The 144,179-nt window shown below is 39.8% G+C and overlaps 1 protein-coding gene and 1 pseudogene across 5 annotated transcripts; both read right to left on the reverse strand.

Moving 5' to 3' along the window:
* Nucleotides 1–13,874: 13,874 nt before the first annotated feature.
* Nucleotides 13,875–14,023, reverse strand: LOC139181828 (U2 spliceosomal RNA; annotated as a pseudogene).
* A 28,927-nt stretch (nt 14,024–42,950) lies between these two features.
* On the reverse strand, nt 42,951–120,290 carry GK (glycerol kinase). Of its 5 annotated transcripts, XM_070784067.1 has the most exons (22): nt 120,044–120,290; nt 108,245–108,318; nt 105,758–105,864; nt 97,856–97,933; nt 90,605–90,688; nt 86,794–86,870; nt 84,122–84,259; nt 81,932–82,041; nt 81,246–81,312; nt 80,115–80,132; nt 78,336–78,371; nt 77,893–77,960; nt 71,729–71,771; nt 70,969–71,049; nt 56,821–56,899; nt 55,630–55,726; nt 54,747–54,831; nt 53,754–53,874; nt 53,499–53,642; nt 51,241–51,321; nt 47,882–47,968; nt 42,951–46,079 (listed from the first exon to the last, which is right to left on the reverse strand). In XM_070784067.1, exons 1-22 carry the CDS (start codon nt 120,119–120,121, stop codon nt 46,069–46,071), a joined length of 1,764 nt encoding a protein of 587 aa, XP_070640168.1. In that variant the 5' UTR covers nt 120,122–120,290; the 3' UTR covers nt 42,951–46,068. The 5 variants fall into 5 exon arrangements, with proteins under 5 accessions (XP_070640168.1, XP_070640169.1, XP_070640170.1 ...); XM_070784068.1 differs by lacking the exon at nt 80,115–80,132; XM_070784069.1 differs by lacking the exon at nt 90,605–90,688 and having other exon boundaries at nt 120,044–120,289.
* Nucleotides 120,291–144,179: the final 23,889 nt, after the last annotated feature.

Here is a 144,179-nt window from a genome sequence, read left to right on the forward strand (position 1 = left end):
TGGTTTCCTTTACTGTTTTCCTTTGTTTTCACATTTTCTGATGTTTCTGATTAAACTTATTCTTTGACTAAAGTTTTCCACACACAAAAGGCTGACTGAGGACATGGTGGGTGCTGGAAGGCAAGGATCATAGGGTTCTGCTCTGTTTCAAACCTCCCTTTTCTTGATTACTCTGCAATCATGAATAGGGACAGGTACAGAAGGAAAAAAGGAATATTACTTTGTCATAGTACCTGGACAAGCATTTGAAAATTAATAGACATTTCAATGAGAATAATAATCAAAATGGATCTTTGTTTTTTCCTTAATGGTTAAAGCAGATGTACAGTGTATGTTTAATAGACCACAAACAGGCTGTGCTTGTTAGCCTAAAATTCAAGATAAATCATGTGTAGGCCAGCATTATTTCCCCATACCTCAGTATGTGAAAATTTCTTCCATCATTTGCCTCTTTTAATTGTAACTCCTTTCAAAGAAAACATTAATCATCAATTATTTATCTGACGTTGGCAGAGTGGTTCTTTTCCCTGCTCTGGGTCCATCCGTTTCTCTGGGTGCTTGGCTTTGTTTTTGTTTATATATTTGCCTAGTTGTTCATGTTGGGGGAAAACTAATCAGATTATCATGAACAGGCTCAGAGATATGTTCACAGGGAAATGCTTTCTAGGCCATACATTTTATCATTTGTATCCAATTGTCATACAGATATTGTACATGTGCTTTAAGTCATAAACTTAAAGCCAGCAGTGCTACATATCACAAGTAGTTATACTCTGTGACCACGTTATTGGACAATATTTCCATCCTGAACACTGGGGTCAAAATATGATTAGAAACAAGACAATTACTTTCCTTTAGAAGTCTGTTACCAAATTCAGATCAATATTCCACTAGAACTTTGCTCTCTTCATAGATAGAAGGAAAAAAAAATTAGATTGAGAATCAGTTTACTATCAATAAAATTCATTGACCTAATTAAATTTAGTGTAATCTTAATCCTGCCAAGGTACAAAATTCGTTTTTCAAAGTTCCTTTTTCAGAAACCTTTTTTTTTTTTTTATCATCTCCTAAATCCCCACAAATTTGTCCTGCATTTCCCTATACAGAAACAAAGACCTGTAGGACAGAAGTGTTATCATCATTCTTTCTCAACAAAAATATTTCCATTCTTTATACCTTCTCTTCGCTGACAACACATATCCTACTTGCTTTACACACTGCAATGGTTTCCTTATCACTTTTCACATCACAAGTTTTAACCCTGGAAAGCATAACAAATCCAAGATACAAGTGACTAAAATGTTATAGCAACATTTTCGGATTGGCAAATAAAAATATATTCCATAAACTTTAAAAACATTTATTTTATCACACCATAATTTTTCTTTAATAATACAACATGCATGTTTAAAAACCCAAACATCTTTAGTTTCCTTCTTATTCTTACAAGAAGACAAAAGTAGATATATTTAGATTTGTTTTATTTATAAGTGCTTATATTTTTTAAGGCCAATTCAATAGAACTCCTTTAAAAGTTAACCTCAACAATATTATCCAAAGTCAAAAGCCCATATTGAGACACGCAGACCTCCAGACAAATGGATATCTCATGGTTTCATTGTTTTACATTTCATCAATTAGACATTGCAGTTAAATGTATCCATTTATGAATAACAGAATAGTCAATTTTACACATGCAATTTTAAGCCTTCTCTTTTTCCCCTTTGACTTGAAGTTTTACTTATTAATACAAAGATGAAGGCTCAGGCAAAGTAGACATGTTTGTAATTCAAGGACATGATGAGAGTCAACTTCCAACTTTCTTCTACACATATTTTTGTTTTAGCGTGGTCTGAAAAAATTGTTTTATCAAGCTGCTGCTACTGCTAAGTCACTTCAGTCGTGTCTGACTCTGTGCGACCCCATAGATGGCAGCCCACCAGGCTCCCCCGTGCCTGGGATTCTCCAGGCAAGAACACTGGAGGGGGTTGCCATTATCAAGCTAGCCTTCTCTAACTGCACATACAAAGAGAAACGGTTTTTAGAATTGCAAGAGTTTCATCTTAACCAATTTTCTTAGGAATCTAAAGAATACTTTGCTATATATTGTCCAAAAAAAAGTTTCTTTTTTGTTAGTCATGATTCCATGGCTAAAATTTTTCTTAATGAATTGAACCTGAATTTCCCATTTTGCATAAGGCAACAAAATGCCACTGACACAAATGGAATACACACACACGCACCAAACAACAGGTCAGTCACAAACCCTCTCCGAGGGAGACTGGTACAGATTCCCAGACAAACACCTCCCCAACATGAAGCATTCCCAGTGGTAGCCGACGTCAGAACCAATTGGCAAAATGTCCAAATGACACTCACCAACGTGAGTGTCATGGTGGTCACCAACGGTCCTCAATGGTAGACAGATGTCAGAACCAATTATCAATGCACCAATAGCACTGTTCACAAACAATCCTCAACATCAGACACACATCAGAACCAATTTGCAAAATGCTGGAATAGCACCTCAAGCCCCAAACAGTTCTCAACATCAGAACCAATTGGCACGAATGTCTAAACAGCACTGCTGCTGCTGCTGCTGCTGCTGCTAAGCTGCTTCAGTCGTGTCCGACTCTGTGTGACCCCAGAGACGGCAGCCCACCAGGCTCCCCCGTCCTCACAAATGAGAAGATCGCCCATGTGCACACTGGTGGACTAACCAAGATTTGGAGCTCGTCAGCTCATCTCAAGTCTAAGTTTCCATTCCACCAAGGAAAAGAATAAGTTGGCAGCCAGCGCCAAGCAAGGGAGAAACAGAGAGGATTCTCAAAACAGATGGTTTTGGCAGCTGTTAGGAACGTCCCTGAAATCCCCTACTCTGGGCTAGCTAGCCACAAGCAGCAGGCTCATACGTTGTCATGGCCACAGGTCTCCCCTGGAAAACCCAGGAGAACCAGGTGCCATGAAAGCTCAAGAGCCAGCAGTAGGCAGCCCCAAGATGGGCACCAAAATCTGTTACCAAAAGGTGTGTGGGGTCCGGCTGCTCTCCTCTCAAAAGCCAGTAAACTGGCCAGGTTGTTGTAAAGAAAAGTTTACTTTATTTCAGAGGTCTGCAACTGAGTGGTAGGAGGGCGGATGTCTGTCCAAAGATGGACCACCCCCACCACCCCCACCACTGGCAACCACTGAAGCAAGAACTTTTTTAGATAGAAGGAGGGGACTATATGCAGAAAAGGCACAGTCAACGTTGAATCATCTTGGTTGTCTTAAGTGCAGTTAATCTTCAGTTCCAGGGTCCATTTGTTCCCATTTCTTTGAAGCCAGTTCTCAGAATAGTGGCGGCTTATGTCATGAGAACAGTCTGGTCATCATGAAGTTAACTTCTTCACCCTAGTGTGTTAGTATCTATATGACAGCTTACAGGATGTGGCTCAGAATATTGTCTATAGCCCTCGAGAAAGATTTAAAGGTCCTTGACTATGCTTAATCAATACATTATTGTTATCTGGTCTCCTTTGACTGCTTTCCTTGGTTTTCACATGTTCTCATTTTTCTGATTAAGCTTATTCTTTGTCTAAAGTTTTCCACAGACCAAGGGCAGGCAGAGGACATGGTGTGTGGAGGTAAGGACCTCAGAGTTCCTCTCCATATCACTTTGCTCTGATTGACTGACTCTGATTGCCTGTACTATGTCCTGATGGTCTGACTCCTAGCCTATAAATTTCTCTAGTTGGCAGACCTCTAGTCTGTACATTGCTCTTATTGGCTGTCTCATAGCCTGTACCTAACGCGGATTGGCTAATTCTAGTCTGTACTTTGCCCTGATTGGCTGACTGCTAGCCTGCACATAGCTCTTTTTGACTGATGCCTAGCCTGTACTTTGCTCTCATTGGTTAACTGCTAGCCTGTATTTTGCTCTGATTGGCTGACTTCATACTTGTACTTTGCTCTAATTGGCTGACTGCTAGCCTGTGCATTGCTCTCACTGGCTGACTCTTTGCTTGTAATTTCCCCCGACTGAAAGTGAAAATATTAGTCACTCAGTCCTGTCCGACTCTTTGCCACCCCAGGGACTGTAGCCTGCCAGGCTCCTCCAACCATGGGATTATCCAGGCAAGAATACTGGAGTGGGTTTCCATTTCCATCTCCAGGGGACCTTCCTGACCCAGGAATCAAACCCAGGTCTCCCGCATTGCAGGCAGATGCTTTACCATCTGAGCCACCAGGAGGGATTAATTACAGAATCCCTGTCACAGATTTACTGTGGAAATTAAATGAGATCATATAGTTAGAACATTTAATGGTTGCTAGCACTAGAAAGAAATGGCACCCCACTCCAGTGTTCTTGCCTGGAGAATCCCAGGGATGGAGGAGCCTGGTAGGCTGCAATCCATGGGGTTGCTAGGAGTCAGACACGACTGAGCGACTTCACTTTCACTTTCCACTTTCATGCATTGGAGAAGGAAATGGCAACCGACTCCAGTGTTCTTGCCTGGAGAATCCCAGAGACAGGGGAGCCTGGTGGGCTGCCATCTCTGAGGTCGCACAGAGTCGGACATGACTGAAGTGACTTGGCAGCAGCAGCAGCAGCAGATGACCGATTGGCTGAACTCTATCCTATTCTTTGCTCTGATTGGCTGAGTCCGAGTCTTCACTTTGCACTGAGCCGCTGAGTCCTAGCCTGTACATTTCTCTGATTGGCTGAACTCTAGCATACATTTTCCCCTGATTGGCTGACTCCTATCTTGTATTTTTTTCTGATTGGCTAACTCCCATCAGGTAGTTTGATTGTCTGACTACTGGCCTGTACATTGCTCTGATTGGCTGACTTCTAACCAATACCTTGTTCTGATTGGCTAAACTCTAGGCTATACTTTGCTCTGACTGGCTGACTCCTAACCTGCTCTTTTCTCTTATTGGCTGAGTCCAAGCCTGTACTTTGCCCTAATTGGCTGAGTCATAGCCTGTACATTTATTTCTCTGATTGGCTAAACTCTAACTTGTACTTTGCTGTGATTGGCTGACTCCTAGCCTGCTCCTTGCTCTGATTGGCTGAGTTCAAGCCTTTGCTTTGCCCTTAGTGGCTGAGTCCTATTCTGTATTTTTCTCTGATTGGCTAACTCCCATCAGGTAGTTTGCTCTGATTGGCTGTCTCCTAGCCACTTCCTTATACTGAATGGCTGAACTCTAGCCTATACATTTCTCTGATTGGCTGACTCCTAACTTGTCCTTAGCTCTGATTGGCTGAGTTCAAACCTGTACTTTGCCATGACTGGCTGAGTCCTAACCTGAACATTTCTCTAATTGGCTGAACTCTAGCCAGTCTTTTGTTCTGACTGCTGCTGCTGCTAAGTCTCTTCAGTTGTGTCCGACTCTGTTTGACCCTAGAGACGGCAGCCCACCAGGCTCTGTTATCCCTGGGATTCTCCAGGCAAGAACATGAGTGGGTTGCCATTTCCTTCTCCAGTGCATCAAAGTGAAAAGTGAAAGTGAAGTCGCTCAGACCTGTCCGACTCTTAGCGACCCCATGGACTGCAGCCTACCAGGCTCCATCCCTGGGATTTTCCAGGCAAGAGTACTGGAGTGGGGTGCCATTGCCTTCTCCGTTTGCTCTGACAGGCTCGGACTCAGCCAATTAGAGTAAAAAACAGGTTAGGAGTCAGCCATCAGAGCAAACTGCCAGTCAGAGCCAGTCAGTTTGCTCTGACTGGCTGACTCCTAACCTGTTCTTTACTCTTATTGGCTGAGTCCGAGCCTGTACTTTGCCCTGATTGGCTGAGTCCTAGCCTGTACATTTCTGATTGGCTAAACTCAAGCCTGTACTTTGTTCTGATTGGCTGACTCCTAGCCACTACATTGTTCTGAATGGCTGACGTCTAGCCAACACTTTGCATTGATTGGCTGAATCCTAACCGGTCCTTGGCTCTGATTGGCCTAGCCGGAGTCTGTACTTTGCCATGACTGGCTGAGTCCTAACCTGAACTCTAGCCTGTCTTTTGCCCTGACTGGCTGACTCCTAAACTGTTCTTTACTCTTATTGGCTGAGTCCGAGCCTGTACTTTGCCCTGATTGGCTGAGTACTAGCCTGTACATTTCTCTGATTGGCTAAACTCTAGCCTGTGCTTTGCTTTGATTGGGTAACTCCTAACCTGTGCTTGGGTCTGATTGGCCTAGCCGGAGTCTATACTTTGCCATGATTGGCTGAGTCTTAACCTGACTATTTCTCTGATTGGCTGAACTCTAGCCTGTCTTTTTCCCTGATTGGCTGGCTACTGGCATGTACATTGCTCTGATTGGCTAGCTCCTAGCCAGTACCTTGTTCTGATTGGCCGACTGTAGGCTCTAGTTTGCCCTTATTCAGATCAGATCAGTCACTCAGTCGTGTCCAACTCTCTGCGACCCCATGAATCGCAGCACGCCAGGCCTCCCTGTCCATCACCAACTCCCGGAATTCACTGAGACTCTGACTCCTAACTTGTATATTGCTCTGATTGGCTGATCCTTAGCCTGTGTATTGCTCTGATTTTCTGACTCCTATCCTGTACTTTGCGCTGAGTGGCTAAGTCCTATCTGGTAGTTTTCTCTGTTTGGCTGAGTCCTGGCCTTGCCTTGCACTGATTGGCTGACTTGAAATTGCTCTCTGCTCTGAATGTCTGACTTCAGCCTCTACAGTGGTTAGAGTTACTGACTCCTAGTCCAAACCTGGAGAAGGCAATGGCACCCCACGCCAGTACTCTTGCCTGGAAAATCCCATGGATGAGGAGCCTGGTAGGCTGCAGTCCATGGGGTCGCTGAGGGTCGGACACGACTGAGTGACTTCACTTTCACTTTTCACTTTCATGCATTGGAGAAGGAAATGGCAACCCACTCCAGGGTTCTTGCCTGGAGAATTCTAGGGACCGGGGAGCCTAGTGGGCTGCCGTCTATGGGATCGCACAGAGTCGGACACGACTGAAGCGACTTAGCAGCAGCAGCAGCAGTCCAAACCTTGCTCTGATTGGCTGTCTCGAGCCTGTACTTTGCCCAGATTGGCTGACTCATAGCTCCTACTTTGCTCGATTGGCTAACTCCTTGCCTGTACATTGCTCTGGTTGGCTGGCTCCTAACCTGCACTTTGCAGTGATTGGCTGATTCAAAGCTTGCATGCTGTCCTGATTGGTTAAGTCAGGCTTCATATTGGTCTGGTTTGCTGGCTTATAACCAGTACTTTTCTTTGACTGGCTGACTCCTACCTGGTTCTTTGTTCTCATTGGCTGACCTCCGGCCTGTCCCTTGGTCTGACTGGCTGACTCCTGGCCTTTTTCTTCCATGATTGGCTTACTTCTTGCTTTTATTTTGTCCTGATTGGCTAATTTTAGCCTGTGCATTTCTCTGATTGGCTGATTTCTAGCATGTACTTTGCTCTGATTGGCTAACTCTTATCTGTTAATTTTTTCTGACTGGCTGACTCCTGAATTGTATTTGCTCTGATTGGCTAACTCCTAGCATGTACATTGCTTTGATTGGCATACTCTAAGTCTGTACTTTGCACTGATTGGCTGACTTGAAACTGATATTCTGCTCTGATTTTCTGACTCCATCCTTTGCTTTGGTCTATTTGCTGACTCCTAGACTGTACCTCGGAGAAGGCAATGATACCTCACTCCAGTACTCTTGTCTGGAAAATCCCCTGGATGGAGGAGCCTGGTAGGCTGCAGTCCATGGGGTGGCTAAGATTCGGATAAGAGTGAGTGTCTTCACTTTCACTTTTCACTTTCATTCATTGGAGAAGGAAATGGCAACCCACTCCAGTGTTCTTGCCTGGAGAATTCTAGGGACGGGGGAGCCTAGTGGGCTGCCGTCTATGGGATCGCACAAAGTCGGACACGACTGGAGCGACTTAGCAGCAGCAGCAGCAGCTGCCTGTATGCTGTTCTGATTGGCTGACTCCTAGACTGTACCTTACTCTGATTGGCTCATTCTAGCCTTTACTTTGTCTTGATTGGCTGACGCCTAGCCCAGTTTTCTCTGATTGGCTGACTCAAAGCTTGTTGGGGGGCTGAACTGATTAAGTCTAGCCTTTATATTGGTAGGATTTGCTGTTCCTGTACTTTACTGTGATGGTCTAACTCCTTTCCAGTAGTTTGCTCTGATTGGCTGGCTCCTGGCCTGTATTTTTCCCTGACTGACTGATTCCTAACACCTACTTTGCTCTGACTGGCTGGCTCTTGGCCTATACGTTGCTGTGATTGGCTGACTCCAGGCCTATACTTTGTTCTGATTGGCTAACTCCTAGCCTGTACATTGCTCTGATTGGCTAACTCCTTGCCTGCACTCTGCTCTGATTTTCTGACTCTAGCTTGTGCATTGGTCTGATTTGCTCACTCCTAGACTGTACCTTCGGAGAAGGCAAAGGCACCCCACTCCAGTACTCCTGCCTGGAAATTGCAGTCGATGGACGAGCCTGGTAGGCTGCAGTCCATGTGGTCGCTAAGAGTCAGACACGACGGAGTGACTTCACTTTCTCTTTTCACCTTCATGCACTGGAGAAAGAAATGGCAACCCACTCCAGTGTTCTTGCCTGGAGAATCCCAGGGATGGGGGAGCCTGGTGGGCTGCTGTCTATGGGGTCGCACAGAGTCGGACACAACTGAAGTAACTTAGCAGCAGCAGCAGACTGTACCTTAGGCAGTGGCACCCCACTCCAGTACTCTTGCCTGGAAAATCCCACAGACAGAGGAGCCTGATAGGCTGCAGTCCATGGGGTCGCTAAGAGTCGGGCACGACTGAGCGACTTCACTTTCTCTTTTCACCTTCATGCATTGGAGAAGGAAATGGCAACCCACTCCAGTGTTCTTGCCTGGAGAATCCCAGGGGCGGGGGAGCCTGGTGGGCTGCCATCTCTGGGGTTGCACAGAGTTGGACACAACTGAAGCGACTTAGCAGCAGCAGCGACAACAGACTGTACCTTACTGTAATTGGCTGATTCAAGCCTATACTATGCCCTGATTGGCTGACTCCAGCCCCCTACTTTCCCCTCATTGGCTGACTCCTAGATTGTTCTCTGCTTTCACTACTGATTCCTAGCATCTTCTTTGCTGTGATCGGCTGCTTCTTAGTCTGTACCTTGCTCTGGTTGGCTGACTCCTAGCCTGTGTTTTAGTTACCGAAATGTAAAAATCTCAACATTCAGAAAACTAAGATCATGGCATCTGGTCCCATCATTTCATGGCAGATAGATGGGGAAACAGTGGAAACAGTGAATGACTTTATTTTGGGGGGCTCCAAAATCACTGCAGATGGTGATTGCAGCCATCAAATTAAAAGACACTCATTGGAAGGAAAGTTATGACCAAACTAGATCAGATCAGATCAGTCGCTCAGTCGTGTCCGACTCTTTGTGACCCCATGAATCGCAGCACACCAGGCCTCCCTGTCCATCACCAACTCCCAGAGTCCACTGAGACTCACATCCATCGAGTCAGTGATGCCAGTCCAGCCATCTCATCCTCTGTCGTCCCCTTCTCCTCCTGCCCCCAATCCCTCACAGCATCAGGGTCTTTTCCAATGAGTCAACTCTTCACATGAGGTGGCCAAAGTACTGGAATTTCAGCTGTAGTATCATTCCTTCCAAAGAAATCCCAGGGCTAATCTCTTTCAGAATGGACTGGTTGGATCTCCTTGCAATCCAAGAGACTCTCAAGAGTCTTCTCCAACACCACAGTTCAAAAGCATCAATTCTTCGGCACTCAGCCTTCTTCACCATCCAACTCTCACATCCATACATGACCACAGGAAAAACCATAGCCTTGACTAGACGAACCTTTGTTGGCAAAGTACTGTCTCTGCTTTTCAATATGCTATCTAGGTTGGTCATAACTTTCCTTCCGAGGAGTAAGCGTCTTTTAATTTCATGGCTGCAGTCACCATCTGTAGTGATTTTGGAGCTCCCCAAAATAAAGTCTGACACTGTTTCCACTGTTTCCCCATCTATTTCCCATGAAGTGATGGGACTGGATGCCATGATCTTCGTTTTCTGAATGTTGAGCTTTAAGCCAACTTTTTCACTCTCCACTTTCACCTTCATCAAGAGGCTTTTTAGTTCCTCTTCACTTTCTGCCATAAGGGTAGTGTCATCTGCATATCTGAGGTTAGTGATATTTCTCCCAGCAATCTTGATTCCAGCTTGTGCTTCTTCCAGTCCAGCGTTTCTCATGATGTACTCTGCATATAAGTTAAATAAACAGGGTGACAATATACAGCCTTGACGGACTCTTTTTCCTATTTGGAACCACTCTGTTGTTCCATGTCCATTTCTAACTGTTGCTTCCTGACCTGCATACAAATTTCTCAAGAGGCAGATCAGGTGGTCTGGTATTCCCATCTCTTGAAGAATTTTCCACAATTTATTGTGATCCACACAGTCAAAGGCTTTGGCATAGTCAATAAAGCAGAAATAGATGTTTTTCTGGAACTCTCTTGCTTTTTCCATGATCCAGCAGATGTTGGCAATTTGATCTCTGGTTCCTCTGCCTTTTCTAAAACCAGCTTGAACATCAGGAAGTTCACGGTTCACATATTGCTGAAGCCTGGCTTGGAGAATTTTGAGCATTTCTTTACTAGCGTGTGAGATGAGTGCAAGTGTGCGGTAGTTTGAGCATTCTTTGGCATTGCCTTTCTTTGGGATTGGAATGAAAACTGACCTTTTCCAGTCCTGTGGCCACTGCTGAGTTTTCCAAATTTGCTGGCATATTGAGTACAGCACTTTCACAGCATCATCTTTCAGGATTTGGAATAGATCAACTGGAATTCCATCACCTCCACTAGCTTTGTTCATAGTGATGCTTTCTAAGGCCCACTTGACTTCACATTCCAGGATGTTCTGCTCTAGGTGAGTGATCACACCATCATGATTATCTGGGTCGTGAAGATCTTTTTTGTACAGTTCTTCTGTGTATTATTGCCATCTCTTCTTAATATCTTCTGCTTCTGTTAGGTCCATCCCATTTCTGTCCTTTATTGAGCCCATCTTTGCATGAAATGTTCCTTTGATATCTCTGATTTTCTTGAAGAGATCTCTAGTCTTTCCCATTGTGTTGTTTTCCTCTGTTTCTTTGCATTGATCGCTGAAGAAGGCTTTCTTATCTCTTCTTGCTATTCTTTGGAACTCTGCATTCAGATGTTTATATCTTTCCTTTTCTCCTTTGCTTTTTGCTTCTCTTCTTTTCAAAGCTATTTGTAAGGCCTCCCCAGACAGCCATTTTGCTTTTTTGCATTTCTTTTCCATGGGGATGGTCTTGATCCCTGTCTCCTGAACAATGTCACGAACCTCATTCCATAGTTCATCAGGCACTCTATCTATCAGATCTAGGCCCTTAAATCTATTTCTCACTTCCACTGTATAATCATAAGGGATTTACAAACTAGATAGCATATTAAAAAGCAGAGATATTACTTTGCCAACCAAGGTCCATGTAGTCAAGGCTATGATTTTTCCAGTGGTCATGTATGGATGTGAGAGTTGGACTGTGAAGAAAGCTGAGCGCTGAAGAATTGATGCTTTTGAACTGTGGTGCTGGAAAATACTCTTGAGAGTCCCTTGGACTGCAAGGAAATCCAACCAGTCCATTCTAAAGGAGATGAGTCCTGGTTGTTCATTGGAAGGACTGATGCTAAAGCTGAAACTCCAATACTTTGGTCATGTCATGCGAAGAGTTGACTCATTGGAAAAGACCCTGATGCTGGGAGGGATTGGGGGCAGGAGGAGAAGGGGACGACAGAGGATGAGATGGCTGGATGGCATCACTGACTTGATGGACATGAGTTTGAGTTAACTCTGGGAGTTGGTGATGGACAGGGAGGCCTGGTGTGCTGCGATTCATGGGGTTGCAAAGAGTCAGACACGACTGAGCGACTGAACTGAACTGAATTGAACTGGTGTAGGTTCCAACTGCTTGCTTCTCAAAAGCCAACAAACAGGCCAGAATGGTGGAAATGAAATATTACTTAATTTAGATGCTGGCAACTGGAGTGGCATGAGGAATGTCAGGCCCAAGGTCAACTCCCCACCACTGGCAACCTTTGAGGTAAGAAAGAGCTTTTATAGACAGAAGGAGGGGGCTATATGCAGAAATAGCATAGTCAGCTCTGATAATCATCTTAGAATGGTCATCAGTGGTTTGAGTCATCTTGGTTGTTTTAGGTACCCTTAATCTTCAGTTCCAGGGTCCATTTGTTCCCATTTCTTTGAGGCCAGTTCTCAGAATTGTGGCACCTTATGTCATGGGTATAGTATGGTCATCATGAAGTTAACTTCTTCACCCTAGTGTTTGGTGTCTATATGACAGCTCAGAGTATTATCTCAAGTGTCTCAGAGTATTATCTCAAGGCTTTGAGAAAGATTTAAAGGTCACTGTCTATGCTTGATTGGTATATTATTCTTATTTGATCTTTTTTGAATGTTTTCCTTGTTTTCCACATGTTCTCATTCTTCTGATTAAACTTATTCTTTGACTAAAGTTTTCTACACACAAAAGACTGGCTGAGGACATGTTGCAGGGTGCCGGAGGGCAAGGATCATAGGGTTCTGCTCTGTTTCAACCCTCCCTTTTCTTGGATACTTATCAGTCTTGTATAGGGACAGGTACAGAAGAAGAAAGGGAATATTACTTAGTCATAGTACCTGGACAAACACTTGAAAATTATTAGACATGACAATGAGGATAACAATCAAAATGCATCTTTGTATTATTTTCTGAATGTATTTTTTCTTAATGGTTAAAGCATATGTACAATATATGCTTAATAGGCCATAAACAGGCTGTATTGGTTAGCCTAAAGTTCAAGATAAATCACATGCAGGCCAGAATTATTTCCCCATACCTCAGTAGGTGAGAATTTCTTCCAGCATTTTTCGCTTTTAATTATAACTCCTTTCACAGAATGTGTCAATAATCAACATATTTTTCTCACATTGGCAGAGTGGAAATCTTTTCCCTGTTCTGGATCCATCCATGTCTCTCAGTTCTAGTCCTCACTTTGATCTGATTGGCTGACTCCCAGCCTGTGATTTTCCCTGATTGTCAGAGACCTAACGTACTTTGCTGTGATTGGCTGACTCCTAGTCTCTACCTTGCTCTATTTGGCTTAGGACTAGCTGGTACTTTACTCTGATTGTCTGTCTCCTAGCTGTACCTTACTCTGAATTGGCTCTCTCCTAGTCTTTGCTTGATTTGCTGACTTCTAGCTGGTATTCCTTAAATCCTAAGCATAGGAGAGATAAGAAGGCCTTCTTAAGTGAACAATGCCCCCCCCCCCAAAAAAAGAAGAAGAAAACCATACAATGGAAAAGGCTATAGATTTCTGCCAGGAAAGTGGAGATACAAATGGAACATTTCATGCAAAGGTGGGCACAATAAAGGACAGAAATGACAAGACTTAACAGAAGCAAAGAGAAAAAGAAGAGATGGCAAGAGTACACAGAACTATGCAAAAGGGTCTTCATGAACAAGATAACCACGATGGTATAGTCACTCACCTAGACCCAGACATCCTGGATTGAGAAGTCAAGTGGGCCCTAAGAATCGTTATTATGAAGAAAACTACTGGAGGTGATGGAATTCCAGCTGAACTGTTTCACATCCTAAAAGATGATGCTGTTAAAATGCTACATTCAATGTACCCGCAAATTTGGAAAACTCACCAGTGGCCACAGGACTGGAAAAGGTCAGGTTTTATTCCAACCCCAAAGAAAGGCAATGCCAAAGAATGCTGAAACTACTGTATAATTGCACTCATTTCATGTTCTTCAAGGTAATGCCCAAAATCCTTTGAGCTACCTTTGACATTACATGAACTGAGAACTTCCAGATGTACAAGCTGGGTTTAGAAAAACCAGAGGAACCAGAGATCAAACTGCCAATGTTCACTGGATCATGAGAATTGCATGAGAATTGCATGAGAATTGCAAAACACATCTGCTTTACTGAGTAAACTAAAGCCTCTGATACTACACTTGATCTTAGCCAAAAGGCCGAGAAGCGATTCCAATCCCAAAGAAAGGCAATGCCAAAGAATGCTCAAACTACCGCACACTTGCACTCATCTCACACGCTAGTAAAGGAATGCTCAAAATTCTCCAAGCCAGGCTTCAGCAATATGTGAACCGTGAACTTCCAGTTGTTCAAGCTGGTTTTAGAAAAGGCAGAGGAACCAGAGATCAAATTGCCAATATCTGCTGGATCATCGAAAAAGCAAGAGTTCCTGAAAAACATCTATTTCTGCTGTATTGACTATACCAAAGCCTTTGACTGTGTGGACCACAATAAACTGTGGAAAATTCTTCAAGAGATGGGAATACCAGACCACCTGACCTGCTTCTTGAGAAATTTGTATGCAGGTCAGGAAGCAACAGTTAGAACTGGACATGGAACAACAGACTGGTTCCAAATAGGAAAAGGAGTGCATCAAGGTTGCATATTGTCACCCTGCTCATTTAATTTATATACAGAGTACATCATGAGAAACGCCGGGCTGGAAGAAGTACAAGCTGGAATCAAGATTGCCGGGAGAAATATCAATAACCTCAGATATGCAGATAACACCACCCTTATGGCAGAAAGTGAAGAGGAACTAAAAAGCCTCTTGATGAAGGTGAAAGAGGAGAGTGAAAAAGTTGGCTTAAAGCTCAACATTCAGAAAATGAAGATCATGGCATCTGGTCCCATCACTTCATGGGAAATAGATGGGGAAACAGTGGAAACAGTGTCAGACTTTATTGTTTTGAGCTCCAAAATCACTGCAGATGGTGATTGCAGCCATGAAATTAAAAGACGCTTACTCCTCGGAAGGAAAGTTATGACCAACCTAGACAGCATATTAAAAAGCAGAGACATTACTTTGCCAACAAAGGTCCGTCTAGTCAAGGCTATGGTTTTTCCTGTGGTCATGTATGGATGTGAGAGTTGGACTGTGAAGAAAGCTGAGCACCAAAGAATTGATGCTTTTGAACGGTGGTGTTGGAGAAGACTCTTGAGAGTCCCCTGGACTGCAAGGAGATCCAACCAGTCCATTCTAAAGGAGATCAGTCCTGGGTGTTCATTGGAAGGACTGATGTTGAAGCTGAAGCTCCAATACTTTGGCCACCTGATGTGAAGAGCTGACTCATTTGAAAAGACCCTGATACTGGGAAAGATTGAGGGCAAGAGGAGAAGGGGATGACAGGGGATGAGATGGTTGGATGGCATCACTGACTCGATAGACACGGGTTTGGGTGGACTCTGGGAGTTGGTGATGGACAGGGAGGCCTGGCGTGCAGCGGTTCATGGGGTCATAAAGAGTCAGACACGGACACGACTGAGTGACTGAACTGAAGTGAACTGAACAGGGTTGGTCAATTTAGGCCGGCCACCACAGTCAGACAATGTACCCAAATTAATGGAAATCCACTGTAAAGCATGTCAAAGAGTACCTCAAAATAAAGTCCTAGCTATGCTACCATAAGCCAAATAAAAATAAATAATAAAATAAAATATAAAATGTATAAAATATGCTATGCTATACTAAGTCGCTTCAGTCGTGTCCAACTCTGTGCGACCCCATAGACGGCAGCCCACCAGGCTCCGCCATCCCTGGGATCCTCCAGGCAAGAATACTGAAGTGGGTTGCCATTTCCTTCTCCAACACATGAAAGTGAAAAGTGAAAAGTGAAAGTTAAGTCGCTCAGTCATTGTCCGACTCCTAGCAACCCCATGGACTGCAGCCTACCAGGTTCCTCCGTCCATGGGATTTGCTAGGCAAGAGTACTAGAGTGGGTTGCCATTGCCTTCTCTGATATAAAATATAAATAAAATAAAAATAAGTTGTAAAACTAACCTTAACATTTCTGATTACACAACAGCCAAACTGGGGTTAGATATCCCACTCCGTTTAGCCCTAAACCCAAATGATTCTAACAACAGCATTATTTACCAGCGTACTACTGGCGGTAGCCTAAAACTCAAAGGACTTGGCAGTGTTTCATACCCTTCCAGAGGAGCCTGTTCTATCATTGATAAAGCCCGATAAACCTCACCAACCCTTGTTAATACAGTCTATATACTGCACACCATAAAAGAAATAATAGTAAGTGTAATAATCAGGCATAAAAACATTAGGTCAATGTGTAACCTATGGGATGGGAAGAAATGTGTTATATTTTCTACCTCAAGAACATACAATATTTTCTAAGAAAGCTTTTATGAAATAAAAAGCCAAAGGAGGATTTAGTAGTAAATTAAGAACAGAGCGCTTAATTCAATCAGGCCTGAAAGCACGCACACACTGCCCTTCACCCTCCACAAACGTCAAAAACTTCTTTTAACTTATTAACAAGTATCAAACATATCAGCAGAGATTAAGTCACAAGGTAAGCATACTGGAAAGTGGGCTTGGATGAATCAAAAAGTGTGGCTTAAACAAATGCACTTACTTTATACCCAAGAGACTGCATGCTATGTGAACACTGGGAACTAAAACTAGCCCAGACTTCCCACCAAACTCAACTATTAAAAGGAAATTAAATAAAACACTTATTCAATATCTTAAGTATAGGAGACAGAAATTTTAATTTGGCAGTTTAGAGAAAGGACTGTTAAAGGAATGACACCAAAAAGCAATAAAAGTAGCAAAAACCAAAGTTTACCCCCTTTGACCTTTTGTACCGAATATGATGATTTAACTAGAAAACTTGAACAAAGAGAACTTCAGTTAAACCCCCTAAAACCAGAAGAGCAATTTATGAACAGTTTATAAAGACAAACTCACCTAATGGACAAAACAGTGAGAAGATCCGAGAGTAGAGGCGACAAGCCTAAAAGCCTGGTGCTGGCTGTGGTAACATGATGTTGCTTCCCCAGCAGTCAAGATCAGAGGGGAGAGTAACTGAACGTCCTCCTTCCACTGACTCTTTCCTCCTGGATCCTCCACCATACCTCTAAAGCACGAATTCCCTAGCAAGCTCTCCAGGCCCTGCAGTATTACTTCCGGTTGGCTTTGGGCTTCTAAAGAGGAAAGCTTGAATTTTTTTTGGTCTCCATTCTCTTGTATTTGACCCAAAGGGTTTCTGGGATCACTGTACGTTTGCTTATGTCAGCTTTCCATTATAAAAAAAAATAGCCCAACAGACACAGCTATAGTATTGGTCAGTTATTAGCATGTAATTGATGAAACAAAATCTGTTGCATACAATCAACAGTGATTGTGCTCACAGGGCTGTGAGTCAGCTGGGGAGTCTGTTGATCTAAGAGCATCTGAGTCAGCTCCACGTCTCTTATTGTCCTGGATCCACAGGGTTAGCTAATCAGGATTTTTCAGTAATGACATCTTTTAAATCTACTGGCCACACTGAGTTCCCAGGTTGGTTGGTTTGCTTGTAGGTTTTTTCATTTGCCTCTTTCCCCTTCCTTCTGCCCCTAACCCGACTCCCCTGTGTTTAAAATGTGGCTTTATAAAAGTTTTAAGACACAGTAGCTTGTTTCTCTGACTTTTAAATTCCAATTTTTAAAAAGATTTTTTAAAAGATGCCTTTTCTTTTATCTACTACATTTATGAAATTTACAGAGACATTTTAGTTTATTATTTCTACACCTGTCAATTCCCAGAACAGGTGGGTAAGAAATCTGTTTATTACACTAAGATATCAAGGGCTCTTTTTATTACAACTATATCAAGACATTCTTTTCTTTTCTGGTATTATTATTCACAGAGGAATGATCACCTTCTGTCCTTAACTTGAAATGAAAGTTCTAGCTAGACATTTAATCAAACATCCAGCACTTTCAAAGGCTTCTCAGGCTATTTTGCCAGTTATCTGAGAAGGAATGATGATGAAAAGAAGCTCTGAAACCTCCCCAGAGAATCAGTGATGAAAAAATAAATTACTCCTAGAATGGATAAATCTTCTGTGGTTGATGGGATGGGAGTTTGCTAATTTAGGGTCACCTACTTAGGAATGACTTTGTATGGTTTACAGATTAATCATAAATATTAATGGCAGAGGTTACTGAAGTAGAAAATAAAGGCTTACAAATACATATATCTGCAAATATTCATCATGGAAACTTTATTGAATGAAAATGAACCACATTTCCAGCCTGGATGGGAGGGGAATTTGGGGGAGAAACAATACATGTATATGTATGGCTGAGTCCTTTTGCTGTCTACCTCACACTGTTACAACATTGTTAATTGACTATACTCCAATACAAAATAAAAAGTTTAAAAGAAAAGAAAATGAGCCACATATCTAGGAAGCAAGCCTACATTAAAGACTAGAATATGGAATCAAAGTTCACCCAGTATAACTTCAGGGCATGTGGCTCAATTGCACATGACCTTCTACTCTCCCACCACCATTTCTTGCTAACACTTCTGAATATGTATGTCACCCAGCTTTGGGCCCCAGAAATGCATGTGGAAGGACAACAGTTAATTGTGATCTGAAGAGACTCAGTCATGCTAAGAAGTCTGGTAGTGTGGTTCAGAGCATTGGCTCTGGAGTCTGACATACTCAGACCTGTGTCTTGCTCTTAGACTTTGGGCAAATCACTCAACACCCCTGAGCCCCTTCTAGGGATTCAGAGAGCTTGTCTCTTCTGGGGAAGATTCTAGTCCTAGGATCAGCCTCCTTGAGCACCACTCCATCAGCTCCTCCCCACTCCTGCCCACCCACGAGGCCTCTGAAATTCCCTCCTGGGATTTTTGTAGGGAAAAGAACCTGAGCCTTCCCTCTGGTAGAGACTTGGGGCTCTGGGCCCTTTATTTCCTAACTCACTGCCTTTAGAAGCATTTATCTTTGTCCCTCACACCCCACCCAGTCAAGCATAAAGGCCTCCAAGCATTAAAAGGAAAAAAACAGCAGAAAAACACTCAATAAATTATCTAGTCAGAGTTAAATAGAATTAAATAATTTTAAGGATATTGATGAGAATTCAACATGATAATGTATGACAAAGCATATAAAGCACTTAATGTGGATATACAATAACATCTCAATTAATATTATTATTATTATTGTCTACTGATCACCTTATAAGAGCAACGTTTTATAAACCAGAGGATCAACACTTGATATTGAACCTCTTGGGCAGTTTGCCTTCCCAGGTGGCTCAGTGGTAAAGAACCTGCCTGCCAATGCAGGAGATGCAGGAGACATGGGTTCGATCCTTAGGTGGGGAAGATCCCCTGGAGTAGGAAATGGCAACCCACTGCAGTATTCTTTTTTTTTTTTTTGAATTTTATTTTATTTTTAAACTTTACATAATTGTATTAGTTTTGCCAAATATCAAAATGAATCCATCACAGGTATACATGTGCTCCCCATCCTGAACCCTCCTCCCTCCTCCCTCCCCATACCATCCCTCTGGGTCGTCCCAGTGCACTAGCCCCAAGCATCCAGTATCGTGCATTGAACCTGGACTGGCATCTCGTTTCATACATGATATTTTACATGTTTCAATGCCATTCTCCCAAATCTTCCCACCCTCTCCCTCTCCCACAGAGTCCATAAGACTGTTCCATACATCAGTGTCTCTTTTGCTGTCTCGTACACAGGGTTATTGTTATCATCTTTCTAAATTCCATATATATGCATTAGTATACTGTATTGGTGTTTTTCCTTCTGGCTTACTTCACTCTGTATAATAGGCTCCAGTTTCATCCACCTCATTAGAACTGATTTAAATGAATTCTTTTTAATGGCTGAGTAATACTCCATTGTGTATATGTACTACTGCTTTCTTATCCATTCATCTGCTGATGGACATCTAGGTTGCTTCCATGTCCTGGCTATTATAAACAGTGCTGCAATGAATACTGGGGTACACGTGTCTCTTTCAGTTCTGGTTTCCTTGGTGTGTATGCCCAGCAGTGGGATTGCTGGATCATAAGGCAGTTCTATTTCCAGTTTTTTAAGGAATCTCCACACTGTTCTTCATAGTGGCTGTACTAGTTTGCATTCCCACCAACAGTGTAAGAGGGTTCCCTTTTCTCCACACCCTCTCCAACATTTATTATTTGTAGACTTTTGGATCGACACTGCAGTATTCTTGCCTGGGAAATCCCATGGACAGAAGAGCCTGGCACGCTACAGCCCATGGACTTGCAAGAGTCTGACACAACTGAGCAACTGAGTGCTCAAAGCACACACAAGACAGACTTAAATTCAAATTCTGGCTCCTTCTTTTTAAGGACATGCAAGGGCTTCCCTGGTGGCTCAGACAGTAAAGAATCCGCCTGCAATGCAGGAGACCTGGGTGCGATCCCTGGCTTGGGAAGATCCCCTGGAGTAGGAAATGGCAACACACTCCAGTATCCTTGCCTGGAAAATCCCATGGACAGAGAAGCCTGGCGGGCTGTCGTCCATAGACTCACAAAAGAGTCAGACACAACTGAGCACACACACACACACACACACATCTTATCATGACTATTTTCCCTATCTACTAAAAGATAATAATAGTTAACATTTATTGAGCAGTTACTCTCTGACACCCCTGTTCTAAGCAATTTGTTTAACCCTCACAACTCTTAAGAGGTGAGGATTGTTATTATTTTCTAGATGAGGCAACAATGCAAACAAGTTTTACAACTAGACGAACAGCACACAACAGATTATTGTATGTCAAACCCAGGCGGAGAGCCCAAAAGCTTAACCATGTCATCCTTGTTCCCCTTAGTTTTCCTCTGATGTTTTAGAAATGAATTTTATTTTCCCTCAAGATTCTTGCAAGTTGAGATTTACTTTCTATTTGTTATCTATACAAGCTGCAATTCTTATAAAACCTCTTAAAAAGTCAAACAATGTAAATGTATATACAGTAAAAGGGAAGGGACTTCCCTGTGGTCCAGTGGGTAAGGCCTCACACTCCTCATGCAGGGGGCCTGGGTTCAACCCTTGGTCAGGGAACTTGATCCCATGTGCCACAGCTAAAGATTCCCACATGCTGCAACAAAGATCAAAGATCTTGCATGCTGCAATTAATACCTGGTGCAGCCAAATAAAATAAATAAAAATAAATATTAAAAAAAAAAGGGAAAGTCTCCTACCCCACACTAGGAAAAGTATGGTCCTCTTTACACACTAGGAAAGCACCATAAATTGTTCAGTGTAGACCTTTCTTAAAAATCTCAATAGCATTCTCTACTGACATCACAATGGCCATAGTAGGAGAAAACCAGTGTCACGAGTTTATAATAGCATGATAATAATATGCAGGAACTATGTCCAGAATTGCTTTCTGACTTCTGATCATTTCTGTTAAACTTTCTTCACTTTACCTCAACCTTTAAGGAGAATTTAGAAGAAGAAAAGTGACTCTGGAGGTAACTCCTAGGAGACAAAATGGCAACTGAGCCCTCCTTCAGACAAGACTCTGGGAAACTGAACACTCCAGTGACCAATCACCATATACATGATGAAAAATTATTACCCAAGCCACCAGAAGGCCCATTATTCATAAAGCAGCATTCAAAAATGGCCATTCCCAAACCACCAGAACAGTCTTTTGCAGCTAAAGGTAAATTCTTAGAATGTGATTCATTCCTTTATTCTACACATATATATTCAGCATCTACCACATTCTACACACTCCTATGTAATATGACTTAAGAAACAGACTTAATCAGAAAATTAGAAAAAACTCTTCATGGAGCATACATTCTAGAGAATGGTAAGAGAAACAAACAAGCAAAGTCATTTAATGAAATATATGATGTGTCAGAAGGTAATAAATATTATGGAGGAAAAATATCAGAGTTAAAAGTGTTGGATAAGGCCCAAGATTTTATTCATGTTGCTTATTTCTCATTTAAGATATTTTCTTCTATGGTCTTAGCTGTGTTTTAAATTTTTTGGCTTTCTTATTGTGAGGTAGAATTGACATACAGAAAAGCACATAAAAATATAAATAGGCAATTATATAAAATATATTATTATAAGGTGAACACCATGTACCCACAACTCCACTCATGAGATAGAATGGCCTACTATACACTGAATATTTGTGTCCCCCCAGAATTCATATCGTTGAAGCCTCATTCCCAATGTGATGGTGTTGGGAGTTGGGCCTTTGGACATGATTATGTCATGAGGGTGAAGCCCTCATGAATGGGATCAGTGCCCTTACAAGAGAGACCCCAAAGAGCTCCCTTGTCCCTTCTACCTTGTGAGGACAGAGTGTAAAGATGGTTGTCTATGAACCAGGAAGCAGGCCCTCTTGCGACAACAAATCTGCTGGTGCTTTGCTCTTGGATTTCCCAGTCTCCAGAACTGTGAAAAATAAATGTTTGTTGTTTAAGCCAATGGTCTATGATATTTTTGTTATCACAACCCAAATGGACTAAGACATGGCCCAATCACAACACCCTCCACAGACTTTCAGAATAGCCACTATTCTGATTTCCACGTTAGTCACTCCCTTGCATTTTAATAGTTTAACTATTATATATACCTTCCTGGGCTTCCCAGGTGGCACTAGTGGTAAAGAACATGCCTGTCAATGCAGAAGACATAAGAGACTTGGGTTCGATCCCTTAGTTGGAAAGATCCCCTGGAGGAGGGCATGGCAACCCACTCCAGTGTTCTTGCCTGGAGAATCCCCATGGACAGAGGAGCCTGTCAGGCTATAGTCCATGGGGTCACAAAGAGTTGGACATGACTGAAGTGACTTAACACACACACACACATATACTTCTCTAAAAAAAGACAGTATAGCTTTTGGGATTTCCTCTGTGATGAGGTGCTTCTTCCATTCCTCTAACCATTTTTCTAAATATATATATAATGCAAATATTTGTCCCTTCTCTGACTGGTGTTCTCACTTCTTACAATGTCTGTGACAGGCATGGAAGAGGCTCTGACCACCTGCAAGGAGGGAGGTTAGCTGATAGCCTCCTGCTGTTGGGTCCTCTGGGGTCCTTCCCAGTGTCTGAACTGCACTTAGGCTTTTTGGGGTGGCCACTGGCCCATGACTGAGCACGTGGTGGCACTCAGGTCTGGCCATTTCTTTCTCTTTTAAAATTAAAACAAAAATTATTTTATTTATTTACTTTTGGCTGTGCTGGGTCTTTGCTGCTGCGAGGGCTCCTCTCTAGTTGCAGCAAATGGGGGCTACTCTCTAGTTATGCTTCTCAGACTTCTCATTGTCGTGGCCTCTCTTGTTGTGGAGCATGGACTCTAGGGCCCATGGGCTCCAGTAGTTGTGGCTCAAGGACTCTAAAGCTCAGGCTCAATAGCTGTGGCATATGGGCTTAGTTGTTCCATGGCATGTGGGATCTTCCTGGACCAGGGATCAAACCTGTGCATCCTGCATTGGCAGGCAGATTCTTTACCACTGAGCCACCAGAGAAGCCTCTCAGCAGGTTAATTTTCATCATGTCTTGTCTTCCAGTGGTTTCATGAGCTCCAGGCTGGTAGGTGCCTTAGGAAAATTATTTCTGGTGGCTTCCAATGGCCTCGGGTGAGATGCTTTGTGGTTTGATTAGGCCAGACACCTTGCAGGCATTTCCTGTCCAGATTTCATCAACTAAGTTCAGGGCTTGAGGGACCCAGCTCATTGAAGCTAGGAGTTCTGGGGGTACAAATTTGTATGAGACAGGCATGTGCCAACTTCTCAGGGGCTCTTTTCCTTCTCTCTTCTACTCTAGCTGTGCTCAGAGCCAAGGCAGCCTTCTCTCTAGTCTCCTGGGATAGGGAATAAGGGAATGGATCCTGGAGGTTCAGTCTTCTTGGGTCCCTTCATAATGCTATAGAATCACAGAGATTCTCTTTTATTGTGACTGTGTCCTGGTCCTGGACATCTGGATCCCAAGATGAATAAAGCTTATTCATCTTCAGTGCTCTGAGAATCTATATCATGGACTACAGGCTACCATCCCCACGTTAAACATTAACCTGGGAGTTCATATATATATATAAACTTTATAAAAGTTTATAAAGTGTATAAAACTTTATATATATGTTTACATATATATATATTTAAATAAATATATATATATGTCAATAAATATATATATATATGTCTTCCATAGTTTTAAGATATTATTTCAATATTTCCAATAAGAAGGTTGATCCAAATCACCTAGTGTGATAAATATGGCCACGAATTATTTGCAGCTCTTTCTGTCAAGAGATAGGAAATATTTTCCCTTCCTCTGACTTCAGGCTGGGCATATGATCTGCTTTGACCAACAGAAAGCAGCAGAAGTGACACTGTAGGATTTCCCAAGCTGAAGCCTCAAGGGGCCCTACAACTTGCAGTTCTGCTCAGTTGGAACCCAGCCACCATGAGCACAGTGAGCAACCTAGGTGCTCTGGTTGACAGCCTTAGCTAACTGTCAGATGTGTGAGTGGGGTCACCCGGGGCCAGCCAGCTCCCAGCCAACTTGTCATCTGACTGGAGGCCCATAAATGATCCAAGCAAGATCAACAAAACTGCCCTCAATGAGCCCAGGCCAAATGGATGGTCCACAGAACTGCGATCAATACAATTGTTGTTGTTTTAAACCACAAAGCTTTGAGGCAGTCTCCTATGCAGCAATAGATAACTGACACACCCAGCTCACCAGTTATTAAAAACTGCAACTACCCTAAACTGAAATATTGATGCTAAAAACATCAGTAACTTAGAAACATAGTAACATAATTAATATTTTGAGAAGATATTTATGCAAAATTTGGTAATAAGCTAAGGATATTCTACTTTAGGAAGCACATTATTTGTGGCAGAATTGGATTTTTAATCTTTTTCCTTTTGATTCCAGAAAATCTTTAAGCATACATGATTAGAATGGCCAAGTCCATTTGGATATACTAAAGCCAATTGATCAATAAAATATAATAAGAAAAACTCTACCTTACTTTCTCTAATCCCTTCCCCAAGTGGCCTAAAAGTAGCTCCACAAAAAGCAACTTTAAAAATAAAAACCACTGGACCTAGAGTTTATCATACTAAGCGAAGTAAGTCAGAAAGGGAGAGACAAATACCATAGATATCTCTTGTATGTGGAATCTAAAACACAACACAAATGAACATATCTATGAAAGAGAAACAGACACACGGACACAGAAAACAGACGTGTGGTTGCCAAGATTGGGTGGGGGAGGGAAGGACTGGGAGTCTGGGATTAACAGATGCAAACTAGTATGTATAGGACAGATAAACAACGATGTTGTACTGTATGGCCAGAGAACTGTACTCAATATCCTGGGATAAATCATAATGGAAAATATATGAAAAAGTATATATACATATAACTGAATCACTTTGCTGTACAGCAGAAATTAACACACTGTAAATCAACTATACTTCAATAAAATAAACAAAACTCATTCTTTAACCTAGAAACCTGAGTGTAGAGAAAGGAATAGTCTAACTCTAAGGCCATTCACTTTGTTTCAGGTTAACATCCTAGTCACGTGTTTTGGATAAAATCCTTCTTAACATCTTTCCACAGCAAAGGGCAAAATATTTTGGGGAGCAAAGAATCTTTCACTATGTCTTCCTACTTCAGTATTTTTTTTTTCATCTATGCATCTACAACTAAATTTCTTACTTATACTACTTCTCTTTGGTAAAAATTAATTTGGATGACTAAGTTCTAAAGTTGTTTATGATTCTTTTTAGATTAGTGCATTCAAGGAAACTTTTGAAAAATGTTTTATTTTACAGAAAAAGAATTCCATTTAAAATACAATTTATTCAAAAGATCCCTAAGGAATAAATTGTTAAAACAGTTGGCTCAACAACTATTTTATGATTGAAGGAATTTAATCCTATTTGTAGCTTATTAACAACAATATGAGTCTATTTTGATTTTTTTCAAAGTATACCCTTTATCTCATGTAATTGTATGTGGAAAGTGTTTACAAATTATTCTATAAATTATTCATCAATTTCCAGATGAGTTGTATTTTATTAGATTTGGATGCTAAAGTGCTATAGTGGATATATAATCAAAGTGCTGATGGACTACAGTAATAAAAAACATTTTCTTAGAAATTTTATAAAACTCAGTATGTACAGGAGAAGGCAATGGCAACCCACTCCAGTACTCTTGCCTGGAAAATCCCATGGGCAGAGGAGCCTGGTAGGCTGCAGTCCATGGGGTCGCTAAGAGTAGAAAACCACTGACTGACTTCACCTTCACTTTTCACTTTCATGCATTGGAGAAGGAAACAGCAACCCACTCCAGTGTTCTTGCCTGGAGAATCCCAGGGACCGGGGAGCCTGGTGGGCTGCCGTCTATGGGGTTGAAAGGTTGTTGTATCATGCAAATACACCGGGATTCTTGGCCCCCGGAGGAGAAGAATTCAATCCGGGGCCAGAGACGAGGCTTGATCGCTCAGAGCTTTTGTGTAATAAAGTTTTATTAAAGTATAAAGGAGACAGAGAAAGCTTCTGACATAGGCATCAGAAGGGGGCAGAAAGAGTACCCGCTTGCTAGTGTTAACAATAATCCAAAGAATGTCTGGAGGTTTTAAAGACCTTATCAGACCTACTCCCATAATTTACATTTTAAGATAACACTGTCCTCAGGCAAGATACATCCTTGTAAAGACCAGGTCTACTTCCATAATTAACATTTTAAGATAACAGAAGGTTGAATCCAAAGACTGTCCTTAGGCAGGATACATTATTGTTATATAATCCTAAGGAATGTGGAGAAAGAAAAAAAGTTTGTCCTTCCTCCGTGAGAATTCCAGACCCCTCTCTCCTTGGGGACCCCTAGACTCCTTATCAACCTGCCTAGGAAATGACTCTCTCATTCTCCCCTTTTCTTTTAGGAGAATTATGTTGCCTAGGGAAAAGGGGCGTCGTTCTCGTTCCATAACTGCTTCCGAGCTGACAAGGGGCATTGTCCCTAAATTGGTGAGGCAACATATTCTCCTAATCCTCATATTGAGGATACCTGATCCAGGGGCCCCAAATAGTAGTTGGAGGAAGCTACAGCAGTAGCAGGAGTTTGAGCAACCATTTGTAACTTAAAAGCTTTCATGCGGCTAGAAACAAATCCAGTTATACAATTACAGATGCAGGGAGCAAACAGTTAAAACAAAACAATCAGAATCAAAATTAAAAGTCACACTATGTCCATAGTTAAAGTGCAAAGTGTTGCACCGGTCCATTTTAGGGTTGGTAAGTGTCATCAGATGAAGAGGAGGCATCGCATGTGATTGTTGTCGAAGGTATTCATGGACTTGGAGAAAGTCTTTTCCTTAAATTGGGGATGTCCACCACGGGAAGCCTTCCACTGATGAAGAGGAGAGCTCTCTGCAGACCCAGCAGTTAGACCGATTGTGGAATGCAGCATAGGAGTGAGCCCAGGAAAGGAATACATTGTCTTGAGGATCCAACGGCAGACTCAGGATATTTGGAGTCAGCAGAAGTAGACTCACATAGATTATCAGGCCCATCCGCTGCCCTTTGCTTAACTCTAGAGCTCGGGTCAGGGCCACAAGCTCCGCTGAGCACTGGTTCCCTGGGGGAGAGATTTTGCTTCCAAAACCTGTTCAGCAGTCACCACGGCGTAACCTGCTTTACGCTTTCCATCCTGAACAAAAGAACTGCCATCTGTAAATATTTCCATGTCAGGATTGGCTAATGAGGTATCCTTTAGATCCTCCTAAGCTGCATAGTTTAAAGTTAGGAATTGAGAACAATCGTGATCAGGTGTTTCATTTTCCTTCTCAGGAAGGAAAGTGCCAGGATTTAAATTTCCACAAACTTCAAGCTTAGCTTCTGGTCCTTCTAACAACAATGACTGATACTTAAGAAGCCTACTGTCTGTCATCCAAATATTAACCTTAGAATTTAAGATTCCACTCACATCATGAGAAGTCAGTACAGTAAGGTTTCGTCCATTAATTATTTTTAAAGCTTCAGGTGCTAATAAAGCCGCTGCCCCAATTACTCTTAGGCAGTGGGGCCACCCACGTGAAACTACATCTAATTCTCTGCTTAGATAAGCAATAGGTTGCTGGTGAGGTCCTCGGGGTTGTGTCAAAACTCTCAATGCCACACCTTTTCTTTCAGTGACAAACAAATTAAATTCTGACCCTGTGGGCAAGCTCAGAGCTGGAGCTTGCAGGAGAGCAGTCTGAAGAACCTTAAAAGCCTTTTGAGTTTCTGGAGACCAAACCAGTTTGTCGGTTTGGGCCTGCTGAGTTTCAGCTATAAGTTTATATAAAGGCCGGGCAAGTTCCCCGTAACCCAGAATCCAAATGCGACAGTAACCTGTGATTCCCAAAAATCCTCTCAATTGTCTTAAAGTCATAGGTAGGGGGTGATTTAGTATAGGTTTAATTCTCTCAGGGCCTATGGCCCTAGTCCCTTCTGATATGATTAGGCCCAGATATCTAACCAATTGTTGACAAAGTTGAGCCTTTTCTCTTGATGCCTTGTAACCACAGCCTGCCAGAAAGTTTAAGAAATCTTCTGAGGCTCGTGAACAAGCTTCCTCTGTCTCAGCACAGAGCAAAATATCATCTACATATTGTAACACCACTGCTTCAGAGCTATTAAAGTTTTGTAGATCCCGTGACAAACTTTGTCCGAATAAGTGAGGACTGTCATGAAATCACTGGGGCAAAACTGTCCAGGTTAACTAAGAAGCTGGCTGCATAGGGTCTTCAAAGGCAAATAGAAATTGACTTTCTTCCGCCAAAGGCACTGAATAGAAGGCATCCTTTAAATCAATTACTGAGAAATATTTGGCCCGTTCAGGAATTTCAGACAATAGAGTATAAGGATTAGGCACTACGGGGTGTAAAGGAACTACAGCCTCATTTATTATTTGTAAATCTTGAACTAGTCTCCATTTACCATTCGATTTCTTCATACCCGAAATAGGAGTGTTGCAAGGACTGTTACAGGGAATTAGTAGTCCCTGCTCCTTTAAATTTTCGATGATGGGTTTTAACCCTTCCTTAACTAGGTTTCAGTGGATACTGCTTCTTATGTGGAAATACGTGTGGGTCTTTGAGCTTAACAACTACAGGAATAGCATTTTGTGCTCGACCCACAGAATTTCCATCAGCCCATACTCTAGGATTTACATTTTGTTCAACTAAAGGGAGAGAAAGGAAGGGCTCCATATTCATGAAAACAGAGGCATGGACCTTGCTCAGTATATCCCTTCCCAAAAGTAGTGAGGGAGATTCTAGCACAATCAGAAACTCGTGTGAAAACAGCACAGAATCCCAGTTGCAAGATAAAGAATAACTGAAATAATACCTTTTGGCTCGTCCAGACAGTCCCATTACAGAAGTGGATGGGGAAGAAAGTGGGCCAGGGGCTTCAGTAAGCACAGAATAAGTTGCCCCAGTATCTAAAAGGAAATCGACGGATTGGCCCCCTACAATTATTAATACCCGGGGTTCCTCAGGTGTAATTAGGATGGGAGCTTGTGTGGGGATCCCCAGGCACCTTCAGTCCTGATTGTCTTGAGAGTCGGACCCCGGAGACCTACGCCTCTGGGGACAGTCTCTCTTTCAGTGTGGTCCTTTGCAGACCGGACATGGAGCCGGGGGCAGCTTAGATGCCTGAGGGCAATCCCGTTTGAGATGCCCTTCCTTTCCACAGTAATAGCAAGTTTATCCCTTTTCACCTGGGCCCCTCTGGACATTTTTCTCAGGCTGTTTAAGAACGTTTTTCATAGCCATGGCAAAGGCTTCCACCTTTTCCTTTGTCTTTTTTTGCCTTTCTTTCTTTTCCTCATATTCCCTACCATAATAGACTGTCTGATCCAGTTGTAACAGAGTATCTAAAGACTGATTTGGTCCATACGCCTGTTTTAATAGCTTACGGCGGATATCTGGAGCCGACTGAGTGAGAAATCTATCCTTTAAGATCACTTTTCTCTCTTCACTTTCGGGATCAATGTCAGTGAATCTGCGAAGGCCTTCTCTCAGTCTATCTAGGAATTTACCGGGAGCTTCCTTCTCCTGTTCTGTGTCTGCCAATTTGCCATAGTTTAAAGGCTTAGAACGCCTGCCTAAGTCCTTCAAGAAAACGTCTAACAAAATGACTCTGATCCCATCTTCCTTTAGCTGTGTTGTAGTCTCAGTCTGGTTCTATAGTTGGGACCGCCTGATTCCCAGTGGGGAGGGCCGCTATCTCGTTCTCCCTCTTCCCTACTGATTCATTACCAAGCCATTCATCTCCATAAACAACCGCTTTTCCCAAAACTCGCATCTTTGACTCGGGAGTCAGCGTTTGTCCCAAGATATACATCACATCCTTCCAAGTGAGGTCATAAAGCAGAGTAACACCTTTAAAGGCTCTAATATATTTTTCTGGGTCCTCTAAATAGTCTCCCAGATCCTCCTTGATTCTTTGTATTTCTTAATAAGAGAAAGGCTTATTAACTCTCACAGACTGATTATTTCTCCCGGTGGGTGTTTCATAAAGAGGCAACAGCTTGTGTGGCTGTTCCTCAGTCTCTCTGGCTGCTCTGTGCATGTGATCCCAGGGATAGATTGGAGAAACCTGTTTTTCCTCTTCTCTTTGTCTCCTGTCCTCCATCTCATCTCTTACTTCGATGGTCTGAGTTTCTACTGAAATCAGAGTAGTCTGAGGTCGTACTGAGACAGGAGTTGTTTGGACCTCCACGTGGGCAGTTTGAATCCCAGTTTGGAGTCCCAGGTACGGGGGCAAAGTAAGAGGACAGGAGGGAGCTGAAGGTTTCACGCCCAAATCTATACCCTTAGGACATAAGTCTGGCATATTTCGCAGAGAGAAAAAGGGCAACACATATGCTATTCTACCCATTTCCCTTGTTCCTCACAGAACCGGTCTAATTGTAGAACAGTATTATACTTAAGAGACCCTCCAACTGGCCACCGTTCGCTGTCCTCCAATGGATACCGTGGCCATACAGTATCACATAGGAAGACCAGGTGTGTCTTCTTTAAGCCCTGGGGATCAAATCTATCCCAGTTTTTCAGGATACAGTTCAAAGGAGTGAGGCTGGAATTGTTAGCTCCCATCTGTAAGAGAGAAAAAAAGCGACCAGCGTCATTTTTTCTACCGGAGGCGTCCCTCCCTGCTCTAGATGGGGGTGTAGACAGACGTTACACCAAAAGCTTTTCCTTCCTGGTCGGACTTAGTCTGTCCCTTACCGACGCAGGCGCCGTACTCGTCCCTCCCAGTTCTACCACCGAGATGGGGTGGGGATGTACCAGGGGTAGACTTGATAGCATCCCTACTTGACGTCCAGCTCTTCACCTTTAACCTTGCTTGCCTCTGATGTCACCTGGGGTGAATCAGAGTAACCTTCCGGAATGCCTCCCAAGCTAAGACCGCTGCTATAAGCCCTATGAGATCACCATGGAACCGCAGAGCAGGGCTCCTTACTTGCTTCATGCAGGGCATGCCATTCATTCACACAAGCACACGGTAGAGTTAGTAAAGCACAGCAGAAAACGTGTTCGCTAAGAGAACAAAGAACTAAAGCTCCAAGCATCCTTACTTTGTCCTGAAGGATCCCGGACGAGCCCCCAAGATGAAAGGTTGTTGTATCACGCGAATACACCGGGATTCTTGGCCCCCGGAGGAGAAGAATTCAATCCGGGGCCAGAGACGAGGCTTGATCACTCAGAGCTTTTGTGTAATAAAGTTTTATTAAAGTATAAAGGAGACAGAGAAAGCTTCTGACATAGGCATCAGAAGGGGGCAGAAAGAGTACCCGCTTGCTAGTGTTAACAATGAGGTTATATAATCCAAAGAATGTCTGGAGGTTGTAAAGACCTCATCAGACCTACTCCCATAATTTACATTTTAAGATAACACTGTCCTCAGGCAAGATACATCCTTGTAAAGACCAGGTCTACTCCCATAATTAACATTTTAAGATAACAGAAGGTTGAATCCAAAGACTGTCCTTAGGCAGGATACATTATTGTTATATAATCCTAAGGAATGTGGAGAAAGAAAAAAAGTTTGTCCTTTCTTCCTCCTTGAGAATTCCAGACCCCTCTCTCCTTGGGGACCCCTAGACTCCTTATCAACCTGCCTAGGAAATGATTCTCAGGGTAGCACAGAGTCGGACACGACTGAAGCGACTTTGCAGCAGCAGTAGCAGCAATATGTACAAAGCTAATGAAAATGATAATGGAGATTTTTCTCCATTTAAAAATTACAATTTTTTAATGAAAATCTTAAAGTTTATATTCCACTTACAGTGTTTACCAAATACTGGCTATATTCCCCATGTTGTACAATACATCCTTGTAGACTCTTACATCCAACATTTTGTACCTCCCACTCCCTCACCCCTATATGGCCCTCATCTCCCTCCCCGAGGATAACCACTAGTTTGTTCCCTATATCCGTAAGTCTGCTTCTTTTTGTTATAATCATTAGTTTGTTGTATATTTTTTATTTTTTAATTGAAGGATAATTGCTTTACAGAATTTTGTTGTTTTCTACCATACATCAACATGAATCAGCCATAGGTATACATGTCTCCTTCCTCTTGAACCTCCCTCTCATCTCCCTCCCCATCCTATACCTCTGGGTTGATGCAGAGCCCCTGTTTGAGTTCCCTGAGTCATACAGCAAATTCCCATTGACTATCTATTTTACATATGGTAATGGAAGTTTCCATGTTACTCTCTCCATATAGTTCACCCATCTCCTCCCCTCTCCCCATGTCCATAAGTCTGTTCTCTATGTCTGTTCTTCCATTGCTTCCCTGCAAAAAATTCATCAGCACCAGCTTTCTAGATTCCATATATATGCATTAGTATACAATATTTATCATTCTCTTTCTGACTTACTTAACTCTGTGTAATAGGCTCTAGGTTCATCCACCTCATTAGAACTGACTCAAATGCATTGCTTTTTATGGCTGAGTAATATTCCATTGTGTAGATGTACCACAACTTCTTTATCCATTCATCTGTCAATGGACATCTAGGTTGCTTCCATGTTCTAGCAATTGTAAATAGTGCTTCAATGAACAATGGGATACATGTGTCTCTTTCAATTTTGGTTTCCTCAGGACATATGCCTAGGAGTGGGATTGTGAGGTCATATGGCAGTTTTATTCCTAGTTTTTTAAGGAATCTTAAAAAATCTTCCATAGTGGCTGTATCAATTTACATTCCCACCAACAGTGCAAGAGTGTTCCCTTTTCTCCACACCCTCTCCGGCATTTATTGTTTGTACACTTTTTGATGAGGGCCATTCTGACTGGTGTAAGTTGATATCTCATTGTAGTTTTGATTTGCATTTCTCTAATAATGAGCAATGTTGAGCATCTGTTCATGTGTTTGTTAGCCATCTGTATGTCTTCTTTGGAGAAATGTCTGTTTAGGTCTTTTTCCACTTTTTGATTGGGTTGTTTCTTTTTCTGGCATTGAGTTGTATGAGCTGCTTGTATATTTTGAAAATTAATCCTTTGTCAGTTGTTTCATTTGCTATTATTTTCTCCCATTCTGAGGGTTGTCTTTTCACCTTGCTTATAGTTTTCTTTGCTGTGCAAAAGCTTTTAAGTTTAATCAGGTCCCATTTGTTTACTTTTATTTCCTTTACTCCAGGAGGTGGGACATAGAGGATCTTGCTTTGATTTATGTCACAGAGTGTTCTGCCTATGTTATCCTCTAAGAATTTTATAGTTCCTGGTCTTACATTTAGGTCTTTAATCCATTGAGTTTATCTTTGTATATGGTGTTAGGAAGTGTTCTAATTTCATTCTTTTACATGTAGCTGTCCAGTCGTCTCAGCACCATTTATTGAAGAGGCTATCTTTGCCGCATTGTATATTCTTGCCTCCTTTGTCAAATATAAGGTACCCATAGGTGTGTGGGTTTATTTCTGGTCTTTCAATCTTGTTCCATTGGTCTATATTTCTGTTTTTGTGCCAGTACCATAGTGTCTTGATGACTGTTTCTTTGAAGTATAATGTGAAGTCAGGAAGGTTGATTCCTCCAGCTCCATTCTTCTTTCTCAAGACTGCTTTAGATATTTGGGGTCTTTTGTGTTTCCATATGAATTGTGAAATTTTTTGTTCTAGTTCTGTGAAAAATGTCATTAGTAATTTGATAGGTATCACATTGAATCTGTAGATTGCATTTGGTAGTATAGTCATGTTCACAATATTGATTCTTCCTATCCAGGAACATGGAATATCTCTCCATCTGTTTATGTTGTCTTTGATTTCTTTCATCAGTGTCTTATAATTTTCTGTATACAGTTCTTTTGTCTCCTTAGGTAGGTTTATTCCTAGATATTTTATTCTTTTTGTTGCAATGGTGAATGGGATTGATTCCTTGATTTCTGATTTTTAATTGTTAGTATATAGGAATGCAAGTGATTTCTGTGTCTTGATTTTGTATCCTGTGACTTTGCTAAATTCACTGATAACTTCTAGTAATTTTCTGATAGTATCTTTAGGGTTTTCTATATATATTATTATGTCACCTGCAAACAGTGAGAGCTTTACTTATTTTCTGATCTGGATTACTTTTATTTCTTTTTCTTCTTTGATTGCCATAGGTAGGACTTCCAAAACTATGTTGAATAATAGTGGTGAGAATGGACACCCTTGTCTTGTCCCTGATCTTACAGCGAATGCTTGCAGCTTTTTCACCATTGACAATAATGTTTGCTGTAGGCTTATCATATATGACCTTTACTATGTTGAGGTAGGTTCCTTCTGTGCCCATTTTTGAGGAGTTTTAATCATAAATGGGTGCTGAGTTTTGTCAAAGGCTTTTTCTGCATCTATTGAGATGATCATATGGTTTTGATCTTTCAGTTTGTTAACATGGTGTATCACATTGATTGATTTGCCTATATTGAAGAATCCTTGCATCTACAATAAACCCAACTTCTCATGGTGTATGAGCTTTTTGACGTGTTAATGAATTTTGTTTGCTAAAATTTTTTTCTGGATTTTTGCATCTATGTTCATCAGTGATATTGGCCTGTAGTTTTTTTGTGTTGTCTTTGTATGGTTTTGGTATCAGGGTATTGGTGGCCTCATAGAGTTTGGAAGTGTTCCTTTTTCTGCAATTTTTTGAAAGAGTTTTAGAAGGATAGGCATTAGCTCTTCTCTAAATGTTTGACAGAATTCATCTGTGAAGCCATTTGGTCCTGGGCTTTTGTTTTTTGGGAGATTTTTGATCACAGTTTCGATTTCAGTGCCTGTAATTGGGTTGTTCATAATTTCTATTTCTTCCAGGTTCAGGCTTGGAAGATTGAACGTTTCTAAGAATCTGTCCATTTCTTTCAGGGTATCCATTCTATTGCCATATAGTTGCTCATAATAGTCTCTTATAATCCTTCATATTTCTGCATTGTCTGTTGTCAGTTCAGTTCAGTTCAGTTCAGTCACTCAGTCGTGTCTGACTCTTTGCGACCCCATGAATTGCAGCACACCAGGCCTCCCTGTCCATCACCAACTCCCGGAGTTTACCCAGACGCACATCCATCGAGTCAGTGATGTCATCCAGCCATCTCATCCTCTGTCGTCCCCTTCTCCTCCTGCCCCCAATCCCTCCCAGCATCAGAGTCGTTTCCAATGAGTCAACACTTCCCATGAGGTGGCCAAAGTACTGGAGTTTCAGCTTTAGCATCATTCCTTCCAAAGAGATCCCAGGGCTGATCTCCTTCAGAATGGACTGGTTGGATCTCCTTGCAGTCCAAGGGACTCTCAAGAGTCTTCTCCAACACCACAGTTCAAAAGCATCAATTCTTCGGCGCTCAGCCTTCTTCACAGTCCAACTCTCACATCCATACATGACCACAGGAAAAACCATAGCCTTGACTAGACGAACCTTTGTTGGCAAAGTAATGTCTCTGCTTTTGAATATGCTATCTAGGTTGGTCATAACTTTCCTTCCAAGGAGTAAGCGTCTTTTAATTTCATGGCTGCAGTCACCATCTGCAGTGATTTTGGAGCCCCAAAAAAAATAAAGTCTGCCACTGTTTCCACTGTTTCCCCATCTATTTCCCATGAAGTGATGGGACCGGGTGCCATGATCTTCGTTTTCTGAATGTTGAGCTTTAAGCTAACTTTTTCACTCTCCACTTTCACTTTCATCAAGAGGTTTTTTAGTTCCTCTTCACTTTCTGCCATAAGGGTGGTGTCATCTGCATATCTGAGGTTAGTGATATTTCCCCCAGCAATCTTGATTCCAGCTTGTGCTTCTTCCAGTCCAGCGTTTCTCATGATGTACTCTGCGTATAAGTTAAATAAACAAGGTGACAATATACAGCCTTGACGTATTCCATTTCCTATTTGGAACCACTCTGTTGTTCCATGTCCAGTTCTAACTATTGCTTCCTGACCTCCATACAAATTTCTCAAGAGGCAGATCAGGTGGTATGGTATGCCCATCTCTTTCAGAATTTTCCCCAGCTTATTGTGATCCACACAGTCAAAGGCTTTGGCATAGTCAATAAAGCAGAAATAGATGTTTTCTGGAACTCTCTTGCTTTTTCATGATCCAGCGGATGTTGGCAATTTGATCTCTTGTTCCTCTGCCTTTTCTAAAACCAGCTTGAACATCAGGAAGTTCACAGTTCACATATTGCTGAAGCCTGGCTTGGAGAATTTTGAGCATTACTTTACTAGCGTGTGAGATGAGTGCAATTGTGCGGTAGTTTGAGCACTCTTTGGCATTGCCTTTCTTGGGGATTGGAATGAAAACTGACCTTTTCCAGTCCTGTGGCCACTGCTGTTTTCCACATTTGCTGGCATATTGAGTGCAGCACTTTCACAGCATCATCTTTCAGGATTTGAAATAGCTCAACTGGAATTCCATCACCTCCACTAGCTTTGTTCATAGTGATGCTTTCTAAGGCCCATTTGACTTCACATTCCAGGATGTCTGGCTCTAGGTCAGTGATCACACCATCGTGATTATCTGGGTCATGAAGATCTTTTTTGTACAGTTCTTCTATGTATTCTTGCCACCTCTTCTTAATATCTTCTGATTCTGTTAGGTCCATACCATTTCTGTCCTTTATCGAGCCCATCTTTGCATGAAATGTTCCCTTGGTATCTCTAATTTTCTTTGAGAGATCTCTAGTCTTTCCCATTCTGTTGTTTTCCTCTATTTCTTTGCATTGTCTCTTGTAACCTCTCCTTTTTCATTTCTGATTTTGTTGATTTTATTCTTCTTTTTTCTTAATAAGTCTGGCTAAAAGTTTATCAAGTTTATTTCCTCAAGGTTTGTTGTATATTTTAGTTCCACATATAAGAGATCTCATACAGTACTTGTCTTTCTCAATCTGACTTGTTTCACTTAGCATATTGTTTTTGTCTTAGTTACTAAGGTGTGTCTGACTCTTTTGCGACCCCATGGACCCCATCAGGCTTCGCTGTTAATGGGATTTCCAAGGCAAGAATACTGGAATGGCTTGCCATTTCCTTCTCCAGGATAATGGAGTTTTAAGATACTTGCTTGGTATTGAGACAATAATGTTGTGATCAATACCAGGTACAATTAACACAATTTTGTCTTGATTTGGTCATATTTGTGGATTGCTATAAACAGATTCTTTATAATGTTCTAGAACCACATAAGTGAGGCAGAAACAATAAAATAAAGAATGTAAATAATTTGGTTGGTATTAGGGAAAAGAATCAGTGCACAATTTTTTCCTTGGAATTGGTTGATTCTACTATGTCATCCCAAGAGTCAACTATGAACAGAGAGGTATTTTAAAAAGCTTCTTTACATAAAATAGGCCAACTATGAAGACAGTACAATGCAAAGCAGAGTATCATTACTTCTCTTAGATAAAAATTAATTTGGATGACTCAATTCCAAAGTTGTTTATGATTTTTTCTATGATTCTATTTTTATGACTAAGTTTAGGAGAGTAATAATGTGTACTTAGCAGAGATATTTCCGCTTTAAATTGTTAAATTATAGATGATGAAGAAAATTATCTATAAATCTGAGTTTTTTCATGAGCTGAAAAGCCTAAGAAATACCAAAACAGTAGGAAAGTATAAGTGGAGTAATGGCTTCACTGAAGCCTTTGTTTTTTTATGATCCTAGCATGAAGGCCGCAGAAGGCAATGGCACCCCACTCCAGCACTCTTGCCTGGAAAATCCCATGGACTGAGGAGCCTGGTGGGCTGCAGTCCATGGGGTCGCTAAGAGTCCGACAGGACTGAGCGACTTCACTTTCACTTTCCTACATTGAAGGAAATGGCAACCCACTCCAGTGTTCTTGCCTGGAGAATCCCAGGCACGGGGGAGCCTGGTGGGCTGCCGTCTATGGGGTCGCACAGAGTCGGACACGACTGAAGCAACTTAGCAGCAGCAGCAGCAGCAGCAGCATGAAGGTGGAGAAGGCGATGGCACCCACTCCAGTACTCTTGACTGGAAAATCCCATGAACGGAGGAGCCTGGTAGGCTGCAGTCGATGGGGTCGCTGAGGGTCAGACACGACTGAGCGACTTCCTTTTCACTTTCATGCATTGCAGAAGGAAATGGCAACCCACTCCAGTGTTCTTGCCTGGAGAATCCCAGGGACGGGGGAGCCTGGTGGGCGGCCGTCTACGGGGTCGCACAGAGTCGGACATGAATGAAGTGACTTAGCAGCAGCAGCAGCAGCAGTATGAAGGCATCCTGGACATCATTGTAGCGATCGCACATGATCACTATAATGCTATCATGTAATTATGATTACCCCAAACAAGTATACCAGCCACTTCTGCAGCGCACAATGATGGAAAGGAAGGCTACCTAAGAAACAGAAATGCCTTGAGTGTTGAAAACAGCGCCACCTAGCGGTTGAATTTGTTTCTAACAAGCCAGCTTCTTTCTATTCCACATGACCTTTAGCAAGCCGACAAAAAATTTTAGACTTCAAGTCATGGACTTTGAAAACATAGGGGAATCTTGTATGGTACACACTGTGATTGTATATCTGAGACAATTCAGTAGAAATGGCTTAGCATCCTTCCATGTTATAATTACTTAACATTGCCATTACAGCTTCCAAAGTACAACTCAACTAAAGAAAAAAAACCACATTACATTTGAAATCCTGTCTACTATGATCAGATGAAAGAAATCCATGTTAACACTTGTGCCTTCACCAGTTCTTCCAGTCGTGGGCCACAAATCCTTAAAAAATCTATTAGATAAAGCGACTAAATATCAGTCTTACCTCCCAGTGAGTAAAGAGAAGTGAAATACCCAGCCACAATGGGGAAAAAGAAATCCAGCACAAGTGAACAGCTCCCAGCAACCCATCCTCTCTGCTCCTCTGGCACCCTTCCCTCAGTGCAACACCTCCTTGGTTCTTACTGTGTATGACTTACTTCTCCAGACAGACTGCAGGGTCCTTGAAGACAGGTCAAGCCCTTTTCTCTTGGGTGCCCTTGTGCTGCTGGCGCTGGGCTGAGCACCCAGCGATGGCTTATTGGTTGACTAATGTCATGGGGGGATGGGCTGGAGGGGCGGGCGATTGATTCCAGCTGAGGAACCTGAGGAATGAGGCAGGTGCAGGCTTGAAGGGAATGGGTGCCAAGAATGGAATGGTGGTGTCAGGAAGCTCAGTAGCTCTAAAGGAGTCTGTCCCCACCCCCCAAGGCTCTGACCTAGGAACTTGGGTTAAAAAAAGAAGTTCACAGAAGTAATCCCAGAGTGAATAAATAAATTACCACAACTCCCGAGATGAAATATGACAGCCATTAAAAGTTCTTTGAATATTGTGGGGATAATTGTTCAGTTTCCGAGCCTGACTTTCCCTCCATAGAAGGTATTAGATTGTCACTGCACCATTTTATTTTGCCCATGTCTTTGTGGTCTTTTAAACACGTTTGAAAGGAAGCCAATTTCATCCAATTTTATAATTCAGTGCTTTCTTTCAACTGTAATGAACTAGAACCTGAAATAGAATAAAACAGGTCTTGTGCCCAATTTGAAATCCAGTATAATGGCAGTGCTCTTTCTCCCTTGATAATAAACCTATATCTAGAATGGAGACTTTCTGGCCCAGAAATTTTCTAGCCTTAATATATAATTCTGAATGTGGTGGGCTGACAGTAGTACAATTCAAATTTGTTGGAAGGTTCTATACTGGAAATAAGACAAATAAGTATTTTTTCTGAGTCATGGAATTCACAACAAATGGATGGTTAAGGATATAATTTCTAATATACATTATTTATTCTAATACTGATGCTTTATATGAGGTGCTTGAAATAATTGTGCCAGAAGATCAGTAAGATTTCAGCCCTTTTAATTGGGAAAAGTGTCAGGATAAACAAGATTACACTAATGGACTTTGATACATATAATTAGGATGATGATACATTGTCTTTTTTTTCACCTTATCTTTTTACTATGAAATAGTTCAAGCATACAGAAAAGTAGAGGATATAGTAAAAAAAAAAATCCATACTCCCATCACTCAGTCAAATCTTAAGATTTTGCTATGTTTGCTTTAAGTCTTTTAATTTTTTAAGAAACACAACTTCTCAGGTTCCAGTAAGTCTCTTGCCTAATTCCATGCTCTGCCTTTCAGAGGTAACCACCATCCAAAACTTGGTTATCTATCATCCCTCTCCAAGTTTCATACTTCTAGTTCAACTGTATGTGTTCACATACATGATACGTTGTGTTGTTTTGCAGGTTAAAATTTTTATACAACATTTATGAACATCCAAGATCTGTGAAAATACCACCTTAAAGTTTAGGGAAAAAATTAAAATAACCACAAGTATTATTTACGAGTCTGGATGATTTTCTACCCTTCTTTCTAACCTCTTATTTTCCAATTTTTCTAAGAACAGTATTATTCATTTCCAACAAACAATTTGATCAAAAATTAAACGGACAAGAATGCTCATTTTACAAAGAGGTCCCTTGGCTGTTGAGAAACCAGTGATGTAGAGAATGAACTTGCAAATATTCACTGTCATTTGAATTAGATTTACTTATTTGAAGAGGTAGGTGGCAAACAGACATTGTTTTCTCCTATACACACTGTAGTAAAGAAAGAGACGTGGTGGTAAATTAATAAAAGGCTGAAGGTTTAAAATGAGCTTGAGGAGAAAGATGAGATTAAACCTTCAAGAAAAATAAGACACAGCACAGTTTCTAAACTACAAGTTACTGGTAATTATTGTCATATGTTTTACTTAATATGTTCAGAAGACTGCCTCCTCATTTACCAAGTCTTTGGGGAAAACGAGTTAGTTGTATCCTTTTGATCAGTAATATTCTATTGGACAAACCATGAAAATCCCTGGGAAGCTGAATGGGAGCCCAGATCTTCTATTTCTTCATAATCTTTTATGTATTAGTGACTAAAGGATTTTTCTTATTTCCAATATTAGATACTTGAAAAAGAGTTAGTGAAAGTGAAATAAAAAGGAGATATATTTATTAACCTCCATATTTTTGAGGAACAAATAAAATTTATTTCCTTCAGAGGGTTCATTTCAGGGACTATAAGCTCACATGCTGTCAGGGACTAGTCAAATATATCTATTTTACATAAATGCAAATTACACTTTCATTGAGGTATAATTCATATACCATAAATACACTCCTTTAAAGTGTATGCTTCAGTTTTTAGTATATTCACAAGGTTGTGCAATCATCAACCCAAAAGAAATCCTGTCCATTAGCAGTCATGTCCCTTTTCCCCTCCCCACACCAACTCCCGCCCCAGACTCTGGCAGCCACTAATCCACCTTCTGTCCCTGTGGATTTGTCTATTCTGGACATTTCACGCAATCTGAATCATACACTATGTGGCTTTTTGTATGACTTTTTTCACTCTGTGCAGTTTTCAAGATTCATTTATGTTGTAGTATGTGTGTGGTACCTTATCATTTTTACATGTGAATAATATTCCCTTGTATGGATATCTCACCTTTCATTTACCATTCATCAATTGATAAGACAGTTGTTTTCTCTTGCGCTATTATGAATAATGCTGTCATGAACATTTGTGTACAGTGGCCTCTGAATTTAAGCTCAAAAATTTAGATTTGCAGGGGCTTCCCTAGTGGTACAGTGGTTAAGACTCTGAGCTTCTGCTGCAAGGGGCAAGATTTCAATCCCTGCTTAGGGACCTAACATTCTGCACCGCAATGTGGCATGGCCAAAAATTAATTAAAATTAATTGAGCAACTAGTTTTTAAAAACTTTGTAAAAAAACTTTTTATTTCATATTAGGGTATAGCCAATTAACATGAGCAACTTGTTTTTAACCTATCTTCTGCTTCTCAGAATATTTATCTTTATAGTCCCCAAATTTAAGTTATTAGGTCATTTTCACTAAATCTGATGACAAGGAAATCTTTAGAAACACTGGTGAGAGTTCTTTGTCTGTGATACTTAACACATCTTATCCTTTAACGTAAGACCAGAGCTAAGATATGTACCTATAAAGTATAGATCAAGTAGCAATCAAGTTGGTTTTGAAACTCACTCAGTTTTCCAGTAATGCCTATTATGTGACCTGATGAATTGTAGGTTGCAAGAACAGATCAAGTAAACTTCCTTATTTAAAAAGTACAGTTAAAACAAGCTATTACAAAGTTCTAGTTAAAAACTAATTCTTGGAACACTTTTACACTGTTGGTGGGAATGTAAAATGGTGCAGCCACTATGGAAAACCGTATGAACGATTCCTCAAAAAATTAAAAATAGAACTACCATATGATCTAGCAATTCTACTTTTGAGTATATATCCCAAAGAATCGAAATCAGGATATCTACGCTCCCAGGTTCACTGCAGCATTATTCACAACAGCCAAGATATAGATACAACCCAAATGTCCATTGACAGATGAATGGATAAAGAAAATGTAGTATATACATACAATGGAATCTTGATCAGCCTTAAAAAGAAGGAAATTCTACTGTTTGCAACATCAATGTACCAAATTTGATACACTGGTACAAATTTAGATTATGCTAAGTGAAATAAACTGGACACAAAAAGAAATATTGTGTAATCTTACTTTATGTGTGGAATCTTAAAAAGTCAAACAGAAATAGGAGATTGGTGGTTAGCAGGGGGTGGGGTGAGAGGGGAAATGGGGAATTGTTCAATGGGTATGAAGTTAGTTACACAAGATGATTAAGTCCTAGAGATTGCTGTACAACTTTTAGTGCCATAGTTAACAATACGCTATTGTGCATTTAAAAATCTAAGAGGGTAGATTTCATGTTAAGCATTCTTAAACATACAAACACAGAAAGCAAAAGGGACACCAGGAAATTTTTGGAAGTGACTGGTATGTTTATAACCTTGATTTTGGTGATGGGATAATGGGTGTATGCATGAAGTCCAAGCTCATCAAAGTATATACTTTAAATATGTACAGTTTTCTATATATCAATTATACCTTATTAAAGCTATAAAAATAGTAATTTTTGCACTTCTATTTATGATTAGACACTATGAGGTAAAAACTACCTACTTGACTACCATTGCTGTTATAGTGTCTGTGCTATGACATCTTTTGTTTCATGGTTCCTCCTAAATTGCAATCATTCTTCATTCCCACAGGATACAAAATACCTATAAGCCAAAGAACTGAGACTTAGGCATTTTAAAAGAAACACACTAAAAAAAATTCTAAGATATTATTACAGGAGCAAAAATGCATTATTTATGTTACTGATTACCTGGAGAACAGAAGATTGAGGTGTTGATGATTGAGTTCAGAGAATAATGGCATACTTGACTCCACCAACTCACCCAGGTAGAGAGGAACTGAAGCATAGAGTGGAACCAGTAAGTCATGGTTAGCCATGACTGCAAGACCCTATTGAGAACAGATGCTGACCTCACCGGGGCATTTTCTGGATGCTGAGATGGGGCAATGTAGTCTTTTTTGACAGAACAAGTAAGGTGCTCATCATCCCAGAAACTGCTTCTTCAGCTGTTGGTTAATTCTTCAGTGTGTGCCTTATCAAGGGCTAACAGCTGAGCTGTTTCCTGAACGTTTCCTGAACCATCTTTCTCAATTAACTTTGATCTAAGTTCTAGTCTGTAAATGAGAAATGCAAGTAAGAATGAGGGTCAATTTATTTTAAGTAAATTTATCATTAAATATCAACGTGTATCATTTCAAACATTTATAAATATCACAATTTATAGAAAATTAATTAATCTTAAAATTATCGGAACAATGATTTTCACAGTTATTTACATTAACTCAAACTACCTTTGTAGAAACAAACGATGTTTAAAAGTGTCCTTGCCACAAAGTAATAATTTCATAGTACCTTTCTGTAACATTTATGTCACTAAAGTGGCAGCTGCACCAATAAAACCCAGCAGATTCAATAATTTACAAACAGCATAATCAGAACTGAAAATGCAAACTACCATTCATTCCAAACAAAACAAAACCTTTTATATTAATATATATAAATATATAAATATTTTTCCATTTTCATCACTGAAGAAAATAATTAGGAGGCAGTATTTTATTGTTTGTAGTAAAAAAAATTAATCTTAAGATTATTTTAAAATTGACATTGAGAAGCTAGGTTAGGTAAATTGTTATAATGCCTCACAATAAATTTTTTGAGAATTTCTTGGTTGTGGGTGCAGCGAGAAGGAAATTCTTGGGTTTACTGGAAGCTTTTTCTATCAATTAAACCATTTTTCTGTTGTATTAATAATATGTCCATAAGCATATTATCATCTCAAATAGAAATTTTAATTACTTATCAGCAATTTATAACACACTTAGATGGAAAGAGATTCTTGGCTTTTTTTTTCTACTTAAGTTTGTAAACTTTTTTTGATATCCCCTCAAAAGGATCCTAAATAGATCTAAATATATGTCAAAGGAAAAGCAAACTTTATATGGACTCAGTGCTTGTATTTGAAAACAATATTTGCTATACTATTCCACAGGTTTTTTTTTAGCATATAAAAGTATGGTATAAGAAATTATAGTCACAATAAAGTACATTTTCTTTTATTCACATAGAACATATACTTAAATTTTAAATGTTGGCTCTTCAAGAAAGCTTCTCCTGGTAAATAATATGTATAACCATTGCCCAAAAATGTATACAGCTGTTTTCCCCAAAATATTTATACACATAGTGGTCCACTTAAGACCAGCCCCATTAGAATCCACTGAATACAATGTGTTCTTAATTTATAAATGGGCTACCCTCAGTATATAAAATATAAATGCATGTATGTTACACATACAAAGTAAGAAATATAAAAAGGAGAGATGAAAAGAGAAGGAAGTGTTCTTCCCTATAAGATCCTGACAGAAATTCAGTGTAATTAGTGAGAACATGTATTCTTAATTTATAAATGGGCTACCCTCATTATACAAAATATAGAGGCATGTATGTTATACACAATGTAAAAAATATAAAAAAGAGAGATGAACGAGAAAAGAAAGGAAAGTGTTCTTCCCTATAAGATCCAGATAGCAGCAATTCAGTATAATTAGTGAGACCATGTAAAATACATGAAGAATTTTCAGTTTTGGCAAATACTTTTTAGAAAAATGCCTAAGGAATGAGGGTACTAAATTTCTATTTTAAGAATTTAGTAGAGGCTTCCATTTAAACATTTAGTGAAGATGTTGTGGTCTCCCTAATAAGCAGAAAAGAGGACTTTGGGTAGGGGAGTCTGTTAAAAAGAAGCAAACAAAAAATCACAGATTTTTAGCCGGTTAGTAATAGCCCCTTAATGAAGTGTGTGTAGTGCAGGAATCAAATCCTGGCCCATAAGAGTCTGAATATATGTGATAAAAAATTCCAATGGACAGGATATGAATTCTTTCTAGATCTTACAGGAAATGAGGCAGGAAATGATTGCAAAGGAGGGGGTCAGCCCCAAAGGCGGCTGGTCCAATCTTAACTAGTGCTGTTAAAAAAAAACACCCAATGTTTCTATAGCATTCTTTCTGCTGCATTTTCTTTATTTCAAGCCACAGGTCTACTTGGAGGATCATGCAGCAAGTGGCTTATAAATAAAATCAGTTTATGAATAGTGTCGTCACATTAAGAGACTGAATCACTGGATTCTCTCCATAGGTAAAGAGCTCGCATCTTTGGAATCCATGAGTTGGTAGTATTTACGGCATACCTAAAATTGGACAAAAATCATATATGTCAATAATAATATACATGCAATTTAGGAGTTAAAGCAATGAAGATGATTCAATCATTATTGAGCTAGAAATTCCATATGGTTCCTAAATATTGCTTCACAGGTAAAATGCAACAAATATAACTGGGCCAATTTCAAAATTAGCAAATGAACACTACTGCTAACTGTTTACCAAGAAAAGTCATTCCAATTTTTCTCAAATCTCAGTATATGTTACCAAGAGAGATCCTAAAGATGGCAATCATATGTATTTTGGAAGTCTAGGAATTTGGACATTTACTGTATCCTTCAGCTTAGAGATATGTTATATATCCTATTTTTTTAAAGACCAAGCTTTTTCATTCTGTACTGGTATCAAAGGGAAACAGAAGGGAAAAAAATATCAATGAAAATATTCAGCTGCAATGCTATTTTCTTTTCTCTTCCAGACCACCATAATGCAGCCAAAAACAAAACAAAACAAAAACCTCAGGATAAAGAAAAAAATAGAACTTTTTCTAAAACAGAATTAAAAAAAAATTAAATTACAGTTCTTCTGGGAAATACTCAGACACTTCCACCAAACATTCCTGAGAAGCAGAAGAAAATAAGCATCTGCTAATTCTGTACAGATTTATGTATACAGAAGCCTTTTGTAGTATGTAAAGCACTAATACCAACATAAGGAATGGTTATTACGGAAGAAAAATATTTGAACAAATTTATTATAAACATGAAGAATACAGAAAATGGTAAATCTAATTTTAAATTTTCATGCACATAACTGAAATTTTATCATGATTTAAAAGATAATTTAATGTTCTGCTAATGTAGATAATTTTTATTCCCTTTCTAATATAAATAACTTTTCATTCTATATTTATATATAGTGCTTTAGTGATGATGCCAATCTGATTAATGCTTGTCAGACTTCTAAAAACAGATGTTCTCCCATATATATAAAAATTTTTTACATTTTAAACCCAGGTCATCTTGTAATTAATTAAGAGAAATAATCCAACTCCCTAATTAAGATTTTTTTAAATGTTTCACTTTCTTAGCAACATGAAATACGTCATTTCCATTTAGGCCAATAATTTGAAGAAAAACTGAACTATCATCAGGAACAACTTCCAAAAATGATTATTATATTTAAATTAATGCTGGTTACGCAGTGAGTTTTATAATGTACTGAGCAATTTTACTATTATAAGAATATTCAGAATATGCAAAAATAATAATTCAGTTTGAATTTCACCAATTTATTTCAGCAATAATTTAAAAAAAATTTCAGTTCACCAATGTATTCTCTTAACTAAAATAAAAGTGACAATAAATTTCCCCAGGTTTAGAGTTTTACAGAAACTCTGCTAACATACTCTGGCCAAAAGTCTTACCAGGATTGAAATATTAAGACTTCTGTAGCAGATTTTCATAAGTATGAAAAACAACTTAAGTACATTTGAAAGACAGTTCAATTGATTTCAAATACTATACATTTCATCTACCACTCTGAACATCCTTTCATTTAAGCATGAACAGTAGTACTTGTGCTTACTGCTGCACGTGCCAGCAGAATGTAGCCCCTCAAAGAAAATCATCTACTAAAAATCAAAGAGAATAAAAGCAGAGTCACAGTCCTTAATTCTGAATTAAATGGTCTATTAACTAGACCTTCAACAGATTTTCCAGGTTCCTAAGAACAGGAAGAAGGAAAAATACTGAAAACTTTCTGTTCATTTATACACAAATACATTAATGCTAACTCATATAATTGTCTAATTTAAAGAGGAACTGACCTGAGAGGTACCTTGCTCCGATTAACATTACCACGCTACTCACTATAAAAAAGCCCAAGGGCAGACTACAGAAGATACTAGGGTCACCTGTTGTCATCCGAGTAGGAGGGAATTCCAGTCAAGCAAACCAAAAGAGAGACACATAATTACAATATTTGTGTTAAGAATCACATGATAGCAAAAAAAAGTTATAAAAATAGTATATTCATAAAAGCTAGCAAAGAGTTATTACTTTAAATCAAAACCAGAATCAAAATTGAGGGCTTATGACAGTTAACAAACAATACAGATAGCATGCCACAAACAGCAAGAACATAGAGCATATAGACCAACATAAACCTTCCACTGGCAAAGCCAAAGAAAGCTGAAGGAGAACTTTCTTTTTGGGAGGCTGCTGATTTTAGCTTTCTTGGTTCTTTCCCAAAAGATACTAAGTGAGCAATACCATTCCCCATCCAGATTAAAATTATAGATCCTTTGGCTATCAGAGAAGAGTTATATTAGTCCAATTCATTAGTTTGAAAATGAATTTCAAACCCTGTTGGTTTCATTTTCTTTTTTACACACAGTTGGTATAACAAAATGAACCTGAAAAGTAATGTTACTATATAATTTAAAAACTAAACTGTATTATCTATATTTAAAATATTGTCTGAGAACACAATTGTTTTGATATTTTCTAACCTGATTAAAAACATTTCCTTTAAAGAATAGCTAGATAGATACAGACATAGGCTTTTCTTGAATTTAAACATTATGTATCTTGAACATTTAACACTTTTTGAAAAAAAAATGTTATTTTGGTGGGTTTGGAGTACAAAGTCATGAAGTCATTATTTATCATAAGCTCTCTCCAAAAAATATTAAATCTCCAATCATTTCTACATTTTAAACATATTAAATGTATGTTAAAAATTCTTTACACTCCATTCAAATATAGTTACAAACAAGAAAATAAATATGAATGCTTCAAAATTGGCAATATGCTTTGGAAATTAAGCTAACATAATATTCTTCCCATAAATTAAAACTATTTAAGGAGGGTAAGAGGCCAGGTAGCAATTTGAATAGCCTTATGAGATCATCAAAATAGGATTCTATCTGTACTATTATTACATAGCTTACATTGGTTGAGGAACAATCAGCATTTCACTAATTGAATATTGTTATCTGGATTATTATACAGTTTTAGAGACTCTCAAAATGTTGTACATGAGTGCTTTTCATAAATCTACTACAAATCGTTTTCACAGTTTGCCTTAAATACACTGCAGCCTAACTGAAACAAACACCAAGTTTGAAAAATCGAAAGCTCTCAAAAAATCAAATTATTTTATCATCAATTCTGAAGGCAGAAACAAAAAAATCGTGTAATTTTCTTTCATTCACTTTTTCTTGGCATTTTACGTTCCCTGACAATAAGGTAAAGCAAACAGAAAATGATCAATTGGCTTTGTGGAAACTTGGCAATTAAAATTATATCCTCAACTGCAAGTAAGGAAGAAGTACGTGTGGCATTGACATGGAGGCGGATATGGCGAGGGAGGGGAACAGGTTGAATTGTGCCATTTTATTTATTTATTTGGCCATATAATATTTTTTTGGCCATAAAATAAATAAAATACATTTTATTTATTTATTTTTGGGGAGCATGCGGGATCTTGTTCACTGACCAGAGATGAACCTGTGCCCCATGCATTGGAAGTTTGGAGTCTCAACCACTGGACTGCCAGGGAAGTTTCTATGCCATTAAAAAAAATACAACTAGTCAAAGAAATCACAGAACTCATTTTCATCAGCTTTTAATTGATGGCAACCAGAAAATAAATCAGAGTGCACGGCTATTGCATCCTTCAAAGCAACTAGCACTGTGCTACAAAAAATACCTATGATTGAGAAGTTTAACTATAAAAGGTCTCAAAACTGCAAACAGTCTTAGCAAGAAAGGCTTTGTCACCATCTTAGAAAGAAAGGTGGGTCTCAGAACAAAAGATTTAAAGACAATGGATATTAAGCCTAAAGCTTATTTAGGAGAATAAACAAAAGCTTCAAGTAGAAACAGGATGATCCCAGAAGCTTCTCTGAAAAGCTGCTGCTGCTGCTAAGTCGCTTCAGTCATGTCCGACTCTGTGCAACCCCATAGATGGCAGCCCACCAGGCTCCGCCGTCCCTGGGATTCTCCAGGCAAGAACACTGGAGTGGGTTGCCATTTCCTTCTCCAATGCATGAAAGTGAAAAGTGAAAGTGAAGTCGCTCAGTCATGTCCGACTCTTAGCGACCCCATGGACTGCAGCCCACCAGGCTCTTCCATCCATGGGATTTTCCAGGTGAGAGTACTGGAGTGGGGTGCCATTGCCTTCTCCGTCTGAAAAGCTAGATACATTAAAAGTGGTTCTTGGGACTTCCCTGGTGATCCAGTGGCTAAGACTCTGGGCTCCTAATGACGGGAGCCTGGGTTTGACCCCTAGACAGGGAACTAGATCCCACATGCTGCAACTAAGCACCGGTGCAGCCAATAAATAAATAATTTTTTTAAAAAGTGGTTCTATACTCACTTTGGGGTTGGAAGGCAGGCTATATTTCATTTATAAACTCTTCTCTCTTAAACTATATGCTTCAAAATATTATTGGCCATTGTTTCATTCATTAAATTCCAAATCTTGTATTTAGCAAAGGATTATCAAGCCATATTAAAGGTATGTTAAAGGCTGTTTCAATATTAAAGGCAGCTCAGAGCTGTTTACAACTAAATATTTTATTTATGGTAGATACCTTTCCCACCTAAGTGATTAAAAACAAAAATCCTCTAATTTCTGCCAAGAACATTTCCCAATTATGACATTTCTAATTTACTATGTTTGGTACTTTTCTTCCTCTGATTTCAATGAATTCTTACAACATACACTCACTAAGGACTTGGGGGCAGTCTAGGAAGTAGTGAAATGTATTCTGAAATCAATATAGCTTTTGGTCGGTTCAAGTCATGAAGACAGCCCCCCAAAAAGGCAAAGTCAGTCACGAAGAGGAAAAAAAAAAAAACAGTTTAGTTGATTTTTTTTTCATTAGGAAGAAACTAGAAATACTTTTACTTTTAGAAAATTAAGTTATCAATCAAAGGAATAAACTAATCAACCAGGAATAAACTAATAAGGAAAGGTATGGCAGGACAGGAGTTAAGCACATACATCGATCTGATAATTTACATTTTATGTTTAGAACTTTAAAGTGTTTTCAAAATGTTAGAAACTATGAGCATATCATAATGCTATTCTTCAGAGCAGCCTTGCTAAGTATAAACAGATACTTAAGCTATTTAACATACTAGGACAAAGTGGCAATAACAATAAAAACATTTTTACCACTTTCTGAAGACTGAGTTGTAACCCAACCCATTGATTTCATCACAGCTTTCTTCCATGTAGAATAACGAATTTCACTTTCTAGAAATAGAAGGTAGGAAAACCATACATAAGAAAGGCAGTTTACTCAATGTTATGTGGCAGACTGGATGGGAGGGGAGTCTGGGGGAGAATGGATACATGTATATGTATGGAATAATCTGCCAGGAGACCCCAGTTTGATTCCTGGACTGGGAAGATCCACTGAAGAAGGGATAGGCTACCCACTCCAGTATTCTTGGACTTCCCTGGTGGCTCAGACAGTAAAGAATCCGCCTGCAATGTGGGAGACCTGGGTTCGATCCCTGGGTTGGGAAGATCCCCTGGAGAAGGGAACAGCTACCCACTCCAGTATTCTGGCTTGGAGAATTCCACGGACTGTACAGTCCATGTGGTCGCAAAGAGTTGGACATGACTGAGTGACTTTCACTTTCATATGCATGGCTGTCACTTTGCTGTACACCTAAAACTATCAATAACAACTGTTAGTTACTATACTCCAATACAAAATAAAAAGTTTTTTAAAAAAGAAAGTTTACTAAGATGTTCTAAGTACTATACTTATATTCACTCATCATTCTTGATAAATTGTTTCACTTATTAAACTGACGCTTGTTACACTGTATTTAACTGACATGGAGCTTTACCAGGACTCAGATCCCAGTATGGTTGCCAAAGACTGCCAGTGACTGCAGAGAGAAGCTTGTGTGGAAGTTGGAGGGAAATTCAGCCTGGTCTGCAAAATGAAAGGAGATGCGGAGACAGGCTATCTGCTAAGACCAGGTCATTCACAAGCAGGTGGTGATGAATTAGAAAGGAGAATCCTATTTGATCTGCTTTCTCTTTGGGGGAGGGCAGAGGACCTTGGAAAGTAAATTGCTCAGTTATGTCCAACTCTTTGTCACCCTATGCACTGTAGCCTGCCAGGCTCCTCTGTCCATGGAATTCTCCAGGCAAGAATACTGGAGTGGGTAGCTGTTCCCTTCTCCAGGGGATCTTCCCAACCCAGGGATCAAACCCAGGTGTCCCACATTGCAGGCAGATTCTTTACCATCTGAACCACCACAAAATCCACTATGATGCCATTTTTTAAAAATATAAATTTATTTATTTTAATTGGAGGCTAATTACTTTACAGTATTGTATTGGTTTTGCCATACATCAACATAACCCTGTATGAGACAGCAAAAGAGACAGAGATGTATAGAACAGTCTTTTGGACTCTATGATACCATTTTATACACAGCTTTTTAAAAAGGTTTAAAACCAAATTGAATATATAAAACCTGACTTCTGTACACAAACTTAATTACAGGTATTGGGGCTTCCCAGGTGGCGCAGTGGTAAAGAATCTGCCTGCCAATGCAGGAGATGCAAAAGACATGGATTTGATCCCTGGGTCTGGAAGATCCCCTGGAGGAGGAACTGACAACCCACTCCAGTATTCTTGCCTGGAATAGTTCATGGACAGAGGAGCCTGGCGGGACAGTCTATTGGTCTGGCTTGTGGCTTAGTTTTGTTTGTTACAACAGTGAGTCAAATATTTAATGCTCATTGATTTAAATTGTTGCTGCTTTTGTCAGGCTAGCCCTGCTGTGCTTAAAAGTTACCAGAATGGTCCTTAGCCAAGTTAATCCTGTCCTAAAACTGGTCATTGGCACTAAAGAGGACCCAATGCAGACATGATGGGTCAGTGGTCTATATATCTCCCTTGTCACTGTCAGAAAAGGTTACACTAACAGGCTATTAATAAAACTGATAATGTGGCAGTGTTATCCTCGTACATGAAGAGACTATAAACAGTAGAAGTGAATGGTAAAAAAGTGATTATAGAAATTTGTGGTTTTTTTTTTTTTTAAATAGGGAACTATTTCTCTTATTTACATTCATTCAGATATGAAGCCAAATATGTTTAGCAGCTGAATATGAAATTACCTTCACATTTGCAATCTTATTTCATTTCTTGATTTGTGACTAAACCACCAAACTCTCTCTCCCTTTTCACAGTACACCAATCTTCAGTCTTTACGAGTACCCTCACTGAAAAAGATAACTGTAGAGCACAGGGAACTATACTCAATATTATGTAATAACCTATAAGGGAAAAGAATCTGAAAAACATAGTATATATAACTGAATCACTTTGCTGTACTGCTGGAACTAACACAACATTGTGTTAGAAATCAACTCTACCTCAATAAAAAAATAAATAAAAGTACCCTCAGCGTTGATCTGAGGTTCAAATCGCTCCATTGTGACAGCCGACAAGTCCTCAGGCTCCAGACTCCAGACGCCAACCCCTTCTGCAGCCCCTGCAGCCATGGCGGCTCCCAGAGCAGTTGTTTCAGGCATGGATGGTTTCACTGAGGGGAGCGAACAACATCACTATCTTAGCAATTACATATGCCTGAAAAATCAGTTCTTCAAAAAAAACTTTTGACTATTGGGGTTTGAAGGAATGAGGGTTTACTGACCTACTGGAATATACAGAATGTCTGCTTGTAACTGCATAAGGATTTTGTTGTTGGTCATTCCACCATCTACCTGCAAATGGCTGAGTGGAATTCCACAGTCACGGTTCATGGCGTCCAAAATCTGAAAAAAAAAAAAAAAAAAAAAAAAACAATGCAATGAACATCATCAAAGTACCACACAGTAATATCTCAGAAAATAGTCATCTTCTACTTAAAAACACGCAAAAGCTCCCCAAAGCCTACAGAAGGAAAAAAGAGATTTCTTCTAGGTCTTCCTTGGTCTGGTTACCACCAACCTTTTCTCTTACCACTCCTCTGCACTCACCTCTATATCCAGGCAAGCCAGACAACTCTATTTTGCACCCTGATTTCCTGCCGTGGTGTCTATGTTTGTGCTGCTATTCAAATCCTTTGCCTAATATGTGTCACTCAGCATCCCCTCAACTGTAAAATGCCCAGTGCCCAGCAGCTAACAGGAACTTAGAGAGTAATGACAGCTGGGAAAAGAAAACAAACTTGCATTTATTACATTACTGTTTAGGCAGGCTTAATTAAAAATTTTTTTTTCTTTTGGCCTTACTGTGCAGCCCATGGGATCTTAGTTCCCTGACCTGGGATGGAACCCGTGCCCACTGCAGTGGAAACATGAAGTCTTAATCACTGGACTGCTAGGGAAGTCCCCAGGCTTAATTTCTGATTATGCTGGGAAGATTGAGGGCAAGAACAGAAGGGGGCAGCAGAGGATGAGATGGTTAGATGGCATCACTGACTCAATGGACATGAGTTTGAGCAAACTCTGGAGATGGTGAAGGACAGGGAAGCCTGGCATGCTGCAGTCCATGGGGTCACAAAGAGTCAGACACGACTTACTGACTGAACAACAAGAACAAGCTTATTAAATTTTCATAAATTTCTGGCATATATATATATATAAAATTTGTATAGGAATAATAAACATGGATTAAATACAGGAAAAAGGCCCATATTGATTACCTCTCGAGTTTGGAAACAAACAGCTTCTAATGCAGCAAAAGCAATATGGCATTTATTGGTGAACTGAGTGAGCCCACAGATGATCCTAAAAATACACACAAAGATTTTTAAGATTAGAGCAGAATAAATGAGTCATTAATCGGGAATGTTCTAAATATGGAAAGGTTGAATTTGGTACATAGAAGTGTATGGGGGGAAAAAGACATTAAAAAGCCAAAACTGGACACAAACATTAAGTAGCTGGCAAAATCCTTATAGTCTACAATGTTGCATCCACATATGAAAAAGTTCATGATCTATCTGAATAGATGACAATAATATAAAACCAAATCAATATTCATCTAGATGATAGCCTTTTGATACATAACTTACAGGTGCCTTGAAGATAAAAGATAATAATACTAACATAAATAGGAATATAGCCAGGGCTTATTGTGAGATGACATAACTTTGTGGAATTTTTTCTAGTATTTATTTATTGATTTGGCTGAACCAGGTCTTAGTTGTGGCAGGTGGGATCTAGAACCCAGGTGCCCTGAATTGGGAGGGAGGGCAGAGTTCCAGCCACTGAACCACCAGGGAAGTCCCTGGAGTTCTTCTTTATATCATGCCATGGGGCATGCAGTGCAGTAATTTAGTTCCTCAACCAGGCATCGAATCCATGCCTCCTGCAGTGGAAGCGTGGAGTCCTAACCACTGGACAGCCAGGGAAGTCCCAACTTCTTGGAGTTTAAAGGTTCTAAAATTATACTTCCCAAGGATAAAAGGTTTCCTCCATACTTCAAAATCATTTGAAAATAGAAAACTATCAACCAATAAGTTTTTAGCTAATATAGTAAATAAATCAAGACAGACAAAAGCATACCTTATTTTCAATTCTTACCCTCTTGCACTGGGCTCCCAATAAGGTGCATACAGCCCCGAAAATGCTGGGACGAAATAGCAGCCATAAGAAGTACCTACTTCTTTAGCAAGTTTTTCTAACGTTAAAAACAAACAACAACAACAACAACAACAAAAAAAAAAACACACAAAAAATCATTCCAATATATACTACTTCTTTTCATCAACAAGCACACATGTTTAAAATATTAGGACAGGACTTTTGGTTTCCTAATATGCAGTACAGCAAAATGTTGCTAATTGTAGCAGAATATGAGGAGCAACAAAAGCAAATTTCTCCTTTACAAAATATAACCCAGTCCAAGAATGAAAGGAACTGGATTCGTTTTGTTAAGGTATTGTAGCTCATTTCCACTATTTTTTAAAAAATATTTAATTTATTTTCGGATGTGCTGGGTCTTCGTTGCTGTGCACAGGCTTTCTCTAGTTGTAATGCCTGGGAGCTGCTCTCTAGACATGGGGCACAGGTTTCTCATTGCAGTGGCTTCTTTTGTTGTGGAGCACAAACTCCAGGGCACGTGGCCTCAGTAGGAGTGGGGTAGGGGCTTAGATGCCTCACGGCATGTGGGATCTTAGTTCCTGGACCAAGGATTGATCCTGTGTCCCCTGCATTGGCAGGCGGATTCTTAACTACTGGACCATCAAGGAAGTCCCAGTTTCCACTATTTTTAAGGTTGCTGACTAGCAGATGAAGAAGTGGCCTTCACTGCATTCCTAATCAGAAATGTGTCCCTGATTATCTCACCTTCAGGTGAAATGAAACAAGCAGGAGAGTGGGTAGGGAGTTCAAAATAATTACCTATCATTTGAAAATAGCCATAGTAATATTTAAATTACAGGTTCTGGAGTTTTAATTCTCACTCTAATAAGAGTTAAAGCTCTTTCTTATCAGATAAATTTAACTGCAGATTCTGGCAATCTTCGGTGTTCAATTTTACACTTGGGTAATTTTTATGCCTTACCGTGACTGTTTATGAATAAGCACCACTAATTATGTCAATTTGTTGTTTTATAAATCTTCACAAAGAGTCTTTTATATATAAATCAAACTCATAATAGGAATCCATATAGTTTAATGTCAAATACAGGGCAAAGCATTAACAGACTGCAAGGGTAAAATATTAACAATTTTCATTATTTAGATTCCAGCCCTTTGTTAGAAGATACTCACCAATTTCCTCGGAGCTTTTTATAATTCCAAGATTGTCTCTAAGCCAGCGAATAACAGCACCAGCTATAGCTACTGAACCCTATGGAAAATAAGGAATCCGAGAGAGAATATATTAAATATGTTATCAGTACATAAAGTTCTTATTGAGCATATTGTCTGTGTATGATTCTACCAGATGGATACAATTCAAAAATTTTAACTTTGGGACTTCTACAAATGTCATAAACCAGGTCTTTTAATATAAACATGGTTTTATCTAAGTTTTTATAGAAATTTTTCATGAGGCAGAGAAGAGAGCCCTCCAGTAGACCTTGGACCTGTTCCCATAGATGGACATCACTGCTGAGCAATCTGTTTCTTGAACAATTGTTCTGTTGCTAAATGACAATGGTATATTATCACCCAGAACACATTCCCATCGTAGCCACAAAGTTATTGGGAAATGTTACCCTGAAAGTTTTTTAAGCCCATTTCCCAAATTAAACAGTATATTAAATCTAGCAACCACACACAAAAAAGTCAACAAAGAAGGCTAACTGCAAAGTAATTATTCTTAGATAACTAATGAGGACCTAACTGTATAGCACAGGGAACTCTACCAAATGCTCTTTGGTAACCTAAACGAGAAGGACATTTTTAAAAGAGCGGATATATGTATAACTGATTCACTTTGCTATACAGCAGAAACTAACACAGCTGCTGCTGCTGCTGCTAAGTCACTTTAGTCATGTCCAATTCTGTGAGACCCCATAGATGGCAGCCCACCAGGCTCCCCCGTCCCTGGGATTCTCCAGGCAAGAATACTGGAGTGGGTTGCCATTTCCTTCTCCAATGCATGAAAGTGAAAAGTGAAAGTGAAGTCGCTCAGTTGTGTCTGACCCTCAGCGACCCCATGGACTGCAGCCTACCAGGCTCCTCTGCCCATGGGATTTTCCAGGCAAGAGTACTGGAGTGGGGTGCCATTGCCTTCTCCGAACACAGCATTGTAAAGCGATTATACCCCAATAAAAATTCATTAAAAAATAATTATTCTTTACAACAAAATCACCAAGGGATGGAGTGGAGGGGGAATGTATGGCTGTGGCAATAAGGAAGAAAACATACAATTTGGAGTCAGATGAACTGGGTTTAAGGCTGAATTCTATTTCTTAATAGATTCATAATTTTAGGTAAATTAGTTGGGCTTTCCAAGACTCCATTTATTTGCCTATATAATGGTAATGACTATAATAATAGTTACCTAAAGAAATTACAAGGAGGCTTAATATAGGAAGTATACAGGAATATACAGGAAAGTTATTACTGAATGTAAATACTAGTTTCATTAGTTCTTTAAGTGTTAAAAAAACATATCAGCCAAATTCCATTGACTGATGTATGGATAAATGTAGTATACCTACACACTGGAAAATTATTTGACCATGAAAAAACATGAAATTCTGCTACAACATGGGTGAATGTTGAAAACATCATGCTAAATGAAAGATCATATATTGTATAACTCAATTTATATGAAATGTCCACAGTACACAAATCCATAGGCACAAAGTTGACTAGTGCTTGCCTAGGGTTGAGGTGATGGAGTTAGTCTTTGGGGAAATAAAAATGTTCTCAATTTAGACTGTTGTGATGACTGCAAAACTCTGTGAACATACTAAAAACCACTGAATCATACACTTTTAGAAGAGTGAATTGTGTGATATGGGAAGGACATCTCCATAAAGCTGTTTATTAAAAAAAAAAGATTCTGGGGCCAAAAGAAGTATTAGCACAAACCATTAGGAGTTCCAAAAAAGGTTTCTTGGTTCTGATGTTTCATTCATACACATTTGTTCATCTTCTGTGTTTTGTTTTTCATATAGATTACTAATGTAAATTACTTCCATAGCATCACTCCAAACCAAAACATCAGGTAATACAGTAAGTGTAGGAAACAGAACTTTTTTATACGTTGCTTGCCTGTCTATCCCCAGTAAATTGAATTGCAAATGGTTATCCCTTCTTGCCATCAGTTTTCAGGATGTAAACAAACTAGACGCTGAACATGTTGCTATTAATACATTCTACCATTCATAGCTGCTATGAGAACAAGTCACTATATTCTACTGAAAAGCTGGCAAAACACCAGTTGCTCTTTTTACACAGTGAATTTTCAGCTATAAAAATCATTTGAGGAACTGATTTGACATCTCTGTGAAGATAGAACCAGATTTTAAAAGTGGGACAATAACAATTTAGCAAACATCTGACAAGGGACCCTAACCCAATGCCTCTCCTCAAAGAATACACTTCCTAACTTTGATATATTATATACTTAGGTAGAGAGTAGGACCATTAAGGAGAACTAAGTACATTTTTTGCTTCTGGAGACAATTCAACTCTGAAACATCCTTTGGAAGCAAACAATTCAGAGATACTAGTGCCAAAGACTAGAAAACACGTAAGATTCTCTAGACCAGTGCTGTTAACAGAAATATAATGTGAGTTGCAGATATAATTTAACTTTTTTAGTTACCATAGTTAAAAAGGTTAGATTAATTATATTTTAACTCAATATATTAAAAATATTATCATTGCAACATGTAACAATATAAACATTGAGATATGTTTATATATATATATATATATATATATATATATATATATATATATATATATATAAAACTCACTAAGTCTTGGAAATCAGGTATATATTTTCTACTTACAGCACATTTCAATTTGGACTAGCCACATTCAAAGTGTTCAATAGTCAGGTGTGGCTAGTGGCTACCATACTGGACAGCACAGTTCTAGATCTACATGGAAAAACAGATGTTCTTTCTCCTTACACACTCAAAAAGACACTGGTCCTACATGGCATCTAACCAAGAAATGTGTATGTTTCCAATGGTTTTAGGTGAGTAAACAACGAATTTTAAAAAGCCATTAAGCTGGAAGTCTAGTGGAGTGGTCTTATGGCTATGAGCTAGTGGAACTTCATATTTTGGGAAATCAAATGTTGGTGTACCTCCTTTCCACTAATGAGGGCAATATGTTACACGCTCAGATAATTTTTTTTTCAGAGGAAGCAATGTGGTTATAAAAAAAGGAAAATCAAGATTTTCATTAAAGGTAACTGATTGAGAACATTATTGAAGACATTATTTAAAGCCACTGTCAAGCTTCCAGAAGAAAATTATTTTAACTTTGGTCATCAGGAGTATAAAGTAGTGTTCTATTGTTGAGCAGAGAAGTAGGTTTAATATGAAAAACACTTATCTGAAATAAGTATATAATTTTGGTATCATGATATAATACTTGGTATAGCTCTTTACAAATTAATAAAAATAAGAGAAACCTCCAAATTCACAAAAGATGTAGTCTTCTGAATCCAAAGGCAGGAGATAAATTGGAAAGTGTTATAATGCTTTGAAGATGGGCAGGGAAAAGAGTACAGGAATGGAAACCTAAAATGATAGATAGAAGGTGACTGTCTACTTGTGATCAAATAAGTTACTGTCAATTATATCATAAATATAAAGATTCAATACTTCAGCTCATCAACTAAAAATATGAATCAACTCTTATTCTAAGTCACGATCCACTGGGAAAGCTACACAGAAGCCTAACTGAGGTGTAAAACATAATAGAAATGAGAGGGCTTTCCCAGTGGCTCAGCGGTAAAGAATCCACCTGAAATGCCAGAGACATGGGTTCAATCCCTGGGTTGGGAAGATCCCCTAGAGAAGTAAATGGCAACTCACTCCAGTATTCTTGCCTGGGAAATCCAATGGACAGAGGAGCCTAGCGGGCTAAGGTTCATAGGGTTGCCAAGAGTCCGATACGACTGAGTGACTGAGCGTGCACAAAGAAAAACATAATAGAAATGGGTAAAAAGAAGTTCAATGATAAATGGACAAGAGAAATAAATTACTCAAAACTAGACAAACAGCCTGGAAAGTGAAAAGCTAAGGAAAAGGCTATGTGAAGATTAGATTAAAAATAACCAGGTAGCTCCGATATAATGTCATGGCAGGCAAACATACGTTCCCTCTAAAGTTCCTTGAGATGAATGTTACTGCCATGAACAGTATTATAAAGTAGATTATTTCAGGATGTAGGATGTGTCTCACAATGCAGTTATGGTTAAAATCAGTACATGTGGAGAAAAATTATGTAAACTTTAGGTTATCCTTAAAGTGCTCAAAATCAACCATTAGGCACAGGAAATAGTTGTGTGTATGCTACAGTAATACACAACACTATATAATTAATACTGTACTTAATTTATATATGATTACAAATGCAAAAATCTAACTACAGCATTTGTAATTGCAAAGAGAAGACAACAGGAGCAGAGAGGTGAATTGGGGAAGCATTTTTGAAATGTAATCTGTATCATTAATACTTTGGTAACAAGTTAGAGAATTAAAATTAAAAGCACTCATTTGTCAGAAATTATACACCTGTGGCAGATTCATGTTGATGTATGGCAAAACCAATACAATACTGTAATTAGCCTCCAATTAAAATAAATAAATTTATATATATATATATATAAATATATATATATATATATAAAGAAAGTATACTTTCTAAGAAAGTACATTAGAAAAGTCCATAAACAATGTTTACAGGCTCCCATGATCCTCAACTCCTGCTATTCATGCTCTTCCATGATGCTTTCCCTTTAAGTAAGGTGGGATCTATGACTTGCTTTTAACCAACAGGACCTGTCAAACATGACAGGATGTATGTGGCAATATGTATGTGATTACGTTGCATAACATTATCACACATGTTTTCTGGACTCTCTCCCCGCCTTGCTGGTATTAAGTCCTCACATAGGAAGGAACTGCAGGTGGCCTCTAGGAGCTGAGGGCAGCCTCTTGCTGACTGCTAGTAAGAAACTGAAACCTCCAGTCCTACAACCACAAGGAACTAAATTTGGTCAATAACCTGAGTGAACCTAGAAACAGATGGAGTCTTAGATGAGACTGCAACCTCAATCTACACCTTGTGCAATCTCAGTCTAAATCTTGACTGCAGCCCAGTAAGACCCTGAGTAGAGGATCCAGCTAAGCTTTGCACGGAATCCTGACCCATGAAAACTGTAAGGTAATAAATGGGTATGGTTTTAAGCCACTTGCATCAGTGGTAGTATTGTTATGCAGCAACAGTTAACTAATAAATAAGGCTTATACCTAAAATGAATATCTGGCTCAAGAGAGATGAAAAACTCCAAAAAAGAAAAATTTAACACTAAAATCACAAATCACATCAAAGAGATGAGAAAAAGGACATTTAAAGAAAACAATGGGTGGGGGGGTGTTAGCCCCTATGGAAGATGGTATGGAGATTCCTTTAAAAACTAGGAATAAAACCATCATATGACCCAGCAATCCGACTCCTAGGCATACGTCCTGAGGAAACTAAAACTGAAAAAGACACATGTATCCCATTGTTCATTGCAGCACTATTTACAATAGCTAGAACATGAAAGCAACTTAGATATCCACTGACATATGAATGGATAAAGAAGTTATGGTACATATACACAATGGAATATTACTCAGCCATAAAAAGGAACACATTTGAGTCAGTTCTAATGAGGTGGATGAACCTAGAGCCTATTATACAGAATGAAGTAAGTCAGAAAGAGAAAGATAAATATCATATACTAACACACACACACACACACACACACACACACACACACACATATATATATATATATGGAATCTAGAAAGATGGTCTTGAAGCATTTATTTGCAAGGCAGTAATGGAGAAACAGACATAGAGAACAGACTTATGGACATGGGGAGAGGGGAAGAGAGGGTGAGATGTATGGAAAGAGTAACATGGAAACTTATATTACCATACGTAAAATAGACAGTCAATGGGAATTTGCTGTATGTCTCACGGAACTCAAACAGGGGCTCTGTATCAACCTAGAGGGGTGGGAAGGGGAAGGAGATGGGAGGGTGGTTCAAAAGGGAGGGGACATATGTACACCTATGGCTGATTCATGTTGAGGTTTGACAGAAAACAACAAAATTCTGTAAAGCAATTATCCTTCAAATAAAGAATAAATAAATTAAAAAAAAAAACAATGGGGTTCTTATAAGAAATCCTCTTTGGAGCTCATGTTTAAATAGGCAAAAATGGCATAATATAGGATTTGGTATATAAACAATACCTATTGAGTGTCTACTATATGCCAGATTCTGGAATAGAGTGGTGAACAAGACAGGCAAGTCTTCTGACCGCAGGGAACTTATATCCTAGTGACAGAATACAGAACATGGAAGTATCAAACCCATAGTATGCTCAAGTTCATAATCAGATCAAAGCTCCCCAAAAGCATTTTGTTTTGGGAAATAACATTTAGAAAAAGATGAACGAAGAAGGGAGAAGCACAGCTTGGGGAAGATGGCACACAGATGGCAGAGGGAAGGCAGAACTACTCACTCTATTTTGGTAATTCTTGCTCTATTTTGTTTCAGTATCTTCCACCACTAATAAAAATTTCCAACTAGCAACAGTGGGACAAATTTAAGCAGTTTAACATGAGTTTAAAGTCTCAAAACAACTGAAGGATCATGTGTCCCACTTCCTTTTTACTAACAATGAAATAGGGACCCAGAGATGCTAACATTCTTAGTGATAAAATCCCTATCAACAGAGATAGTTGAGTTTGCACTTTAAAAAAAATCACCTGTGTCCCTAACAGAGGATAACAGGCAAAATATAAAAAGAGAAAAACAAAACAACACATGCTACCTCAAGAAGAGAATAGCATCAATGTGGACAGAAATAGAAATGCACAGTCAAGTAGGGTTTGAGGCCACAGGCATGATGGATTCTGATTCATTGTTCTGTATGTGTCAGGCAGCAGGAGGGGCTGGAACTGACTCCTGCAGAGGAAAAGAATTCAGAGTGCTTCATGTAAGACCAGGAAGAGTGTCAGTGTTTGAAGCCAGGGGCTCGGTGGCGCTCTCCTGCTTGTGTAGGGGTGCTGGAAAACAAGCAGTTGTCTACCTGCTGACTAAGGCTATTGGCTTAATGGAAAACGAGACCAGAAGGGAAAATTTCAAAATACATGAAGAAATCCAGTATTAAAACATCAGACATAGTGTTCAGAAAACAGAACACCTACATGCAAAAGAATCAACCCAGACTACTTTCTCACACCATATATGAAAAACTCCAAACAGATTTAAAATTTAAATGCAAGATCTGAAAGTATAAAACTTCTAGAAGAAAACATAGGCTGTATGCTCTTTGACCTCAGCAATATTCTTTTTGTACTGTCTCCTCAGGCAAGGGAAACAAAGGCAAAAATAAACTAAAAAGCTTTTGCACAATGAAGGAAGCTATCAACAAAATGAAAAGGCAGCCCACTGAATTGGAGCGAATATTTGCAAATGGGGTTAGTATACAAAATATACAAAGAACTCATATAACTCAATGTCAAAAACTATCTGATTAAAACATTGACAGAGGACCTAAATAGACATTTTTCCAAAGAAGACATATAGATAGTAAATAGCCCCATGAAAAGGTGCTCAACATCACTAATCATCAGGGAAATGCAAATCAAAATCATAATGCAATCTCCCCACACCTGTCATAATGGCTATTATCAATAAGACAAGTAATAACAAGTGTTGGGGAGGATATGGGGAAAAGGGCACCCTTGAGCCCTGGTGTCCACCTCTGAGTAATTTTTCAAGGGGAAAAAAACACTAGTTAGAAAAGATATATGCACCAGCATGCTCATTGCAGCATTATTTACAATAGCCAAGATATGAAAGCAACCTGAATATCTCTCGATAGATGAATAAAATGGATACTTTTATAATATATATAATGGAATATTACTCATCCATAAAAAGGGGTGACATCTTGTGATTTGCGAAAATATGGGTGGACCTAGAGGGTACTTGCTAAGTGAAATAAGCCAGAGAAAGAAAATATAGCATGGTATCACTTGTATGTGGAATCCAAAAAATAAAACAAATGAACAAACAAATTAGAAAATAGACTCACAGAAACAGAGAACAAAATGTTGGTTGCCAGAGCGGAAGAGGGTAGGAGGATGAGTGAAAGAGATGAGGGAGATTAAGAGGTACAAGCTTCCAGTCATAAAATAAACAAGGCATGGGACTTCCCTGGTGGCCCAGTGGTTAAGACTCCATGCTTCTAGTGCAGGGGGTATAGGTTCGATCAGAAGCTAAGATCCCACAAGTGGCGTGGCCAATAAATAAATTAATTAAAAAATAAACAAGTCACAGGGATATGATATACAGCACTGGGAATATAGTCAATATATTATAATAATTTTGCACGGTGACAGATGCTAATTAGACTTATTGTGGTGATCATTTTGTAATGTATAAAAATACTGAGTCACTATGTTGTACACTTAAAAGTAAGTTAAGTGTAATTTAATTACACTTCTATTAAAATTTGATTAAATTAAAATATACAGACTTTTTAGTAAATTAGATAGTACTGCACATCATACGCTAGCTTAGAAGCATCACTTCTAGTAAAAATGTATGGAAGGGGAAGAAATGACATCAGTCAACAAAACTTAACAGTTGGAACAGAATTCATTCCAATCTGACAAATAAGTCTTTAAAATAAGTATGTGCTAAATGTATTCAAAGGAGTGAATTAGGAGACTTCCCTGGTAGTCCAGGTTAGGACTCTGAGCTTCCACTGCAGGGGTACAGGTTCAATTCCTGGTCGGGAAACTAAGATCCTGCATGCCGTGTAGCATGGCCAAAAAAGAAAAAAACAAACAAAAGCCAAAGAGGTAAATTAAGGTATGATTTCCATGAAAATAAAATGAATTACAAACCAAAAGAAAAAGAGAAATAAAACAGAATCAGGTGAAAACTAACCAGTTAAATATTCTAGAAATGAAAGTACTGAGTGAGATTATAAAAGGTAGTAGTTGAGATAAACCATAGAACAGACAAGAGAAAACAGGTAAATTATTGCTCTTATACACTGCTGGTGGTATTTACATATGGTAATGAAAAAGAATGAAACAATAGTGGTGAATCTCACAAATAGAATGTTGAGTGAAAGAGACCAAAGTTTGCATACTGTATTACTCAGGCTCACTCTTTTGTATTATTAACATATAAACTATTAAAAACATGCAAAACTAACTCTGGTGTTCAGGGTTGCACATTTAAGTGTTAGAACTATAAAGAAAATAAGAAAGTGGTTATGATAAAACTCAAGGCAGCAGTTACCTGAGGGGAAAGGAAAGAGGCTGTGATTGGGAGTCGCAATAGTGGGTTCTTGGCAGTTCTGTTTTTTGACCTGGGTGAGGTTACATGGGTCTTCATCTTTAATATTTCTTTTTTCTGGCTGTGCAGCATGTGAAAACTTAGTTTCCTGACCAAGGATCGAACCTGGGCCCCTTGCAGTTAAAGTGTGGAGTCTTAATCACTCAACTGCCAGGGAAGTCCCACATGGGTCTTCTTTAATAATAACGTGCTAAGCTGTATATTGATGGTTTATGCATTTTTTCCTACGTTTTACATTTCACAATTAAAATGTTTTTGTTTTATTTGTTTTAAAGAGAAAACTTTGAAATGTAGATACTGAGAAACTCACCAGGGATACAGCACAGAGAAACAAAGAGTTTAAAAATATATAAAATGGCAGTTAAGAGACATGGAGGGTGGGTTGGAAAGTTCCAATATCCAGACAATAGCAATTCCATATGAGGATGGAGGCAGTGGTAGAGAAGCAATATTTGAAGAGATAATTGCTGAGAATGTTTCAGAACTGAAGACTTGTATCCAAGTACCTAACAGAATAAGTAAAAATAAATCTAAACTAAGGCATATCATAGTAAAACTATGGAATGTCAATGATAAGGATATAAAGTTTAAAAACTTTATATCAGGGCAGCCAAGGTCTGATTGGCAGCAAAACATGGCCGGAAGGGATGTAGCTACAAAAACTGAGATTTTTACATCCACTCCAGAGAGAGGGCACAATAAAGAGAAACCTATAAAGAATAGGCTTACTACCCCAGATTCTATGAACTTTGAAAGGTTGTCCCTCAGCAAGAAAAACCTGGGGGTGGTGAATGGGGACATAAAAGGTCTGGGACCAAAGAAATGATACTGGACACAGAAATTGATAAATATGTCAATTAATATGATTTTTGATTGACTGAAAATAGTATGAATTACTGTATGTTTAAGAAAAGGGGAAAATGAAAATTGTGAATTCCATGACTGCTGGTGGAGGTGGTAGGTATAAAGCATTCAAGGTCCTCATCATGGTTGGATGGTTATTAAAAATATTAAACAATTATAAACACTCTTGGAAAAATATATAATTATTATTTTGAAAGTACTACTAAAAAAACCCCCAAACAATTAGAAATGCCTTATGTTGCTTCCTAGTCAGCAGAGGCATAATGAAAGAAGACTAAAAACTAAGAGGGGTAGGCATAGTTTCTGTTTTCAAAGAGGGCACTTTTAAAAATTTTTATTTATTTATTTATTTTGGCCTCACCAGGTGGCTTGTGGGATCTTTGTTCCCTGACGGGAGATTGAAACTCTGCCCCTGGCAGTAAAAGCATGGAGTCCCAACCACTGGACCACCAGGAAATTCCCTAGAGAGAGTACTTCTGAAAGTAAAGAAAGTTACTTTTTGACACCTCAGATTGCAAAGCCTAACCAAAATCTGTCAAATTACAGAAATGAGTATTAAATACCTGCTTTATAAGCACTTTCCCCCAAAATGAAGCAGGGCGACTAGGTGGAATTTGCATGAATTCACTGAGAAAAAGTTATACCAATCTAGCTTGATTCTCTGCATTCTTTTTTGATTTTTAAAAAAATTTTACAAGATTTTTGTGAAAAGAATTAGAAAATATGGAAAAGAAATTCTGTCGTTAACAAACTAGTGTGTGTGTGTGTGTGTGTGTGTGTTATGGCCGAGTTTCTAGGTTAGCAGAAGGGTGTGACATATGGGGGATGCAGTGAAAAGAACACTGGACTGGGGAGACTGAAACCCTGAATATTCAGATGTATAAGGAAGGAGATGGTCCAGTGGGGCAGCCTAGGCATCTAGACTCTGATGTCCAATAATGTGAATTTGCATCAAACTACCTTGGCCAAATGACTCCAGTTTCACTTGCCTTCTTCATGCATGAAACAAGGGGATAGCAGGGTATAGCAAAGCCTGTTGTCATCTAATCCACTGCTTCCCTCAGCTTTAAAATTCTATGAAACTAAAAAAAATTACATGAATCAAAAGAAAATCATATGGTAATATATATGCTGGTGCTCTGTGACAACACGGAGGGATACAGTGGGGAGGGAGGTGGGTTCAGGATGGAATAGACACATGTATACCTATGGCCAATTCATACTGATGTATGGCAAAACCCATCACAGTACTGTAGTCATTATCCTCCAATTAAAAGAAATAAAAAAAAAATCATAAAGCTAATGTGTTAAGTCTCCAGATAAGACAAAACTGGAAGAGTAAGGGTGAAGAATGAAAAAGCATTCAGACTTGTGTCAGAATTGGCTGAAATCACTATCATGAAATTTAATAGGAAGAAACAAAGACCTCAATTTAGATGAACAAAAGATCATCTGTGCAAATATTAATACAAAATGGCATAGACGTGGCTTGATAATTCACTCAAAAAGAGCTAGATATTTTAATATATGCTCTTGGAGCCAATGATATGATGGGATGATTAGATTAAATTAACCAACTCTCCGACTAGAGTAGCAGAAATAGTATTTATGGCCATGAAGGCACAAATCCCATGGTGGGCATATTTCATTTTATTATTTTTTAAACATTTATGTATTTGGCTGCACAGGGTCTTAGCTGCAGCATGTGGGATCTAGTTCCCTGACCAGAGTTAAACCTGGGCCCCCGGCATTGGAGCATGGAGTCTTAACCACTGGACAACCAGGGAAGTCCCAGGAATACCTCATTTTACTGTGCTTCCCAGATACTAGGTTTGTTTGTTTTTTTCCCCCCACAAATTGAAGGTTTGTGGCAACCCTACACAGAGCAAGTCTACTGGTACCATTTTTCTAACATTTGCTCACTTTGTATCTCTATGTCACATTTTGGTAATTCTAACAATATTTCAAATTTTATTATATTTGTTAAGGTGATCTGTGATTAGTGATTTTTGGTGTTACTACTGTAATTGTTCTGGGGTGCCACAAATTGTTCCTATATAAGACGGTGAACTTGACGATAAATGTGTATGTATGTTCTAACAGCTCCACCAACTGGCCATTCCCCATTTCTCTACTTCTCCTCAGACCTCCCTATTCCTCGAGATGGAACAATATTGAAATTAGGCGAATTAATAACCCTACAGTGACCTCTAAATGATGCTCAAGTGAAACGAGGAGTCCCATGTCTCACTTTAAACCAAAAACTCAATAGAAATAATTAAACAAGTGAGGAAATAATATCTAAAGCTGAGATAGGCTGAAAGCTAGGCCTCTGGCACCAAATGGTTAGCCAAGTTGTGAATGCAAAGGAAAACTTGAAGTAAATTAAAAGTGCTATTCCAGTGAACACACGAATGATAAAGAAGTGAAACAACTTTACTGCTGATATGGAGCAAGTCTGAGTGATCTGGATAGGAGATCAAATGAACCACAACATTCCCTTAAGCCAGAGCAAGGCCCTAACTCTCTTTAATTCTATGAAGGCTGGAAGAGAAGAAGCTTCAGAAAAAAATGTTTGGAGCTAGCAGAGGTTGGTTCACGTAGTTTAAGGAAAGAAATTGTCTCTGTAACATAAAAATGTGAGGTGAAGCAGCAAGTGGTGATGTAGAAGCCACAGCAAGTTATCCAGAAGATCTAGCTAAGGCCATTAATGCAGGTGGCTACTAAACAACACATTTTCAATGTAGATGAAATAGCCTTATATTGGAAGGAAAGACATCTGAGACTTTCACAGCTGGAGAGAAGAAGTCAATGTCTAACTTCAAAGCTTCAGAGGATAGGCTCTCTCTCTTGTTAGGGGCTAATGCAGCTGGTGACCTTAAGTTGAAGCCAATGTTCATTTACCACTCTGAAAATCCTAGGGTCCTTAAGAATTACAGTAAATCTACGCTGCTTGTGCTCTATAAATGAAACAAGAAAGCTTAGATGACAGCACATCTGTTCACAACATGAAGTGCTGAATATTTTAAACCCACTGTGGAAACATGATGCTCAGAAGAGGATTCCCTTCAAAATATGAAGGGAACTGACAATGTATCTGGTCACACAAGAGCTCTGATGGAGACCTACATTGAGATTCATGTTGTTTTCCTGCCTACTAATGCAACATATGGGCTTCCCTGATGGCTCACGGATAAAGAATCTGCCTGCCAATGCAAGAGATATGTGTTTGATCCCTGTGTTGGGAAGATCCCTTGGAGAAGGCAATGACAACCCACTCCAGTATTCTTGCCTGGAGAATCACATGGACGGAGGAGTCTGGTGGGATACAGTCCATGGTGTCAAGAAGAGTTGGACATGACTAAGTGACTAAACAACAACAACAACACAGTATACATTCTGCAGCCCATGAATCAAGGAGTAATTTTGAATTTCAACTCTCACTGTTTTAAGAAAGACAACTTGTATGGCTACAGTTGCCATAGACAGTGATTTCTCTGATGAATCTATCCTGGGCAAACTATAATGAAAACCTACTAGAAAGGATTCATCATTCTAGATGCCATAAGAACATTTGTAACTCATATGAAGAGGTCAAAATTACATTAACCAGAGTTTAGAAGAAGTTCACTCCATTCCTCATGGATGACTTTGAGAAGTTCAACACTGTTTCTAGGAAGTAACTAAAATTAACGAGAACTAGAATTGGAAATGGAGCTTTTTTGTGACTGAATTGTTGCAAAGTCATGATAAAGCTATAGCGACTGAGAAGTTGCTTTTCATTCTTACAGATAACACATTCATTTTGATATATGGCAAAACCAATACAATATTGTCAAGTTAAATAAAATAAAATTTAAAAAAAAGATAAAAAATAAATAAAAAGGCATATTTATGAAAAAAATTAAAAAAAACACTGATTTTCCTTAGCTTTGAATGTCTGTCATATTATCTATACTGATTGAAATGTACTTACTTCTAATGCATAATATACGGGTTTATCTCTGCCGAGTTTGTAAGCCACTGTGGTCAGAAGGCCATGTTCAGAAAATACACACTGTAGGAAAGAGAAAAAGAGTTTACAGCCAGGAAAACAAAAAGACAGCATAAGAAGATTTTTAAAGCAAAAATGATCTAGTTATAATTCAATAAACATGACAATTTAGAAAATATATCTTAAAAATAAAAATTACCAGTATTAAGAACAATACACTTGGGAGACTTGGATAGAGATATATATACTATTATATACAAAACAGATAACTAATAAGGATAACCAATAGCACAGGAAACTCTACTCAACACTCTGCAATGACCTACATGGGAAAAGATCTTAAAAAAGTGGACATTCTTTGCTGTACACCTGAAACTACCACAACATTATAAATCAACTGTTAACTTCAATAAAAATTATTTAAAAAAAAACAATACACTCAAATAGTACAAAAAGTTTATCCCTTGTTGGAATTAAGAATCTGACAAGCTCCTAGTGAGTTATTCTACTAACACAATTAAAAACACACATATAAAAGTTAAAGAACCTAAAATGGTTCTTACAAGAATGCTTCAAATGTAGTGATACTCATCATTTTTATTGAGCTCTAAATTAAACCCTGATAAAAAATTTTTAAAAAGCTGCTGACTCAAAAGTTACTTAATAGCAAATTATGTTCAAGTATTATTTATATGAAGTTAAAGAAGACTTCCATTAATCTTTTAATTTGAAAAACACCAACCTTACGGCCTGTATTACATAGTAAGAAGCAGCCTGTTCCATACCTGCAGTTAGGGGAAGAATGAACAGTGGGACAATTTTATTAAAAGTAAATGCTGAAACGTTAATAATACAACATTGACATTTAACATAGAACAATAAAAGAAATTAAATTTTTAGAAAAGTTTCAAAAGTTAACAAATATCAATACACTCTTGGAATAATGTTTTAAAGAACAGACTAGGGACTTCCCTGGTGGCCCAGTGGTAAAGAATTCTCCTGCCAATGCAGAGAACACTGGTTTGATCCCTGGTCTGGGAAGACCCCACATGCCACAGGGCAACTAAGCCCATGTGCTACAGCTACTGAGCCCACACGCCTCAAAGCCCGTGCTCTGCAACAAGATAAGCCAACCCAATGAGAAGCCCAAGCACCACTAGGAAGTAGCCCCCACTTGCCACAACTAGAGAAAGCCTGCACAGCAACCAAGACCCAGCATGGCCAAAAATAAACAAAATATTTTAAAAATATGTGCTTTCTTAAAGAAAAAAGTCTAGAATAAAATGTACTTAGTGGAATCCTAATGGAAAAACTCAACATTCAAAAACTAAGATCATGGCATCCAGTCCCATCACTTCATAGCAAATAGATGGGGGGAAAATGGAAACAGTGACAGACTTTATTTTCTTGGGATCCAAAATCACTGCAGATGGTGACTGCAGCCATGAAATTACAAGAGGCTTGCTCCTTGGAAGAAAAGCTATGACAAATCTAGACAGCATATTGAAAAGCAGAGATATTACTTTGCCTACAAAGGTCCATATGGTCAAAGCTGTGGTTTTTCCAGTAGTCATGTATGGGTGTGAGAGTTGGAGCATAAAGAAGGCTGAGCGCCAAAGAATTGATGCTTTCAAACTGTGGTGCTGGAGAAGACTCTTGAGAGTCCCTTGGATAGCAAGGAGATCAAACCAGTTAATCCTAAAGGAAATCAACTCTGAATATTCATTGGAAGGACCAATGCTAAAGCTGAGGCTCCAATACTTTGGCCATCTGATGCAAAGAGCCGACTCATTGGAAAAGACCCTGATGCTGGGAAAGATTGAGGGCAGGAGAAGGGAGCGGCGGAGGATGAGATGGTTTCATGGCATCACTGACTCAATGGACATGAGTTTGAGCAAGCTCCAGGAGTTGGTGATGGAAAGGGAAGCCTGGCGTGCTGCAGTCCATGGGGTCGCAAAGCATTGGACACGACTGAGTGACTGAACAACAATGAAAAAATGCAAGTATAGTATTTGGAGCTTAGTCATAACCCAAGTTCATGTTTATATTAATAAAATAGCACTGAGTTACAATAAATCCTAAATTCTCTCACAGTTACATCTCTACTAATCCACGTGGAGGGAAACATCATGGCTAATAGCCATTCAGCAATGGGGCAGGCCAGCCTAGCTCCATTATTAGGCAGTCGTAAACCTCTGGCATGGAGACGGTGTAGGTCCAGTGTGGGGGAAAAGTGTAGCTGGACTTTGGCACAGGAGTAGCTAGGAGGGAAAAGCTATTGCTGGTCTATCTTCTCCCTTCCCTACATAGGATAGGGTGTTCTAACAGTGCTCAGAGAGTCAGAGCCAGCACGTAGCACAGCTGCCAGGGAAGAACTGAATTTACTTTGTGGCGGCCTTATCAGGAAAAGCTTTGGACTCTGTAACAAATCTGGCACTTGGACATGCACGAGTGGTTCTGAATTGTGCTGAGCAGATAAGTGGTTCAAGCTGATATCAGCAAGGGTCCCATGGCAACACTTTTCAAATAAGTTGGCTGTCATCCCTGGCTTACCACAGCTGTCCTAACCTGCCTGGGATTCCCTCCCCACAGGCCCTGCTGCTGTGCTCTGTGACATTCATTAGCCCAGGTGGGAGGGCTCAGCCCAGGGGTACGCAGACAGATCCCAGCAGATGCTGCTATTAATATTAGTCAGTGCTAAGCCAACAGACCCCACTGGCTGTGTTTGTCTTATGGAGCAAACAGAACGGGGGCAATTTTTTCTGAAAAACATTTTTCCAGGAACCACTGATGTGAAGAAGAATTCGCCCAATACCATCCATCTCTTTTGCTTGATTCAAGCATGATTGTGGGTTGCTTGATGACCAGCCAGCACATTCAGGGAGCATGGCATCCATCAGTATCTACCTCAGTTTTCAAAGACACCAGTAGGCGAGAGTACTGGAGTGGGTTGCCATTGCCTTCCCCGCAAGTAACACTAGGTTCAGGTAATAATACATTTATGAAGTCAAAACACATAAATCTCTATACCTTTTTACTTCTGTAATGCTGAAAAAGCTACATATTTTAAGTCAATCTCCGTGAACAAATATTCATAAAAGTGGAAGTTAATTATCTGTTCCACACTTTATAAAGGAGAAATCTGTACTGATTTAGTCCCCATATAAACACTATGTATACTAAACAGTAGTGTACAAGTCCTAAATTACGAAATTGACACAGAGGCTCAAGGTACTTCATAGAAGTAAATTCTTAAGTTCATGTACACTTAATAAGTAATTAATGAGCATTATCAACACATGAAGAGACTTCTTTGCTACATTTAGGCCACAACATTTTTTTTTTTTTTTTTTTTGTGGCCAAACAATATGTGGGATCTTAGTTCCCCAATCAAGGATAGAACCCATGCCCCTTGCAGGAGAAACTTGGAGTCTTAACCACTGGACCACCAGGGAAGTCCCTAGGCTACTGCTTTCAAAGCCATATATAGGCAATTATTTTCCTCTTAAATGTTATTTTTTTATTCCCAGTCATCAAAAATATATGGGATTTTCAGCATTTATATGGTCTACCAATCCATTCTCAAGATTCTGCTGTATTCAGACAGTGGGAGTGGTGGGGTAGGGGTGTGTGAGTGGTCCTAGTTGAATCTGTGGAAGAGACAGGAGGCCTCTGCTCCTACACTTAGAGCCTCTGGGAGAGAGGAGGCACTTAAAACACAAGCTTTTAAATTAAAAACACAAACGAACAAAATTCCCCAAAGTTGGAAAGATCCTATTAATCTAACAAACTGTCTACTTCACTCCCCCTTCCTGGATGGTTGCCTTTTTGCATAGCACATTCTGTCTTGCTGTCTCTATCTTCTACTTACCTGCATCTCTTCTGACCATTTGTAACTTAGCTTCTATTTTGAGCATTCTATTAAAGCTTCATTCTTGGAGGTCACCACTGAAGACCTGATTTCTATGTCCTTTTCGTTCTATTTTGCACTGCTTACCAGGCCCCTCTCTTAAAGAGAGACCCTGGATCTCCACATTAATGACTCACTACATTTTATTTGTCTGAATTCTCCATCCAGTCATCTCTTCCTTCTTCTAAATATCTCCTCTACCTATATACTTTTTCTTGGTAATTTCATCAATTCTTATTGCTTCAAAAATCACCTCTAAATATGGGAAATTCAAAATCTATACTTTTATACTACATTCATTCCCCATGACCATGTATGTATAATGTATAGCCTACCAGTATCACCAACGTATCCCAAACACAAAGTCTTCTACTTTAACCCATTCCATACTTTGGCTACGTCTAACCACTGGGACCAGCTGACTAGACTCCATACCTGCTTCCTGTCTCGTGTTCCTCTGCAGTGCCATGGACATCCACCCATACCTCCATCTCAGTCCTCCTCATCCTTCATAGTCCTTGTTGCTGTTACTGAGATGCTGTAGTAGCCTCCATGTCCTCTCTGCCTCTAGTTTTTCCTCACTTTATTTTTTTTTTAAATTTTGGTTATTTATTTTTGGCTATGCTGGGTCTTCATTGCTGAGCGGGCTTTATCTAGTTGCAGCAAGTGGGGGCTCCTCTCTAGTTACAGTGCTAGGGCTTCTCATTGTGGTGGCTTCTCTGGTTGTAGAGCACGGGCTCTAGGTGCGGGAGCTTCAGTTGTTGCAGTATGTGGGCTCAGTAGTTGTGGCTCCTCGGCTCTAGAGCACAAGCTCAGTAGTTGTGGCACAGGGGCTTAGTTGCTATGTGGCATGTGGGATCTTCTGGGATCAAGGATCGAACCGTGACTCCTGCATTGGGAGGCAGATTCTTTACCACGGAACCACCAGGGAAGCCCTCTCCTCACTTTAACCCAGGACTGCCATATCATTAATGAACAGCTCCAGTCATCTCTGAATAGCAGCCCCCAAACCTTCAGGAAGTATCTCTTACTCTGGAATTTAGGGTGTCACACCACCTTAGCCTTATTTCCCCATGATCACTTTCCTACCCAACTGTTCTCTACATTCTCTAAATAAATTTTCCATTTCTTTCTCTAAATAAGTTTTCCATTTCCTTATTTGCATCTTGGTTCAGTGTTCCACGTGTTCACCAATACTGCTCAGTCTTCAAAATGTCTCACCACTAACAATCTTTGTGATTTTTCTTCCCTCCCTTTGAAACCCAACAGCAGTACTTCCAAGTTTCTTATGGCACATAAGTTCTGATTTATACTATGATGAATTGTATATCTGTGATCTTTTCCTTCAGGAAGAGAAACATGAGCCAAAGATCTTACAATTCTTCACCTCTTTCAACCTGCAGGGGCTGCTGAGGTACTCCGCCTGCCCTCCCTAACTTAAATCCCGCATTTCTGGAATTGGCTGATAATGCTTAAGAGGGAGGGGAGCATAAACAGAAACAAAATCAGGCAACTTTACTGGGCACCTCCCATGTGCTCTACAGTGTCAGGTACTTGCCAAAGAGAAATAGCATCTGCTTTACTAGCATTAGGGTGCCAGGCAGAGGAGGAAAGAAGAGGGTAGTGGGGATAGCCTACTTTTCTATCATTTCTCTGACTCCTGACTTAGCTACCTGGAATCCAGAATTCAAAGAATATGTTTCTAGACCCACAGGATACCATGCATGACCTGTGAAGAATTTTCCTATCTCTCTTCTCAGAAAAACTGTCACCCAAATGTCACACTTTTGCATGAGGACTTCTGACCCTACTAGAGTATAAGAATACTACATCTAAAATACAGAGACATTCCATTACTGACAAAAAGGAGAATGTAAGCAGTGAAGTTAACATTAGTGAGAGAATTAGAAAATGCTCAACAGGACTTCCCTGGCGGTCTGGAGGTTAAGACCCCACACTGTCACTGCAGAGGGTGTGGGTTTGACCCCTGGTCCGGGAACTAAGGTCCCACATACTGTGGGGTGTGGCCAAAAAAAGAATCCTCGAGATAAAAACCATCAAAGGTAGACAGCCTGCTGCCAGGGCTGTGGAAATCTTTTCCACACAGGGGACAGTAAAGTATAAAGGTCAAGTGCCCTAAATCGAATCAGCTGGATTCGGATGCAAAGACTGCTTTCCTCACTTGTTAGCTTAACTTCTCTGAGTATCTGTTTTTCTCATCCTAAAGTGGGAGTCATCTTATCATTCTTAAATATGGGGCTTGTTACAGACTACATGTGTGACTATTAAGAAGATAAGATGAGAAGAAAAATGCACCAAATCTCTACTTCTGTCATTCCTTCTGCTTTGTGTTGAGGCAGAAACTTCAAATAACGGGGAAAAAGCATAGTGCCAGAGAAATAACTTTGAAAAATCCCACAAAAATATGACTTTGAAATTAGTGAGAAAGTCTTGTGCAGGAACAATATGTTGAAAATTAGAGTTTCTTCCCTCTGCTCAGCCTCCCTCCAACAACCTCTGCAAAGGGCAAGAATACTTTATTTTTTATTATTTAAAAATTTTTTTAAAATTATATTCATTTTGGCTGCCTGTATGGCATGTGGGGTTGTCACGTTCCCTGACTAGGGATCGAACCCATGCCTCCTACATTGGACATGTAGAGTCTTAACCACTGGACCACCAGGGAAGTCCGTCCCAAGGCAAAAATACTTTAAACCAGCATTTAGTTTCTGTATGGGAAAGGTTTTGAATTTTATAAATTAAGGTTTTCACAAGCTTCATCAGTGTGTTTACATATGCCGTGGTTTGATTTATGTGAAGGAGATGAAGAAAAACAAATGGCAAAAAGTGTAAACATATATAACGGTACTGGCACTCTTGAACTATTAATTTTTGGTCTGGAGAAACTTCAAAAGCTTTTCCTCATTCCAAACACCAAAGGAAAAAACAAACAAACGAGACCCCCTTGGTTTGCAGGTCTGTTTCTTAAAACTCACGTGTTTTTGGCTTGTCCATCTTGGAAGCACATTTGTCCTACCAACGCAGCAGACTGGTCTCCCAAACACTGAAAGGATATATGACAATAAAGAATACTAAGACAATATTATCCATTTTCTTTTTAGGAGAGCCATAAGATTTGTTTTTTCTTCTTCATTTAAGAAGGAGCGAATTGTCTTATATTCTTTGTATTGCCTCCATTTGGCCATTGCCCTATGTGTTAATGCTCCGAACAGGGATAGGAAGGGAGAGTTAGAATTAATTTACTCAACAAAATTCTTAATAGCCCACACTGCATCCCAGCAAAACAAGAATTAGCCAATTCTTCTGCTCTTACTTATTTTCCATAGTTAAAGAAGGAACAGATTGATTAAGGCAAGCCAGAACATGAAAGGGGGTGGGGTAGGGAGGTGGTAGGGAGATGTTTGGTGATGAAACTTACCCCAGATATTGGCACACCTTCCAAGGCCCCAGCTTTCTAATGAAATTTTAAAAAAGGATTATGAATAATCACAAATTTGGCTCTACTAACATAACTGTAATAGAAATGAACACAAATAGCAACATGCCAGAGCATGTGGGCAGACAAGACAAAGCAAGTGTTTCAACTACATGAGTGGTTCAGAGAGAGAGATACTAGAAATATTCCTTGAAGAGACATGGACATGAAACACTGGACAGGGAGCCAGGAGATGCAGGATCTACTCCTGGTTAGTTAAGTTAGTCACTGAGCAGGCTGCTGAAACTTCTCTATACCTCAATTTATTCATCTACAAAATGGGCCTGAGCTTATATGAATGCCACAGACCATTAGTTCTTTGCTATTATTGCTGTTACTATGAACAGACTAACACATCCTTCATAATGAACACAGAGCTATCAAACCAGCACAGAACATGTTTATTTTGGAAGGCTGAATTTTACTAACTGTTCTTCCTACCCAAACTGCTCTTGATAAATAAGAAACAAGAGAGAGGTTCAGGTATGGGGCATTATTTGTTCATAGTCAACATCATTCTTCAAGTTTTCATAAGCAAGAATTAATTTGTGTCATGAATAGTGGTTTTGATTTTGAGCCAGTATGGCTAGCACTTTAAGGAAAAAATGAGATTTAAGTGGCTGACTGTGAACTTTACCAAATTTAATTTTGAAAAAAATACTTACACTAATACAAACCAACATGTAGTGATATCAAGGAATTAGGGGAAAGGAATATGATCTCCAAAGTACCTGTGATGTATTGGATTGGCTTAAAAGTTCATTCAGGTTTTTCCATATCATCTTACAGAAAAACCTGAACAAACATTATGATGAACCTGATATTAGGAAGAGTACCAAACAAAAGCTTTCACCTGACCTTTCAGCCTGCCATTTCTCTGGGAGCTTTGGGTTCCCCCTCTATGATAGTGAGGGGAAGAAGAGAAGCCACCTCACACAGCTATGGTTAGGAAGTAAGAGCATGCATGTGGAAACCATTCACAAATTAGAAAATACCCACTAGATAGTGGGGTGATATTTTATTTCTTTTATGCTTTTGGGTTAGTCCAAGACCTTTTATTTACTGTATATATTCTTGGACAATCTGAACCTGGCTTATAAGTGAAAGTGAATCAGGAAACCTAGAGACTGGATATGTAAGGTATTCAGATACTGGAAGAAGTCTTTGCTTACACTATTCAAGTTATTATCAAACTACCAGCAGAATCTACTATGTGCGGTCAGGCACGGAAAGCGCTCTTTTTTCTTTACAGGGAGGGGGTCCCTGGAGGATTCCTGGGAATATTCTCTGGTGAAGCATGCAGAAAAAGTGACAGTGCATTTCCAACTAACTGGTCTGAAAGGTTGGGCAAGATGTCATTTAAGAGACACAGAGAACATATAAAAACTATACCTCATTTCCCTATTATGCTACAGCCCAAAAGCACATCACAACCATACTTTGTAATAGGGTCCATCAGAATTTCTCATTTCAGAAAACTATCTTAGTCTTTTATTTTGAAACATCACTCCTAGTTTTATGGAGGACTTAAAAAGAAACAAATAAGATTATGTTTTAATAACAACTAAAGCTTCATTAGAGCTTATAATAATTTGGAGGGTCATGGAAGAGTCTGGATTAATTTGCTGAGTAAATGGATTTCTGCTTATCTAAAACTAAATGGAAATGCACTGTATCTTTTCCAAATGAACGGGTAGCATCATTGGTGGGCAACCTACTCACCGGGCTATGAGAGATTTTCTATAGTCAGCAAGGGGGAGAGAGGGGGACAGAAGGATAATATTTTAAATGCAAGAGAAAACTAGGCCAGTTAAATGTTTTTTCAACCATCCTCTGAAACTGTTTCTCAAGAACAGTTTTTTTTCCTCTGACCCAAGTCAGTTTATAGGTAGCTATGAAATTATCGAAGCACTTTTAAACTGTAGATAAGCAATGATTATGCTTCCCTTAAAAAATTCCATGTTGCCTTAAAAAGGCTTTATTATAAATGAAACACTTAAGACTTCTTGCTTAAGCTTTAACCAGAACACTCGGGTATTGTAGTGTATTAAGTCTGTAAGTAGACTAATATTTTTTATGAAATGTCCAAACATTAATTTTTGGTAATTAATCATAGACTTTTCTTAATTTTTACCATACGTTCTAGATTTTTGAGCTTAAACACCAGTTTAAATCATCCTAGAGGTTTTCATTCCTGGTGTGTAATCAGAAATACTCAGCGATGCTATGTGTAATTTGTGCTTAGACTACTTCTTCTGTGGGTTTCAATGAAAGCAACAGTAAAAATGCCCAAGATGAAAACCAGTTTAATTAACAATCACAAATCAGAACAGACTCTTTGCTTTCAGCTTCTCTGCTAAAGTTTTGTTCAGGCTGACAAAGAATCTGAGACATGGTCTGGCCATTAAAGGAGATTCAACAGGAAAAAGAATGCCACTAAAATGTGAAGAGACATTCCTATAAATTAAAAGCAGGCAATGCAACTACTAAACAGTTATTTGGATTAAAAGAAGAAACTGGCTCAAATCTTCCCTTATCACCTACCGCAATTAGATTATCTCATCAATACTTTAAAATACTCAAAGAAAAGCCAATAAAGTTCATAGTATATAAAGTTTTATATGTAGTTTTATATAAAGTATACATAAAACAAATTGGCAAGAAGGACTCAAGAATTTGAAGTTATAAAACTATTTAGACAATATTAAGTTCTTATTTTACATACTGCCAACATTCATAAAAAATTCATGGGTCTCAAAATATAAAACATAACACAACTGACTTTTGAATTCTGTATAGGAAGGTTTTTATTAAGATAAAAATTAAATTAAAAAAATTTCTTTTTCTTTTTACCATTAGGCCATAGATCTCTGAAGAACTCCGGACATTTGGAAGAATTTTCATTGGAATTTCAAAAAATCTAAAAAAAAAAAAACAGTAAAATAAGATTGGGTATATAATACTATTTTAAGTAAACATCTAGAAACATTTATATGAATTTAAAGGCATGCAAACAAAAATTTAAAATGGGCATATTTGAGAGTTGAGTTAAATGGGAAGAAATAAATAAGCCAGCAGTAGGCTTAGATATTTAACACTCCTTACATAAAGAAATCAATACAAAAGCAAAAGTACACAAAAAACAAAGTACTTTTATAAAGGAACCTAATTTTCCTTGAAGAATAATTGAGACAATTACTTAATTTGGCCTGTTTATTATATATGCAGTAATAGTCTCTTACAGGGAGCCCAGTCTTGTGCTCTGATGACCCAGAGGGTGGGATGTGGTAGGGGAGGGAGGATCAAGAGGGAAGGTGTATATATACATATTCGCATTGTTGTATGGCAGAAACCAACACAACATTGTAAAGCGATTATCCTCCAATTAGAAAAAAAAAAAGTATACAACATAGACTTGTATATTGTAGTTAAATATCAACAAAGTTTGGTGCTCCACTGACAACCTGAAAATAATTAAGATTTAGGTTATCAACAGGCAACAAATTAGAAAACTATTCTGAGGGCAAAACACAACTCACTCGCAGAGCTCTTTATCCCATTCCAAAGAATGGATGTTGAAAAGCATTGTCCTGCTTGCATTTGTTACATCTGTACAATGGACCCCTCCACTGGCTCCTCCTGTCAAGCTCTGGACAGAAGAAAATGACATGTTAAATCTGTACTTATTTGCAATTTAATTTCTACTTTGTCAAGAGCCAGAATCTGTTGCAGAGCCCATACAGCAAGAGAATGAAACATTTCAATTACTTCATCTTCTAGTGTTCTTTGGTATCCAACAGAAATACAATGTAACAGAACCACATTGACCCACACATGTAATTGGATATTTTCTAGTTGCTACAATTAAAAAGCATAAAGAAGCAGGTGAAATGAATAATACTGTAAGTTTTATTTATTATATTATATTAATATATTCAAAATATCCTTTCAACGTATGAAATTATTACTAAGACATTTTATCTTCTTTTTTGTATTAACTCTTTGAAATGCAGTGTATATTTTACACTCATGCACACCTCAATTCAGACCTGCTGCATTTCAAGTGCTCCATGGCCATATATGGTCAAGTGGCCATCATAGTAGACAGCAGTTCTAGTTGATGGTTAACGAAAACAAAAAAATCAGTTTTGCTTTCATCCTCTTATCTTTGGAAGATGCAGAGTCTTATTAAATTTGATGTGCTTACCTCTTGGGATGTTATGGACCTGTGTTGCTCCTGTTCTTGTTGTATGTGTGCATGTGTGTGTGTGTGTGTGTGTGCGTGTGTGCCAGTTTTGAAGTAACAATTCTCACCGGGCTGCACTGCACTGATCCAAGCACCTATCCTGAAAGCAGAGCTTTAAACTCTCTAATGTTAATACCCTTGGACCTGAACTACAAGGACTGCTGCTTTCTTTTATGTAGAAGCAGTGAGAAGTAAGAAAGGAACACAAGTGCAGCAATGGCATCATGTGGGAACAGGGGAGGAAGGGGACAGCTCAGTGTGCTCCCTCGAGTGTCCTGCAGCTCACAGTTCAACATACTGCCTTACTCTGGCTCCAGGCAATGGTGAGAACTATTGTCCGAGTTATTTCAACTGTGACTAAAACATATGAAAGCTGCTGGCCATGAACACAAAGCAGAGCGTGCCCTGGCCAAGACAGGGAGGGCTGGGGAAGGCGCCACTTCCTGATAGAGGGTTTTGTCTGATCTGTTCTGTGGATCTGGCAAGTGACAAGAGGGGCAATGTTCCTTTAACGTTTCCCTGAATGTTGAAAAAAATAATAATCCCACGCTTACAGAAGTGTTTGCAAATGAAATTATATGTCTGGGATTTGTTTTAAAATTATCCATGGGGAGAAGGAGTGAGTATAGTGGGAACAAGTTTGGCCATAGCCAATGACTGTAGCTGACTCATTATTCTAGAGGTTCATGGCACTATTCCCTCCATGTTTTGGGTGTATTTGAAAATACCCTTGAAAATAACTGAGAATAAGAAAGGCAGGGAGATAAGGAGAGGGAGGGAAGAGAAGATATGTATGTATCTGGGAAATGTTTGTTTCTACTCATTCATGTTCAGTTTAGGGAAGATTATATAACAGAAATTTCCACTATGATTTTTCATATCGTGGCCTAATTGAGTAATAGACAGCTATGTTATGTTGAAAGCAAATGCTAAAAAGTAGTCCCAGGTGTATTACCATGTTAAATAGTAGAAAATAGAAGAGATAATTTCTTCTAAGAAATGGCTAGTGGAAAAGAAGTACAGTTAACCCTTGTACAACACAGGTTCAAACTGTGCTGGCGTGCTTATATGTAGATTTTTAAAATAAAAACTATAGTATTATACAATCTGTAAATACAGACTGCTAACTATCTCTGGTGGGTCCTAGAGCCAGTCCTCTGCATGTACCAAAGGAGTGAATAATAGGCAAGGGATACAGGCAACTGAAATTTACTACTTGATAATTACCTAAATTAGTTATGCTAAAGGTAACAGACATGAGATATGGTTTTGGCAATCATCCTTCATTTTTACTGAAACAAGGCAAGAAAAAAATCAAAAGGAAGTAGCCAAAAATGCCTCTCAAATGACAGCTGAAATTTTCTGCTATTTCTTGAGTGGTTTTTCTTAATGATGTTGCCAACTAAAAAGTTTGAAACTCTCCATAGAAAAAAGATAAGCAATTTAAAAATGTTTTCCATACATACATGATTTTTAAACATACCCAAATAAGCCATGAATCAATGGTCCCAAAAAGAGCTCTATCTTCTTCAACGGCCTTTTGAACTTTTCTCACATTGTCAAGGAGCCAACGAAGCTTCACCGCACTGAAATAAGTGCTAAGTGGAAGGCCTGTCTTGGACTAAATACAGTTATGACATTCAGCCAGCAAATGAAACTCATAACAGCTTAAAATAAAACACCAAATCAAAAAGGTCAACAAATTACAAAATATGCAATGACCCTAAAGGCAATCTCAAAGTATTATGGATAAAAAGCACTTTTCCTATCTCGTGGCACAGGAAAGCATGTTCATGAACAAAAATCAGAGGGATATGTTTGCAGTTCAAAGAGCATCCATGTAGCCAGATAAAGAGAAAATTAAATGACACATGCCCTGAAACCTAGATAGCTCAGCCACAGATGTTAACATTTGTGATAAGTTAGTATTACACACAGAACCTAGTCCAAAACCCTGCCTTTTATTTTATATTCAGTGAAATTAATATTTAAAACTATTAAAAATCAGAGAGTGCAAGTTTATCAGTTCATAAACTAATGACCACAATCAGAAGATTGTTTTAAGATAGATAAGACTTAACAAAAACAATATATTTGTGTGCTAAAAATATAATAAATACATAGTCAAACACACATACATATTCAAATAACATAAAATTGGTGGACAATAGAGCTCAAAGACACGCCAGATGAAAGCAACCCAAAGTTATTCTATTTAAGAAAGTAGTTGCCAGTTGAAATACAGTGTTGTACACATGAAACTTATATGATTTTACAAACCAGTGTTACTTCAATTAATTTAAATAGTGTGTGTGTGTGTATATATAAAGATTGAGTTTGCATAAATTCCACAAATACATTCAACAAAGGGAAGGTTAACTGAATAAAGGATAGAGGGTAAAAATGAAACACAGGTTTCCTTGAGAATGGATCCAGTACAATTCATTTTAGTTAGCATATTAAACACTATATTTAGAAGGGCTGGTGAAAGTGATTAAAAAAATACATCAAAATAATGCAACTATCTTTTCCTTCTCAATCCCCATTCTCATTTAGCACCTCATCTAACTGCAGGAAGTGATCCTTTTTCCTTCTCACCTCCCATGGATATGCGTAGTAAAAAATCTCTATTTAACACTGTAATGCAACCTTGTAAGTTAAGAATCTTAGCTCACAGTTTACTGTGAAAAGATCCATGCTCAAAAATTATAATAGAAATGACATATGGGCTTTAGAAATAATAGAAATAACATATGCTTCTTTCATTTGAGGGACCAAGGGTCATCCCACAAACCAAAGAGAAAGGTAGCATATTAAAAAGCAGAGACATTACTTTGCCAACATATGTCTGTCTAGTCAAAGCTATGGTTTTTGCAGTAGTCATGTGTGGATGTGAAAGTTGGACTATAAGGAAAGCTGAGCACTGAAGAATTGATGCTTTTGAACTGTGGTGTTGGAGAAGACTCTTGAGAGTCCCTTGGACTGCAAGGAGATCCAACCAGTTCATCTTAAAGGAGATCAGTCCTGGGTGTTCATTGGTAGGACTGATGTTGAAGCTGAAACTCCAACCCTTTGGTCACCTGATGCAAAGAGCTGACACATTTGAAAAGACCCTGATGCTGGGAAAGATTGAGGGCAGGAGGAGAAGGGGACGACAGAGGATGAGATGGTTGGATGGCATCACCGACTCAATGGATATGAGAGTTGGTGATGGACAGGGAGGCCTGGCGTGTTGTGGTTCATGGGGTCGCAAAGAGTCGGACACAACTGAGCGACTGAACTGAACTGAACTGTGGCTCAGCTGGTAAAAAATCCGCCTGCAAGGCAGGAGACCTGGGTTCAATCCCTGGGTTGGGAAGATCCCAACCCAGAATGCAAAGGCTACCCACTCCAGTATTCTGGCCTGGAGAACTCCACAGACTGTATTAGTCCATGGGGTCGCAAAGAGTCAGACATGACTGAGTGACTTTCACTTTCACACTTTCACTTTCAGAATCAACAACCACAAGAAACTACCATTTAAGAGTCCCACTGACAAATATAAAGGGAATAAACCAAAAGCCTCAAACAAACAAACAAACCAAAATCAAACAAACAAAAAACTCTGGAATTTCCTTTTGGATACTAGGAGAACTTGACCTTGCTAACAAAAGTACCTCACCTGTTTTAAAATTTTTCTCCCTGTTTGTCTGAAGAGAGATCTATATAAGGACCGAAAACTAGGCAATTTTTTGGCATCTTCATATGAAGAAAATTGGAAGAGGAATTCACGGAAACGCTGGAGTGTATTCTACTTTCTCTCCCTGAGTCCAGATGCCTAAAACCTCAAAAGCACCCAGAACTTTCTTTGATGGATGGTGAAAAAGCAAGAGAGAAGGATCTGGAAAGCATGGTGGAATTATAGAAGCACTCCTTAGGGAGTATGGTTTAAGCCTCTGAGACACTTTATCATCCCCTCCAGCCTATTTATCTTGGAACATTATTTCTCCAATTCACCACAGAGCAAGGAAGACAGGTAATTATCTGTAGAGAAATATTCTATAAATTGTATTTAAATAACAATTGTGCAATAAGACAGAAAGCCTGGTGAAATCTCCAAGCTTTTTTTCTGTTAAACAAGAATTTTAATAGCATATTTTTGAAGAGATCTCTTACCTTGACAAAGTTATTATTTCCTGGGATTCTTTTACTAAGACTCTCAACAGTAGACTGGGTTCTTAGGTCAAGCCACACTATAGATCAAAACACAATAATAAATATGAAAAACTTGATTTTAAAAAAATCAGACCTTAATGAAATCACTGTCAAGGATAGGAGACCGATTAGTTTCTATAAGCAATTAAAATGCTGTAGCTTACCAAAGACAGAAATTAGAAAATTAGAAATGAATGGGCATATTGTTAGAAGAGAGGATAAATTTATGAGGGAGAACTTAAAGCTTTTATGCAAAATTATAGACCAAGTTAGGAGAATAATACATACCTTAGGGTGCTATTTTGTATCCTTTTTATAGAAAAAGATGAAAAACTGTTTTGGATATGGACTTTCTATGCATACACGAGTGCAGAAAAAAATCTAAATGCAAGGCAGGCTAGTTGCCAGGGCAAAATGCACAGCTCAGGATCACTGTACTAGGTATAAAAGGCTGTACCTTGGAAAAACTGGGTAGCAATTTGTGACAAAGTAGAGAACCTGACACTATTATAGAGGGAAAAAATTAGATTCATTTGCTTATGTACAGAATGCTTATATTAAACTCTTTCAAAGTAGACTAGAATCCGGAATCATTACACGAATCATTTAAAGGTCACCATTCTTTCTCCTTGCTAGAATATAAAGTAAACTCTCCACTTTAACAGATCAACCTTGTTTTTACTGAGTAACTATCACTCGCTTTCTGATCTCCCTAAGTAGGAAGTTGTGTTCTGATTTACAACAGAAGGCTTGAGAAAGAGAACGCATTAAAGGGTATACAAAGTAATTGTGAAAGATAAACAATAGTATCAGCTGAGCTTTATTTGTCAGATTTCAGTTCTGAACCAAACTTCTGTAACTTTGAATATGTGAGTGCTCACTCGATATTTTTAGGCACTGACTATGCTCAGATGCCTCCTGAAAACAGTCTATTTAAAGGGCACCAGGAAGATCATGCATGCTTGTCTGCTGCCCATGTGAGTGCTGGCTGTTATTGTCTAGTTTGGCTCACCCTTAACTATACTATGCCTTTCTCTTCATTTAAAAACCAGTTACTTCCTGTTGTGGATTTTAATCAATTCTTTTTAATTACTTAAAGCATTATTTCCCTTGAGGGCAGTCTGTGCTTGATTTTGATGGTGGCTACTTTGCAGGAGAACTGAATCAGGGACTTCAGGATACTATACTGCTGTGGTCCCCAATCTTCTTGGCACCAAGGACTGGTTTTGTGGAAGACAATTTGTTCCAGGACCAGGGAGGAGGAGAGGGGTGATGATTCAAGTGCAGTAGGGTTCGAGCTCCTACGAGAATCTAATGCTGTTGTTGATCTGACAGAGGCAGTAATGTGAGGGATGGAGAGCAGCTGTAAATACAGGTGAAGCTTTGCTTGCTTGCTTGCCCTCCATTCACCTCCTGTTATGTGGCCCAGTTCCTAACTGGTCATGGACCAGTACTGATCCACGGCCTGGGGGTTGGGGACCCCTGCTATACTGGTTTCCAAAGTAAAAAACAAGGCTCTTCATCACCAAGGAAACAGGAGGCAAAGAGGAAGCCCATGGAAATACACAGCCAAGCAGTGACCCCTGCTCTTTGCTGCCAGGCATCCATTCTTCTTGCTGCCGGGAGCCGTAGCTCTGATTCTCTTTAGGAAACCACCCCTCCTTCAACCTCAGCCTGAGATTCCACCCTACCCTCGGCTCTAGGATCTTGTCCCCAATGATTGGTTCGGGTGTAGTCAGATTAGCCTGCCTGAGATTTTTGTGCTTAGTCCGCAAGAGTCCCTGTTCTCAGCTCAGCTTGGGAGTGTGCAGCTGGGACCTGCTGCGCCCTGGAAGAGAGCTGAATCAGCCACAACTGGAGTCAACCTCAAAGAGACAGACTGGTGGGGGACCCAGGTGATACTGTCTGACCCAGGAATCAAACAGCCCCTGAACAAAACTACTCACAGAATTCCTGTTGTTTTTTTTTTTTTTCCCTTTATAACTTCATTTTAGTCGGGGCTGACTTTTCTATGACTTGCCCTGGGACGGATACAAGCCATTAGCAGAAGCCTCATGGAATCTCCAAGGTCTCCTGTGTCCAGGGAAAATGACAGTCTATCCACTTTGTCCACAGAGGCAGTGGTGTGTGACTGTGACCCAAGTGGACCTTCCTCATAGGCAAGCAACCCTAGCAGGTGTTAATGGCTGGACCAGAGTAGTTGGGCAAAGTAGAGGCATTCTAGAGAAAAGTTTTAAATCTGTGACAGGTAGAATTCACGAACACATCTCAGTCCTCCATGTTTCAAACTACAATGGGCTAGGGGTTTAAAATCAATGTAACTTTGATTACCTATGCAAAAAAAATGAAATAAGATGGGTTAGGATGGAAAATGTCAACATTCACTGAACTCAGCAGGATAAATATTGACTTATGAAACTTTGTTTTAGTTATGCTGGTTTGCTGAATCATGAGGTAAAATTTATTTTTTATCAAGGGACACTGCTCTAGGCTTTAGGCTTTTTTTGCTTACTGATTCAAAGCCTTCCAGATCAGCATTTTTCTATATTTTAATGGACATAAAAATTACTAGGGAGTTTAAAGATAAATCCCACTGCCAGAAATTCTAGGACAATAGGTCTGGGGAGGGGGCCCAGAAATTACACCTTTTAAATAAACATCCTCTCTTTAAGAAACACTGCGAGACTCAACAGCAGTGGTTCTGATCCAGAAAGCTCACCTGAACCACCTGGAAAACTTTGAAATCACACATCCTGGTCCCTACATCAGAGGATTCTTATTTTATTTTTTTCCTTTTGTGGCCATGCTGCATGGCATGTGGGATCTCAGTTCCCCAACCAGGGAAATGAACCCGCGCCCCCTGCAGTAGAAGTGTGGAGTCTTAACCACCAGGGAAGTCCCTGCATTGTAGGAATCTGGTTGCGAGTCCAGGCAAGGAGAGCCTGAGTCCTCCTACCTGTGTTATTCCGTGTTCTGCTCAAGCTTGAGTACCCCTTTTTTAGGGCATGTTCTTTAGGACACTGAATTTGTTCCAATTGTTAATTTCAAAACAAAACTAGACACACACTGATGATCAAGTGGCTCTGTGACTCTATTGCTCTTGGACAAGGACTACTTAAGTTAACGGGGCACCATCCTCCTCCCTTAAAAGCTTCGAAGTACCCACAGTACTGGTATCTGGTACCAGTATCTGGTATCCACAGAATGAACCAAAGAGAGTCAAAACACTGGAGGTGAAATCTACATTTTTGACTTTGCCGCCAACAAGCTATGTGACTCAAGCAAGTCTCATTTCCCTTTAGGACTTGGGTTTCCAGAATATAAAATAAGGCAGTTTAGACTAGCTGGTCTCAGAAGTCCCTCTCCTTCCATTATCCCATGATCACAGAAGGCTGGCAGAATTTTTGTTTTTATAACTCGAGTATAAAGTGATTAGAATACATGGAATGAATTAGTAAAACTGCCAAAGAGGAAAATGTCAGTGGTTGGTACACTACCAAGCAATACACAAATGCTTGAAATTAATTGAATTAAGAACAAAGGAAAATTAGAAAACTCATTAAAGGAGCTAAGATGGCAGAATTACATGAGCAGAATAAGAGACCAAAAGCCAAAGAGAAGATCCCGAGCAGGAGGACTAAGCCCCATGTGGAGGTAATCTCTGAGAACAATCAGAAGAGGTGCTAGATCCAGAACCAACAGCAGCAGTCAATTTTCCCCAACACGTCGGAGTTGGAAGCTGGGGTGCGAGCAAGAGCCAGAGCACCAATACCTGAGGAAGCGCCAGCAGCTGGAACTGAAGAGCCAGAGGGAACAACGGCAGCTGGATCTGAAGGACCAGGAGAAACTGGAGCAGCTGGAGCATTAGGAGAAATAATGGCAATTCATGCTAGAGATGGCCAGGTTCAAGGTTTGCGTTCTCTTCCTGACCATTTAGGACATGTTGGCTCACATGGGCAAGTTCATCAATGAACAGTCTTCTACCCATTTGAGTGTATAAAAAGGTAAGGAAGAGACGTGGAGCAGAAGGGGAACAGAGGCTGTCCAGTCAGTCTCTGGTTCAATAGCATTTCCGGCTGGACAAAGATCAGGTCAATTCCTGCCTCTTGTTCAGATGACTCTTCCCTACCTGGCCACACAGTCTGCGTCCCAGTTAGGAAAGTGGCTCAGTTGGTTATTGACTGCTGACCCAACTGCAGAACTGAAATGCTGTGTGATGCAGTGAGTGAGTGCATCACTAGGGGATGTATGAGTGGAATGTTAAGGGAACTGCTAGTCTCTGCAGAAGTGGGCAGGGCATCCATAGGAAAACAAGTGGCTTTGGGAAGGCAGTGCCCCAGGAAAGCACTTCCCTGGAAGGGTGGCAGGAGGTAAAGTCCACAGAAAGCAACAGCATGTCTAGAGGGAACAGGGAATTGCTCAGTCCCAAAGTGATTCAGAAAAACATCAGAAGGAAAACAGAGTCCAGAACACCATACAGCCTGTTTCTAGAAAACACGTCCCTTACTTAGACTAAATAAACTGGATTTAAATGGTTCTCACCATCAAATGAATAGGTTCCAAAAACCCAACTTGGGTGACCTGGAATTTGTCTTTGTATTAAATGAAGTCATATCCAATATATGTCTCATAGATTTAGTTTGTTCTGAAAAACAAAGTTTTAAGAGTAAAGAAAAATGCAGTTGCCTCAAAGCCCATGGGTCAAGGTTAATTGAGTGATGTAGTAAAGAGTATAGGGTAAGAAACCTGTTTTAGAATATTTAGAAATTTGAATCAGTTTTGGGAACAACAGAAGGGAAATGTACCAAAGTAGGGTGGGGGGACCACACTAGAGATCATCTAAATTATTTTCAGTTGACTAGAAGCAAAGGCAAATAATACAGCTCCTAGGGATGGTTTGCTATGAGGTGCTACTAGCCTGACAGTGAGATAAGGTAAGGCCACAGGTTATGGAAGAACTAAGCAAGGACTGCTGACAGTTACACTCAATGTTATTGGGTTGCTTTCCCCACAATGGACATTAAATCTAGGAAACTAGATTTAACTGCTATGTGTTATGGTAATTAGCTAAAAGTTAAGCTATTCTAATTAAGCTGGGCATGAGGTCATTTGTAAAGGGGAAGAGACTGTCCCTCAGCTGATGACATTTTCTGAAATCAGGTGGGGACCAAAAGAAAAATGGCGAGTTGGGGGAGGGGCGGTGAATGAAAACATGTATGTCAAAATTTGGGGGCTAAAACCTATTTCAGCTTTTAGGTGTATAAATGTCAAGATGCCAATGGCTGACGTGGGTGCATGTGAGCCCTGGTAGGCTCTGCGTTTCCCCTAAGAAAGAACACCTGCTGTTTAAACCAGCCATTTCATCTGGCGTTCCTGGACTGAAAAGGTCATCAGCCAATTCAGAATAGTGGCCACATTCTGAACACTTACTGAAGCCTGATAGTCTGCTAGGCATTGTTTTAAGTGTCCCATGTGTATTAATTCATTGATCCTCAAGCCTATGAGGGCTGCTTTTAATTTCTCCAGCTTAATCACTCAGGAAACAGGCACAGAATGGCAGTAAGTGGAAAAGGCAGAATTTGAACCCAGAGTCTGAGTCCAGAATTAAATCTCTGTGATATAGATGTAACCAAGAAGAAGTCATAGCCTTAAATAGAATATGAAAAAACATAGGTCCAAGTTGAACTCTAATTTAGATTCTTTTTGTTTAAACTGGCAGAATTGAGGAATCCAAGCACCACAAAATATGGCAGTATTTCTTTACCCAGGATTGAAGGAGATGTAAGGCATTCAAAGCACTATGTAACAACAGATATGACAAAACGAAAAATAAGTGGATTGTGACAGAGTGGAATACTCCATATTTTAACAAAAAATAACAACCTGCTCCCTTCCCAAGAAAAACAATACAATACAAAACCACACCTTTGTTGTTTAAGACCAAGCCTGCTTAGGAGTTTTAGGAGGTTTGCCAGCTATGGTTTTCTTTCATGTTGATACTCTGAAACATATCCCAGTTCCCAAAAAGATAAAAGAATGGAGCTTATCAAGTTTCCTTCAGATTTCAACAGATGACTAGCCAGATTTAATCATTGGCCTGGGGTGAACTAATATGCAAAAATTTTTTAAAAAGGCAAAGGGAATGACCAATGTCTAAAACTGTCACTCTCTGCATAAAGAGTCATGTGTCACAGGAAACTTTAAATCCAGTACCTTAGAAAAAATGTTTGTAATACCATTTAAAGAAGGAATAATGGCTGAGAGACACATGATTTTTATTGGTGGTTTTCTGTAATATACTACAGGGCTCACATCAGTGACTCTGGCCTCCCTGGATATTAGTCCTTACCATGAATAATATTTTGACATTAAATCATGAATTGTGTTCGACAGAAAGCTACCACGATGAGGGTCCTATTGTACTTGGCTTGCCGTGCGCACCAAGCAACTTCAGCAGTGAGTGACGAAACTTAGCTGAGAAGTGGGGAAAGAGCCAGGCCATCTGAGTCAAGCCAGAATGTTTCCCCAGCAGCATCAGTGAAATATGTATATGAATTTGCAAAAATATCAGTTGCTTCAAGCCTTCCCCCACTCAACATCTGAACTACCTGTGGAGCTTTGTGCTTCTTTATCGGTTTAGTCTGTGGTACATTTGTCAATATAAACCTCCTTTTCAATACTATTAAGAAGACAGCAAAGCCTGTAGACCACTAAAAAAAAAAAAGGTGGTTCTGGAAGGAAAAGGCTTAGAAAAATGGTGGGGAGAGGAGTGGAGGGAATTCTTTGGAAAATATTGATGAAGATAATGCTGAGAGGGAGAGAGGAAAGTCAGAGGGATGAGGAAAACGAAAGACAGGCGAGAGAAGGCAGAGGCCTGCTTCAGATCCAGGGCCACAAAGCTGCTGCAATCCACCTGTGAGACCATCACGGTAAACGGCTGCATCATGCCACAGGGACTAGGAAGGAGGGATGTGTTTTTATCTCCACCTTGGGTACCATACCAATGTTCACCTCGCCAATCACAGAACTAACATAGAAACGCTAAGACAATATGAAGCTTCTGAAACAGACCATCTGTGCCTCAATAGATACCTTTGCATGTTTTTTTATCTCATAAGCATACCGTTAGAAAAGATGTCAAATGACAAACACACCCTAATGACAAGGAAGAACAAATAGCCTGTCTTGGTCTTCAGTGTCTTCCCCAAGCCTGTTTCATGTCCACTAATAGGACCCCAAATTTCTCCTCTCTGTTATTGTACAGGGGCTGAGTGAGTAGATTACCTATCCAGGACCTCATAAAAATGGTGACATAGTAAAAAGCAATTAAAAAAAGAAGACTGTCCCTCTCTTGTGCTTGCCTATAACAAATACTGTTCATCGGTTATATAATTTACTAAGTAAACAGAGAGAAAAATGAAGAAGCACAGGATAGGCATCGAGTTAGAAAAGGTTTACAAGAGGAAGGGACAAGGAAGGAAGAAAATATATAGATAGAGAAAGAGGGAAAAAGTTGAAAACCCACAGGCCATGATATAAATGAAGACAAAGAAGCTCAAAGACAAAAATATGTAAAAAGCTGATTCTGTTTTCATCAATTCCCTTTCATGTTGTTTCAAGATAAAGCTTCTAAAGATTTCATATTGTGTAGATATTCTCAACTGAAAACTTGCATGGACATATGCCACCTTAGTATTTCCTGGGTAGAAGAAAATTGGAGGCAGAATTTATCCTTGTCATGACTTAGTGGCATCTCCTCCCAGCTAATTACTCTCTGTCCTCCTTTTCTATTCTCTTTCCTTGTCTAGCCGCCAAATTTCTACCCCTAGCCTTCTGTGTCACCAAGGCAAGCATAGTAACTGCCTGGTTTGTCACTATCTGCCTAGGGGTCATCACAGTACCTGTCTACAGAAAGGCACTTAAACTTTAGTTGCATAAATTAATGTAACCTTCATTCTTATGGTGAATTCATCTATAATAAACTGAGACTATATTAACAACTTTTTTTTTTTTTTGGATGCACCACAAGGCACGCAGGGTCTTAGTTCCCTGACCAGGGATCAAACCTGCACCCCTTGCACTGGAAGCATGGAGTCTTACCCACTGGACCACCAGGGAAGTTCCTGTTATCAACTTTTAAGTCTACCTTTTGAACGATCTCTTTATAACAGAGCCACAAATTCTAATTGTCCAGAAATGAGCTTTAATTCCAAGTCCCATATTCAACTTGTCCAAGAAAGTCATTTTTCTCTCATGTTGGCACTCTTTAAATATTACTTAATTTCCTTCTGTTTCCTCAGGCTAAAAATCTTATAGCCGTGTTTTATTTTTGCTTCATGTTTATGCCCTATTCAATTTCCAAACATACCAGTTGTATCTTTCCTCTGAAAGGTCTGGCCAATTTGTCTCTCCAATCTTACTGTTCTAATCCCATCAGCTCATTAGCAGTTTCAATTAACTCCTTTGCTAGATTTTACTGAAGAGAGTAATCTTGTCCTTTTTAATATAATTACTTACATGGTAGGATTTAAATGCTTCCTATTTGTCCTTCCTGGTTCTATTCCTTTTTCTTTCCTTTCCTGCATTCTTTTTAAAAGTCATTCCATTTTCCCCCTTTATTATACATTATTTACTCTTTTACTGCTTAGCCTAGAGACTACAACATGCATCCTTGACAGTACTAGAACCACAAGACACTTTAACCTCATCTACTAAATATTCCTTTCATGTACTATTGTTGCCATGTAGTATTTAAAATTTTAATATATTTTGAATATCACAATACATTATTATTTTATACAGTCAAAATTCAGCTAGAATGACCTACATATTTTCTCTTTCTTGGCCTCTGTATTCCTCCTTGCATTGCTGAATTTCCACCTGAGAACATTTTTTTCCTTTTACCAGAAAAAAACTATTTAGTTTTTCTTTCAGTAGGGGTTTGCTTGTAATGATTTTTCTAAGTTTTGGTTTGTCATTGCCTTTATATTTTACCTTCATTTCTTAAGGATATTTTCACTAAATACAGAATTCTAGGTGAATATTATTTTCTTTTAGCACTTCAAAGATTTCATTCCGCTGTACTCTGTTTCCATTGAGAAATCAGCTAGAAGTTTTAGTGTTGCTCTCATCAAAGTCACATCCTCTGGCTACTTTAAAATTCTTTTTATCTTTAGGTCTCAGCCTGTGTTTGTGTATGGCTTTCTGTGTATATATCTTGCCTGGGGATTCACAGTGCTTCTTGAATTGGTGGCATATTTTTCAACAGTTTTGAAAAACTTTCCTCTCTCACTTTCCTTTTCTTCTGGGTCCCCAATTAAAAATATGTTGAATCTTCTTATCTTACTCTATATTTCTCTTACTTTTCTACATTTTCTAAACATTTGTGTGTCTGTGCCTCAGCTGCGTCTAATATAATGTAAAACTCATCAATGGAGTTTAATACCATTATAAAATTTCTATCCTTAAATTTCTAATTGTTTGCTAAGATTATCGATCTTCCCCATGAATTTCTTGAACATGCAGATCATGGTTAAAGTCTGATTAACTCTAGTATTAGGATTTCCTACGGGTCTGTTTGCAATGTCAGTTGTTTCTCTTGGTTTTCAGTCATTCTTGTTTTGAATACCTGATATTTTTTAAATAGAAAACTAGAAATTGTAGAAGAAAAAGGAATGAATAAACAAGCACATCACAGAAAGTCTTCCTGGCAAAATATTTACTGAAATCCTTCACTATAACTTCAACTAACCTAGTTGCATTATTTTAAAATGACACCTCAAAGTCCAAAGCTGCATTTCTACAATTCAAAGTTTACAGTTTAACAAGAACTTTCTGGTTTCTGTGAGTAGGCCCTTCCTTTCATAAGGGGGAAAACAAAAAGTAAAACCCTAACTAGTATAAAAAGTTGGCTAACATTCATCTGTGAAAGAATACTCTCTTAGTCACTAAAACTGTAATATTCTCCTTATATTCAAAATGAGCTGCTCATGAGAATGAGAAGAAAATAAAGACTCAAAAGAGGTACTTTGTCTAATAGGACCTTTGGCTGCAATTCTTTCACCTTTTCTTTGCATCTTTAGTTTTTTATCACCAGTACAGAAGACATACTAAATGCTTTCTTATAACACTGTAACATTAAACACCTTGATTTTTTATAAAGATTCTTTCCAAAGGATTCACGCTACTCTTACAAAACACTTTTTAAGCACATTTTCTGCTTGAATGTCACTTTTTCCAATCTATACTAAGGTAACTGCAAAGTAAAAATTGCTCACTCCATAAATCATTCCATCTCTGACAACTTCTATCTCCACTCCCCAACCCACAATCTGTTACTTTATTGACCAAAAAATGGTGCTTTTCTATTTGTGACAGAATGATGCCTTTTAGTGATTGTATATTTAGAACAAAATCTTCCTTTTAGTAAGTGAGAGTGTCATTCAGTGCTCAATTGTCATATGCTGCTAAGAGTGAGACTAAAATATACATGGTTATTTCCACTGAATAAAGCGTGATATCTAATGGTGGTATGTTTGAGATTCAGCCTTTCCACCCTGTGGACACAGCCACGTTTATAGCAAAAGGAGCTAAAATGATGAGATTTTTGTTTTCATAAGCTCAGTAGAGTCGATTCAAGTGCCTATATGGGAAGAACAAGTACACAAGTACTTTATGGAGAGGCAGACATGGGACTGGGAACATGTGTAATCTTGAGTTTTGAGGGGAGGAGGAGGTAAAATCTCTTTTAGGTGTCAGAAACAGCAGGGATCACGAAAAGTTCTAGCCATACTGATTCATTTGTCTAATACAAATTATCAGGAAGGGGAGAGCAAAAGAAAGAGTTAATTCCACATGGGAATAACTATCTGAAACTGGTAAATATATAACAACCCATTTCTTAGAAGACTCTTTGAGATTATAGGAAACATGACTACATGCTTTTTGAGCCAGATGTTTTAGCATGACCACATCTGCAAGCAGAAAAAGGCCTTGCATTTGACATCCATGCACAACAGCTTACCCACAGCGTTGTAGAGAGGTTCTCCAGTTAACTTGTCCCAGACTACAGTGGTTTCCCTCTGGTTACTGACACCAATAGCTTTCGAGAGAAAATTAAACAGAAAAGAATTAAAAAAAAAAAAAAAAAAAACAAGCAAAAATCTGAGGATAGTTCTCTTTTTTTTATATAGGCACAAGTAAACATAACAATGTGGGGAAAAGGAAAAAAAAAAAAAAAACATTTGGAACATTCGTAGTGGTATTGAGTTGATTTTCTTCAAATGGCCCCAGGAAAAACAAACCTCCAAGTCAAGCTTCTTTTTCTTTCCTACAGACTCCTTCCCTCTTTACTATCAGCACACCATGACATAGACCCAGATCAATAGTGAAAAGAAAGACTCCCAGGTTGGCTTATAAAAAAGGAATGCAATAACTTCCCCAGTTTACAACACCCTATTTATTATGCTGAGGCGACCAACAATAACCTCATTCATTTATTTACTTACTGCTACAAGAAATTTCCATCTGTGTGTGTGCACACACACATATGCATTAAAAAAAAAAAAAAAAAAAAAACAGCCACCGATAGAATCCTTCATGCTGGGTAAACTCATATTATGGTTAGTTAGAAATTCAATTTTTTCATGTATTTTAATAATAGTTTACAAGACATAGAGTTTGAATCAGGTATAAGTACAATATGTGATGGCAATTACCTCATACTAACCTATATACAACTCAAGGGCTATAGTTGCAGTAAGTTACTCTAAGTAAAATACCATTCCATACCATTTTATTCAGTTTAGCTTGATTCAGCTAAATTGGAGGTTTTCAGACTTGGCTGTACATTAGAATCAACTGCAGAGCTTTTATAGAATTCCAGTGCCCAGGGCCTGGAGCAAACATTTTCATTTAACTACCTGGGGTAGCATCAGAGCATTGGTATATTTTTCTTAATACTCCCCACATGCATAGAGTTGCATACGCTGGGCTAAAGGGCTCTTTCAGAATTTAACCTTAAAGGCAATATAATCAACCCATCTTATGCTCAAATCTCTGGAATTGCCTGTTACGAGACCATTCAGACACCTTCTAGTGAAAAGATACTACCTTTCACAAGGCAAACCAATCTATGCCACACAGCTTTTCTATTTGAAAAAAATCCTTTTCCTCGTCGCTTCTGCCTGTCGATCTTTGCCACACTCTTTGGAGATACAAGAATAAGGTGACTCCTTCCACAGGTCAGCCTTTCACACTTGAAGCAGTTATTCTGTCCCTCCAGGCTTCTCTTCCCTTGCCGAGGCTGAACAATCCAATTTCGATCCACTGCCCCCACCTCCATACGGCATGGTTTAAAGTCCCGTCACCACCTCCCCTAGGAACATGCAACTATCTGTCCAAATTACTCACACTGTACCCCAGAATAGACACACTAGCAATGTTCTGACCAACAGAGATCTGAAGGGAACCAGCAGCTCCCTCGTTTTAAATCATCTTCATCCAATGCAGAGTTACTCATTGTAACACCTTGCCTAGATGTCCAAAGATGAATGAGATTCCATTACCAGGAAACTTAGAGGCACAGGGTGAAAGGAATAGATTTGGGGGTGATTTTTTTTTTTACAAAAGGAAGACAAAAATGTTTGCAGGAATATAGGAAGAGAAAGAAGAATATGGGGGTAGGGGAGGAAGGGGTCTGGAAATGAATGGGACACCATCCTGATTCTTACAGTAACAGAGGGGATGAGATTAACACCCAGGGAGGAGCTTCACTAGGGCAGAAGCTTATTTGCTGACCTCATGGTGGAGGGAAGGGGGCAAGAGATACGGACATGTTTCTCCATGAAGTGGCATACAAGGCGATCTGCTAAAACGGGGATTGTGCAATTGGGCACTGTTCAATAGAGCGCAGGCTCCAAAGCCAGACTGCCTCTGCTTTCTAGCAGTGTAACCCTGGGTCTCAGTTTTATCTTCTGTAAAATGGACATCACCAATAACTCCCACCTTGAAAGTGCCAAGTGTTAGTCAGTCTGTCTGACTCTTGCAACCCCATGGACTGTAGCCCGCCAGGCTCTTCTGTCCATGAAACTTCTCAGGCAAGAATACTTGGAGTGGGTTGCCATTCTCTTCTCCAGGGGATCTTCCTGACCCAAGGATCGAACCCAGGTCTCCTGCATTGCAGGTAGATTCTTTACCATCTGAGTCACCAGGTAAGCCTTACCAGGTTTCAAAAAGAGAAACTGGAATTGATGCCTATTAAAACAGTGCCACAGCGGGTTCATGTTGATATATGGCAGAAACCAGCACAATATTGTAAAGCAATTACCCTCCAATTAAAAATAAATTAAAAAAACAGTGCCTGGCACACAGTAACTACTCCATACACGTTACTTAAGGCTGCCGTTCAGTGTCATCATTGCTATGCAGACAGTGGAGTGTCAGTCAAAAGGAATAGGACTGAACGAAGTGGGACACTCAAAGGTTAAGGAATTCCCTAGCAGCACTGTGGGCACAGCAGAGGCTAGAGACCTCAGCAGGACCTTGGCAATGGTTGTTAAGGTGACCTTCACCATGAGGACTCATCAGGAATTCATGCTCTACTAAACTCTCCTATTCTTCCCCACTGCATTAATTAGTGGTTAACTAGTTGTCTGCTTCCTGAGTTGCAATCTTGGAGTTTCTATTCTAAGCCCTTCAGGCTACCCTTCTTTATTGGCTCATTTGCTGGTGGCTCAGACAGTAAAGCATCTGCCTACAATGTGGGAGACTGGGGTTCAATCCCTGGGTCAGGAAGATCCCCTGGAGAAGGAAATGGCAACCCAGTCCAGTACTCTTGCCTAGAAAATCCCATGGATGGAGGATCCTGGTAGGCTACAGTTCATTGGGTCGCAAAGAGTCAGACACGACTGAGTGATTTTACTTTTTACTTTCTTTCACCTGGTATTTAGAACATTATCTAGAGCTATTGCCATCTGAGTCATCAGTCACAAGGTTCCACTCTGACCACTCCTTCTTTCCCCTCTCTCTCAATTTGGTTCCTTCGTGCCAAGCAAAAGTGCTTTTCTTGCAGACAAAGTCCAGTGAACCAGCTTTCTCAGGACTTTCTTCCAGACACAAACACGTCTGGCACTGCTTTCTCTGATACAGGTCTCTGAACTTCTGAACTGCTTTCACAAGCTGATTACTTGCCATTTTTACCCTAAAATGCTCTAGGTTTTTCTATGCCCCTCAAAGAAAACTTTTCTGACTGCACAGGTACTTATCTTAATAGTTTCCAATTTTAATTCCCTCTTTTTCAGAATACATGTTTAGGTTTCACAATTTGCCACCCTAGTCAAGCTACAATAAGAGCATATGACATACAAGTCTTTTAGCTACAGATATTATAATCATTGGCACATATAAAACCCAATGTATAAAAAAACAAAAACAAACAAACAAAACAAATAAAATACCCAATGTATTACTCTTGTATCTGGCAGATACTTTTTTAGGATTTTGTTTTCCTCAACACTGAGTGTCACTATAAAATTAACTAGTTAAGTGATACATTTAAAATCTGGTTAAATTTTGCTTAAGATTGCCTATGAAAAGTTATAACTGCAGTTAAGAAAATATAATGAGGAAAAAGCCTTTGGAAGTAGTCCAGAATGTTATAATTGTTGTCTTTGTAGAATTATAGATGACATGCATCCTTATTTAAAAATAAGTTATAATTTATAATTGGAACACATTTCTGAAAAAAAAAAAAAATGAAAACCATACATAGTAAAAGAAAGTGGCTCCACAGTAAAGAGTACACCTGCCAATGCAGGAGACGCTGGATCAGGACTATCCCCTGGAGGAGGAAATGGCAACCCACTCCAGTACTCTTGATTGGAGAATCCCATGGACAGAGGAGCCTGGTGGGCTATGTCCATGGGGTCGCATAGCGTCAGACACAACTGAGCGCACACATACAAAATAATACAGTCCCTAGAGAAAGGCTCTGGGACTACTGGAAGTTCCATGTGGGAAGCAGTATAAAGCTTTTTAAGAAAGTAGCATCTGGAAGATGTGTGCTTATGGCAAGTTGTAACAATTGCAAATGATATCTGGCCACTGCTGAGAAGTGCTTTGGGACAAAGAATACCTTTTCTGAGAGGCCAAGTCTGAGAGGTGAAGGAAATGTCTGTGGATGTGTTGAGTAGGGTGAGGCAGTGGGCGTGGGGGTTTCCTTGTTTTGCAAGGGTGTGAGAACAATCTCATCACTTAGGATTTGATGCTCTCAACTTTGTAACAGTGTATTTTGTGTTCTGTTTGTACCTCCTGACAGAGGATGAAAGAGATTATCTGGTTTTGTCACTCTGTATACTTTTTATTTAAATTTTTTATTGGGGTATAGCCAATTAACAATGTTGAGATAGTTTCAGGTAAACAGCAAAGGGATTTAGCCATACATATACCTGTATGCATTCTTCCCCAAACTCCCCTCCCCTCCAGGCTGTCACAGAACACTGAGCAGAGTTCCCTGTGCTATACAGTAGGTCCTTGTTAGTTATGTCTTTTAAATACACCAGTGTGTATATGCCCATCCCACACTCCCTAACTATCCCTTCCACCTATCCTTCTCTTTGGCAACCATGAGTTCGTTTTCTAAGTCTGTGAGTCTCTGTTTTGTAAGGAACTCTACTTGTACCATTTCTTTTTAGATTCCATATATAAGGGATGTCATACAATATCCTCTTTCTCTGTCTTACTTCATTCACTATGACAATCTCTATGTCCACCCATGTTGCTGCAAATGGCATTATTTCAGTCTTGATAATGGCTAGTCAGTCTGTATACTTTGTATTTCCTTCAGTCCAGTGACAGGCAAACAGAGCTGCCCAGCTCTCTAAGCCAAGAAGGAAAGCAGCAACCTATTTACTTGTCTTGGGCTCCTGTGAGCTGTTAAACTGGAAAGTGAACTCTGATTTTAGAGACCTTGTTTGTAGGGACCTGAAATCAACACACTTCAGCTGATGAGGACAACTAAAACCAATGAAACTGGAGTTTGTAAAAGAAATACAACCAATTTCTTCGGAAGGAATGATGCTAAAGCTGAAGCTCCAGTACTTTGGCCACCTCATGCGAAGAGTTGACTCATTGGAAAAGACTCTGATGCTGGGAGGGATTGGGGGCAAGAGGAGAAGGGGACGACAGAGGATGAGATGGCTGGATGGCATCACTGACTCGATGGACATGAGTCTCAGTGAACTTCGGGAGTTGGTGATGGACAGGGAGGCCTGGCGTGCTGCGATTCATGGGGTCGCAAAGAGTCAGACACGACTGAGCGAGTGATCTGATCTGATCTGATGATGAACTCAGTGATTACCACCAGGTAAGTGATCAATGAGTCACTCTTTAGTGGGGAAAAAAAAATCATTTATTTGCCACACTGGAACTCAAAACTCAAGCCATTTTGAGGTTAACATTGTGTGGCTCAGGAAAGAGAGGACTGGACCAGGAGACAGGGTGGCTGAGCATGCATGTTATCCACCACTAAAGAGCTCCACGACCTGTGATGGCTTCCTGTCCCCTCATCCACAACTAGGTTTAGGTGATGGAAAATCCTTTACATCATGAGGCTTCTGTGACCTAGAGCTCTAGCCAAAGCTTGGCCCTTGACAGTGCCCATTCAAGAAATTATCTGGGAAAAAAGTTTTTTAAGCACAATCGGCCTGATATGGATGAGCTTGTGGAATGTTCTCTTCCTCGGCCATAGGCTGAGAGTTGTTGAGAAGGAAGTGCTGGGTCACTTTGGTTAGGGTATAAGTTTCACACTGGCCAGACACGGAGGAGCAGAGAGCAGGGAGCTATGTGTTCAGTGCTCTTGCAGACAGTGCAAGTGGAAGACGAGTCACTTGGACTGCAGTCATGTGTCATCTTCAGGAATACCACAAAAACAAGAGAAAAAAGAACCACCTGAGTAGGTCCAGAAGGCTAACACATCGCAGCCTACCTCACCTGTAAGGGAGGTAGAATGAGGTCAAAATCATGGCCAGTGGCTCTGGAGTCTACATCCTGAACATGGCGTTCAGCCACCTAGATGATTAATGTCACTGGTAATGGATATTTTGACAACAGAGTGTGCTGGTGAATGCCTCATATGTTTACACTGTTTAGACTGTGAAAGCTGTGAGGACAATTCAAGAAAACTGAGCAACAATCACTTCCACATGCAACTCATCTAAAACTTGGTGAATGCAACTCTAAAAGAAATGTGAAGTTTTTCCCTTAGATGTAGGAATAAAATGAGGGTAGGATATTAAAAAACTGTTAACCTATATCAAACTGCCCGTGGGTATTTCTTGTAAAAATCTGCAGTAACAGAAATATCACTGTTACAGTATCCCATGAATTTGTCATGGGATTGACATGTTTCTCCCATTTGACAGCTGTACAACCCTATTTGTGCTCCACTGTGTCCCAAGGGCACTTAGCACATTGTAGGCATTCTGAGTTTGCTGAATGACTAGTTTTGATTGTGCTTAGTCTTTTTTTTTTATTTAGGGAAATAAGGGAAACTCTGGAGGAAAAAAAAATCAATGTTTCAACTTGGGAGTGTGAGTCAATTTCAGAGCCAAGATGACATGAATTAAGGAACCACCACCAACAACTAATTATTCACTCTATCTAGAGACAAATTAGCCAAGGAAGAAACAGAATAGCCCTTGAATGATGAGCTAGAAACATTTAAACTCTAAGGAGATGACAATAACCACATTATGCTTTCACCCTTTACATTAGTAGCACATCAATTTTAGATGTCTGGGTTATTTTTCCCTCTCTGTATGAATGAAGCAAAGTCAAACATAGGCAGATATTCTATTAAAACTACTAGGAATGAACAGGTGTCTATAATAATCTCACACTCTCAATTATTTTAGGGCAACTTCATACATGAAGTGCTTTGATTTCAAATCTCTGTCCACTCCAAGCTGTTCCTTCTTTCTCTCCTCAGTAAAGAGCATCTCTATAACCATCCAAGAGCTCCAGGAAAAAAAAAAAAATCAAGTCTCATCTGTGACCCATCTCTCCCCCTCATCCCAGTACTCTCTCTGCTCCCCTGACATCCAATTCATCAGCAAGTTCTGGCCCTTTCTCCTCACCTTCACTACAACCACTGTTGATCAAGTCATCATCCTCTCTCTCTCAGGACTCCCAGGGTGGTCTCCACACTGGTCTCTTTGCGTCCACACTTACACCTTTCCTATCCACTCTCCACACAGCGGTCAGGGAGTTGTTTCTAAACTGCAAGTCAGACCCTGTTATCCTCTATCAGCTCACTTAAAGCCTTCTCATGGCTCCTTGAGACACTAAGAACAACATCCAAACTCCTAACTTACCAACAATGCCCTATCCACTTTCCAGATTTCAATTCCAACTGAAAGCCTTTATCAGGTTGTAAGAAACAACCCTTCTTTTACGTTGTTTTTGACATGCTGGACTTCTTTCTGATCTAGGAATTGGCCAAGCTTATACCCACTCAGGGCCTTTGCACATGCTACTTTCTTTTCCTCAAACACTCTTCCCCCAGATATTTGTATGGCTGGCCCCTTTTGACCTCCGAGACATCAGAAAAAGTGTCACATCCTCAAAGAGGCCTTCTCTGGCCTTCTAATCTAAAGGAAGCCTTTCTCCGTATACTCTACCATATCACTGGGTTTTATTTTCTGCATGGAACTTATCCATATCTGAAATTAGCTAATATTTCTCTGCTGTTCTTGGTGGTCTCAAATGCACCAAAAGCAAAGAGAAAAGGGACCTAATCTTCCTGTTTATTGTTGCATCCTCAGTTCTTGAAGAAATGCTTGCCATTGCACAGGCACTCGAGTATGTGCTGAATGAACGAATGAATTTAACTGAGATAATCACAGAGAGAGTAAAACATTAAAAATACCTTTTATGTTGGAAATATCAATATTGAGCTGCCCGAGTTTCTCACACGTTTTCTCTATACACTCATAGACAGACTGCAGAATTTCCTTAGGGTCCTGCTCCACCCACCTTCAAACAAAAGAAAGTATTTTGGTTAGTCCACAAACAAGCAAGACAGATATAATTTATTTCTCTAGAGTTGTTCACTTATGAGGGTGTGGCTGCATAAACTGAAGAAAATCAGATAAACAAAGCATATCCAATATTCTAAAGAAATGACTTAAAGAAGGGCCAATTTCCCTTACATTTTTATTATTCTTCATACAGTAATTAACCATTTCAAAGGAGGTAATACTAGGCCACAAACAGCAGATATTCTACCTGTTTTAAAATCATTTTTTTTCAAATCTAGTAAGAAATAAGTTCCCCAATTCTTTATATCTTGTAGGTCTGATGAAATCTGATAGTATTCACATTTCACTAGTCATTAGTCATTTTTAAACAGACTAAATACAGATATTATTCTTTTGACACACTGACTGATTTCCTTGCTTTTATATTTGTTTATTTATTTATGAAGCACAACAAATTCTAAAGTCAAATAAGTATATTAATCACTTTTGTCATGATTTTTCCTAAAATGTGTTGTTAGAAAGTAGGGAAAAAATTTTTAATTCCTTCCAAGAACTATGTCATGTAGACAAGTGATTGGTCTAAGTTTTCAGACCAAATCCCAGTGCAATTGTACATAAGGTACAAGGACCTCAGAAGGATGAATGGCTCACAATAAATGACAAGGGTGAATATCTGGGAGAAACAAATGGCATACCTTATCTATGGAAAAGTAGAAATGACACAAGTTAAAAGACTCCTATGCTACAATCTGGAAGTAGCAAGGGAATGCCAAATGCCTTTCTTCTCAGCCTTCCTCCAGGTCTGCCCAGCTTTCGCCCAGGCCTGCCCAGCTTTCCCAAGCTATGAATTCTGTCTCTAAATTTTCTCTTTCCAAAAACCCGATCTCCTTCCACATATTTCTAATTTCTATCCTTCCAAGACTAACTATCCTCTCTCTTAAACTGCAATGGGATCAAGTCTATAGATAGTCATTCCAATGCTAGTAACATGTCAATAACTTTTATTATTAAACAAAGGAATTCCCTGAAACAGAGGAGAACATTTTTAATGGAAAATCTGGTAAGGCACTGCTTTTCCTCTTTCTTAAATTGAAGTAAACTTTACAATATAATGAACAAATCTAAAGCGCACACATTTGTTGAGTTTCAACAAATGCATATACCAATCTAACCCACATCCAGATGTAGAATATTTCCATTGCACCAGAAAAGTTCTTTCATGCGTTCAAGTCAATCACACACTCACAGGCAACCACTTTCGGGATTCCTATCATCCTAATCAGTTCAGCATTCTTAAATTTTAGATAGCCATATAGGATGTAGTCTCCTATGCCCAGCTTTTTTTCATTTTCCATGATATCAGAGATTCAACCACGTTGTTGCATGTATGAGGCCACTGTTTTAAACCTAACGAACAGTATTTCATTGTTATTGTTTACCGATGAATAGTATATTCATTGTTTACTGATGGCAAACATTTGAGGGGTTTCCAGTTTTATTATGAACAGAGCTACTATAAGCATTCATGTAGATAAGTCTTTCTATAGGCATATGCTTTCACTTCTCTTGGATGAATTCCTAAGAGTAGAATGCAGCAGATATATGATTCATTTGATAAGAAACTGCCACATAGTTTTTCAAAGTGGTTGTGTCATAAATATCAATTTTTGAACACTGTACAGTACATGTATATGTACTATATAGTGCATATATATTAGTAATACCACAATTACTACATATGAACATTATTTCCCAAAAGGATGATTTAGTAGCTGATGTTAAGATATATGCATTAAAAAAAAATCTTTTCTTTATTTAAGGAAAAAACCCTCACAAGCAAATCAGGAGAGAAGCAGCTTGACAATAATGAAGATATAAAACTAAATGACTTCAAAGTCAATGTGGACTTTCTGATATCTAATACACCTTTGCTTTATTACTTTACAACTCCTTTTCTGTCCCTGAATTTCTAAGCCATCAGTCAGCTACATTTTTGCTGACCTACCAAGTTAGTGCTTCTTTATATATATATATATATATATATATATATGTATGTATATATATATTTACTTATTTATTTATTCTTTTTGCTAAGCCAAGCCTGAGTTATGGCACATGGGCTCAGCTGCTCCTTGGCAAGTCAGATCTTAGTTCCCTGACAATAGAAACCAAGTTCACTGCACTGCAAGGCCGATTCTTAACCATTGGACCATCTGGGAAGTTCCAAGTTACTGCTTCTTTTCTTGACTAATACCTATTCCTTGTCTTCTCAGGAGGGTGTTTGGTCAAGTTTACTTTACAGAGACATAGGGCAGGTGGGTTGAGATGGACTAATAAATATGAGGTATCTTTACATATTAAATTAGGAAACATACCCTTCTCTTGGAAACTCTTGTTTTATTTCCACTTGATGATGACTAAGTAGTTCGGCTGTTTTTGAATTGAAAACCTGAAAAATATATTGCAAGAGTAGAGTAAAAAATGCAGGTAGACAGCAAAGATGTTCAAAAGTTATTCAGCAACTGAAGTTCTTATTCACTGATAGAAGAATCATTTCAGAGGAAATGCCAGACAATGCTCTCTTCAGATAGAATCATGCAAGTTATAAGGTAGCTTCAGAAATAACTTCTTTTTAGATAAATGAAAATCTGTTAAAGATAAAGCTGAAGAGGCAATTCTTCATTCTTTAAAAAAATGGTTCCAGATGTAGGAACTTTAATACATCAACCAGTGAATAGTATGGATTTCTTTTAGAGATTAGGAAAACCAAAAATAAAAGAGCTGGACCAGTGCTGATAGTGATAGTGTCAGGTTCCATTCTGCATCCATCTTGCATGTAGAAACAGGAATCATAGATGCCCAGGCAGGAAAGCATCCTGTGTAAATTCCTTTGAAGGAAAGTGTAACAGTGCATCTCACTCTTATGAGAGCCAAGGAGAGTCGTTATCAGGAAGGAGAGAAGAGGACCGACGGTGGCATCAAGCTGAGTGCTCTCTGTGACATGAATTGGTGGCCCTGGATTATAAAACATTAAAACCTGTGGAGGAAAGCTACCAAAGAATAAGTGCAGTACTAGCCTCTGCAATTTTAACACCATTAAAATAACGCTTCCTAAAAACCTAACAACTTCTTTTCCAAATATTATTTTTCACCTGGGTATATCTATATTTAAGTATCACATGACTTAGCCTTTCAGAGTTAAGAGTTCATTTTTTAATTAAAATTAACTTCCCCAATCACTCTAATTGCAGCAGTAAAGTCACCTCCAATTAAGAAAGTGTTTCCAGGCCTAGGTTTCCTGTGGGAGAAAATTCCTCGCTGAAGACAGACTCAGAAAGACAAAGTAATAAGGGGAAACACATGGTGAGTCTTGTCGCTGCTCACCTCCCTACTCACCACACACATCATCTTTTGGGGAGGAAGTGATAAACTAATGAAAGCAAGAAGGAAAATTCTCAAGTCCTCTGAGGAGATAAAATATCTCACAAGTCAAAGGTTAACCTGACACATCATAAATAACAGGCAGTTGGCAGAAACCGGTGTAATATACCAGTAATTTACAACTTTAGCATTAGTGTAAGTTTCTAGGATGTCCACTCCATTTGTCCCATTTTATTTTCTAAAGTTTCTCTAGGGCCTGGAATAGTGCCTGGCCTAGGGTCGGTAATTAATAAATATTTGTTGAATATCTAAAACACTGTGGTCTATCAGGTACTTATTAGGAGATACATTATTAAATCAAATGGGAAATGGTTAAATGGCAGAAACTTTAATAGGAAGCCATAGTTGTATGTTTCCTCATATTACTCCCATTCCCAAAGTCTGCTGCTGCTGCTGCTAAGTCGCTTCAGTCATCTCCGACTCTGTGAGACCCCACAGACGGCAGCCCACCAGGCTCCCCTGTCCCTGGGATTCTCCAGGCAAGAACACTGGAGTGGGTTGCCATTTCCTTCTCCAATGCAGGAAAGTGAAAAGTGAAAGTGAAGTCACGCAGTCGTGTCCAACTCTTCATGACCCCATGGACTTCAGCCTACCAGGCTCCTCCATCCATGGGATTTTCTAGGCAAGAGCACTGGAGTGGGGTGCCACTGCCTTCTCCATCCCAAAGTCTACAAGTCCCCACAGGACCCTGGAACAAGAAACAAGAGGGGTGGGATGGGAAGGGGGAGGGAGGCTTAAGAGGGAGGGGATACACATATAATTATGGCTGATTCAAGTTGTTGTACAGCAGCAATCAACACAATATTGCAAAACAATTATCCTCCAAGGAAATTTTTTTTTAAAATAAGGTGTGCGTTTTTGGTAGATGGATTCATAAGACTTCGACAGTGGACCTAGGGAGCTATGAATGGAGGCTTCCTCCGCCATCACCCCCTAGTTTTAAGTAGGCTAATGTCAGGACCCTTATGCACACACACAAAAACGGATTTAAAGGTTGTTGAAATAGGCACAGAAACGGGAAGTAATTTGGCAAATCCTATCTGGCATATTAGAGCGTGATGTCTGATCACAGAACATGTGGATGTAAGAGGATGAAGTCTGGACCTCTCTACTTCTTTAGAGCTCTGACTCTGAGGAGAAAATGGACATCACCTTTAGGTGTTTAGGATCTGACCCCATGCACCACTTCCCAGTGCATGGGGCAAGTTTTAGATTTACTATTTTAGAATCTGCAACTTGCTTCGTGGATCATCATCCAACAAAAATATAATGCAAGTCACAAATGCAAGCCACATATAATTCATAACATAATTTTATAATTTAAAATTTTCTCACAAAAAAAACAGTAAAAAAAAAAGCTGGTAAAATAATCTTAACATTTTTAAACCAATATATCTAAAATCATTTCAACAGGTGATCAATACAAAATTGATTAGCTTGTCTACTTTTTTAGTACTAAGTCTTTGAAATCTGGTATAGACTTTATACTTCTGGTCCAACTCAATTCAGACTAACCACATTCAAAGTGATCAATGGCCACCGAAGACCAGTGGCTGCCATATTGGACAGTGACGTTGTGGAGTAGTGCTTTTCTCATATACCTAGTTCATGTGAGGAATTGTAATGAAGCCTCCTGATTATCCATTTGTCTGCAGGTGGACAAGTATCCAAAGTAAGCTAAGGATGTTTCCATAAGACTCTATGGCTGATGGGTGAAAGTAAAGTCGCTCAGTCGTGTCCGACTCTTTGCGACCCCATGGACAGTAGCCTGCACCAGGCTCCTCCATCCATGGGATTTTGTAGGCAAGAGTACTGGAGTGGGTTGCCATTTCCTTCTCCAAGGAATCTTCCCAACCCAGGGATCGAACCCAGGTCTCCTGCATCGTAGACAGATGCTTTACCATCTGAGCCACCAGGGAAGTAGGTAACTCCAATGACAACACATTACCCAGGAGCAAAAATGCTAGTCTGTTCTTTTCAGGTAGATCTCAAAAGATAGCAATGGCTATACAATTTGCTGTATAAAATGAATAGCATGGTCATTCGTGTAAAAACTGTTAGATGGCAAGGTAGAAACACCCCTGAGTTACAGATGCTCCTCATCTTTTTCATCCTTTTCAAGTTTGAAACTCAATTTAAAGATCAGTCCAAACTGCAGATGCACAATGGCACAGAACAGAAACTCCCTTTTAAAAAATTCATTTTAAGAAAATTCATTTAAAGGAATACACAAGAGTTTATGGGATCTGGAAGAGATCTGGGCCAGTGTTCAGCATCCTCCCCGCATCTCTAGGACCCTTCAGAAGCCGGGAGGGAGGGAGGGACAGAGAGTTTTAGCTCAGTCTCTGGACCACACCCTACCTTAGATTTCATATTTTACTGACTTCAGCTTAAAGATTTAAACTCTTCTGGAAGTGCACTTAACCATGGACTTCCAAGGCAGAAAGTGAAATGACAATACAAGCTGAAACCCATGGACCTAACGGAAATGCTCTCTTACTTACCAAGTAAGCTCCAAGAGATGGGATGGAACTGACAAAACAGGGCTAAGCTCTAGGTTTTCTAAATACCAGAGCTTTTCCAGTACAAAATCATACCGGGACTAATTGTGATGTTTTTATCCATTAAGTGGCAGCAAATATGAAGAGGTTTTCTAACATAGGGCTGCCTATGCTATCAAGAGGAGGAAGGACATCTAACCCAGACTTGGGGGGAGTCAGAGAGGGGCTCTCAGAAGATGTAATTTGCAGACGAAGACTGGGAACAGTGGGGAAGGTAGGCTGAGGCAGGCAGAGCAGCTGAGGATGTAGGTGTCTGCAGTGATCCATGTAAGATGCCTAGAGGTGTCTTGGCAGCCGTGGGTACTGAATGAAGCGTGTTGCTGAGATATTCAGTTTAGGAGGTATAAGTATTTAGATGCATTAGGGGCTTGGATAGGGAGGAATGACAAAAAAGGAGGAATACTCAAGGATGACAGGTTACAGGTTCCAAGTTAAGAGTAGGCAGTGTTTTGCTATATTCAAATGGATAACCAACAAGGACCTACTTACAGCACAGGGCACTGTGCTCAATGTTATGTGGCAGCCTGGATGAGAGGGTAGTTTGGGCGAGAATGGATACATGTATATGTATGGCTGAGTCCCTTTGCTGTTCACCTGAAACTACCACAACATTGTTAATTGGCTATACCTCAATATAAAATAAAAAGTTAAAAAAAAAAGAGTAGGCAATGTTACAAAACAAAAGTATGGGAAGGAGCAGTAATTACAGTATGGAAAGGGGTAAAGAGATTGCCAGTTTCATTCTAAACAACCTCTGTTTGAGTGAAGACACCAGCAGTCAGTTGCTAATGTTTGAGGACATAGCTGAAAGAAAGAGATCCATTAAGGGGAGAAACTTGGAACTAGTAGATAAATAAGTTCTGGAGAGCTGATGCACAGCAGAGTGATTAGAGTCAGTGGTAATGTACCAGAAACTTCAAAGTTGCTAAGAGACTCGATCTTAATGGTTTCCACCAAAAAAAATGAGTGAGAATGATGTGATAAGGCAGTGCTACGGAGATAATGCTACGGTGGTAATCATATGGCAATATACAAATATATCAAACAACACAGTGTACATCTTAAACTTAAACGACCTTCTGTGTCAACCATATGTCTATTAAAAAAGAGAGAGAGAGAGAGTTTTAGAACTGCATGTGAGCCAAAAAGGCAGTTGAGAGCCTCACGCTTGATGTCATATGAAGGAAGAGCTAGGGCTGGGGCTCAAGCTCAGCCCTGTCCATATCAGTTTTTTGGTTGTGTTTTTTCATCTTTTTTTGACCATGCAGCACAGCATGTGGGATCTTCCTTGACCAAGAACAGAGACTGAACAGGTGCCCCCTGCAGTGGGAGCATGGAGTCTTAACCACTGGCGTGCGTGCTAAGTCGCTTCAGTTGTGTCAGACTCTTTGCGACCCCATGGACTGTAGCCCCTCCAGGCTCCTCTGTCTATGGGGATTCTCCAGGCAAGAACACTGAAGTGGGTTGCCATACCCTCCTCTAGGGGATCTTCCCGACCTGTGTCTCTTATGTCTCCTGCATTGGCAGGCAGGTTCTTTACCACTAGTGCCACCTGGGAAGACCTTAACCCCTGGACCACCATGGAAGTCCCATGTCAGCTGTCTGACTTTAACTTTTCTAAGTTGCTGATTTTTCCATCTGCAAAGGACTAAGTAATGTATGAAAAGTATTTCATACAAGGTGAGCACATAACATGTATCCCAAAGATGTTACAATTACTGTTGTTATCAGCGCTACTATTTTGATTACTGTTCCTATTATTACTACTACCACCAGTGCAGCAGATAGGTGATAAGAGTTCAGATTAAAAAATAAAATCGTGCATAGAACCTGGACTGGCAACGATGCATGATTTTTTTTTTTAAATCTGAACTCTTATCACCTATCTGCCAGAGGGATGGTACGGGGAGGGAGGAGGGAAGAGGGTTCAGGATAGGGAACACGCGTATACCTGCAGCGGATTCATGTTGATATATGGCAAAACCAATACAATACTGTAAGTTAAAAAATAAAATAAATTTTAAAAAAATCACCAGTTCTGTATTCACCTCTAAGCGCAAATCATGTCTCAGTTCCGGAGTTTGTTTTTGGTGGGGGAGGGCAATGAAAACCTGAAGAAACAAGTTCAGGTAGGAAAAGAAAAGTTCAGCATAGTGCTGGCACATAGTAGAAACCCAAAAGATGTTACCACTACTGCTGTTGCTACGACTACTACTGCTGCCACTTACTACTACTATTTCTATTATAAGCAGGAGAGTTAGAAGTCATTAGTCTATATTCACCACTGTGCCTACATTATGATCAATTTCCAGATTTGGAAGAGGGGGACACTTAAAAACCTAAAACAAGGAAAATTACTTCTATAAGAACTGTTTAAAAAGAACTTTCTGAAACAATGCCCACCTTTTCTGTCTCAGCCAAAGGGGCGTAGTGGAGACACGAAATACAGTCCTTACTAAGTACCTGTCTTTCAGGCTTGCCTCACCCACTCTGTGACTAACTCAAGCATCCCATCCCCACGTGATTTCCCCTCTAGCCTACTCATGCCACACTCTACTGGGTAAGTAAGACATTTTTCAGGAATGCAAACTCCCTCTCTAAAACACCATGATATTATGTAAATCCATAGCATCTAAAATAAAAATACTAGCTACGAACATGTTACATTGCAAACTTGACCACAAATGGCATCATGGCATCTTCCCAAAGCCAGAGAAGTAAAGAAAACATAGCAAATGGCATATTTTTCTTTAAAAAGTGAGGTTATATTCAATAGCATATATTTATACATACCTCTAATATAACTATAGTTGTTAAATCCAACTTTTCCCAAGACCCCACAAGTTTTCCCTTTCTAGTCTTTCAGTCCAAGAGTTCTAGACAACACATCAAGCTCTGGAGGCCTCTCTCTGCTGATGTCTATTCAAGTAACAAGCACCTCTGTTGCTGCTGTTGTTTAGTCGCTAAGTTGTGTCCAACACTTTGCGAACCTATGGACTCTATGTAGCCCACCAGGCTCCTCTGTACATGGGATTCTCTGGGCAAGAAACCTCGAGTGGGTTGCCATTTCCTCCTCCAGGGATCTCCCATGATCAAACCCATGTCTCTTGTGTCTCCTGCATTGGCAGGCAGATTCTTTACCACTGAGCCACCAGGGAAGTCCAAGGAGCACCTACCAGATGCCAAACGTTGTGTTAAGCTTTGGAGAGGGGGAAAAAAAGATACCACTCTGCCCCTCATGGAAGTCCAAACTGAAGGCTCTAAACATTTATGTTTATGAGACAAGAGGACAAGAGAGGGTGGCAGCCCTCTGATGAGATGTTCTTACCATTTCTGTAATGTGATGGGCAAGAAAGAAAACCAACTTAGTGGGGGTTGGAAAACACAGTTACATTTATTATAAGAGGGGTCTCATTCCACTGTGGGCCAAATTCATTTTACCAAATTCACTGTTCATTAGTTCCTGTCCCCTAATGGGTGCTTAATATTTATGTGTTGAATACATAAACGAAAGAAAGCGGAAACCCATCCCTTAACCTTGAGATCTCTAAGTATGATGAGACAACCGGGGCCAAGGCAATGTTTCCTGCCAAAATAAGCATAGAGCTACAATTCAAGTCATTCTTCACAGATGCTGGCTATTGGAACAAAATGGTTACGCAACCATTATCCACGGTGACTACACCTAAGCCCTGCCCTGGCCCCACTTAATCTGAGTCACAAGATGATCAAAACCAGCAGTACTTATTCAAAGGCAACCTTTAAAAAAAAAACAGATTGTGAAACCAGTGTGTAAGTCTGTTTTACTTGGTGAAGATTCATCTGTGACCATAATCAGAATTGGTAAGTGCCCAGCCTCCTATCTTCCCTCCACAGAAGGTCTTCCACATCCATGGTTCCATTTCTACAGATTTGAGCAACTGCAGATCCAAAGTGTTTTCTAAAAAAAATTCCAGAAAGTTCCAAAAAGCAAAACATGAAGTTACCCTGTGCCTGTCACCTATGTGCATGGCATCTACACTGTATTTACAACTCCTTACACAGTATTTACATTGTGTTAGGTATAAGTCATCTAGAGAGGATTTAAAGCATAAGGGAGGATGTGCCTAGATTATATGCAAGTGATATGCTATTTCATTATATAAGGGATGTGAGCATCCTATGATTTTAGTATCCACGGGAGACCTGGAACCAATCCCCTGGATACGGAGAAACAACTGTACTCAGAAAACTGGGGAACCTACTGAAGGCAGGAGGAGTTAGGACGGTAGGCTTCTGACTGGGAGAGACCTGGATTTGAATCCCAGTTCCACCAGTCACTCTGCAACCTTGGGCACATTCCCCAACATGTTCTAATAACCTGTGTAAAGGAGCTCAATAATACTACCTACATCACAGTTGTTATGAGGATTAAATGAGATAATGCTGGGAAAGTCCTCAATAAGTACCTGACACACCACAGGTACAACACAATCCAAGCCTTTGTTTTTTTAATGTATTTTTAATTGGAGGATAATTACTTTACAATGTTGTGTTGGTTTTTGCCATACATCAACACCAATCAGCCATCAATATACACACATCCCCTCCATCTTGAGCTACCCTCCCACCTCCTACCCCATCCTACCCTTTTGGGTGGAGTCTTTTTTTAACAGTCAATCTAATGGGGAAACAACAAAGCTACCAAATTAAAGAAGGAAGTTGACTGTTTAAGCAGAAGCTTTTGACTTATAAAGAAATGGCCCCTCCTTTAAACCTGTTACACTAATTCTCTTTCCAAGAAGTTCCTACTCTGCAATCTGGGTAAACCCTTGCCAAGCCTAGCTCACTTTCCTATCAGACAAGTTGGAAATTTTCTTTTGGTGCAAAACATATGCCTAGGGTCCCCAGGTTAAGCCTTTGACTACTAGAGGAAGAAGTGAACACATTCTAAATTTGCAGCTCTACTACTAAAAGAGAATTAATTAAGTAATCAGACAGAGAGGTTTAAGATTTTTGACAAGATAAAAAGGAGAATCTGAATTCAAATTCAGTTGACCTATAAAAATCTTTTCAAGAAATATGTGTAAAGCACTCCCTGTAGAGAAGACAGGTGTTCATTTCTCATGTTGACCAAGATATTTTAAGGAATACAAAGATGAACAAGTCTCCAAAAGGAGGTTCCTGCTTTAAGTTCAGCAGATACATAATAACACAAAGTAAAGCTGATAAGAGCTATTAACAGAGACATAAAAAGAATGCTCTAGGAAGGGGGAGAAATTCTGAGAAAGGGTTTGAGCAAAGACTTCCACCAAGAGATGGTAACTGAGCCTCTATTTGGAGGAAGAACAGAATTTCAAGGAGCAGATATGGGAAAATGGGGAGGAGGCATTTCCCTTGGATGAGAGAACGTGAATAAACAAATCTTGTGTCCTTTATGGGGGAAAAAATGTAACTGGCATAGAAGAAGGGACAGGGAAGCTCAGTGAGGTGATTGGTCCTGTGAACACTGAATGAGACATGCAAATGCAGTGAATAATGGCCAGGAAATTATTTTAATACTTTTCACTTTATAAGCTTCCTTATGACAGTTCTTATTTGTTGTATTCTTTCCTGAGAAGATAAGCAATTATTTCTGAGTCATAATTACGATGTGGAACAATATGACTGGTACAACCCCTGGGGATGACTTTGTGACTGAAGCACTTGTTCAACAAATCTATTATCTGAATTTTGCAGACAGTGGTTTAGCAACTTCTTTCCTTATAACCAAGGGAGGAAAAAAAAAAAAAAAACCTTTCTAAACCATTGCCAGATTTTTCTCTACTTCACCCAGAATCTCTTCACACAAGTAGTCTTCTATCTACCTCTGAAGCTTACTTGAAGAGTTGTTTCTCAAGGAGCAGGAAACTTTACTGATCAACTTTTAAACATCACTCTGTAAGCAGGATTGGAGCCTTCTGAATGTGCACCTTAGCTTACTCATTGAGATCAAGCCACAGTAAACAGCAGCCGACTTCTTAAAGGCTCCTGCTATTCATGTCAAACACTGAACAACCGACTGTGATAATATAAAGTTGATTCATTCCTTCCCCACCAATGCAGAAAGACACTCCTCAGGCAACAGAATCTGAGGGGCCAGGAACAACCTGCAGTAGATAAAGAAAACTGCTGGGCTACATGCATGACAACAGTGTTAGTCTCTAAGTTGTGTCCAACTCTGTGACCCCATGGACTGTAGCGCCTACCAGCCTCCTCCATCCATGGGATTCTCCAGGCAAGAATACATTCCCTTCTCCAGGGGATCTTCCCAACCCAGGGATTGCACCTGGGTCTCCCACATTGCAGGCAGATTCTTTACCATCTGAGCCTCCAGGGAAGCCCCATGTACAGCAACACTGACAAGTCAAAAGGAAGACCAGCACGGTCAGGCTGGCAACTCAAAGGGCAGCCTACAGAGTTAGGAAATATTTTACCCACTTTCAGAGAGGGCAAAGGCTGTATAAACTTGGGAACAACTGCCATGTTTGGTTTGGCCCCTACAGTCCATTAGCAACTAGTTGCCAACATTTAAGGACAGGAAGATTTCACTGAAAACGCTTGACTACCAATTTTTCTTAAAGAATCTGAAGCTTGTGCAGCGCGAGTGTTCCCGCCTGGCAGCTAGAGGCTGTCCCTTTAGCCTGAGTCCGCTCTCCAGCCTTCCTCCTCCCTCTACCTGTCTGTCCCCTGCAGGCATTTGTGTGGGCAATTCTTGAATGTGGCTTCAAAACTCAACCCACAGTTAGTCAACACACATGTCTTAATGGTCTTTCTTAATTTGGGAAGATGGTAGTGATGACTGTATACTTTATTAATCAAATCTAGTTAGGTGAACTTTTTTACTTATGATTCAGGGTTACTTTATAAATATTTATATGAAAATAAGACAAAGTAAAACCTGCCCTGTCTGATCAAAAGATAAACAATGTAAGAAACAGGAGAATTAGGTCTTGGCAGCTCAAACCAGCGTAAGTCATTAAATAAGAACCAAGCTAAAACTGGACTGAAAGCTTCCGACTTTAGACAAGAGAGATGAGTATCAAAATGAAGGTACAGATGCAGGTTTTAGTCAAGTGGTCAACTAAATAGAGTTCTGAAAAATATATATATGTAAGGTATATACAATGTATACATACATATACATACTAAAGAAGACATCAAAACATGAATTGAGACAAAGAAGTGAAGAGGGAGCTAAGCAATCATTAAATATTTACATCAACTTGCCAGGTTAGTCAAATGTCCATTGTAAGAATGAGCTCTTAACCAACAACAGTTTATTTCAATTACTTTTAAATGATCTTACTGAACTCAGTACTAGATTACTTTAAGAGCAAGTTTCCTAATGGCCCCAAACAAATCAATCAGCAGAGAGTCACTTAAATAGCACTCCATTATGGCAAAACTCTGCTGTCACACATGGCAAATAAAAAGAGAAACAATTTCCCTGTCACTTTATGCTGTGAAGTGCCGAGAGGACAGTCATCTTTGTAACAGGCAAAGTATCGGAACTGAAATTTACGAAGCTTCGAAATGAAATCAAGATTCCGGTAAAAGCAGTGTAGTGTGACTTTTCCCTAACGTGTTCTGCCACTCGCCAGCCCCCTGAGCATTCTACCTTCTGCAATGTCTGTGGGAGACGATGACAAGGCATCATCACGCAAATACTATATTTGTTTGACTGCTCCACAGACGCTGTGTTAGGCTCCCACAGCCGTGACACAGCTTCCCCCCATCCAAGGACGTCCTGAGCCGGGCAGGCCAAATGCTTCTGGGGAAGACTGCAGCAGCGGTCAGTGTGGCCACCTGTCCCCGGCTGCAGGCGGGCCGCTCTGCACGGATGCTCGATGAGTCCTAGCTCCCTTCGGGGGAGGAATCCCCCCATCAGTAGGCGGCCGCGCTCCACCACCGAGGCCAGGGCTACTCAGCTCAGCCTCGGGGGTCGCGAGAGGCCGCGTTCCCCCAGGCCCGGGCGGGGCGGCTCCAGCGTGGCAAGTCCCACTACGGAACCCTTGGCCTCCTCCTCTTGCCCCGTAGCCGGGGCCCCGGGCCGTGGGAAGAACGGGATGGGGACGCGACACCCAGCCCCGGCGTTCCAAGGCTCCCGCCCCGGTTCAGCACCTTCTCAAGTGGCACCCACCCCGGGCTCACCAGAAAGCGCGTCGAGCTGGTGCCCTGGTCCACTGCTCCCACCAAGGGCCCCAAAACTGCTTTCTTCGCGGATGCCATGAAACCAGCTTTGGGTTGGCGGGCGGTCTTGACCCGTTTCCCTGGTGACGGCGACGGGCGGGGAAGGGGCGTGCGGCTAGCCTGGAGGGCCTGCAGGCTGGCGGCAGTAGATGGCTCGGACCGCGCTCCGAGCGGCCCCTTTACCGGCGCGGAGCCTTCTCGCCCCGCCCCTCCGGCCCAGGCCCCGCCCCCACCCGCGTTCCCTACGACTTCGGGGGCGGGGTGAAGGGGGGGGCGCTGTCTGCCAGGCCGGCCAATGACCGAAAGCGGAAAGAGAAGGAACGTTCAGACAGTCTGAGGGAGCGTGACGTCATGGGGCGGGGCCTGGGCGCGGCGGAGGCGGTGTCCCGCGCGGCAGGTCACGTGGGCCCGGCGAGCCGGCAGCCAAGCCCGCCTGCGGCAGGGCCGCAGGGGGAAGCTGGTGCTGCCCATTGCAGGGAGCATCACTGGCCCGCAGAAAGGGCACAAGCCCACCTACGCCCTGGGGCTTCAGCTCGCGGATGGGTTCCAAAATGCGGAACTGCTTGCTCCTCTGGTGGGCTGTGCAGAGCACGGCGTGAGTCACTCTTTGGACCGACCCCGCCGGGCCTTCCCGCGCTTCCGATGCCCCGCCCACTTACCCGTTCTTCGTCCCACTTAAGAATAATCTCCTTCACTGGGGCTGACCCTAGGTAGTGTCACCTTCAGGAGCAGCGCGAATCCTTCGCCTCTGGAGGTTTTTTAGGGATGAGGAACTCAGAAGTTCTTTCGGTTTAGCGTTCAAGGAAAGCGCTCACAAATCAACCTCCTCAGGTCATCAATTGACTATCCAGAAAGTCCCGGGGCTCCTCCCTGTCCTGATGTGCCCTTGCTCCTCGCTTGACCTCCCTCTGGTGTCCTCTCCCTTACCCGCCATTTCCTCTCCTTCCGTTAAATGCTGTGGACAGCAAAAAGGAGAGAAAAGGGGCTTGCTCATTTGACCTTGAATTTACTTTGCCGGGTTCTTTGGGATCCTGTTTTTCAGGAATTTTCAAACTCTGGACCGAGACCTACTATGAGAAATAGCTAACAAAACAACCCCAGGCATATGTTCAAGTGTGTGTGTGTGCGCACGCGTGTGCATTTATATTCATATAGTTACATGTTATATATATTTTATATATCGTTACATATGTTCTAAATGTTTCCAAAACAATATTTATCTTTAATCCTATGCATTCTGTATTTTTGTTATTCTATTGCATATCATCTTGTTAAAATGCTGGTTGAAAAATCACTAAATTGATTTTGTAAACCAGCGTGCTCTATCAATTTCAAAAGCATTGTACTATTTCCACTCTCACACTTTTTTCCACCCCATTTCCTCAGTGTTCCTCTCAGTGTTCTGGAACATCATTTTTATTTTTTCCCCTTTTGCCTTACTCTCCACCACATCACTTATTCATCTCTTGTGTTTACAGTTTTCTCACTCTTGCTCTGGAAGCAAATTTTCCTATACTCTGTTTAGAAATCAAATTCTAGTGTTCCAGATGAGGCCTACTTCTGGAGATGCTGGACTTGGTAAGTACTGATAAACTGACTTGCTTTAGGAATGCAGATGAAGCAGTATTTCTGAATTTCCTGGAAGAGGAAAAGACACAGACAGGCATACCAGCAAATGTAAAGGAATTAAGACAACTTGTCCCAGATGGAAAACCCTGAAAAATGTTAATTGACTGATACAGATAAAGATTTCCTAGACTCTAACAGGCAGTAAAAAGAAAGTCACCAAACCTACCACATTGATCCATTAAACAAAAATCCCTGAGTATGTCTGAACTTTCACACAACTTTTGACTCTCAGATTCTAACAGGATGGCAAATCATTTGTTCAGCAGTATCGTGTGATCAGAATTCAGACATTTCAGAAAAAGTAGGGCTAGATGTACTAGAGATTCTGAAACTTATTGATCTTGTGGTTCCCATGATAGTCTGTGTGTTCCACATTGTCATTCCTTTACCAAAACAGAACTTATGTCTTTGAGGAAAAGTGACTTATGCATGTCTTATCCTGGATGGAATCTAAACTTTGAAGCCTTCTTATCTTTAACATAGGCATTCAGAACATCTGCCCAGTGTTCCAGAAACTCAAGATACTTATGGAACACTTACTGTAATGTAACTCACAATTCCTTAAAGACAAATATTCCCATTCTTATGTTGGTTCAGTTGTAATTCTTGAACCACCTTGTGGCTTTTGCCTGTATAAACCCTTTACTCTTTCTCTTCTCCAGAAGAGAACCTGAATCTGTGTCTCTGGAAATGCAATTCCTAAGATTCCAACTAAGCTCTTTGTTTTGCAGGCCTTGATATTGATGATTGATACCAAGGGTATCAATGGGTCTTAAATGGGAGAATCCAGCTCAGCCTTATCTCAACTCCACACCTTAAATATTTACTCTGACTCTCAGAAACTTATTTACTCTCATCCTTTTGGAATCATCCCTGTTTGCATACTGTTTCTTATCCCTTACCCCAGCTACAGTCTGGAAACTTAAATCTATTATGAAAGTGAAAGTGAAGTCGCTCAGTTGTGTCTGACTCTTTGTGACCCCATGGATTGTAGCCTACCAGGCTCCTCTCTCCATGGGATTCTCCAGGCAAGAATACTGGAGTGGGTTGCCATTTCCTTCTCCAGGATCTTCCTGACACAGGGATCGAACCTGGATCTCCCACATTGCAGGCAGACGCTTTAACCTCTGAGCCACCAGGGAATATATTTATATATAAATATAGATTTATATATAGATTTTTAATATAGATTTATATATAAATATAAAAATCAACCAATATATATTCTGATTCCATTTTTCATCCTATGAGAAAAAGTTGGAAATAACTGGTGATGCAAAATTAATTAAGGGACTTCCCAGGCAGTTCAGCAGTTAAGATTCTATGCGCCTAATGCAGGGGGTGCAGGTTCAATCCCTGGTCGGGGAACTAAGATCCCACATGCCATGCAGCGTGCCCTCCCCCAAAAAAGAAATTAATCAAAAGTCGATTTAAGAAAGAAATGGAAAATTTTTCTGAGCCAACCTGAGGATTATAGCCAAGGAGACCATCTTTTAGAAAGCTCTAAGGACTGTCAGAAGACAGAGCACAGTTATGTTTTTGAGACTAAAGGTGATATGTCAAATGACATATTGACATGTTTACACAATCCAGTTCTGCATGTAGAAAGCTAGTAGTGGGTCATCCTGACTGTTTACAAAGTTAGGGAGGAATGGTATCTCCTAAGGAGGTCTGTGATGCAGATGCACAATACACACTAAAGGGGACAGAGGAAACCCAAACAGGCAGAGAATAATATCATGTTTAAATTTTTCTTGTCTTGCCATAAAATGCCATAAAATGAATTTAATCTCATCATAACAGTGGTCCACGTGAGGCCCAGAGTGCATAAGTGACTTGTCTGAGACCTTCAGTGGTAGAACCAAGACCAGAATTTCTACCTCCTGACACAAGCAGAGTGCCCTTTGATGGCAACCTGAGGAAAATTAGGAAGAGAAATGGATAAAAAGGAAGAAGATAGGATGCTGGTCCACCTTGATCTCCCCAACACCCACTGAGATTTGTAAGCAAAGCGATAGAAGAAACACTGGATTGGAAAACTAAGGACCTTGGTTTGAAGTTGACCCTGGCATTTAACACTTAATCTTCCTGAACTTGAGTATCTTATTGCCTCCCATGGCTTTCTTTTGCTTATCTGTAAAACAGGGAAAATATCTCTGACATGGGTAGGTTAATGTGAGACTTAAGTAACACAGTATCTGTGAAAACACTCTATAAGTAGCACAGTTCATCATGAAAAGCAAGATGGAAGCTTAGTAGCAGTTGTGTTTCTATCAAAGAAATCCAGAGGTAAAGACCAAGGTCCCTCATGCAAATGATTTAAGTAGCTTGAATCATCGAAAGCTCGTTGTGAAATATCTCTGACTGGTACAGCAAGGAATCAGTGTTAACTCCACCCTTCCCCCCAAGAGTTTCCGGGTGTTTCATTTATATTTCTCCTCTAGTTTTTCTTGTTCTTATTAATTTACAAAGAATTTATATAAGCAGAAAGGCCACATTTCCTTAGAGAACTTTTTTCTTTTTGTCCAGTAACACTTCTTGGTCTTTTCATATTTGCCCGACTTATTTTTCTAGTCTATTTTTTTGTTTGTTTCTCACTGCCTCTTTGATCAGGTCTTTATTCAAAATCAGTTGTCCAAAATGATTTTGGACATTCTAGACAAACAGTCTAGTCTGTTTGGAAAGTTAGCTTTTCCTTAATCTCTCCTGGTTTTATTCTAATGATTACTTGGATATGGATAGACAGAGATACAAAAAAATAAGTATAACCTGGAAAGTTAGTGCTGGAAAGGATTATAATTAATAGGAGCAGTCCTTCTATATTTTATGGGACCGGAACGATTTAGGCAGATACACGAAGTGCTGTGCCCAAGGTAGCAGAGGAAGTTAAAGATAGATTCAAAATTTAAATATACTTGATAATAACAGCCAGATTGAGGGCCTTCCCCTCTTGCTATGTGAACTGAACAATCTCCTCGCAGGCATGTTAACAATCTAAGTATAACATCACTTTGCCGACAAAGGTCCATATAGTCAAAGCCGTGTTTTTTTCCAGTAGTCATGTATGGATGGGAGAGTTGGACCATAAGGAAGGCTGAACATTGAAGAATTGATGCTTTTGAACTGTGATGCTGGAGAAGACTCCTGAAAGTTCCTTGGATAGCAAGGAGATCAAACCAGTCATCTTAAAGGAAATCAACCCTGAATATTCATTAGAAGGACTGATGTTGAAGTTCCAATACTTTGGCTACCTGATTTGAAGAGTTGACTCATTGGAAAAGACCCTGATGCTGGGAAAGATTGAGGGCAGGAGGAGAAGGGGGTGACAGACAGTGGATGGTTGGATGGCATCATCGACTCAATGCATGTGAGTCTGAGCAAACTCCAGGAGATAGTGAAGGACAGGGAAGCCTGGCATACTGCAGTCCATAGGGTCACAAAAAGCCGGACAAAACTGAGTGACTGAACAACAACAAACCCCTAGCATTATATATCATTTAATGCAATGTTACAGTTATAATAGATATGGTGATCATTCTCAAACTTTACCTACATTAGAACCACCTAGCAGGGGTCCCCAGCCTTTCTGGCACCAGGGACTGGTTTCACGAATGGTAATTTTTCCACAGACGGGGATGGGGTTTGGTTTCAGGATGATTCAAGCCCATTACATTTATTGTGCACTTTCTTTCTTTTATTATTACATCAGCTCCACCTCAGATCATCAGGCATTAGATCCCAGAGGTTGGGGATCCCTGATATAGAGGACTTGTTAAAACATGGGCCCATAACCCCAGAATTCCTGGTTTAGTAGATGAGGTCTGAAAATCTGCATTTCTTTTTTTTTTTTTTTAATTTTATTTTATTTTTAAACTTTACAATATTGTATTAGTTTTGCCAAATATCGAAATGAATCCGCCACAGGTATACCCACGTTCCCCATCCTGAACCCTCCTCCCTCCCCTCCCCTCCCTCTGGGTTGTCCCAGTGCACCAGCCCCAAGCATCCAGTACCGTGCATCGAACCTGGACTGGTGACTCGTTTCATACATGATATTATACATGTTTCAATGCTATTCTCCCAAATCTCCCCACCCTCTCCCTCTCCCACAGAGTCCATAACACTGATCTATACATCGGTGTCTCTTTTGCTGTCTCGTACACAGGGTTACATATACACAATGGAGTATTACTCAGCCATTAAAAAGAATACATTTGAATCAGTTCTAATGAGGTGGATAAAACTGGAACCTATTATACAGAGTGAAGTAAGCCAGAAAGAAAAACACCAATACAGTATACTAACACATATATATGGAATTTAGAAAGATGGTAACAATAACCCTGTGTACGAGACAGCAAATGAAAATCTGCATTTCTAACAAGTTCCCAGGTGACGCTCCTATGGTACAAGGACCACACTTTGAGAGCCACTGTGCCATGCATATGCTAGAATATCTATTTTTCTGGGATTTGGCAAAACTGTGAGATATGAGAAATTTGTCTTCTGACTTGTATAGAACTCCTTTGTCCCAAATCTTAGTTCTCTGTTAACAATCAAATAATCCACTTAGAATACTGGTAGTAAAGGTCAGAGGCAGAGATTCTCAAACATTAGTCTGTGTCAGAATCACCTAGGGCACTTATTAAGGATGCAGATTCCTGACCCCTCAAAGGATTTTCTCCTGATCATTATTATATCCCTAGGGTGTGGGTGTTCTATAAGTGACTGTTGAATGAATGAGTGAATCTATCAATATGATAGACTGTTATATAAGTGGCTCCTAATGAATTGTGCCTTTTGATAATAATGTCCTTGTGTTGTACCTTCCCACATTTTGGCGGAGGAGGAGGGTGGCTATTTTAAAGTTTTGTTATAGACTTTGCTGCTGGATACAAATAAAGGCCTACAACTGTCATAGGTGTGATGGGCAGTATGTACAAAGTCTAAGCTGTAAAAAAGCATATCAAAATATAGACTTGTGTTTTGGAATACATTGTGTCAGAGGCTGCCCATATTAATGTTTTTGGTATAAAATGGTAACATTTCCCTTGATAAGCAGACAAAACCTAACCACTACTTTATAGACATTTCCATCTCCTGTAACTATTCTACTCTCACTTACCCAAATTAGTCACAACTCACTTCTGTCCCTTCATAGGTACACAGGACACTGGGCTTGGGCCATGTGACTTTCATGATTAATGGGATGTTAGAAAATATGATGCAGGCAGAGACTTGAATAAGTCTTTGTACAAGAAACATATGCCCTCTTGAAACTGAGCCACCATGCTGTTAAGAAAACCAAACTAACTTGCTAGCCAATGAGAAGCCATGTGAAGGTAAACTATGGCAATTTTTGTTGACCAACACCAGCTTCCAGATACATGAATGAAACCGTCTTGGATATATCAGCCACAGCAGAGGTCCCAGCTGATTGCAGCTGCTAAATATGAGTGACTTTAGCCAATATCACCCAGAGCAAGAAAACCAGCTATGTCTAACTCATTCATAGAGAGTTATGAGAGATAATAAATGGTTGCTGTTTTTAGGCACTTGATTTTAGAGCACCAGAGAAATGATATGATGAGTACATTTTGATGTCATCTCTATTCCTCACAGAATTTAATTCTTGGTCATATTTGGTTACAACAGAGATACTGGCTCTTTTGGAAAAGTCAAAGTATGAGCATCCAGAAGCTTTCTCGTCTTCTAAAACCTTTGAACTAATGTAAGTTGAGAAGCTTTCAATTGAAAACCTGTTCCTGATAAGGTTCTGGGCAAGGGTGATACCTGGAATGCCTTTGAAGCCTTGGTTCGATCTGTTAAATGCAAGTGGTGCTTAAGGTGGGACCATGACACTTTGCTTGCTTTGATTTCCTTCTCCTAGCATCTGTTTGGCTCTCTAGGCTCACATTCTCTTATATCCCTCATGCTTTCTCTTTCGTGTGCTTGTTTGCCTTTCCCTCTGCATATGCTCACCTCCAGGCCTCCAGTGGCTAACAGAAGACAAAGATGTATGCTCCTTTTTATTTTCTGCTTTTGGTTACTATATATAAAGATGGAATTTTCCATGTGGAAAATGCTTAAAGAGATAGGAATACCTGACCACCTGACCTGCCTCCTGAGAAACCTGTATGCAGGTCAGGAAGCAACAGTTAGAACTGGACATGGAACAACAGACTGGCTCCAAATAGGAAAAGGATTATGTCAAGGCTGTATATTGTCACCCTGCTTATTCAACTTATATGCATAGTACATCATGGGAAATGCTGGGCTGGAAGAAGCACAAGCTGGAATCAAGATTGCTGGGAGATGGTATGGGGAGGGAGGAGGGAGGAGGGTTCAGGATGGGGAACACATGTATACCTGTGGCAGATTCATTTTGATATATGGCAAAACCAATACAATATTGTAAAGTTAAATAAAAAAATTAAAATATTAATATTATTAAATTAAAAAAAAAAAAAAAAGATTGCCGGGAGAAATCTCAATAACCTCAGATATGCAGATGACACCACCCTTATGGCAGAAAGTGAAGAAGAACTAAAGAGCCTCTTGATGAAAGTGAAAGAGGAGAGTAAAAAAGTTGGCTTAAAACTCAACATTCAGAAAACTAAGATCATGGCATCCAATCCCATCACTTCATGGCAAATAGATGGGGAAACAATGGAAACAGTGACAGACTTTATTTTTGGGGAGCTCCAGAATTACTGCAGATGGTGACTGCAGCCATTAAATTAAAAGACGATTGCTCCTTGAGAGAAAAGCTATGACCAACCTAGACAGCATATTAAAAAGAAGAGACCTTACTTTTCCAACAAAGGTCCATCTAGTCAAAGCTATGGTTTTTCCAGTGGTCATGTATGGATGTGAGAGTTGGATCATAAAGAAGGCTGAACACTGAAGAATTGATGCTTTTGAACTGTGGTGTTGGAGAAGACTCTTGAGAGTCCCCTGGACTGCAAGGAGATCAAACCAGTCAATCCTCAAGGAAATCAGTCCTGAATATTCATTGGAACGACTGATGCTGAAGCTGAAACTCCAATACTTTGGCCACCTGATGCAAAGAACTGACTCATTGGAGAAGACCTGATGCTGGGAAAGGCTGAAGGCAGGAGGAGAAGGGGATGACAGAGGATGAGATGATTGGACAGCATCACTGACTCGATGGACATGAGTTTGAGCAAGCTCCAGGAGTTGGTGATGGACAGGGAAGCCTGGCGTGCTGCAGTTCATGGGGTCACAAAGTGTCAGACATGACTGAGTGATGGAACTAAACTGATATAAAGATGGAAAAAAATATGAATAATGACAAAAATTAGCTCAGTGGCATATATCCACTATTGATACTATGTATAAAATAGATAACTAATGAGGACCTACTGTATAGCACAGGGAATGCTACTCAGTGCTCTGTAGTGAACTAAATGGGAAGGAAATCCAAAAAAGAGTGGTTATATGTATATGTATGGCTGATTCACTTTGTTCTACAGTAGATACTAACATAACATTGTAAAACAGCAGCACCCCAATAAAAATTAATTTTAAAAAAGGGAAGTCAGTGTAATCACAATTATGTTCAATATTGTGTTCAATTATGATTAGAAATTATCCATTACATTTATGATCATGGGGCAATGGCTTTTCAAGTGCTCCATTCACACATTCCTATCAAACAAAGAAAAGAAAATTGCTTTAGTGCCTTTCTGAAAAGTCCCATAGTAGGCATGGGACTACATGTTTGGATGAAGGAATTCACCAGTCTCAGTGAGATTACAATCATTCATTTGCTGATTCTTTGACAAAAATGTGTGCTCTTAAAAAGAAAAGGTAATTTTACAGTTTGTTTGTCTAAGCTCCCTATTTAAACTTGACTAGGGGAAAAAACGGAGGAAAACCTCATTTATCACTCAGTAAGGGCATGTAAGAAAGGAGGAACAATGATGTTAATTGAAGTATATTCATTGTTAGTTTAATGGGAAACTCTATTTTTGAAATATTCCACTAAAGTCATCTGCGTCTTTCAGGAAATTTATATGAAAAGAGACATATGTATGTATTTAAATTTTTTTTGGCCTCACCCCTTGGCATGTGGAATCCTTGTTCCCTGACCAGGGATTCCCATACCCCCTGCATTATAAGCAAGGAGTCTTAACTACTGGACCACCATGGAAGTCCCTGGATTTCTTTTTTTAATTAAAAGATTGGAAATATCTTTTCAGATTATCTAGCTCAACTGAACTTATTAGAGTAGGAGAAAATAAAGGCAAGAATCTAAGTTGCTTGTCCAAAGTCACTCAAACATATGAGGTTGGTTACCAAGTACTGAGATGCACATGTGTGTCTTATGTGTGTGTGCTCAGTCATGTCCAACTCTTTGTGACCCCATGGACTAAAGCCCATCAGGCTCCTCTGTCCATGGGATTCTCCAGGCGAGAATACTGGAGTAGGTTGCTATTCCCTTCTCCAATGAATTTATTACTATTCATGAAAAAAGAACTCAGAGTATAAGCCAACCTACAAGGAAACAATAGTACTATTTTCCCAAAATACTGCAAACATATAAACATTATGTATATAAATGAGTAATCACTGAAAAAAAATTGTGGCCTCTTTTCAGAGTCATTCTACCATACTTTTTGTTCTCCATTCTCCCAAGGCCCCATTTCTCACCACTACACAAAACCAAAGTCTTCATCTCTATCACCAATCTCTCTATGTTATAGAATGAGTAATTAAAAACTGCACAGAAACACTGGATGCTGGTGAGGATGTGGGGCAGTGGGAACTCTCATTCACTGCTGGTGGGAATGCAAAATAGCATAGCCACTTTGGAAGACAGAATGGCAGTTTCTTACAAAACTAAACATACTCTTACCACTGGACTCAGCAATTGTACTCCTTAGTATTTACCCAGAAGAGCTGAAAACTTGTATCTACACAAAAACCTGCAGCAGATGTTTATAGCAGTTTTATTCATAACTGCCAAAACTTGGAAGCCATCAAGATGTCCTTCGGTAGGTGAATGGATAAGTGAACTATGGTACATGCAGACAAGAGAATATTATTCAGTGCTAAAAAAGAAATGAGCTATCAAGCCATGAAGAGACATGGAAGGATCATAAATGGTCATTGCTAAGTGAGAGCAAGCAATATGATTTCAAGTATAGGACAATCTGGAAAAGGCAAAACTATGGAGACAGTAAAAAGATCAGTGCTGGCCAGGGGCGGGTGGGGTGGGGATGTGTGGGGATGAATAGGTAGAGTACAGAAGATTTTTAGGTTGGTGTAACTACTCTGTATTGATACTATAATGGTAGATACATGTCATTATCAGTCAGTTCAGTTCAGTCGCTCAGTCATGTCCGACTCTTTGTGACCCCACGAATCGTAGCACGCCAGGCCTCCCTGTCCATCACCAACTCCCGGAGTTCACTCAGACTCACGTCCATTGAGTCAGTGATGCAATCCAACCATCTCATCCTCTGTCGTCCCCTTCTCCTCCTGCCCCCAATCCCTCCCAGAATCAGAGTCTTTTCCAGTGAGTCAACTCTTCACATGAGGTGGCTAAAGTACTGGAGTTTCAGCTTCAGCATCATTGCCTCCAAAGAAATCCCAGGGCTTATCTCCTTCAGAATGGACTGGTTGGATCTCCTTGCAGTCCAAAGGACTCTCAAGAGTCTTCTCCAATACCACAGTTCAAAAGCATCAATTCTTCAGCACTCAGCTTTCTTCACAGTCCAACTCTCACATCCATACATGACCACTAGCCACAGAATGTAAACATTAAGAGCAAACCCTACTATAAACTATGGACTGTGGGTGATAATGATGGGCCAATGTAGGTTCATCAGTTGTAACAAATGTAGCACTCTGGTAGTGGATGTTGATAATGGGGGAGGCTGTGGGTATGGGACAGTGGCCATATAGGAATTCTCTATCCTTCCTGTTCAATTTTGTTGTTAATTCAAAACTGCTCTAAAAAAATCTCTTTTAAAGAAACTAGAAATACTTCTAATAGATATGGATGGTTCTGTCCCTACTTATCCTCCTCAGCTGACTGTACATTACTGGGCATTTATTACTTTGTTTGAAAAATCACTTTTTCCCTCCCATTGCCATTTTGATTCTCTGGTCTTGACCTCCTTTATTACTTTATTTATTGCTGCACCACATAGCTTGTGGGATCTTAGTTACCCAACCAAGGATTGAACCCATGCCCCTGCAGTGGAAGCTCGGAGTCCTAACCACTGGACTGTCAGGGAATTCCTTCAATCTCCTTTACTTTTGACCACATTGCTTGCACTGGTGTCTTTTCTTGCTTATGATAAAATGAATTTTTTAGAATTCCTTTTAGTTGTATTTTAATGCTGTTGTTCAGTCGCTAAATTGTGTCTGAGTCTTTTGCAACCCCATGGGCTGTAGCCTGCCAGGCTCCTCTGTCCATGGGATTTCCCAGGCAAGAATACTGGGGTGGGTTGCTATTTCCTTTTCCATGTATTTTAATAAGCTTATGAATTTAATACTTTTTTTTTAAAAAAGCTAAGACTATTTTAAATATTTTGTGAAAACTGGCACAAGATGGAATCACTAAATTCTGGAGGACAGAGGGTTTTTTTCCCTTCTTTTAAGAACAGTTGGTCCCTAAATCCTTGCTGTTTAGGAGAATTTCAAGAATATTTTGTACTTCCATTTTCAAATATACCTCAACCTCCCCTCTCCCCTTTATGCCCTTTCCCCCGGTTGCTGGTTCATGACACTAAAGTCCACAAATGGAAATTCTTTCTTTGTAGTTTATGTCTGGCTGCCTGGAAATGATGGTGATGTCACAATCTTTGGTTAGGCAATCTAGCAAGAGGAACCTGGTTAAAGGGAAGATAACTTCTATCTGTAAATTAGTATTTGTACAATGAGAAAACCATCAGTTTCTCAGTTCAGGACTTCGTCTTCTTTTGGACGAGGAGATAGAACATCTCTGCCCATTAAAGAGAATCTTCTTTGATGTAATGCCAATGTCCAGATCCTTTGAAATGCCTGCCTATTCTGCAGGTGACGGAGTCCAAATTGCTTCTTCCTTTAGACATTGCCAGTCAACAAAATCTCACAGATAGGGACACCCAGACTGGCATATGTGTTCAGAAATAGAGAACAGAGTGACCACTTCGAACTCATGATTCACAGCTACGTGGTTACAAAGTTTAAAGGAACAAGCCCCATTTCAAGTGAGGGTCTGGTGCCTTCTTCAGTACCCTCAGTGAAGTGTTTTGCAGTAGAATAGCTTTTCCTCCTATAATTGTGTTTATTATGTGGGAGCCTTCTCTGCTAACAAATATAAGAGAGCTTGTGACATGGCCTGCATTCAGGAAAGACTATTTTCAATCTTTTGATTTTCCCCATTTAATTCTACTGATACTCTTTTCTTCTAAAGAAGAAAAGGCAGATCATAGATTCCAATCAGAGTGAAAATACTCAGATACTTGTATATTTTATAACTATTTTTCTTTCTTTTTTGAAAAAATGGAGGTATAACTGGCAACATATTAGTTTCAAGTGTATAACACAATGATTCGACACCTGCAGACACTGTAACATGATCACCACAGTAAGTCTAGTCACCATCCATCACCATAAAAAGTTACTAAAATAATGCTTTTCTTGTGATGAGAACTTTCAAGATCCAGGCTCCTGGAAACCTTCAAACACGCAGAACAGTGCCACTGACTGTTGTCACCATGCTGCTCACCATCCCCATGACCTATGCTTTTTACAACTGGCAGTCTGTACCTGAGACCCTCTTTACACATTTCACCCACCCCCAAACCTTCCTCACTCCTGGCAACCACCATGCTGTTCTCCACATCCATGAGTTTTGTTTTGTTTCTGTTCTGTTTTACAGATATCACAAGTGAGTGACATCATGTGGTATTTGTCTTTCTCTGTCTTACTTATTTCACTTAGGATAATGCCCTCAAGATCCATTCAGGTTATCACACATGGCAAGATTTCTTTTTCTTTTTTTGGCCATGCCTTGTGGGATCTTAGTTCCCTGACCAGGGAAGAAACTTGTGCCCCCTGCAATAGAAGCATGGAACTTAACCACTGGATCTCCAGGGAAGTCTCTACATTTTTTTTTTTTTCATAGCTACTTAGATGAGTGTTTCTGTGGCTTTAGAGTCACACAAGTCTCTGAGTTAAAGTCTTGTTATGCAGGACAAGTTGTAGCAAATTGGAGGTTTTCTTAGACTCACCCCTTTAAAAATTCCATTTTCCTGGCCTTTGGCCCTTGCTCACAGGCCCTTCTTTAGCAGTAGTCCCTTCTCCTTCCCTGCCCACTGTAGCCTGTTGTGTGTGCTGCAATAATGGCTTCCAATGTGTTCACTCCTCCCTGTCTCCAAGCCCTTGCTTAGTCTCCATCACCCTAGATCTACACTTGACCAGGTGACTTGCTTTGGCTAAGGGAGCAATAGGCACTGTGACGAATGGACACTTAAAACAAGCTTCTTCATTTGGGCCAGGGCTCCTTTGCTCTGGTGGTCAAGTGGTTAAGACTCCATGCTTCCAATGAAGGGGGCACAGGTTCAATCCCTGGTCACAGAACTATGATTTCACATGTCATGTGGTGCAGCCAAAAAGAAAAAAAAAAAAAGGGGGGGGGAAAGAAAAACCGGCCTAACAATCACCAGGGATGTGAATGAGGCTATCCCAGAATGTCCAGCCACAGCCCAGCCAGCCTAGACCACAAGAGCCATCACAAATGTCCCAGTCATCACAAATAATCCACAGAACTGTGAGCTAACTAAAATATTTTGTTATTCTTAGCCTCTAAATTTCAAGATAGTTTGTTTTGCAACAAAAGCTATGTGACACACAGTCTCAATCAGTTTGATTTTCTATCATGTGAGGGAATACCGATCACATAACTTGTTATTCGCCTTTCCTCTTTTTCCATTTTGGACAATATCTTAGTCCGGTTCTTTAGTTCCAAGGAACAAAATCCACTTAAGTTAGCTAAAAATAAAACTCTGTGTGTATATATGTGTGAGTGTGTGCACAGGTGCACACGTGAATATGCTAAGTGGGAGATTAAGTGATGGTTTTAATGACAAAACAGACAACTTCTTATACACAAGACCTGCAGCTCAATCAGGCCTTATGTTTGCTGGTGACGAGAAGCCTCTGAGAACTGAGTCTACTCTAATTTTCATTTTTTTGGCCTCTATGTGACTCTTCTCTGAAACTCTTTGAGCATCTGCTCTGTTTTCCTACTTAAAGATCAGCTTTCTCTGTTTATTCATCAAGTGGTACAGGGCTCCAAATGACACCTCAGTCTCCACGTATAGAAGACTCCATTGCTTTTTTTTTTTTTTTTTAAGATTTCTTTTGATGTGGACCATTTTAAAAGTGTTTATTGAATTTGTTACAATATTGCTTCTGTTTTATGTTTTGGATTTTTGGCCACTAGGCATGTGGGATCTTAGTTCCCCATCCAGGGATCAAACCTGCACACCCCTGCACTGAAAGGCAAAGTCTTAATCACTGGACCACCAGGGAAGTCCCTCTATTGCTTACTCATTGCAATCTTCTACAAACTCTCAAAAATTTAATTGACCCTGAACTTCTCTGGTGGTCCAGTGGTTAAGAATCCACCTGCCAGTGCAGGGGACACAGGTTCGATCCCTGGTCTGGGAAGATCCCACATGCTGAGGATCAACTAAACCCATGTGCCACAACTACTGAGCCTGCCTTTTAGAGCTTGGGAACCACAACTACTGAGCCCACATGCCTTAGAGCCCATGCTCCACAGCAAGCCAAGCCACCACAATGAGAAGCCAGTGGACCACAACTGGAGAACAGGCCCTGCTTGTCACAACTAGAGAAATCCTATGAGTAGCAACAAAGAGCCAGCACAACTAAAAAATTATTTTTTAATTGACTCAATTCATTTGCCTTCTGCTTATGAGTCAGCTTCCCGTTAACCAAGTGATCACCCTGATCTAGTCACAGTGGTGACATGGGACAGATAGGTTGGGCAAGAACTCTTGTGCATCTACTGGTTGACTTGAGTTCTGCTGATCTAGGCTGGGCTGGGCTACGTGCCCCTGCTGTGGTAGCCTGGGTGGCCCTTTTTTGCACTGCTGGTTGTGTATTGTGTGTGCAAAGTTGTTTCAGTCACGTCCAAGTTTTTGCAACCCTACGGACTGTAGCCTGTGGGTTTCTCTGTCCATACAATTCTCCAGGCAAGAATACTGGAGTGGGTTACCATGCCCTTCTTCAGGGGAATCTTCCCAACCCAGGGATCAAACCTGCGTCTCTTGTGTCTCCAGCATTTGCAGGCAGGTTCTATACCACTAGCGCCACCTGGAAAGCCTGGTTGTATATTAGATAGGCTCTACTCCACATATACTCTTTCCTTCTTTGCTTCAGTGAGATAGCTTGTTCTGAGGCATGTTTATCTCCTGGAGAGGGCAAAAGTGCAGAACAAATGGAAATGTGCAAGGCTTATTAAGGCTAGGCTCAAAACTGTCACACTGGTACTTCCATCCAGATATCATTTATCAAAGCAAGTTACATGACCAAGCCCAAGGTCAAGGGGCAGGGAAATCCACTCCATTCATGATGAGACCATGACAAGTGTCTGTTTGCAGGGAGGGCTGAAGAACTGGAGTCAGCAATGCAATCGGATACAGCTTCCCCTTTCCACACCTTTGAGATGTTCATCATTGGACTAGCAGAGATGGCAGTGGTGGTGACTAATGGTGAAGAGCGGGAAGACACAGGTCCAGGGGTTAGAGGAACTAGTCTATCGGAATGGCTTCTAAAATTATTAGCAGTCAAAATGACACAGTTTAAAGGGACACGGTAGATATGGGCTTACTCTGGATAAATACTATTATTCCAGGAGATCCAATGTGGTACCATAGTTGCAATCTCAGAGAAGGCAATGGCACCCCACTCCAGTACTCTTGCCTGGAAAATCCCATGGGCAGAGGAGCCTGGTAGGCTGCAGTCCATGGGGTCATGAAGAGTCAGACACGACTGAGCGACTTCACTTTCACTTTTCACTTTCATGCATTGGAAAAGGAAATGGCAACCCACTCCAGTGTTCTTGCCTGGAGAATCCCAGGGACGGCGGAGCCTGGTGGGCTGCCGTCTATGGGGTCACACAGAGTCAGACATGACTGACGTGACTTAGCAGCTCTGCAGGCCACGGCATGACCCTACTGGAGAGGGCCAGCCAAGTTGTTCAGGGTGGAGCCCTTTTCCCTGGAATGAGAAAACTGCTGTGCACATCAGGAAAGCAACACAGATATATACAGTCATATAGCTGACTGATACAGAAGAGGTCAGAGGTGAAGTGGCAGCATGACAGCAAGCACTGGCCCAAGGCTAATAGCACAAGACTACTTTGGCCCTAGGCTTCCCAGGTGACTCAGTGGTAAAGAATCTGCCTGCCAATGCAGCAGATATGGGTTGGATCCCTGGTCCGGGAAGATTCCCTGAAGAAGGAAACAGCAACCCACTCCAGTATCCTTGCCTGTAAAATCCATGGACAGGAGAGCCTGGCTGGCTACAGACCATGGGGTTGCAAAGAGTTGCAAAGACACAATTGAGCTACTGAGCATGCACTTCAGACCCCAGAAGGTTTACTTTGGTCAGGCTTGGCTAGCGCCAGAGATGAAAAGTTATTGAAGTCCCGAGGGCCTGGCAAGGAAAAAAAAATGGACTAATTCTGCTAGCTCACAATGTTTTTTCTGTCTTGTAAACCCTCTGCCTCCAGTGCCCAGCCTGCTATACAGCTTGTCTAAATGATTCATTTGGCAGGTATCATGTTCCACCTTATCTGTTTCTTACTTGTCATGTGTGGATCGTGTGGTAAATCACATGACTGTTTAAAATGATAAAAATCAGAGCAGGCCTATGTCCATGTAGTTGGTTCTGATTTTTTAAGGAACAGAAATTAGGGTAACAAAGTCAGAAGACCCAGGAGGTGTAAACAGGTGGTAGGAAGACGAGGCAATAAAAACCAGAAATCATTAGTCAGGGTTCACTCTGATAGGCCCAGAAGAGGCTCCCAATACAAGCGAGTTCCTAATGGCGGAAAGAGCCTGTGCCCTGACTATGTGTTAGGAGAAATGGGGGAGAAGCCTGTTTTGAGCCCTTAGGGGAAGAAATGGACATTGGCCAAGCAGTAGTGGGAACTCTTTAAAACTTCCTTATCTTTGAATTCAGAGTAAGCTCCTGTTCATTTCTGCAGTCTCATTCCCCACAACTTCCCCATCTGTACTCTACCCACTGCCAATGCTTTCTGTTTCTCAAAGATGTCCTGCTCTTTCCCTGTTCTGTGCCTTTGACTGGGCTGTTCTCACCATCTAGGATGCTGTCTTTCTAACTTTTGCTGATCAAGTTATTCTCACCCTGTGATATCTACTATCTCTAATTCTACTTCTTCCATGAAGTGGATTCCTCAAGCAAATGTGACTTGTTCTCACTTTAGCTCCCACAGGACACCTCACAGTCTGCCTTTTATTATTATTTTACTTGTACTTGTTTTATCCATCATTTCTCTCGCCTTCCTTCTGTATGCAGTTCAGTTCAGTCACTCAGTCGTGTCTGACTCTTTGTGACCCCATGAACTGCAGCACACCAAGCCTCCCTGTCCATCACCATCTCCCGGAGTTTACCCAAACTCATGTCAGTGATGCTGTCCAACCATCTCATCCTCTGTCATCCCCTTCTCCTCCTGCCTTCAATCTTTCCCAGCATCAGGGTCTTTTCAAATAAGTCAGCTCTTCGCATCAGGTGGCCAAAGTATTGGAGCTTCAGCTTCAACATCAGTCCTTCCAATGAACATTCAGGACTGATCTCCTTTAGGATGGACTGGTTGGATCTCCTTGCAGTCCAAGGGACTCTCAAGAGTCTTCTCCAACACCACAGTTCAAAAGCATCAATTCTTCAGCACTCAGCTTTCTTTATAGTCCAACTCTCACATCCATACATGACCACTGGAAAAACCATAGCCTTGACTAGATGGACCTTTGTTGGCAAAGTAATGTCTCTGCTTTTTAATATGCTGTCTAGGTTGGGTATAACTTTCCTTCCAAGGAGTAAGTGTCTTTTAATTTCATGGCTGCAATCACCATCTGCAGTGATTTTGGAGCCCCAAAAAATAAAGTCAGCCACTGTTTCCCTATCTATTTGCCATGAAGTGATGGGACCAGATGCCGTGATCTTAGTTTTCTGAATGTTGAGCTTTAAGCCAACTTTTTCACTCTCCTCTTTCACTTTCATCAAGAGGCTCTTTAGTTCTTCTTCACTTTCTGCCATAAGGGTGGTGTCATCTGCATATCTGAGGTTATTGATATTTCTCCCAGCAATCTTGATTCCAGCTTGTGTTTCATCCAGTCCAGCGTTTCCCATGATGTACTCTGCATAGAAGTTAAATAAGCAGGGTGACAATATACAGCCTTGATGTACTCCTTTTCCTATTTGGAACCAGTCTGTTGTTCCAAGTCCAGTTCTAACTGTTGCTTCCTGACCTGCATATCGGTTTCTCAAGAGGCAGGTCAGGTGGTCTGGTATTCCCATCTCTTTCAGAATTTTCCACGGTTTATTGTGATCCACACAGTCAAAGGCCCTCTGTATTAGTTATCAGTTATTGTTGTTGTTCAGTCACTAAGTCCTGTCTCCATGGACCACAGCATGCCAGGCTTCCTTGTTCTTCACTATCTCCCGGAGTTTGCTAAAACTTAATCCCACCGAGTCGGTGATGCCATCCAGCCCTCTCATTCTCTTCTGCCCCCTCCTCCTCCTCCCTTAAATCTTTCCCAGCATCAAGGTCTTTTCTAATGAGTCAGCTCTTTGCATCAGGTGGCCAAAGTACTGGAGCTTCAGCTTCAGCATCAGTCCTTCCAATGAATATTCGGGGTTGATTTCCTTTAACATTGACTGGTTTGATCTCCTTGCAGTCCAAGGGACTCTTAAGAGTCTTCTCAGCACCATCCTCTCTTATCAGGACCTATAAAGAGGCTTGTTCTCAAAGTCTCTGCCCTCAAAAGACTCTAGTTTGTCTAGAGGAAGATATAAACAGATGACCGGGGATTGAATATATGGTAAAGATTAAACAGAAGGGAGAGTAAGCACTATGCATCCTGTAAGAAGGGAATGCTAACCAGCCTTCAGGAGTCAGAATGCAGAGGGTAAAGGGCAGAAGTCATTCAAGCAGAGTTGGCAGCATATGCAGAAACCCTGGGATTATTCACAAATTTCTGTAAGAAGCAGTGCATTAAATATTTATATTTAGATCTTAGAAAATTAATAACCCAAATGTATCAATTATATAAAACTTTCTTATTTGTCACATCTTCTGGCAACCTTCAATAAGCCATCAGTCACTGAAATTTATAAATGAGGAAACCAGGCCCAGGGTTCAAATGATCAACCTGGAGTCAATCAAATTCAAAGCAGCAGTAAGGGTGACAACACAGATCTTCTGATGCCAGGGTCATGCTCTTTCCTCTACATTCTGCCTCTCAGATCCAGCTCCTCTTGAAAGGAGAGAACTGGGTAAAAGGTCAAGGAGAGGCTGGAGGATAAATGACATAACTTTCATGGCCTGAGCTCAAGACTAACTCTGCTTAATAAAGTATAGAATATCCAATGCTGGTAGTGGGTAGACCAGAGTGCCTTTTAATCTCTTCCCATGGACTCTTCTGCTTTCAATGGTTGGCACTGCTTTTCACACAGGTAATAAGAAGGGTGGTGGTGGAGGATGACCTCTAACCTACTTAAAGAACTGATAAGCAAGCGGTGATGGTAGCCAACAAGAATGTCATAACATTCAAGTGTAAAGAATTACTTGGTAGTGGCACAAATCACCTGACTGAAATTCTAACGTCAGTACAAATGACATCTCAATGGTGAACTTTTTTTTTCTTAACAGGATACTACTATATTATAACTCAAAGTTTCCACTTAAAATATACATGTGCATATACATGTATATGTGTATATACATTCATAATATTTAAGTGGGGTAATATAGGTAAAATCTAAAAAGATTGCTGTACTTCCTCAAATTCTGGTCTCTACAGAGATCAGCACTGCCACCCTCTGTAAAAGGTGGAAACTGCAATTATCTAGTAATGATACTGTATCCTTAAATGTCAATTGCTTCCCTTATTAATAGCCCTGAATGATGGGATATCTGTGTTGGATAAAACCTTGGCGATCACACCTCATTTTCTACATTACAAATTAGATTCAGAGAAATTTGATGATTCTCCTGGGCAACATTTCTTTGGGGTTTTCATATATGTGATGCCATTTCATCACTGAAATCTTGAAAAGTAGAATGAATGGTATTCAATTTTACAGACGGGAAAAAAGAGCTCAGAGACTTTAAGCCTTGCTTATGAGCACAAGAGTAATAAATGACTATGCCAGCATTTTTGTGCTTTTCCCTGTACCAGGTAATTTCAATTCAATTGATCATGAATTTCAATTGATCTGAAGGAAATGACAGTTAAGGAATAACATTAATTAAAAATTGGGATTTTACTGTTTTCTGATGCAAGATAATAAGGAGGTGAAACGGTTCTATATTGGAATATGAGACATTTCTAGCAGCTACTGGCCAAGTAACCTTTGGACTAATTTCTTACATGTGTTCATCTCCTAAGTCACAAGTCTGGAATTTGACCTGTCTCTCAGGGTTAGTATGAAGCTCAAATGAGCTAATTGCTTGAAAAATGCTGTGTAAACTAGAAAATGTTAACTGATTATATGGTGATTCCCGACACACTACTTAACAGAACTTGATTATCTGTAAACTTTTTATGGAAAAACATTCTAACCAATGTTTTTATATAAAAAAAGACAACTGTAGGATTTGCTGTCAAAGTTTTAAATGATTGTCACAATTTTCTGGTGCTATCTTAAGTAGAGAAAACAGAACTATAAAGTAGAACAGATATAAAAAATAGACTAATAACATTTTAAGATAGCAATATATGGCAAGTCAAGTGACACAAAGTAATAAAAATGAATCATTAATAAGTGTGCTGAAGAAAATGGACAGGAATATGAAGAAAAATTAATTTATAGTGATATTTATATCATATCCTAAATATATTTCAAATTAGTTGGTTAAATATTAAACAGCCATCTATGAACAGAGCTAGAAGAAAATAGAATCATAAATCTTAAATTAATTGTGAAAGGGAGATAATTTCTTGATAATTAAACTCAGAAATATCTATGGTAAAATGCATAAAATAAGAAATGAAAAGTTTTCCCACAACAATGAATAATAAGATGAAAACAACTGAGTGAGAAAGATATTTGTACTTGATATGCAGGAGTAAGAATTTCTGACCCAAAATATGTATGTAAAAGAGATACTGGTTTATAAAGGCAATAGCTACTTTCCAATGCAAGCAGGGTCAGAGAATATGATGTACAGTTACATAAGAGGAAATACATGTAGTAATCAAATCTATTCACTTATTTATTTAATTTTTGGTTGTACTACATCTTTGTTGTGGCGAGTGGGCTTCGCTGCTCCGAGGTACGGGGGATCTTAGTTCCCTGATCAGGAATCAAACCAACATCCCCTGCATTGAAAAGTAGATTCTTACTCACCAGACCACCAGAGAAGTCCCTCAGACATTATTCAAAAGTTAAGCTCCCAGAAGAATTTAAAATTTTGTGAATTAGAGCAACTCTAAGGTGTCATTGTAACTATAATTCACAAAAATAAATCAATTTAAACAAGTCATTGTTTGACACGGGTGTAGGGGAAAATGCTAATCTTATACAGTACTGACAGAATTTAGGCAATCTTTTCCAAGGAAGTACTTCGAAAGTACATCTTTTACAAAGACATTTACGTTTACATCTCATATTATAGTCAAAACTTGGAAGTTTCTGAAATACGACTGTGTAGAAATTACTAGGCCCATTGTGATCTGTTTGGGCAACAGATTAATAGTCCCATTAGAAATGACAAATGTTTGAACCATATAAATATATGAAAATAAATATATAACATAATTCTGTATAAAACAAATCAACAATGTACAGACATTGATATCAGTCTTATAAAATTCACAGTATAAGCAGTAGGGTTGGAAGGGACCCTGCTGCTCAGTAACAAATAATTTTAAATGAAGGTTTCCCTTCTCATGTAATTATTTGGTTCAACTTTATTTTATACCATGTATAAACATAAAAATATGAAAATACAGTTTAAAAATCAGAGATAAATATAATTCTTCTATGGGGCTGTGGATTATTATTATCTTAAGAATTTGGGGGACATCCCTTGCAGTCTAGTGGTTAAGACTCTGTGCTCCCAATGCAGGGGACATGCATTTGATCCTGGGTCAGGGAACTAAGTCCCCACAATGCCATGTGGCGTGGCCCCCCAATTTCTTTTTTCCACATCTACAAATTGTGGTTTATTTACTGCTGCTACTGCTAAGTCACTTCAGTCGTGTCTGACTCTGTGCGACCCCATAGATGGCAGCCCACCAGGCTCCCCCGTCCCTGGGATTCTCCAGGCAAGGACACTGGAGTGGGTTGCCATTTCCTTTTCCAATGCATGAAAGTGAAAAGTGAAAGTGAAGTCGCTCAGTTGTGTCCGACTCTTAGCGACCCCGTGGACTGCAGCCTACCAGGCTCCTCCGTCCATGGGATTTTCCAGGCAAGAGTACTGGAGTGGGATGCCATTGCCTTCTCCGTATTTACTGCTATCAGCTGAATTTTGTGTCCCCCAAAATTCATTTGTTGAAATCTAATCCCCAGTGAGACAGTGTTTGGAGGTGTGGCCTCTGGGAGATCAGGCCATGAGGGGATAGCCCTTATGAAAGTGCCCAGTGATCTCCTGTGTCCCTTCTGCTGTGTTAGGTTATAGTAAGAAGACAGCTCTAGAAACTAGGAAGCAGGCTCTAACCAGACACTGAATCTACTGGTGCTTTGATCCTGGACTTTTCAGCCTCCAGAACTGTGAGAAACAAATGTTCCTTGTTCATAAGCCACTAATTCTATGGTATTTTGTTATAGCGGCCCAAGCGGACTAAGACATTTATTATTTATACTTGTGATACCCGTTGATCTTTTTTCCTTTTATCAATTCAGTTTGTAGACTTGGAACTAGATATACTCTTAAGAGATTATCTAGGTCAATCTTCTCATTTTGAGATTGAGGACATTGAGGCCCAGGTAGATTATGGGACTCCTCAAAGTGACAGAACTCGACAGTTACAATTTAATATTCAGTTTATATACAAGCATTCCTTATTTTCTCACAAACAGATTTGTCATACTTCCAAATGAGCATGTTATCTGTCAGAGTAACTCAGTGTCAAAAGTATTATTACCTCAACCTTGCACATAATTAAAGAAATGTAAATCAAAATAATAAAATGCTATGTATCTCTTATAAGATTAATAATAAATTAAAAAC

Source organism: Bos indicus, chromosome X (genome assembly GCF_029378745.1).
Source record: "Bos indicus isolate NIAB-ARS_2022 breed Sahiwal x Tharparkar chromosome X, NIAB-ARS_B.indTharparkar_mat_pri_1.0, whole genome shotgun sequence".
Lineage (NCBI taxonomy): Eukaryota > Metazoa > Chordata > Mammalia > Artiodactyla > Bovidae > Bos > Bos indicus.

What these genes read in the sequence shown, in the direction of transcription:
- GK (XM_070784067.1), bottom strand. Translation starts at nt 120,121, where the DNA reads ATGGCATCCGCGAAGAAAGCAGTTTTGGGGCCCTTGGTGGGAGCAGTG. An exon ending in CAAGAGTTTCCAAGAGAAGG is followed by an intron (nt 105,865 to 108,244) that starts GTATGTTTCCTA and finishes TTTTGTTTGAAG; the next exon opens with GTGGGTGGAGCAGGACCCTA. An exon ending in AACTCAGTCTTCAGAAAGTG is followed by an intron (nt 47,969 to 51,240) that starts GTAAAAATGTTT and finishes GGATGACAACAG; the next exon opens with GTGACCCTAGTATCTTCTGT.